The sequence below is a fragment of the Rhineura floridana genome, chromosome 4, assembly GCF_030035675.1.
Source record: "Rhineura floridana isolate rRhiFlo1 chromosome 4, rRhiFlo1.hap2, whole genome shotgun sequence".
Classification (NCBI taxonomy): domain Eukaryota; kingdom Metazoa; phylum Chordata; class Lepidosauria; order Squamata; family Rhineuridae; genus Rhineura; species Rhineura floridana.
The window spans coordinates 5,774,577-5,918,755 of NC_084483.1; the positions used below are offsets into that span (position 1 = coordinate 5,774,577).

A 144,179-nucleotide genomic window follows, 5' to 3' on the forward strand; every position below is an offset into this window, starting at 1 on the left:
TTCAGATATAAATCAGTCAGAACATTTTTTTTTTGACTGATGAAATTTCTCCCGGGCAGGGAGAAACGTAGAGATCAACCTCAAAAGCCTGTTTTTGTTGGGAGGACTGGATTTCATTAATTTATGAGAAAACGTCCAGCCAGCAATGCCGGACGGACTTCCGAACCAGCTCTATCTGATTAATGCGATACGTTTATCTTTTCTTCAAAGAGAAAAAGGACTAACAGGCAAGCACCCTTCTTTCTTTCTATTCTTTTTTTTACTTGGTTTAAATTGTTGCAGCAAAAAGAGATTTGTCAAATGAATCAGCTTTAAAGAACTTCTGGGTGAGCTATAACTCTTCTCTGTTATTCACGAAATTAACAGCTTATCTCTGTTTCTATTGCAAAAAGCTGTCCTGGAAGTGCATTCTAAAGATATAAACAGAAGAGGGATTTCTATTCCGAGGAGGAAAAAAATAAAAAATATGAACTTTGGAACATTATATTGTCTGGGACTATTCTCTTTTTGGTCTATTTTATTTTGACGAATCTGCTTCTTCACAACGCCACTAACTGTTTTGATGCTGGGAACTAAATTTGTTTTGTATTCTTGAACATAGAGAGATAAGGCAGGCTGCTCTGTTTATACTGTGATGTCATCAAGCCTGGAATATTAACCCAATTGTTGCTGAAATAAGAAGTGGTTCTTCTTTATTTTTGTTTTGTTTTGTTTTCGTGGTTTTAAAAATGGCAATCAAGAAAGTGGCTGAGAATCTGGAAGTAATTATGTTTCAGAAAATAATGGATGAGATTGAGATAACGAAACAAACCCTGCGACAGGGTAGTAAGGAGCTGAAAATTGAACTGAGCAAAATGACGCAGGAGCTTAAAGAAATAGGGGATCCTGTGAGAGAGGAGAATGAGATCAGAGATGAGAAAAGAAAAAATAAAGGGAAGATACAAGCCCTGGAGATTGGAACAAATGTGGAATTGGAAAAAGATCTGGAGTTTATGGATATTAGAAATAAAATCTACTGTTTGGAATTTAACGTTATCTCTGAAGAAATTAATGAAGATATTAGAGATAAAGTTATCAATGGCTTGGATAATCTTCTGGACTGGAATGACGTGATGGAGCTTGATATAGAGAAAATCTATGGAATTAACTGCAGCCATGTGACAATGGAAAAACTCTCAAGAGATGAGCCAGTGCATTTTGTAAAAAAGAAGAACAGAGATATGACTTTACAACAATATTTCAGCAACTTATTCAGAATCGATGGCAAGAAAGTATTTGGGATAGAGGAAATTCCCATCAGACTCTTATTATATGACTATGGCTATGACAGCAAGATTATTATGGAATACTGATAATGGAAGATTGGACACTGAAATTACTGGACTTAACAGGACTATTGAAGATGGAAGATGGAATTAATATGGATAATGGAATAATGGCTATTGAAATTATTGGACCTAATAGATTTTGATGAGATGGATTAATCGATATGTTTATTTGGACTATGGTTATGACAATAAGATGATGATTATTATTAACGAGATGGATTAATCGACATGTTTATTTGGAGAAAAATTGATAGATATATTTCTTAAAGAATTGAAACCTCTCTTTGACTTTTTGTGGAAAGAATAAAGTAATGTTTATGAGATTTGATGATTAATTAAGATAACTACTGGAGGAAAGTGATTTTATAATATAATTTAAGAGACAGGATTGTTATATATTGTAGACCTATAACTGATTTGATCTGCGACAAATGGGAAGTCAACATTTTATTTTTTTGTTTAATCGTTTTTGTTTTGTTTTGTTTTTTGTCTTTGAATGTTTTATGATTTTGTTTTGTTTGTTTTATGAAAATTTGAATAAAAATTATTGTAAAAAAAAAGATAATTCACAGTTTTCTGAACAAGTATGCATATCAATTGATTGTGAGAATAATAAAAAGCTATTGGTTTTCAACTGCAAAAAAAAAAAAAGAGAGAGAGGGAGAAGAACTTTTCTCTATCCACTTTCTCAATGCCATGCATAATTTTATACACTTCTATCATGTCTCCTCTGACCCGCCTTTTCTCTAAACTAAAAAGCCCCAAATGCTGCAACCTTTCCTCGTAAGGGAGTCGCTCCATCCCCTTGATCATTCTGGTTGCCCAGAGTCACTGGAGTAAAGATACAAGTTGCGGACACGATTTCTTGAAGTCTGTTGTGACACAAGCTTAACAGTTCTATGTCAACAACTAAGATTACCAAAGTTTTCGATTTCAGCTAGTAAGGAATACCTAGAATTGGGAAGTGAAGCTATCGTCCATCTGCTGCCATTCAGCAGCACCTATCTTTTTGAGGAAGGCTTCCCAACAATGGTGACCCTCAAAACAAAACAAAACCAATTTAGCTATAGGAACTGAGCTGTGAGTTAGCCTTTCTAATCACACCCTTCACCGGAATGAAATCTGGAAGAACAAATATGCCTAGGTGTCCCACTGCAATTGTGAGTGACTTTTCAATAACTTCTGGTTTTCTGGCTAAGGTCAAGTGTAAAAATCACAGTAGTAATGTTAAGGTAATATTATAGGTGGCATTCAGTGCTAGTCCTACGCAGTGTGGACCCACTGAAGTTAATACACATGACTAACTTAGGTTCATCAATTTCAGTGGATGTACTCTGAGTAGGACTTAGCTGAATGCAACCGTATGTATACTGAATTGCCATTTTGTGTGAATGTTTTCTGTGAATTGCCATTTTAGCATTAATAATGTGCATTATTAAATATCAAAAGTGAAAATATGAGAGTGGTTCCCATGCTGGCGGTTGGGAGTCAGAGAGTTTGGGTCTGAACCAGTTGAAGAGCACTGGGGTCTAGCCTAACTCACGGGGCTGTTGCAAAGATAAAAGGGGGGAGGGGAGGATAATGTACACAGCCCTGAGCCGCTGGGAAGAAAAGCAAGATACTACTAGATAATCATTCACAGATCATGCAAAGAAAAATAAATATGTACCAACGCAGAAAAGCAGCCCCCCTTTGCTTTAACTCCAACATTTCTTTTTTTTTTCAATTAATTTTTATTCCAATTTTCAAAACCAAAACAATACAAAAAGAAAACAACACAAATCAATAACTAGTACAATACAAAAAGAAACATATATATATATATATGTATATATATATAAAAAAGAAAGAATATTGACTTCCGATTTGTCATAGTTCAGCTATAAATCTATAATATATAACAAACCTATCTCTTAATAGATTATAAAATCACCTTCCTCCAGCGGTTATCTTAGTTGGTTTCAAATCTCATTAACATCCTATCATTTTAATCTTCCACAAAAAGTCAAAGAGAAGTTTCCAATCCTTGAGATATATATCAATCAATTTTTTTACTAAATAAACATATCAATTAATCCAACTCATCAAATCTACTAAGTCCAGTAATTTTAAATCGCTCTTCTGTCATTATCCATATTGGGTCCATCTTCCATCTTCCATCTTCCATCTTTACGCACCCAAAAATCTTGCTGTCATAGTCATATAATAAAAGTCTGATAGGAATTTCCTCCATCACAGATATTTTCTTGCCATCAAATCCAAACGTATCACTGAAGTATTGTTGCAAAGCCGCATCTCTGTTCCTCTTTTCCACATGATACACTAGTACATCTCTTGAAGGTTTTTCCATTGACACAAAACAGGGATTAATTCTGTTAACTTTCTCCATTTCAAGTTCCATCAAATCCTTCCAGTCCAGGAATTTTTTTGAACCGATAATATCTTTATCTCCAATCTCTTCAATTCCTTCAGGGACAGCGCTGAATTCCAAACTGTAATATTTGTCTCCAGGATCCATCACAGCCAGGAAATCCAAATCTTTTTTCATGTCCATAATTAAGCCAATCTCCATAGTTTGAACCTTGCCTTTAATTTCTCTTTCATCCTTTTTTTGTTTTCCAGATCTATCTTTATTCTCCTTTCTCATAGAATCCTGAGTTTCTTTCAGCTCCTGTCTCATTTCGTGAAATTCAATTCTCCACGCTTGTCTATTATTTCTCAGTTCTTGTTTTATTGAGTTAATCCCATTCATTATTTTCTGAAACATGTCTAGAGATAAAGTCCCTTCTTGTACATCCATGATCTTCTTAATTGTCATTCTTAAAGCCAAAGGAACAAAACTCCTTCAATTTTCAATGTCCCAAACAAAGAGCAGCTTATTTCTTTAGCCAGTTACAAAGGAGTTAATCTTTCCAACCAACTAACGTCACACGCTAGACAGCCCTTATCTCTTATCTGCCCGGAAGTGTAAGAACGGCTTTAGTTCACAGCGTCGAAATAGCTAGTAGCAGAGAGAATGAGCAGATTCGTCAAAAAAAAAGTAGATCAGGAAAAATAGTCCCAGCCATAAATCAAAAAGATTTCTTATCTCTTCCAATCAGAAATCTCTCGTTCGTTGTAATCTTTAAAATGCTATTTTCCATGTCAGCTTTTTGCAATAAAAAAAAAGATAAGCTATTTATATTTTCTTCCCCCTTAGTTCCGTGAATAAAAAAAGGAAAGTCTTACCTCACCTAGGTTATCTCAATTGCTGTTACTTTGACAAATCTCTTTAGCTGTATAGATAAGAAAATGATGAATGTAGACAGGAGGATGTTTGCCTGTTAATCCGTATAAAAAAAATCGGGTCACTTATCCAGCTGAGCTAGCATAAAAATCCTTGCTCTGTCTGAGCTGCTGGAAGACAGACAATTCTGATGAATTCCAGACTCCAACAATCAAAACAAAGCTGTGTGGGAAATCTCACGTTTCTTCCTTATCCGGAAGAAATTATTCCCAGTCAGAAAAGAGCCTTCTGACTGAATTTAAACTGGATAAGTTTCATCCAAGACGGAGCTCGTCTCAGAGGCTGCACAGGCGTAGGGATCCTCCTGGGAAGTCCGCTTTAACTCCAACATTTCATAGCCCTGATATTTACAACAAAATACAAAAACATAAACACAAGAGTTTACCAATGCTAATATATAAGAACAAGCAAAAATACTCTAAGTATGTGCTTTTTTTAAACTACCAGAAAACCTGGGGATTACAGATTTGGTGCTTAATGGGATACAACTGCCCCTAAGAGACCACGTCCAGAGTTTGGGGGTCATTCTTGACTCCCAGCTATCCATGGAGGCACAGGTAGCAGCTGTTAGTAGGGCGGCACTTTACCAACTTCACCTCATTCGTAGGATGCGCCCTTACCTCCCGAGCCACCTGCTCCCTAATGTGGTACATGCTCTGGTTCTGTCCCGGCTGGACTATTGTAATGCGTTATATGTGGGTCTTCCCTGGAGAACGGTCCATAAGCTGCAGCTAGTGCAGAATGCGGCGGCTCGCCTGATTAGGGACTGCCGCCGCCGTGATCATATTTCCCCAGTACTTAAGGAACTGCACTGGCTACCGGTAGTTGCTAGGGCCAAATTTAAGATCCTGGCTTTAACTTTCAAGGCGCTCCACGAGGCTGACCCACTTTACCTAAAAAGTCACCTCCATTCGCACCAGGGGCGCCGGCTTACAAGATCGTCCTTGAATAGTTTGCATCTTATTCCTCCAACAAAAACAGCAAGATTGGGGAGGACATGGTCCAGAGCTTTTTCAGTAGTGGCTCCCTCACTTTGGAATTCTTTGCCGACTGACCTCCGTCAGGCCCCTTTCTTGTTATGCTTTCGTTGGGCCTTGAAAACCTGGCTCTTTAACCAGGCTTGGGAAAGGGGTTAAGGTGGCAGAGGGTAGTTCTGTGGGGATTTATTCAGTTTTTAAATTGTATACTGTTTGCTTTTTGAATTGTTTTTACATGGATTGTATTGTATTTTGTTGTACGTCGCCCAGAGTGGCAGATTAACCTCTGCCAGATGGGCGTCTAACAAATTTAATTAATAAATAAATAAAATAAATACCAACTCTTAGCCTAGCCTGATTCACAGGGCTATTGTTAAGTTAAAATGGGGGAAGGAGGAGACAATGTACATGGCCTTGAGCTCCTGAGAAGAAAAAACAAGATATGACTATACAACAACCATTTGCAACAAATATTCTAAGCATGTACAGTTTCACACATTTTTTCCAGCCTTCATAAAAACTACCCTTGTGCTAAAGTGTAGTCTGTAGAAATTTTAGCTTGCTGCAGCTATAAGGTGTTTGATGATTTTAAGGTTGTATTTGCTGATTCATTTTGTATTTCATATTTTTGTTTTAAGGTTACTGTGTGTTCATAAATGACAGCCTTGTGATGATAAGCAAACCAGTAGTGGCTGTGTGGGAGTCACAGAAAATGGGGGAGGGTTGCAATATCACAATTTTTTCTCAGTAGGGAGGACACCTTCTTTATTTCAGGAGAGTTACTTCTGAGTAAAATCTACTAAAGCCAGCCAACTGTAAAGGCAGCACACTTGGAGACGTAATGAAATAATGGGGAAGTGGAGAAAAGTGCTGAAACAAACATACCCCATTATTCTCCATGCAGTGTCAGGCTAGTCGCAACAATAATGAGCACCTCCTGTTTTTTCCACTGCTCTGGGAGGCCCACCTCCCCATTCCCAGGTGGGGATGCTCAGCTTCCTTCCTCTTGTTGCTTAGCAGCAGCGATTAACTGATTAAGCATCCTTAGCAATGGCGCTACCTCCTGAGTGCCAAACCTTAGAGTTGCCTCCATATTTTTTCTTTCTAATGTTTTTTGTAGATGTCCAATTAACTTGCTTTTTTTAATAAAAAAAAGTTAAGTTAAGAGTCTGGGGGCCCTGCAGACTTAGGGCCTGCTACATGTGTGTACGAGGCGTTATCACAATTCAAGGCTACATTCCAGCCAGGGAAAGACACATGTAGGGCTGGTGAGGTGCGTGGGCCTGATGAGAGTTCTGAGGGCCACATTGACCCCCTGCCCAGGGCCTGAGGTTCCTCATTTCTGCTGTGACAGTAACGTGATCTGCAGAAGTCAGCAGATAAATCTTCCGGATAAAAATCACTTACTAATGCCTGCATATCAAACTGTTGCTTAAAACACAGCAACAGGTGAGTAGTTCAGAAGTTGAAACCTACCAGTAGCATGGAAAAATCCAGCCTGTTGTTTAAGGAAAACAAAATAGAATGTGAAGAGTATTGGCAAAATAGGCCACAGTGACCTCGCTCTTTGTCTGTTTCCTTTTGGTATTCATGACAGTCTAAGCCTATTTGCATTTTAAAAAGAAAGGTTTGCAGAATGACATTCAAAGACAATTAGACAAAGTGGAGAAAACATTCCTTTCTTTCATCTCCTTTAAACTCCAGTTCAGACAGAAAGGAATAGCCCCCCTCCCCCGTTACAATGTAATCTTCAAAAAAAGCATTTCCTTTGTTTTTTCTGTACTGTGTCATTTTTGAAAACCATGCTAATTTTTTAAAATCATGCTCATAGGGGTGAGCAGTGAGTGCTGATGATATCAAATTGTTCAAAAGTGATACAAAATTGGTTAAAAGGAAAGGGGGATTGTGAGGAGCTCCAAAAGGATCTCTCTGCAATTAGTGCAGGGACAGTAAAATGGCAAACACAATTCAATGTAAGCAAGTGCAAAGTGATGCACAAGGGTTCAAAAATTCCTATGCTCATGGATCGGAACTGACCAGGAATGAAATACCTTGGGGTCATCGTGGATAAGTCATTGAAGATGTCAACCCAGTGTGTAGCAGCTGTGATGAAATGTGATGAAAGGTAAATTCCATGTTAGGGATCATTAGTAAAGAGACTGCCAATACCATAATGCAGTTACACAAATCTGTGGTACCACTGCACTTGGAATACTGTGTACATTTCTGGTCACTTCACCTCAAAAAGACTATTGGAGAGCTGGAAAAGGGAAACCAAAGTGATCAAGGGGATGGAACAACTCCTCATGAGGAAAGGTTACAATATGTGGGGCTTTTTACTTTAGAAAAAAGGCAAGTAAGCGGAGACATGATAGAGGTGTATAAAATTATGCACGGTGTGAATTGTTGCAGAGTAGCAAAATTAGGAATTTGAGCGTCTGAGTGAGCTTTGTGTATTTGAATCTTTGCTAAAGATTACACCTTCCCTGAGAATTAGTCAGACAGAGACTTTAAGCTTTAAAATATGAAATAACTTCTTTATTCTGGAAGTACATACTTGATAGGAAAGAGTTCTACATCTAGCTAACTAGCTAAGTTGGAGATGCAAACACAAGCCTAGTGTTGGCCCTCATGCTTGGAGGAGAGGGGGAGACAAAGACAAGATGTCTGCTCTCCCTCTCAAGAGAAAGAAGGAGATGGATGGAGACCAACATCCTATGCATATCAGTCTAGCAGGAAGGGAGAGTCAGCAGGAGACCAAAGGAGAGGTATTAGCCTAGCAATCAGGAGGTCTCCTCTCTACCTATCCTTTTTAACCCCATGCAGCCTCAACCCACAAGCTGGAGTTGAACCACATATTCCAACAGTCATAGACAAGGAGATGTAGGTGATATTCACAGATTATCTCCCAAATGCTATATTTAGGGTCCGTATGGGATCTTGTATAAGGTTGTCTTCCCCAGCGGTGTCACTAGCGGGAGTGCGGGGGGGTGCGGACCCCCGGTGCGTGCACTCCCAGGGGCATGGACAGGGGTGGCTGGCCTCGCGCGCACACTCCAGGCTGACAGTACAAGGCCCGTCCAGGCTTCACTGCCAGCGAACGGGCACCTGCTTTCGGCACACACCGGACCAGGTGCCGGGGGGCCCTTGGTGAGCCCCCAAATCTTGTGCTGAGCGCACGTGTGCATGCAAGGCCAGTCACCCCCATCCATGCCACTGGGAGGGCGTGCGCCGGAGGGGCACCCAGCCGGAGAAGCAGGCCTGCGAATGCCGGCGCACCTCCCTCACCCCGCCGATGCTGCTCCCGGTCTCACCCGCCCGCATGCGTGCCTCCAAGGCGGACCCAGAGTGCTTCTCGGCTCCTTTGCCGGGCAATGGGGCGGGGCGGCTCTGGGTGTCACCCCCCTCATGGTGTCACCCAGGTGTGATCTGCACCCCCCGCACCCCGGTAGTGATGCCCCTGGTTTTTCTCCCCTTTCTGGGCAGTCCTGCAGCTTTGTATGGATCGACACATAGCCCTCACTGATGGCAACCACTCCAACACTGATGGTGGTGGGAGGTAAAGCGTGGGTTACTGCAGGGCCTGGTCCTGGGCCCAGAGCTCTTCAACATTTTTATTAATGACTTGAATGAAGAGGTGCAGGGAATTTGCAGATGTTACAAAATTGGGAGGGATAGTTAATAGCTTAGAACACAGAAACAAAATTCAAAGGGATCTTGATAGGCTGGAACACTGGGCTGAAAACAACAGAATGAAATTTAACAGAGATAAATACAACGTTCTGCACCAGCCTTTCCCAACCAGTGTGCCTCCAGATGTTGTTGGACCACGATTCCCATCTTTCCTGACCATTGGCAATGCTGGCTGAGGCTGATGGGAGTTGTGGTCCAACAACATCTGGAGGCACACTGGTTGGGAAAGGCTGCTCTACACCTAGGAAAAAGAAACCAAATTCACAGTTATAAGATGGGGGATACTTGGCTCAGAAAAACTACATCCGAGAAGGATTTTGGAGTTGTCACTGATCACAAGCATTCACAAGCTGAACATGAGCCAACAGTGTGATGTGGCTGCAAAAAAGGCAAGTGCTGTTTTAGGCTGCATTAACAGAAGTATAGTTTCCAAATAGCTTGAAGTACTACTTCCCCTCTATTCAGCATTCATCAGGCCTCATCTTGAGTATTGTGTCAAGTTCTGGTCTCCGCACTTCAAGAAAGCTGCAGACAAACTGGAACAGTTTCAGAGGAGGGCAACAATGACTGAAAGAACTGGGCATATTTAACCTGGAGAAGAGAAGACTGAGAGGAGATATGATAGCACTCTTCAAGTACTTGAAAGGTTGCACACAGAGGAGGGCCAGGATCTCTTCTTGATCATCCCGGAGTGCAGGACACGGAATAGTGGGCTCAAGTTACAGGGAACCATATTTTGAATGAATATCAGGAAAAACTTCCTAACTGTTAGAGTAGTGCGACAATGGAACTAATGGCCTAGGGAGGTGGTGGGCTCTCCGACACTGGAGGCTTTCAGGAGGAATTTGAAAACATTTGGTAACGGAGAGATACTGGCCGTGGCAACTTTGAAATTACTGACTGTGAGAATGTGATATAGTGGCTAGAGTGCCGGACTAGGACCTGGGAGACCAGGGTTCAAATCCTTAGTCAGCCAAGAAGCTCAGTGGCCAGTCACTGTCTCCCAGCCACACCTACTGTGCAGAGTTGTTGTGAGGATAATATGGGTAGGGGAGAGCCACAAACACCACTTTCAGCTCCTTGGAGGAATGGTGGGATATAAATGTAATTTAATTATTTATTAATTAGTATGGGATTGATTTTAAATATTTGTAAATGTTCTAAATGTTTTTAATTGTTTTTAAATATTTTTATTTCTTTAAATATTGTATTGTTTTAACATGTTGATGTCTGCCACCCTGGGCTCCTTTGGGAGAAAGCGTGGGGTGCAAATTGAATAAATTAAGAACTAAATCATGCATTCCATTTAATCATTTCAATGAAGCCCTTGCTTTGGCCTGGTATCCTGGTCTAGCCAACTCCCCCATCTCTTTAATACATCAATGACAATGTGTTTGCTAATGAATGCTGCCCCTGTCTTCGTTTTAGGACATTACTTGGAACATAGGAGGGGAACAGAAAAAGCCATGACACTTTCCCCCTGGGGAGCAAGAAAACATATTGCTAGATGTCAACTGTACAGACTTGCCAACCCCTGTGCAGTGGTGCAAACCACTTCAGTCCCAGGTGCACCACACGAAGGCCATCTGCACCACAGTGGTAGAAAACAAGATCAGAGCAACATAGAGCCCTCACTGCTTGTTCCTTTTGGAAAGCCATCATTTGGACCAGGATACAGATAGGAAGAGTTCTTTTACCTCCATATATATGTGGAGGCAAATTCTATTTGACTGGCATTAGTAGCCACCCCAAAACCAGTATTTAAAAAGGAAGTGCCTACCAGTGGATTTGGTCTACCTTTCAAAGTCTTTGAACAGATACTCTCTATTCAGCAAATCTCTCCATCTGTCCTGGAAGAACGGCTGACGGGCAATCTAGCTTGTCCAAAAGAAAAGCCCCGTTAGATGCGTGGATAGGCGTCTTTGTGCTAAGTGAGCAAAACAACTGTCATTTGAAAACTGAAGCTTTCTAAAGTATCTTTCCTTAATGCATTCCTCTTGGATGCAAGAATTATTCCAGCTGAACCTGGATATATTCAGACAGTAAGATCACAATTCAACCAAAGTTATGAACTTTTACACTGATTCACATTTAATAAATAAGCATATTATTATTTATTATTATTTATTAAATTTTTATACCGCCCCATAGCCGAAGCTCTCTGGGCGGTTCACAACATCAAAATATCAACATACAATTTAAAACCATACATTAAGCAATATACTTAACTCTCTCCCATGGAAGGCATCAAGATGTGCAGTGCAAGCTTATATATGTCTTCTCAAAAGTAAGTCTTATTGAGTTCAGTAGGACTTGCCTCCTAGGTAAGTTTGTAAAACATGTTTTAGAGCTTAATTTAATTGGACCACAGCGATATTCCTTAACTTTGTATATGTTCCTGTGGCCAGTCTTGGGTCACATTCACAACAGCTCATTGATGAGGAAAGATACTTGTTTTAAATATTTTTACCCTACTCTACTGACATACATTCAATAAAGCCAGGACAGTCCCTGCCCTCAGGTTTATGATAAAAAAGACACAACACAGAAGGAAGAAGGGAGGGGAGGGGAAGAAGAAAACAAGCAAACTAGGCACCAGTTCTTAAAGTTACATAGTATTTCTCATAAGAACCAGTTCAAACACTAACAGTTCAGGAAGTAGAGGAGCCAAATTGAGCTGGTCTCTCAGCAGAGCCAACTGAATGGCTCTGTTTCCCATCTCTCCCCCTGGTGCAGCCTGATGGAATGATGACAGTTGGTAGGGAGGAGAATCTGGTTTTTCAGCAGAACCAATGAAATGCCTCCATTTGCAAGACTGTCTGCCAGTTTTGAAAAATCCAGCTAACAGTGCAATGCTATTTGTGTCTACTGAGCAAGCAGTCCCATTAACGGAGCTTATTCCCAGGTAAGTGGGTGTAGAATTTCAGCCTAAGTTATACATTTTAATTTCTAAGAAGTTATCAGACAGGCTCCCTTTTAAGAGAGACAAGTAGAAGTGTGAGCCAAGTTGTGAAAAATATTCATCCCTGGATTATCTTCATGATGATTTTGCTACATGAGTCAGTTCAAGATTATATAGACTGATCCTTTTCTTCCACTTATTTTACCAGTGGGCCATCTAGCTGTGATTGGTAGGCACAGATTTTCTGAATTCTGAATTATTTGCTGTAGAACAATGAATAAGTTCCTATGAGAGAGCAAGGTCTCTATAATAGAATTATTTCATTTCACCACTTGGTGATTTTCTGCTAGCTTTGTATATAAAAAAAATACCATTAAGATTGGGTTTTCAGTTGTTCTTTTCAGATGAGATAAGTTAACCCCCCGAAAAGACAAACAATAAGAAAATTTGACAGCTTGAGCCTGAAAATGAGATCTGCGGCTGAACTTAATTTTCACGTGGCAAATACTATGTTATTCAAGAATGGAAGATATAAAGTGTATCTTGGACATCATAATACAAAATGCACAAGGTTGCATTTTAAATTATCAACCAGACAGATCATACAGCTATATGAGTGAGGCTAACTTCCTGATCCTATGCATACTTCAACATAAGTCCCACTTGATTCAATGGTCTGAATAAACAGGCCCTCTGCTGGGCTGTAAAACTACTTGCTTTAAAGCAGGGCTCAGTTAGAGCCAGGCCTTATGCCCAGAACCTATAATATGCAGACAGGACCTTGTTCTTGCCAGCAATTGTCCTACAGCATTCTGCACTAGCTGCAGCGTCCAGACCAAGTGCAAGGGGAACCCCATACAGAATACAGTGCTGTGATCCAGTCTTCAAGTTACGCATACCTGAAGTACTGTGGCCAAGGTGTCCCCATCCAGGACCAGCTGTTATATCAGCTGAAGCTGGTAAAAGGTGCTTCTAGCCATTGAGGCTACCTGGGCCACCACTGACAAAGCTGGACCCAGAAGCTCTCCCAGGCAGCATTTGAATTTTTGTTCTGTGAAAATGTCACCCCCTGGTTCATATGGTTGAGGTCATATCCACTGAAATTACTCTCTTAGGCTTGTATGGCAGACGCAGATTTGCAACAGGATTTATTCTTAGGACATATTCCTGAAGATTTGTGTTTGATGAGAATTTGAGGCAATAGGGCACCTCTCATTTTAGGAATTAAGCCTTCTTTGGAAGCAAGTTCCCTTGAAACTAGTGAGACTTACTTATTTAGGAGAGTTGGAAATATGTGGTTCAACTCAAAGTGATGGGTTCAGTCTGCATGGCGTTAGAAAGGATAAATAGACCACCTGGTTCCTAGGTTGCACACACCTATCCTTTGATCTCCTGCTAACTCTTTCTTCCTGTGTTAACTGATATTCTTAGGATGCTGACCACATCTTCTGGCTTTCTTCTTCATGAGAGAGAGAGAGAGAGAGGACATCTTACTTTTGTCTGTCTCTTTCCTCACAGCATGAGGGAAAACACTGCACATAATGTTTGCATCTCCAATTTAGCTAGTTAGCTAGATGTAAAACTTTTTCCTATCAACTATGCAGTTCCAGAATAAAGTAGTTTTCTTATTCTGAAGCTTAAAGTCTCCTTGTAACTAATTCCAGGGAAAGGATTCAAACGCACGCAGCACTCACTCAGGTACTTCTTTGCTGTTTTGCAATAAGGAGCTTATTCCCACCAACATTGCCTGTTTTTGCAGGTTTAAGTTGTAACTGCAAAACTGAATATACAGCTTGTCTACTTGAGATGAATAGGATGCAATTATAAAAGGCTTGCCAGTTTTGAAAAGTGTCTGTTTTGATCGTAATGAAAGGAAAGGAAGGGGGAAATCAAAGACTCACACGCAAGATTACAATGGAGAGAGACCTAACTGAAAATTATGGTGCTAGCAGTTTATGTAACTACCAGCAGAGGGCGCTAAAATAAATTGTTTAAAAAACTGAAGACATCTGTATCCTAATCCACGTACACTGTCCCTAGCTGTATAGATCTTCTTTAGCTTTAGTTGAGATAGAGAAAGAGAGTTACACTATAGAAAAAAATGCTCTACCGAAAACAATGCATTAATTTTTTTCTTTTCTTGCTGTTTTTTTTTTTAAAGCTGAGGAGCAGATGGCAGCGGAGACAACGTCTGTGGACGAACACCATGAGTAGGGCTGTGTATTTTTGACCTACCATCGATTTTAAGAGAAGGCTCCTTTTGTACATCTGGATAATAACACGTTAGCAATATATCACTGAAAACAAGCCCCAATCTCTAGTTCATGTTTGCAAAAATATATACGATTTTATAGGTTTTCACTTTATTCTCCTTTTGGAATCTCTTTGCAACGATGTGGAGGATGCCTCTTTCTATCGTACTGCTTATTCATCATAAAGGTCCTCATCCTTTTTAATACATGGAAAGCTCATTTTCAGTTATTCTTGTAGTCTAGGAAAGAGTTGTTCCGCCGCGGTTACCGCAAAATGTCAGTATCCTACAGAGGGCGCTGTTACTCCGCTAAATGGTAGTTTTCAGCCATTTTGCTTTCAAGCTTCCCTTTTAGGATCTATTCAGGCCGTCGGAAGACCACTCCTCCGATTGTAATTCTTCATAAGTGCTGAGTTTTCCTGGGCATGCTAAACCCACTCGGGCAAGTGACTTAAAACTGACGCATGCGCGATCCTCAGGTACAAGCTGCCTGACATCCCAGTCCTAAACCCGACAGTTTAGATGTCTGCACTGCAGTAGGACTGACTGCCAAGGTATCTGCTTGAGGCAGGAACTAGTAGGCCTCAAAAAGTTGTTTAAATGTTGTTCTGTGGTATTGAATCTGAACGATTTGAGAAGCAATGTTTCACTAAAATGGAAGGGAACCCTTCGCCGTCTCAAAAGGGAACTGATCCAGCCGCACGACTAAGGCTGGTCCATTATGCAAAACGTTCGTGCCTGGATTTCTGTCAAATTATGGGCACCGTAGCCCAAAGCCTGTATAGATTTAAAAGAGCATGAAAAACAGTTGTAAGAAAAATGATGATTACAAGAATTACTATTCTTGCTCTTCCTAAGGTTTTTTAAAATAATACTTTACAAAGTTTTTTAAATCTTATTCAGCGTCACAACAACCCTACGGTGGGTGAGTTGTACATAAGGAGAAAGGCAGTTAGATGTTTTTGATCCGTAACGTTTGTAGGGTCCATTTGGAAACGGCTAGCCGCGTGTTTGGGGGGGGCATCTTTCCCCTGCCGCTCCAGAAAAGGGGGGAAGTCCTTCTATTTGAGGCAGAGGGGTGAGTGGGTCTGGCATTCTTCTCAGCAGATGTTCATATAGCGAAGCCAACTCCGCAGCCGATCAATCCGAAAGGCGACGCCTCCCTCGCTGCGGGACGCTCCCAGTCGCCGCCACCAGCCCGACTGCAGGACAGACGCGCCCCGTAATTTCCACCACGGGGTCTCCCAAAGCGGCAGCGCGCAAGAGCACGGCCTGCCAGAGCTTCGGGACCGCAGCTGGCCGCGAAACGCGCTTCGGAACGAATCCGCAGCGGCGGCGAGGCGCGCGATCCCGCGGCTTGGCAAACGGCGGTCAACCTCCGAGCCCACCGCCGGGTTGAGGCGCGGGGACGTCCCTTCCACCCTAGGCCGGCTTGCTGCCGCCTGTCTTAGGCACCCTTGACTGGGGAGGAAGCGCCACGGGACGCGGTGGGACGGACCTCCGAGTAAGCTCAGGCGTGGGATGGGGCTGAAAGCCCGTCAAGTGGCCTCCCCGTCGTCTAAAGGACTCTCAGAGAGAGAGAGAGAGAGAGAGAGAGAGTGCGCGCGCACCCACACCCACGACTATGCGCAGATCCCCAGGCTGCCTTCAGTTCGGTTTTGGTAGCCCTTCCCCAGGCTGACTCCGTATTCGCCACCGCCTCGCTCGGGTCGGAAGGGGCCTTCCTAACCCTCGACCTATGCAGCTGCCCTTGCTTCCTCCTCCCCCTCGCCGCATGCCTCTCCCCCTTGTCTCCATCACCGCTCAGCAACGCATATAAACCTTCGCCGCCAAGCCCGCCTCCCAACTGGCAGAACTTCCTAGCCGACACCGGCTTGCCTGGCTCCGCCAGCCCGCCATCAGCGTCTCCCCCACCAGCTAGTCCCCCTCCCTCCGCTCCGCCAGCTCCTGCAGGAAACGGGGAGGGGGGCGAGGAAGAGGGGAAGTGGGCTTTCCCCCTTGATTGGGGGGCAAAGGCAGCCCAGAGCTTTTGCGGAACCGTGATCCCCCCCCTCCTCGAATCGATGTCTTTTCCGTTCTTGTAAAGAACTTAGGAAGATGTCGATCTCTCTGTCCGTCTAGGTATCTGCTGTCGTACAAGGTCCCGTGGAGAAGTTGGGGGAGGCGCGGGGGGTGGGGGGCGGCGGCGGCAGGCTCTTCAAGGGAGCCTGCGAGTCTAAGGGAAAGGCCTCCACCCCAGAGAGACTTTTTTCTTACCGTACAAGGAGCAGCGACATTCTTCCAAAGGGGAGAAAATCCGCTCTGCTCGCGTCTCCTGGCCGCATGTTTTAAAATCCTCATTGCAGAAGAACAGTGGCGGGGGGGGCGGGGGGCGAGGGGCGACGCCGTCGCTCAAAGGGACAGACCGGCGTAAAACAACAAAACAGGCAAAAACTATTCGCGACAGGATAGTTTCGACTGGCCGCTGTCTATTAAACGTGTCCAGATCGGAATGTACCTAATATTTGGATTGTTTTGGTTTTAGATCCGCGGGGGAGGGGAATCGTTTGAAATGACCGAAATTAAAGCCGTATGTTGGAAATATAGAAGATCAGGTTAACCTTCTCCGAATTCACGGGCTTCAGATGCCCCTGCATCGATTCATAACACGTTCCCCTCCGTGGCGGGAAGCATCCTTTCCCCTTACAAATAATTAATACTTTTAAAGCGAGGTTGATGAATTTTGCCCATTTTTATTGACCCTGGATGTAAAAAAACCATGCATATAGAGTCGTATATGTTTTTACTAGCGTTTATCTATTTGCATATTGTTGACATATAAACCAATCAATACATATCTCTCCCTCTGAGCACACATATCGTAATACGTTCTCATTATGATCAATAAGTCAAGATCCACATTTACTCGTTTACTTATATGTATGATGTGCACCCATGCATGTCTGTGAATATTTTCCGAATGTGGATGTGTACATGTATAAATGTACGCAAGTATATTTATCTCGTGTGAGTGAGTGAGTGAGTGTGTGTGTGTGTGTGTGTGTGTGAGAGAGAGAGAGAGAGAGAGAGAGAGAGAATCATACTTGCGCGTGTATCGGGGGTGTGTGAGTAATTATATGCATCACCTATGTGTGTTCAATATGTCTCTGTGTTCTGTATAAACTCTGTAGATGGGAATGATTTTCCTCTGCGGCGGAGGTTTACTTCTCCCGCCTATTGTTCAGACAACAGATATAAGTTGCGATGGGAGAAGACCGTCGGCTTTGGCGTCTGTCCCCCATTTCCAATTATAGATGGATCATTACAGAGAGAGAAGTCCTGAGAAGCCAGACATCTGCTCTTCAGATGCACGCACTCGCCTCCTAGAGAACAGCCCGCCATCATGCTCTGGAAACTGGTCGAAAATGTCAAGTATGAAGATATCTACGAGGTAAATACAGAGATAAGATGCATGTTTGGGGCAACAAGAAGAGCCTTAGATTTAGAGAAGTGGGGAAGCGCCCGCTGATAAGTGTGGCTTTCTTTCCGCGAGACAGATGGGCGCGCGTACACAGAACCCCGCGCGCGAAAGGCGGTCAGGGACCACACGAACTTCGCGAAGCTGCCTTTGACACCGTGTACGTCAAAGAGCGGAGTCCTTTTTAGAAAGAAAGAAAGAAAGAAAGAAAGAAAGAAAGAAAGAAAGAAAGAAAAGCTGTAGGCATCAAAGAAGGGAATGATCTGGGGGATGGCAAGAAGCAACGCCAACGTCGTGGTCTGTTTAGATCTGGATGTAATTCGATTAAATGTAGCCTAATACCGAATGTAGGGATTCTTACATTTATTTTTTTAATGGAAACCTTGTATGGAACAGGGTAAGGTTTCATTTCCTTCTCTCCATTTTCATCCCGTGTTTTCAGTTCCTCGGCGGAGGAGACAGCCTAAACTGGTCCCTTCTTTCGGAGGTCCGGGGGAACAGCTGCTCGGTACGCGCGAGCCCAAATGCCCAGCGCCAGAGCGAGAGCGAGCGGAGGCGTCGTGGGAATGGCGCAGGGGAAAGTCTCTCTCTTTCTCGCTCTGCTTAGCTCCCCTTTCGGGACTTCGGGAGCCACCCAGCGTCCCTTCGATCCTTGCTCGGTCTCCTCGCGGATTTCGAGGGGAGGCGGGTTGCACTCCTTCGGAAAGACAGACCGCGCCGGTCGCCCAGGCGGGTCAGGAAGCGTTCCTAGTGTGTTGGCCCCTCTTTTCCTTGTTCCTGATCTCGGCCGGAGAAAGACAGAGAGCAAGAAACCGAGCAGCCTGCCCCTGTCCGCGGCCGAGACTTCGGCAGTGGGAGCCTGCAAGTGCGGCGAGGGGGGGCAGTTGGTTTGGGGGACCTGCTGGAGTGAGGTTCGGGGTGGGGAGAGCAAGGGGTGAGGGCGCCCAGCGGGCGATGGGCTGCGGAGTTGACCGCTCGCTTCCGAGGGAGGGAAAAGTCAGGAGGCTGCCAGCCGGGCCCGAGTGACTATGTCCAGGCTGGAGATCTGCGGGCCAGGTGACGAAGGGGCTCGGCTTTCCCAGGGAGACCCGCTCTCGCCTCGCCTGCGGAAGCCGCGGCTTCCCTCCTTCCCTGCAGCCCGGCGTCGGCGGAGCTCTGCCAGCGCCCGGCTCTGGGGAGGCAGCCGCCGCAGCCCATCCGGGCATGCTCGCCGGGTAGAGCGCCGGCGGCAGCCCCGGCCCAGCGACAGGAATGTCTCCGGGCTCTCCAGAGCTCCCGCCAGGCCAACACTGGCCGCAGACTCCGGCCCACCGGCGGGATTCGCCGCTCCCTCCTCCTACTCCTGCTCCACTTCTCCTCCGTCTCTCTCTCCCGCCGCCCGCACGCCCCGCGCCTTGCCTTGCCTTTCCCAAACGCGTTTCAAGCGACTCCCTTCCCCGCCTAGCCCGCCCGACCTTCTGCCGCGGAAAGTCGCCCCGCTCGGAGCCCCACTCCAGAGCCCCACTCCAGAGCCCCGCGCTCTCTTGCGGTTGTGTTGAGCCCCAGCTCCCTTGTACGTTGCGACAACCTCAGAGGTTACGGGGCCCCGGGCAGACCTGGGGAAGTTGTCCTTGGAAATGCCAGGACGGGAATCCTCATGCCGGGATTCTCTTGTCCTTTTGAAACGGACAATAGAGCCGCTCCCAAGGCAGCCGTATCGACTCAGAGGTACACGATGGTGTTCTCCTGCTTATTATACAGGCGATCTTTGTAATGTGCACTTTCAAAAAAATATAAAATGAAACCTCTGAAAGGGATCGGGCCGTCGCGTTTGACGAGGGCATATTTTCTAACGCGACACTTCCCCTCAAACAGCGGTCGGGGAGGAGTGCTCGGCTCGGCCAAGTGAGCGCGTGTCTTTAGGAAGGAACGTGAAGTTGAACTTTAACTGAGACGGCAGTCAGGCCAGTCGAGCGGGTTCTGGAAACATGAAAAAGGTTTTCCTGTAGCCCCTGGCTTTGCCTGGAAAACTGTAAATTTGGTATCCCTTCAAAAGCCGTTGCATACATTTAACATCTAGATGAAAATCGAGCGCTTTTTTGGCACCGCCAGAGGAAACGTGTGTTTGTGTAGCCGTCAGAGAGAGACTAGCAGGCTAAATAGAAGCCAAAAGCTCGGCACCGTTTATGTCCTGCTTTTCAAAACGACGACAATCTGTAATACTGGTAGCTTTTCAAGTGCTTAATTACTTCTGTAAACAAACAAATCGCGTTGACTGATTTTTTAAAAAATGGCAGGATGAAAGAAGCCCTTTCATTATTTGCTTTAAAAACTAGAACAAAAGCACCAAGGGCAATCGATTTTCATTCGTATTTGGGATGCATAATTAAATGTAAAAGAAGGAAATATGATTTTCCCCCTTCCCCTCTTTAGCCTCCAGCGTTGCTCCAGATCAGTTCCTTGCTCCAAATCAGCAGCGCCTCGTTTACACGCCTTCCTCTGCTCGAGCTAATTGAAGTTATGCCTCTTCCTCGCTCAACTTCTTCTTCTTCTTTTTGGGTCGTCCCTCTCCCTCTCCCTCTCCCCCAGCTCTGCCTCCGCCAGCCCCCTCGTCTGATTACATCTCGTAATTCTCCACTGAATGAACGTCATTTACAATACGAGGGGAGCTCTCGAGCTGCCTGCAAAGCCTTCACGCTCCATTTGGTCCTGCATTCTCCCTTTAAAGTCGTCGTGTAATATTAATAGTCATGAATATCAATTATTATGAGGCGTTGTAGGGAAGGAAAAGGAGGCTGGGGCACCGGAGCAGTCTGAACCTCGCCTTGGGTTGAAGAGGATTGCCTTTGGAAGCTCCAGGGGCGGGGACGGGCAGCCACCGAGAGGAGCCTTCCCAGTCTCTCGCTCGCTCTGCACATCTCTCTCACACAGAGAGCTTTCTCGTCCCATTTGGGGGGGGGGCTGGCTTTTCCCCCCCCAAATTTTTGTTTTGATGGATAGACTCGGAACTACCTGCAGCTGTTCTCCTGGGCGCACCACGTTCCTTTGCAGATCTCCTTGATACCTCCCCTCTCCCCATTCTACTTCTCTTGCTCGTTTATTTTTAGCTGTTTCCAGACTTTAAAAAAAAATTTTTTTTCCAGATGTTAGTCCACACCTATTCCGCCATGGTGAGTTGGGTCCGCGTTGTGATTTCAAACTGCCGGGTTTTCTCTCTCAGTCACCCTTGTCTCGTTGAACGCCCTTTGGCTCGGTAATTTCGCACAATAATTGGAGGAAGCTTGCAGCTGCTGCTTCAGTTTTGCATTGTGTTCTCGGTTTGAGGTGGGGGGTGAGGAGGGGAGAGAGAGGAGAAACTTTTTTTAAAAAAAAACACCCTTTGCTGTTGGGGATTTCACCTACATTTTATGGAATGGGGGGTTGTCTTTGCTTTTGGTCGAAATTCATAGCTTCGGATAATCAATCCTCTATTCAGAAAAATATTGATCTACAGCGTAATTCTTTTTCAAACATAAAGGATTGCCTTATTTTTTTTTAAAAAAAAACCTTTTATTTACTATAGCCTCGCCAAACACGCCTTTGTTTTCATCTAATATTTTCTTTTAGCAGGCGTGCATCGAATGTTGAGAAGGAGATTAAGAAAGGCCCTGCACTGGTTTAGTCTTCCCAGCACTTTCGTTTCGGTTTTGATTTCGGTTTTCATATTTCGGAATATTGTTTCATGTTCTTTTCTTAACTCTCCCTAACAACCTAGAAGGGCAGCTTTCCAGTTGTGTCACTGAAAAGCGAGCGGGTGCTTTGTCGTTGTTTTTCTTTTAATCAAAAAACTCTTCCTAGAACGATACATTGTTGAACAACATCAGGTTTGTTGCGAGGTACTGCGGGTAAGAGCCAGAAAATCCGTGCAGGAACTCGCTCCTTAGTGATGCAGTTAACGGGTTTTTAACTGCACTCATTTAAATCCAGATTTATATTTTATTTATTTTTTTGTTATCCCGGCTGCTGTAACAGAGTTCAATGGAAGCTTGAACCTTTAGAAAGGAAGCGGGAGTTCCTCCTCCATTTTCAAAGTTGTGGATTTTAATCCTGCTATTATGTATGCGATCAAGAGGAGAACTGAAACAAGGTCTAAGAAATGTAAAGCGTTCTCTGTGCTGGAAACGAGCGGTGGCATCGGCGATTAATATTATTAACAGGCGATTTAATAGAAACCTTTCGAACTGTTTTTTTTTTAATAAAGTGGATTTTAAATTTCCTCTCTCTCTCTCTCTCTCCCTCCCTCTCCCCCCCCCCGCCTCGTGTGTGATCTAGGACCGGCACGATGGAGTCCCCGGCCACAGCTCCAGGCTGTCGCAGCTGGGCTCCGTGTCACAGGGCCCTTACTCCAGCGCCCCTCCGCTGTCCCACACTCCGTCCTCGGACTTCCAGCCGCCCTACTTCCCGCCCCCGTACCAGCCGCTCCCTTACCACCAGAGCCAGGACCCTTACTCCCACGTCAACGACCCCTACGCCCTGAACCCCTTGCATCAGCCCCAGCAGCACCCTTGGGGGCAGAGGCAGAGGCAGGAGGTGGGCTCGGAAGCCGGCGCCCTACTGCCCCAGCCGCGGGCTTCTCTGCCGCAGCTCTCCGGACTGGACCCCAGGCGGGACTACCACGCGGTGCGGCGGCCAGACGTCCTGCTACACTCGGCTCACCACGGCCTGGACTCCGGCATGGGCGACGCCCTTTCTCTCCACGGCATCGGGCACCCGGGCATGGAGGACGTACAGGTAAGTCCTTCCGGGAGAAGCATCTCCGGCGCTCGGGTGTGTGTGCCTGCCTGCCTGCCTGCCTGCCTTCTCGCCCTGCTACGGAACCTCTCCCAGCACGTTTAATCCCGCAACACCCGCTTGGGAGAATGGTCGACACCGAGCCAAGATCTGTGGGGGAACAGAGCCCCAGCGGTCGGGCGGCGTGCACGTCTAGCGATCTCTGGCCTTTGGCTTGGGTTACTTCTTTTTTGGGAAAGGTACCCAGCAGGAAACGTTTGCCTCCCTCCTTCCCAGATCCCGCAACGTGTGGACAGCAAGCGTAGAGGACTTGCGACAAACTCTCTTGCAATCCCATTGACGTTGATGGGGCTGCGAACCACAGCCATGGATTTCTATCGGTGTACGGCAGAGGTGGGGAGCCTTCGGCCCTCCGGATGTTGCTGAAGGCAACTCCCATCAGCCCTGGCAGGCATGGCCAATGGGCAGGGATGAGGGGAGTTGTAGTTCAGCAACACGCGGAGGGCCAAAGGGTTCCCCGCACGCGGTGTCAAGAGATTAGCTGGAGTCACTGACACGCTCGGAGCCTGGAGGCCCAGCAGCCGCAGGCGCCTTTCATTTTGATGTAAGTCCCACTGAAATCAATGGCACTGACTTCCGGATAGATTGGGGGGGTGGGACCGCAAGAACTTCTGCCGATGAGATGTACAAATACCCAGCAGAGTCAGGATTCCAGAGTGTTTCGAAGAGGGGGGCAATTCAAAGTTTTGCTCTCCCTCCTCCCAAATCCCCATCTTGGCAGTCCTGTGAGTCTCTTCTCCTTGCTAGCGAGGAAGAAGTACTTCTTTACTCAGCGCATAGTTAAACTATGGAATTTGCTCCCAAAAGACGCAGTAATGGCCACCAGCTTGGATGGCTTTAAAAGATTAGACAAATTCATGGAGGACAGGGCTATCAATGGCTACTAGCCGTGATGGCTGTGCTCTGCCACCCTAGTCAGAGGCAGCATGCTTCTGAAAACCAGTTGCCGGAAGCCTCAGGAGGGGAGAGTGATCTTGCGTTCAGGTCCTGCTTGCGGGCTTCCCCCAGGTACCTGGTTGGCCACTGTGAGAACAGGATGCTGGACTAGATGGGCCACTGGCCTGATCCAGCAGGCTCTTCTTATCTTCTTATGTTCTTATGTTAAGAAAATTTCAGAGAACTATGTCAGGCAGCAAGTCGGGGACAAGCCCACATACAGTCTAGATAAACACTGTGTACCCGCACATACAAAAAATATATTTCAGAGGTCTGGATGAGACTTAATTTTCAGCTGCCCCTTTTCCCAGTCCTAAAGTCACGTGCTGTTTCTTGTTTGAGACAAAAGCCTCGCGCAGCTCATGTCGTGGCAAGAGGTGCCAGTGGGGAAAAGCACCCTACAGGGCCTCCATGACTTTCTGGCTGGTGGGCTCAGGGTGCTTCCTTTTCGGCCTATTTTCTGCAGGCCGCCTCTTTTCTACTAGTGCCTTTGTTTTATTTTGCACTGGAGACAGAGCCTCTGGATGCAGGGATCTTCCTGTCGCGGACCCATGTGTTTTGCATTTATTCCGTGGAAGCTTATCCTGATCAGTGCTTTAACTAAAAAGAAAAAAAAATCTTCCAGAACAAAAAAATAGTTAAATATAGATTAAACGGAAAAAGCAGGCCCACTGAATAGAGGGGGGTGTTCCCTTAGAAATTCCCCAGTCATAAGAAAGTATAATGTATCGTGTACTTTCAGGCGGTTTGTATTTACCAGCCTTTATGAAGGAAAGTAGAAGGAGCGTCATATTCTGAGCGTTTCAGTGTTTATGTGCGTGACGCAAGCTATCCAAATGATGTGAAGGACTTGGCAGGCCGGATTCTACGTTTTTCACTTAAGCGACTCTCCAAGTATGGTCATGGAGAGGATAGAACGAATTTCGCCTAATCGAGAGTGCATTAGAGTTGAATGGATGAAAGCCATCCATTCATGATGGAAGGCATGAAAAAAAGACTTTCTTGATAAAAGTCATGGCGTGATTCGTGTTCAGATTTTTTTTTAAAAAAAGCCAAACATTTATTTGAAAATGACTCCTCTGAGTTCGAATGCAAAGGAACAGACGACCAGATAAATGCCCACCTTGCATAACGATTGGAAAACAAACGAAAAATGAATAGCATCGAATACTGGAAGGGTTCTGCCCCCATTTTCAGGTGCTGGCTGACAATGGCGAAAAATGTGATAGGTGTGTAAATTTACAGATTCTCCCACCCCCCCAAAACCAACCCTTTTCTAGGCTAGAAACCACCCCTTTGAAACTGTCTAAGAGGCAACAGTTATTCTTAATAATGAAATTTGTGAGGAATGTACAGTTTTTGGAAGACAGAAGAAGTCCTGTGGCAGCGACCAAGATGAGGGTTGAGGTATTTGATAGGAATTTACTTTCGATGTGGCTTTGCTTCCAAGCGGATGTCCTAGAGAGAGAGAAATGTGCATAGTCTATCTCAATTGTGACTTGATTTGGGGGTGGGGGCTACACCATTGTAAACTAGATAAGAATAATCCAATATGCCTCGTACACCAAATCCAGAAGTTTATCAAAAAAACAAATCAGAGGGATCCGTTTTATTCAGTTTCTGGAATAACGAAAGAGGTTCAATGGGGGGGGGGGAGGATGCTGCTTGCTTCTCCCTCTCCCAGTTGCTTAAGCGACCTGAACAGGAATGAGTTTGACTGTAACAGGAAAAAAAAATAAGGCAAGTAGAGACGGGGGGGGGGTAATTAAGGAGAAAATAGATAATGATAGAAAACCAAGTCAAAGCCATGTGGGTGGAATCCATGGCCAGTGGATAGAAGGAAGTGGTCGAGAGAGAATTGGAGAAGTTTCTGTTGTTGTCAGTATGTTGCGTCTTTGGGAGCCTTAAATTCTGCCAGGTTCAGCCCGATCCTATGTATGTTTATTCCTTGAGAAGTGCGCTCCAAGTCAATGTCCTAAGGAGAGCAGCCTTGCAATGGCAGAACATGTGGGCAATTAGTAAGAAGTCAAGTACATAACAGAACATATATGAAACCATAAGCTTGTCAACAAAGTAATTAAGTAATCTTGTTATTTCTAATACTAAATAAATATTTCTTGGTTAAACAAAAGCCTGATTCCTTCAGCTGGGAAACACAAACCAGGGTGGATAGCAAGTAACCAAGGCTGAACAGTTGTATCAAATGGTGGCAGCGGCGGAGGAAAAGATATTGTATCCAGTACCACAGAGAAACCCAGGGCTGTAAGCTTCAGAGTCAAGAGGCTGCAGGGGGGGTTGGGAATTACCTATACCCATAGACACAAGGTATCGAGATAACCTGGCAGAGACTAAGGCACAGTCTAAAGGTTATAAGAGATACAGAGTGTTGGGTAGTAAGGCCTAGCAGGGGGATCTGTTGAGATCTGTGCTAGTGCTGTAAAGGGTAAGAATAAACCTGACGTTCCTGTCTGCTGGTAGCCACAGGTGAGAGCTTCACAGGTGGTGCTGGAGAAGGACGTCACCCACAACTCTGACATTGACCGCTCCTGTAAAGGGAAGATTTCCAAGCTGTCCTTAGATAGAAGTTCAGCCTGCCCAAATTTTCTTGGAAGTGAAGTTCTGCTGAAATAACCAGGGCTTGGCTTCCGAGGGAAAATATTGAGGACCAAGGTGTCAGTGACTGTGGTGCCACGGAAAGTTGCCCGCCAAGGTGAATTGGGGGTAGTGGCAATCTTTGCCTAGTGTGAAATTTATTTCGGAGAAAAATTCGATCCAGTTGAGAGAGCGTTCTTCCAAACTTTAGCCAGGATCCTGGCACAACTGAGCAGTTTTAAGTCCTGTTGACTTCAGTGGGAGAGATGAAGGGACAGGCTTGCACCAATCTCAATGGAATCAAGAGACACTGTGCTTCATTGTGGCTAGGTCGTGGGTGTAAATATTGTTAAAGAGAGGGAAAGACTGCTTAACAAATCAATTTACTCTTGAGCAACCGTATTAGATGCGAATGCTCCACTGTAAGCGTAGAGTGTTCTGTAAAGTATATTCTTAATGGTATGTTTGGACGGGTTTCACATCATAGCAATGTATATAAAATTAATACCTGCCTTAGTTGAATTTATGAACTCTACTAGAGCTAGATGTTGATTCTTAGTTTGCTTGATGATGGATCTCCTTGATAAATAGCACTATTGCCAAACTGTTTTCGCGGGAATACTTTATAAATGATTAGCAGTCATTATCTTTTATTAGACCGAGCATGCTCTCGTTTAATACCTTGAGTGCATATGTGTAATTAAAGTGTACCCCTATGTAACTAAGGTCTCAGGTGGATGATCAGAAATTTGTTTCTTCTTAAAGTCCCTAATAAATTAAGATTTGAAGGGGAGATCGATGAAGAGATAGTTATGATATATGCAAGTTGTATGCTATTAATATGTCTGCAGTTGCTCCTTTATCTTGAATTAAAAATGAAATTTGATGTATTCATGATGGCAAGTATGATATATTCAAGGGCTTAATTTTTTCCAGTGATATATTACGGGTTAATATTGACGTATTTCCTGAAGTATGCAACTGTTCTCTCATTAAGTACGTAAGTGTAGGTGTTCACAAGTGCAGCCGAAGTATTCGGATTTCTGCCATTTAACGCTGCTATCCTAAATCAAACTGAAATCAACCAGACTTACTTCGCAGTAATGTTAATCAGAATTGGGGTCTTCACTTGACATTGATGGCTTTGACATATTTTCAACAGATTACTTCCGCTCGTAGATCAGATTAGCCCCGGGCTGAGATTCCACAAAATACTTTTTGTCGCAGCAAGCCTGAAGGTGATGCGTTCTTAGACATCTGAACTCGGAAATAAGCCCATTGAGTTTGGTGGGGCCTTTTCAGTGGGACCTTTCATAGAGGAGTAGACTTGCGCGGGTCCTGTAAGCCCATCGAGTCCAACCCCCTGCTCGCTGCAGAAATCAAACTTGCAGAAGTACTTGAAAAGATGCCCCGTTGTAATGAACGGTGCCGACTTCGGAGTCGTGTATTTAAAGAAAGATCACAGTGATACTGATATGTTAGCCTGGCTGAAATCAATGGGGGCTCCTTCCGAGTAAATCCATTCAGAATTGAAGTGTGACCTTCCTCCGTGTATTGCTCTGGGTATGTCAGGTGACGATTAGTTTTTCTTTCTTTCCTTCTTTTAAAAAAAGAAGAACCTCTCCAAATGTGTGTTGCTGAGACTGTCCAAAACCAATCCCGCCCCCCCGTCTGCCTTCCACATTCCCCGCCTCCTCCCCCCCCCATCACCGCCTCTTCTGACAGGCGCTGGGGATGCAAAACTGAAGTTGCACCAAAGCACCCCAAGTCAAGCAACCCCCGGTAGCACTTTTAACTCTAGACATCTCGTAATTAAAAGTCTGAATTGTGTGGGCGCGCACCCGCGCGTCTCTCTCGCCATGTTTCCGCATGCAGTCCTAATTAAATCTTTACGATCCTCTCTGTGACTATTAACTGCCAGCATGCTGCGCGAATATCCTGTACAAAAACCCAGCAGGCGGCCGTAATTAGATCGAAAAGCAGACAAGACTCTTCTCATTAACTACAACAACTCCGCCACGTTGCTGATGAGGAGGGGAGCGAAGAGTGTGAGGAACCGGTGCACAGGAGGAGCACCTCGCACCGTGCCGCCTCCGAAGGGCACCCGACAGGCGCCGTCAGAGCACAGTCCCCCCCTTCGGTGGCAGTTAATCCGGATTAATGCCCAACCCGCCCTCTTGCTTGAGCGAAAGCGGTTTAGGATGTCTGTCCCCTGAAAAAGAGCTTTGAGCGGGGAGGGGGAAAGGGTTAGGAGTATTCGTGAAGAACTGTGGAGTGGGGCTCTGCTCAGAGCCGACGTACTGCGGATAAAAGCCTGGGGGCGGCGGCGGCGGCGGCGGCGGCGGCGGCGGCGGCGGCTGTCTTCCGCTCCTAGCTCTGGGAGATCTCGGAGAGGCGCACGGCTGACGGCTTTGCTCTTCAAAGTCCGCCCGGAATTGCCGCGGGGCGTTCTGAGATGACTGGTCTTTATTGAGGGATTTGGGGGTAGGAATGACACCCCACAACGCTCCCAGTAAAGACGGAAAACATGTTATGCCGTTCTCTCGGGCATCGGCTGCTGTGCACCAGGAGCTGTCTAGTCGCTCCTTCTTTTACAGCACCGCCCGAAACGTGGTTTACTCCGAGGCCAGTCCCACTTACTCCCAAGTGAAGGCGCATTAAGCTTGCCAGCGAGGTAGCTAATGGAGGAGACGGAGCCAGTGAATGAACCTGGGCCAGCATGATTGAAGGGCCCTCCCCACCCGTTTGGCTCATTGCCCTCCCCACCCGTTTGGCTCATTGCCCTTTGGTGCTTTTTCAAGCTGAGAGCCCCCGAACACTTCTCGGGGAAGCTCGTTAAAGAAATAATCGATAGGGCCAGCTTCCAAGTAAACGAGTTCGGGACTAGAGCGGCAGCCCTGATAGCCAGGAGCCGGTGTGACCCAGATATGCAAAAACCCTGGAATGGCATCAAGTGTGCGGTGCCCACCCTAAGCAGACAGATTCGGAAATCCGTGTATGCAATAGGAAATCAACTTAAATCGAATTAGGCAGCAATCCTCTCAGCCTCATGAAAACCCTATTCATAGGGTCGCCATAAGTCAGAATCGACTTGAAGGCAGTACCTAACCCAATTTATCTGGGAATCGACCCCGCTGAATTCACTAGGACGTACTTCGGAGTAAACACGGTTAGGACTGCGCTCTGAAAACTTAAGCTAAAGTACTTGGAATTAAACCCAGACAGAGAATCCGGCTCCCTGAAGTAGGAAGGATCGAATGCAGGACACTCCCAGCCCAAAACGTTTTCTATGCTGTATGTTTTATATATATGTGTGGGGATTTGTTTTGCTTTCATTTAGCACAGAAGCATAACGGTTTTGTACTGGTTGTTTAAATAACTGTGAAGGGGGGTCCTGGTCCTTGATAAAGAGTTTGGCTTGAAACAGACTCGGTCTTCCACAGCTCGTGGGAAAGAGTTCAACTGACTGGCGGGTGAGCGCGCGTGGGGGGTCGCTCTTCTGAAGGGGGGCTCCGCTGCATCTTTGAAGATTCTGACGGTATTTCCATCCACGGGGACTTCTTACTAAGGTCGGGGCAAGAAGTGTCATTAGCTTTCCCGGGGGAATTAAGGCCGCAAGGCCAGGCACACTAAGGTGCAAGGCAAACCCGCGGGAAGAAAGCCTCTTGCTCATGATCGCGTGGACAAGACGGCAAGCCTGGTTTCACTTCGGACCGTACCACGCCAGGTTGCGAGTGGGTGCTCTGCTCTCCTGCAACGCAATTCTCGCAGACAACTCCGTGCCATGATGAAAAATTCGAAGCTAGTCTTCTCCCTTCTGTGCTAGTTTTCTATGTGCAGGGACTCTTTGGAATGGGCGAACTTTACCTATGCGAGCCCCCATCCACTGTTGCCTATAGCGGTACCGTCCAGACACCGCTTTACCACTCTTGGGCCTGACAACCAGGCCTGGGTGGGGTTTACTTCCGAGTAAGTTCATAAGGCCAGCACAAGCAACGAGTAAACAAAACCCAGCCCTTCGCGCTTTGAGACCTCATCTGCTCGTGCAGCTGGAGAGTGTGCTGAAGCACATACTCTGCTTGCTCGTGGGCGGTAGGATCGCGTCCTCCTCCTCTTCCTGCTGAACCAGCGCGGCTCTGAGATCAAAGGGGAAATGAGACGCTCGAGGGGCGTCGATGGACCTGGCTTTGTCCGACAGCCTCTTTCAGTCGCCTGTAACACTGTCGATGGACTATTGTCCCCCATCCCACCTACTCTGCTTCGCTTTCTCCCCCCACCCCGAAAGGGTAAGTAAGTCGTTCCAGCAGGCGAAGAGCTGGACAACAGGGATTTATTATTAAACATATGATATGCGTGCCTGCTGGCCTGCAGCTTTTACTTATGGTTGCAATCCGAAGCATGCTTACTTGGAAGTAAGCTAGATTGGGTTCTGTAACGCTTGCTTCTAAATAAACACATCTAAGGTCCGGTTGCCTAAATCGGTGTACACAGAACGTAGTAAATCAACGATTTTTGAATTATGAGAAAGTGCGACCTCTTTTGCCTTCTTTCTAACAAAGCGAGGAAAACCGAACTCTCTGGTTCTTGTTTCGTGAGAATGAACCCCTGTTGAACACAGCGGGATGTACTTCAGAGTAAACAGGGGTAAGAGGGGAGCAAGCATTTTCAGGAGGTCTTTCTTCCACCTAAACATGCACAGAAATGAAGCCTCAGTACAGTGGATTTGTCGCATTTGTGATTTTTTTACTGTCTGGCTAGGGCAAATAAAGGACTACTATGAAAGCTTGAGGGAATGAAGTCGGTGTATTATTGATGCTTTGTTTGGCTTTTTTAACAAAAGGGGGGGGAGTCCAGATGTTTTGCACCTTACTACTAGATCGTCTAATTTGGGAGCGCTTCATTTCCATGTCCACTTAATAAGAAGCACCTTCCTTTCCCTAGTGAATTAATATAAATGGTAATAACAGGAATTCCAGATCCTGGGCGGGCGTGATATCGTGTGTGTGTGTGTGTGGATATGTTTATGTGTACGTGTACGTTCTATTCTGAGAGCCAGTCAATTTGAATAGTGATTCCCCCCTCTTTTTTGTATTCATAGTCAGTAGAAGATGCCAATAACAGCGGCATGAACTTGTTGGACCAGTCTGTCATCAAAAAAGGTATGAAAAACATTTCAGTAGTGCGTGTGTGTGTTTTCAGAGTTTGGGGACAATTGACACTCTTTCCAAGTCAGCACGAATATCCTAATCTTGTTTTCTTGGCGGTACATTCCACTTGTTCCAGAGGGGCTTACTCAGGTGTAAACGTGGATAGGACTGAGTTGCGCGCTTAATGTCGAAGACCAAAACAAACAGGTTTGTTTGGTAGAAACGAACAGGAGGCATGGAGAGACGAATAAAGACAGGTTTTATTTTATTTTATTTGAAAAAGGAGGTTTGAAGTAAGCTTCTCTTGTCCTGCCTGGGTGACGATATTTATAAGCAAGGAAACGTACATCTCATGGAACTGCAGCCGTGATCCTCAGAACACGTGCTTCACGAGCCTAAGGAGGAAGCAGTCTCACTGTGCAATGGGGCTTATTCCCAAGCACATTTAGGAAAAATGCTAGCCTCGGGCTATATTCTTGTGCACTTTAAGTTGGGAGTGAACCCCACTGTAGTCATCGAGAGGACCGTCCCTGTAAGGATTCATAAGCCCCGGCTGTTGATTGGCTGTGTCTTTGAAACTGGTGGAACTATTTTCCAGGCAAATGTTTGGGGGATAGTGATGTTAAGTGGCGTGAAAGGAGCTTGCTTCTAAGTGAGATACTTCTCTCGGTGCGGGAATGAAATCCAATCTTGCCATTGAACTCCTCCACTCAGAAAAGCAAAGTCGAGCTGAGGAACTGCCACGGGGTCTTTGACAATACTCTTTTACACAGAACAATGGAGTTTCTAAAAAGAAAATCCCCAGGGTCCTTTGCAGTTGGGATTCCGGCCTCCCGTTATATTTATTCTGTGCTGCTTGACCTAAAAGCCGCAATCTTATACACAACTTGGGGGTAGTGGTGGTGGCGGCTGCCCTATTGAACCCAGTGAGACAATTCCCGAGTAAACGTGCGCGGGATTGGGTGTGGCATTAGCTCGCTTGTAAGGTGTTTTCCCAGAGCTTGGACACACACTCTTATCATTAGGAAAAATGCGGGGTGGAGGAGGGCGTGTCACGGATCACACATGCTCCATTAAAATACAAATCTACACACGCACGCATGATTTAGGGTAAGCACAGTTTCGCCCCATACTGTTAGCGGGAATGTGATATTAACAAATGGTTGCAATCTCTTGTACAGCTGTAAGCAAAATAATTAACTAATTAAACTAATTAAATGTAATTACAATAACTCATTTTGGGCGTATTGCAGCTGCTTTCCCCGCCCCCCCCCCGCCCCCCCCTTTGAATTTCTCTGACAGACTCTTGAAGGCCTGGGACGCTCATCGCGCTAGGCCAATAGACATTAAACAGACCTTACTCAACGAAGACGAGAAAGGGGCGCGCTGTCTTTTAACTATCTAAGTAGTTAGTATTTCTAGATCCAGTTTTGAACGGCGCAAGATTGTGCATGATAGCAGTGGCCTTTCCGCTTACTAAAGGCCGGCCCCTATTGTCGGGGCTCCTCTTACTCCTAATAAACTCTCCAAGAGTTCTCCGAGGACTTTCTTTGCCCCGCCCCCGCTTAGCAGAAAACTCACAAACAACCCGCGCGACTGCCGTCCTAGATACTGACCTTGGAGGTCTTTTCACTGAAATCCACAGACACTGCACTGCCCCCATAATGCAATGGCGGGGGTGCAGCTTGTTCACTAAGCAAATGAGTTCAGGATGAAGTATTCACATGTATTTCAAGGCTGAATTGCGCGGCTTTTTTTAAAAAATCGGATCTTTGTAGCCCCAGGGTAATACGGAGGCTCAGAAACGGAGCTGCAGGCGCTGTAATTTCTACTGCTTTCATCACAAGGCAATGCATGGCATGCGCGCACACTCCTCAGTCAGTCTGAATTCGGTGCGACTGAATCCTACTGGATCTACTGCGGATGACCTGTAAACATTTACATGGGAATAAGCCCCCCACACACAAAAATGGGAGGGGACCTGCTCCCCAGTCATCTTCCATAGAATACTTACTGCCTTGGTAAATTGTAACTGTACTGCCTTCAGGTCGATTCCGACTTATGGTGACTTTTCTTTCGGTGCGAATGCTTTCAGGTGCGAATGCTCTTCAGCCGGCCTGCTTATTTCGCCGGAGAGCGCGGTGTGCGGTAGATATGGTCTCTGTCCGCGGAACTCATACGGGCGTACATAGATTTCTCTCGGTACTTCCCCGCTAAATGATGCCCAACTTGCAGGCCAGTTTCGGCAACGTTGTCTCGCCTGGGTGAGAGTTGCTCCCGGGCGCAGGAAACTTGCGATGTGCCCTCCCTACGCTGGCCTCTGCCCTTGGCTGGAATAGAGCCCCCTCGGTCCCCTGGAATCGTGAAGAGTGCCCGCCCTGAACTCCTGGACAGTCCGATCTGTTAGCCTAAGTTTGTTCCGAAGTCAGAGTTCAGTGGGATGTTAACAAGCCTGCTTGGGCGGAAAGTAACTGAAGATTTGATCGAAAGGCGGGGTATAGCTTTCGGCAGTAAATCAGTCAATTTAGGGCCGCGGCTGTAAGGGACTGAAGCAAATGCAACTACCGTCTGCAATCCAATACATGTCTACTCAATGGGACTTGCTCCCAGATAAGTGTGTTTTGGACTGCAGTTTACGCCAAGGCGATCTGGGAGGGTGGTGGAAAATAAGGATGAGGTTATTTAGCAGGGGTAGCGCTGCCACCAGCCCCACCCAACATAGTCAGTATTCAGGGATTATGAGAGTTGGAGTCCCACAGAGTTTGGAGAACACCAGTTGGCTTCTCCCTCTATGGCCGCCTTTTGCCCGGTAATCCGCCCAGTCTCGCTTAATCCTAAGGAATCCAGCCCCCCACACACACCACATACATATCGTTGAACAGGCTTGTCTAACTAATCTCGCTGTTGATAGCACACACCACGATCCTCAGCATTTTCAGTTATAGCGCAATCCTACACAGGTCTGCTCAGAAGTGAGCTTCATTGAGTTCAATGGGGCTTACTCCATGCGGATGTTATTTGCATGGTAGGCCGACGCTCCTAGAACCGAATCCCATTGGCCTCTCTTTTCCTTTTGCCTTTTCGAATAAACATCTAGGAGTAAGTTGGGGGTCGGCCTGTTGGGATATCTGACCCATTAAAAGCCGTGGGACTTAAATGTCTAAATAAATGCGTTTATCATCCCTGTCCAGACTTCCATCCACTACTCTAAGAAAGTCACGCGTGTAGCGCTTTTGAAACCAAATGAGTAGACGATCATTTTCTCCCCTCTTCTACACAGGTGCGTTTCAAAAGCCCTGGGAATGTCAGTTTTCCTCGCAATAAGCCTTACAATGGAAACTTTCCGGAGAAGGGTGGCTTTCCTTTCTCGCTGAGCCGGACGACTTAAGCAGATTCTGGAAAAGGTGGGGGGGGGCGACGTGTTTGGGGTGGGGGAGAAGGCTGTTCTCATCCTCCCGGCTGAACCCCAACGGGAAAGAAGGGAGCCCCTCCAAGAGCAGCCCTGTCAACTAAATGGGGACGGATAGAAACCTGGCGCGACTCTTCCCTCATTCCACAGAGCTGTTCCCATTTCTCTAGGACAAAAATATCCCACTGCCACCAGAGATGCGACACAAAGATAAATTATTAAGCCAGACCGCTCATCCCTCAGCGCCTACATCTTCTGATCTTCGAGGCCTCTGAAAGGAATGGCGATATCTGTCATCTTTTATTGCCTCGTTGGCCCCAGTGTGACACACTTCCCCTCCCCCTTTCCTCTTGACTTCATGTGAGGGGGAGGAGAGGAAAGACGGACAGGATATCGGCTTCTTTCCTTCTTGTCGTCTTTCTACAACTCCCATCAGCCCTAGCCAGCACGGCCAATGGACAGGAATTGTAGTCCAGCAACAGCTGGGGACCCAAAGGTTGGGAAAGGCTGAACTAGAGAAAAATTCACGTAACACCTCACTCCGGCCTACATCGAGTTGGTGGCAACTTCCATTGGAATGGCCCCATGGAGAGAGGAGGTTGGCACGCCCTTGCGGGATGCTGACGCGCTGCCTTGCAGGTGAATGACAAGCCCTCGCAGATGAAAGGGCTCGTCTCACCCAGTTCCGTTTCGACGCAGACAGTTCACACGTGCAGCTTATACCTGCGGCCCAGGAACCCCCCTTTCGGATCTGGATGCCAGTTTCTTTTGCTGACGTCTAGTTCCTTTTGCAGCAGCAGCAGCAGCAGCAGCAACAAAAGACGAACCTCATTTCTGTGCGCTGCCCACGCCTGTGTGTATTATTGACTCCAAAGACCAATGAGTAGTTTGGCTGAAAGTCCCTTTAGTTTGATTGATTTAGGGTACAATCTTAACCCCGTTTACCTGGGAGTGAACCTCCTTGAATTCAATAGAGTGTGTATTAGGATTGCAGCCCAGCCCAGCTTTCACAGGGACTGGAGCCTTAAGTGCACTTACTAGAGCAGCCTTTCCCAACCAGTGTGCCTCCAGATGTTGTTGGACCACAACTCCCATCAGCCTCAGCCAGCATTGCCAATGGTCAGGAAAGATGGGAATTGTGGTCCAACAACATCTGGAGGCACACTGGTTGGGAAAGGCTGTGCTAGAGAGTAAACCCCACGGAGTTTAGTAAAAGTGCATTGGATCGAATTGTTCATTTTACCCGCTCTTCCTTCTCAGGCTTAAAGCTTGTCTTCCTCGAGTGTCTTCTTGTGATTGTTGGCTTCTATTCCGCCCTTCCGCCCTGCGTCTCCTTATCTGGAACGGAAGTCAACAGAAGGGTTGTCTGTATTCCACCCTCCCCTCTTCTCTCTCCGTTCCCGGGCTGAGGCGCTCGCCTCCGTCGCAGAAACACAATATGTGCGAGCGGCGCAGCCTCCCTCCCTCGCTCCCTCGTTGTGTTTGCGATCTCGGCTGCCTGACATTTCTGCGGTAATTTAGTTAAGAGGAAATGAGTTGTTCCCAGTAGAGAGAGCAAACGAGTGGAGTGGAGGTAGCCAGCGTGATAAATGGCTCTTTCATTTGGAGATCTCCAGAGCTCGTTTAAGGCTAATTTTCTGTATTAGCCCCCTTTGAGCTATTAATGCAATAGGCAGGGACCGTGGCCCCTCGCCTCTGAGCTGCCCCATTAGAGCCAGCCTTCAGCTGCCAAGCCGGCTCTCCATTGCCGGGGCGGGGGGGAGGGAGAGAATGTAATGAAAGGTGCTTTCCGTTGTTGCGTGCACAAGAGGGCGGGGGAAGCGGCTCCTCATCTAAAGTGGCAGAGGGTGGTTAATACGATTTGAAGGGGGCTGGTCAATGAGCAATCAATAAAGTAATAATGAGAGGGATGCGGTACATTAACAGGCTAAAAATCCAACGAGACATTAAAAAATCATTCCTAACTCGTATTTCCATTAAGGCAGGCGGAGGGAGGCCGCCGCCGCCCCAGCTACACGCGGGACTGAGGTCTAGAGGCGGAAAGCGTTACGCCGGATCTCCTGAATGAGAGTTGCCACCTTCCAGGCGGCTTTGAATGCCATTGCGTTCAGCCATGTTGACAGCCAAATCCTCCCCGGGCTTCCTCGGGAGTAAATCCTCAAAAGCACTTTCCAAGTAACGGTTGGCAGTGTCGGGATGCAACTCAGCGTTCTGGTGATAGGACTGCAGTTTTTACTACAGGGAGCCTAGGCACGTTTGGCGAACTCATTGCAGCCCCCCCCCTCACTCCTCTGAGATTGAGGCTGCAATCCAGTACACACTTCCCCGGGAGTAAGTTCCACTGAAGCCAACTGAGCTTCCTCCTGAGGTGATAAGTATTGGATTGCAGCCAAAATGCGGGTTAGAATCCTCACTTCACATATCAGGTAAAAGGTAATGGTGTCCCTACACTTGTAGTGCCAGTCGTTTCCGACTCTTAGGGTGACGTCTTGCAACGTTTACTAGGCAGACCGTATATATGGGGTGGGATTGCCAGTTCCTTCCCCGGCCTTTCTTTACCCCCCAGCATATGTCGGGTACTCATTTTACCGACCACGGATGGATGGAAGGCTGAGTGGACCTCGACCCCTTTTACCGGAGATTCGACTTCCTCCTTCCTTTGGAATCGAACTCCGGCAGTGAACAGAGCTTCGGCTGCGTTACCGCTGCTTACCACTCTGCGCCACAGAGGATCTTAACTCACATATCTCAGAGTACAGTCGAAATGAAGGCCACTTTTGTAACAAACTGTGAGCTACCCTGACCGTTGAGTATAAACTTTTTACACGCCTTGTAACTATCATTACTTTAATGTAAACGCAATTGTTTCCAGCAGAGTTTATTACTGATTAGGGGGTCCTTAGCACTGCCGGCTTCCATGCGGTTAAGAAGAGTAACTAACCCGGGTTAACTACGCTAGTCAATTGGTTATCTGTTGGACCGTCGTGTCGCTGTTCCTTCTGCCAGGACACACGCTTTCCCCTGCTGGAGAAAAATGGATGTGTGAACCCTGCCCTGGCAAGGTTCCCGATTAGCAACTGAGCGTAGGGAATAGAATTCCTCCCAGCAGCCGGAAAGATGCATTGTGAGACTGGGGAAAGCCCCGCCACACCTAACAGTTTTTCAACCGCACATACTACAAGGGGCTAAAAGGCTCGATTAAGCGGCGTTTTGATTATGCACCCCCACGGTCACTTGAGCAGTAAAGAGAGGGGGACATCGTCTGTCTGGAGTCCTGAGCCATGTGTGTGTGGGGGGTTGCCTTCTGCTGTACATTTATTCCACTATTATTCCACTTTACACAGTCATGGCTTCCCCCAGAGAATTCTGGGAAGTGTAGTTTCTGAAGGGTGCTGAGAGTTGTTAGGAGGCTCCTTTTCCGCTCACAGAGCTACATTTCTCAGAGTTCACTGGGAAGAGGGACTATTAAACCATTCTGAGAGGAACTTGTGTATAAGAGTAGATGAGTGATCAGATCAACATTGGTTAAGACTATCACGAAAGAAGCCCCCCCTCTTTTTCTCTCTCTACTATTTTTCAAGGAACGATGAAGGAAATATACCTCCCCTGCATCCCTGGAAAGTATACTCCTTCGAGAAAAGCTACTTTTGACTGCACCTGTGCAGGTATGGCGGGTTAAAACTTAAACCCTTTTGCCCGGCAGACATTGAATGTGGCGCACCCAACCGTTTCCTTCAAAATGAGGCCATGGTTCACCCCGTGTGGAAAGGGCAAGGCCTGGCTTTCGGTCCCCAACACTAGAGTCGTATAACTTGGGATGATCTGCCACAGAGGTGGGGGTGGATTGGAGGCCTGCCTAAAACACATTTGCAGGAGAAGCCCCACACCTGCCTAAAACCGCGCTCTAAGAAGTTCCAACCCCTCAAGAGAAGGGCAGACCAACTCCCAGCCTACTAAACAAGGGAGGAACTAAATCTCAATCTGGAATGTAAAGAGACAGACCGAAGCAACTGGCTGCATCAGGCAATGTTCACTCAGATCTGTGGCGATGTTAACTATCGCGTCAACGGCACTGCAGGAGCGGAGCCGAGTCCGATAGCCTCATTGAACTCGAGAAAGCTGTCATCTCTTGTCCTTTTCGGTCTTTTTCTTCCAGTGGCTGAGCGATGGAAGGCTGTGACCTTCTTTTGCATGGTGTTCAGTTCCATTGGAATCTGTGCGATATTTCAAAGTAGTATTTTAGGAAGGAATCATAAACCGGCTTGAATCGAAATAACTAGCCAGGTTAATTTGAGAGTGTGTAGGATTAATAGGATTCCGTTCAGTTAAAATGGATTTATCAGTATGAGTTTACGGGATTGAAGCCTTGGTAGTCAACCTCAATGTGAAACATACTTTTTAGTCCTTGGGGAGGCACAATAATATGAAACTGGGAAATAAATTTCTCTGTATCCTTAGTGGTTTATGTAGTAAACATTTGTTTTTGCAGATTTATTTATTAAATGAATACCTGGCCTTTCCTTCTAGAAGAAGCCCAGGGGGGCACTGACTTGGAAGTAAACGGACTTGGAAGTGTGTGTGTGTGAGAGAGAGAGAGTGAGAGTGAGAGAGAGGGGATGCTTTTTCAGAACGTCTACAGCAGGGCTGGATAACCTGTGGCCCTCTAGAGATTGTTGGACTACAACTTCCACCTTCCTTGCAGCATGTCCAATGGACAGTGCTGATGGGAGATGTAGCCCACAACCTCTGGAGGGTTACAGGCTACCCAGCCCTGGTTTAGTTGGATTTTGGATCTTGCTTAAATAGTTTCTTCAAAGAAATGTGAGTGCCACACACCGAAGGGCCACAACGTACCCTTCGAATGCTTAACTGGCAGCTGAAAACCGTCAGACTTACTTCTGTGTAGGAACCCACAGGATCGGCCTGCACGCCACGCATGTTTATTAAAAAGGGGGGGGACTTTAAAAGCAGGCGCTCATTAAAACGCCCTCTTTACTCGGCGCAAACTGATTTTAATAAACCTTCTAGATAAATAAACAGAATCCACTTGCTACCCCAATTTATTTTAATGGGATTCCTCTAAATGGGTTATGGCTTGCTGGCTTGCTCCAGAAAATATCCACTTACATATATGGGATTGCAGCCCTAATTGAGTGCGATGTATTTTTAAAAACTATACTCAGCAACAGTCTGGAAATACCATAAAACTGGACTTGACAAGGTATTCGGGAGGGATCTGCGTTGCTGGGCGATGGCCCTTTTTGCGTTTGCTATCCGCTGTATAGGAGCGAGGTTTCTTGTCTTTCTGCCCGCCCAGCCTTAATGTATGCGGAGAAAATGGTAAACATGTAAAGAAGGGAAAGTTTCACGCTGGGTTGCTGCATGCTCCATTTCCCAGCCGTTTCCTGCTGTCGTTTCAAAGCTCTCTCGCTCGCCTACGAGCGCCCGTTGTCGTAGGCAGCGGCGTCGTGGCTCATAATTACCAGCAAATCAAGCGGCTCCCCCGCGTCTGTGGATAAGCTGCAGAGAAATGGAAAGGGAAAGAAGAAGGGAGGAGGGCCCGCCGCCCGGCCCCTAATGTGTGAGAGAAATAATAGCAGCACCCAGCTAGGTTATAATCTTAAAATGGGGGGGAGAGAGAGACTAGGGCGGACACTGACAGTTTGATTTTCAGAAGCCACTTCGTGGGACCACGCAGGTATTGCTTGCCAGGTACCACAACCGTGGCCAAGGATGAAATGATCCCGTTCACAACAGAGTAGGGGAGAGCTTGCTTATTTGGTGTGTGTGTGTACACATACACACCTTTACTAATGGAAGCCCTTATGAGGGAGGGCTAGACAAAACCTTTCTCTCAGATGTGCTAGAGCTGTAGAATTACTTTGAGAAGCATTCAAGAATGCCCCCCACCCCAACACTTTGAAATTATACCAGTCCAGAATTCTAGCACCTCCTTCAGTATAAAGTGAAGAGACAGGGGTGTAGTGGTTTGGGGTGTAGGGGCTCTTAAAACCTTTCCTTTGGGGGGAAGCCATGTCTCAGCAGGGTCCTTATGTCTCCAACATTCTGTGATCCAATCAGCACAAAAGGGGAATGTGTTTGCCACTGAAAAGAGTCTTCTAACATGTTTCCTTGTCCTTTCCTGCTGATTGGAGCCAATCAGAATGAAAGGAGGTGAGTCAGTTACTGAGAAGACTCTTCTCACTAGCTAACATACTCCCCTTTCATGCTGATTAGCTCCTAGGGACATCTATTGTTGTGGGAGAGGGCATTAACATGGATAGAGAAGCAAAAAACAGTATTTAAATCAGGCCAGATTAATCTCTAAAAGTTGTATAATTTTAGAAGGGGCATGGCTGTGAAAGATGTAGCTGTGACTATCATGAAAGGACCCAGCACTTCTGAATTTGCCACTACGCTACTGGTGAAGAACGATCCTTATATATTTTCTGGGAAGTAAAACCTATCAGTCGAATGGGTATACTGAAGTAAACAGATGTACATAGTACTGTATGCAGACTTAGCAAGGATTAAACTGTACTCTGTCCATGCTCAGAGACACTCAGCATTTAACTCAAAAGCTTCAGGGATGAGTCCTAACACTGGAAATAGGTTCACTAGCTTGCACTTACATAAAAAGTGCCCTGCTGGATCAGGCCAATGGTCCCTCTAGTTCGGCAGCCTGTTCTCACAACAGCCATCCAGATGCCTATGGAAAGCCAACAAGCAGGACCTGGGTGCAAGAGCACTCTCCTCTCCTATGGTCTCTAGCACGTGGTGTTCAAAGCCATACTGCTTCAAACAGTAAAGGTTGAACATAGCCATCATGGCTAGGCCCTGAAAGATAACATCATGACCATGCAGAACTCAGTTAGTAACAAGATAAAATCCCCCTGGATCAGAAAAGAATTGTAGGAGACATTTATGTTAAAACACATCATGAGCTTCAGGGTGTGATTTGCTTTAGCATTATGACACCTACATCCCTGCTCTTGTATACTTACCTAACTTGTGTATCCTGAGTAACAGAAATCTCTAAATTGCATTACCTCTGGCAATAGTTTTAATGTAAAAGTAATTATACAGATCTAGATAACTCGATCCCTATAGTTTCTTCCATGGGAGGCTTACTCCCGCTGCCTGCTTTTAGAAGGAGAATTAGGTAATTTACAAAAGATGGAATGGAGATTAGAGCGCACATCTCCGCAGCTATGAAATTGCAATGGATATGGTTGTGCAGAGACTTGGTGTATTTGGAAACATTTGCCCAAATCATTTCGCTGTGTAGGAAAGGGCTGTTTCTTTCAAATGGCCTGTATCAACAGCAAGAAGCACGTAGGCACAACCTGCTAGAAGATCCCTGCATGGAAATTATAATGAAATATATTTGCTTTAATTATTCAAGTGGCCAAAGAGTCAAGTAATATCTATATAAATGTTCCTTACACCCAGATTCCAAACGGATCCACTTAGAGGCAAATTCCATTCATTTTAACGAGGGTTCCTAATGTAACTTCTAACTCAGATGAGATGAGATTTTTACAGTGTGTGTGTGTTTTGTTTTGTTCCCCTCGTGTCCAGCCCGATCCTATGTATATTTACTTCGAAGTAAGTCCCAGTGTGTTCAATGGCGCTTACTCCCAGGGAAGTATGCACAGGGGGTTGCAGCCTGAATGGGCTACTTATGCGGAGAATGGGTTTGAAGAAACTCTGGCATCCAGATCCACCACCCAGTTGGCCGCAGGAGTAGCGCTCCGACCTCAACAGGTTGATTTGGAAGTAGATTCCCACCTCCGAGCGGGTTAGAATCCTGGCCGGGAGATTTGTCCCAACTGTTGTTGTGTAAATTTGTATATTTGTCAAGCAGAGAACAGCAGTGGTCTGAAATGCATGTGTGCCAGTGTGTGCGTTTACCTAAGAAAGCAGGCTTTTACCCTGCAATAAGATCACTGAGACTTAAGACTTAGTAAAATAAGAAAAGCTAATTTATAGAAATACGTAGTAGATAGGAAAGGCATACCTAGTTCGAACTAACTAAGTTGGTGGTGCAATGCCCAGATTTGGGAGTTGCCCTCATGGTTAGGAGAGAGAGAGCAGAGACAAAAGTATCTCCTCTATCTTGGACAGTCGAGAAGAGAAGAGAGGGCGGAAGGAGGCAGATAAGCTTCCCTTAAGACATATCAGTCTAACAGCCGGAAGGAAGTCAGTCAGAGCATAGCAGGTAAAGGTAATCAAGCCTATCCATCTGGAGGACCCTAACTCTATCTCCCTTCTGGAACATAAACAAAAGAACAAAACAGGATTTGCTCTTGTCCCACTTCCAACACCAACCAAATCCAGCCACTGGGATAAATAGGGGCAGGGGAGGAAGGTGTGTCCTTTGAAGCCCTGTTTGGTCCCAGGAGGCATCTGGTTTGCCACTTTAGGAAGTCGGATGCTGGGCTGCGGAGAGTTCGATTCCAACGGAAGGAGGAAGTCAAATCTCCGGTAAAAGGGGTCGAGGTCCATTCAGCCTTCCATCCATCCGTGGTCGGTAAAACGAGTACCCGGCATATGCTGGGGGGTAAAGAAAGGCTGGGGAAGGAACTGGCAATCCCACCTCATATATACGGTCTGCCTAGTAAACGTCGCAAGACGTCACCCTAAGAGTTGGAAACAACTCGCACTATAAGTGCAGGGATACCTTTACCTTTAGGCTCCATTGACTTGGGCTGAACTTCCAGGTGAGGCTGCAAATCCAGCGCATGCTTCTCTGGTAACAAGCCCGAATTAAGACAGTGGGACTTGCTTCCGAGTAAATATGTATAGGCTGAGGCTTCATAGAAGTCTTTCGTTCCAGGGAGATCAGCAGTGTCCTCCTAGTCGCAGTTCTGGAGATAGCCAAGCCCTCTCTCTACTCCTGAGTAAGTCCTGCTGAAGGCAGGGGGGCAGAAGAGTATCTCGGCTCTCTGACTGCCATGTATACTCGATTGGACTGGGCGGCGTGGGGTGGGGGTACTGCCGGCCCTACTTCACCACAGAATCCTTCGGATTGATCATCCTCTCCCGAATGGATCGTTGGCAAATGCGTTGAAGCCGGAAACTACCTAAATCTATGAAGCTGCGAACTCAGTTTTACATACCTCTCAATGCCTATGATAAATCTCTCTTGATTGACAAAAGGGGTGGACGTCGTCCGCAAAGGAATTTGACCCACTTTTGAGAATAAGGCTGCGACCCCAAATACGCTTACCAGGGAGCAAGACCCATTGGCCGTAGTGAGACTTGCTTCTGAGAAACCTGTATAAACTTGCCCTGCCAGAGGGCAGTATCGTTGTGAGGATGCAACTCCATCCGAAGGATTGAATAAGGGTGCTTTGGGTGACAGGCTGAAGGCCACCACTTTTAAAAGGAGGGAGCATGGTGAGGCTCTTGCAGGACTTTGGCAGAGGAAGAAGGCCAGGGAAAGCTAGCTAATGCGGCAGGATCTTGCCGAGATTCCGAAGGCGACGCTTCCACTGTGTTTGATCGGATTTGATTTTGTTCGTTTCGTGTTAACGTTTATACCCTTTCTCTGATCTGATATTTATTTTCTTCTTTCATCACGGAAGACGTTCAGAAGTCCCGAAAGACACAAGGGCTATTCCATAGCTTTTAAAATGCAGGGTGCTGGTGGTAAAATGGAGACGGATTCGAGAGGTGGGGAGGGGAACGTCATCCCGGTCCTTATTTTTTACATAAATGGAAGTCACTGGTTGTAAATACATTGTTGAAAGTAACTTCTAGTGAGGTCTGAAAGAATATACCTAAAAGTTAAGTTTAGAGTAGACTTGTGAGATTTACGTGAATTGTGTGTTGGCAGTGTAGCAAGAGCAAGTCCTATTTGGTTCTTTTCGCATACCTAAGATGCATACCTCCGTGGCGCAGAGTGGTAAGCAGCGAGTTCGAGTCCAACGGAAGGAGGAAGTCGAATCTCCGGTCTGCCCTAAGAGTCGGAAACGACTGGCACTACAAGTGCGAGGACACCTTTACCTTTTAAGGGAGGACAGAGAGGGTCCTCCAGCCGGCTAGACTGTCTGTCGTTACCAGTGTTCCTCTACCGGTCTTCCTTCCGTTGTAAGCTGATTTACTCAGGGAGCTGACCTCACTTCCATCCTCTCCTTCCTCATTCTTCTGGGACCAGCAGAAGAAGGGGAGATATCTTCCTTTTGTCTCTTCTCCCCTGAAGTATGAGGGCAGTGACCAAGCCTGGTCATTGCCCCTCCAACTTACAGTAAGCTAGAGCTACAGCCTTGTCTAGCAAGTTTGTATTTCTATTAATAAAGTACTCTTTTCTTATTTTAAACCAAGTCTAAAGTCTCAGTGATTCAAAGCAAGGTAAACGCTTGCTTTCTGTCAGGTAAATCACACATACGGTCACTCAGAACAGAATGCTGAGCAAGCTACATTTAGGTTTTGTTGTTGTTGCTGTTATGTGCCTCCAAGTCGACTGTGACTTCTGGCGCCCTTATGAATCAGCAACCCCCAAGAGCATCTGTCATGAACCACCCGGTTCAGATCTTGTAAGTTCAGGTCTGTGGCTTCCTTTATGGAATCAATCCATCGCTTGTTTGGCCTTCCTCTTTTTCCCATCCCTTCTGTTTTTCCCAGCATTATTGTCTTTTCTAGTGGATCAGGTCTTGTCATTATGGGTCCAAAGTATGATAACTTCAGTTTCATCATTTTAGCTTCTAGTGGTAGTTCTGGTTTAATTTGTTCTAACACCCAATTATTTGTCTTCTTCGCAGTCCATGGTATGCGCAAAGCTCTCCTCCAACACCACATTTCAAATGAGTTGATTTTTCTCTTACATTTAGGTACACTCCGCTAATTTAACAATATTCTAACACCTTGGACCTTGTTTTACAAAGAAGAATAAATATTAATAATGAAGAAAGTCTCTTTGAGCATGTGCTAAGTGTGTTGCTCTTATCCAAAGGATACACAGTTATTCCACAACTAGCTGGGATTAGAGAGAGAATTTGTTTCTCCTTAGAATATGAGATATCCAGGCAAGCAGAGCTGGAGCCTGAGGGGGTAGCTCTCATTTTAGATAGGAAAACATTTGTTGCCACCACCCAACATGCTTAATTGGAAGCATGTTTGAGGGAAATCGGTGGGATCCGCATCTAAGTAAATGTATCTAGGATGGAAAATAAATTGGCATTAAGTGCAAACACCTTGCAAATATATGAGAGAGAAGAGCAATACGAAGCTGAGCCAACTTTTGCCTCCCATAAGAGAAAACCACTTCATCATTTGTTTACATTGAAATCTCTCTGCAGCCCATACCAGGCAGCATGAAGCTATGAAATATAATATGGGTTTGGGACTTCTGTGGTTGTTACAGTGCTTTAGTGTGGGAGTAGGAAATATTTTTTAATAAAACCTGGGGGAAAGCTTGTTTTGTCTATCCCTTGCCTTGAGGTTATTGAGTTGGCAATTTCCCAATAGTTAGTACATGGTAGCCTGTTAAGACACAGATTCTTATGTATGTATATGTATATAGGAAGCCCAGGGAGATGATGTGTATATAATGAATGCATATATATGTGTATATATAAAATACGCAGACCCCCTACTCCAGTGCTTTGATTCTTTTACTGCCAAAAATACTTTCATGAAGGGGTCAACAATCCTTATCCTATACATACTTACCTGGAAATGGAGTTCCATTAAAATTGCTTACTTGTGATATACTTGGTTCAGACCAGGCTAAAAGTCTGTTTAGTATAGTGATATATAGGCTGCAATCCAATACACACTTACCTGGGAGTAAGTCCCACTGAACCCAGTGGAGCTTATGTTTGACTAGACATGTATTGGATTGCAGCCATAGCGACAAAGAATTCTTAAGGACTCCTTAAAATCTAGCTGGCTTTCGTTTTTACTAACTACTTCGATGCCATTCATTTTGAGGCATGCAAGTGTGTGACCTTGTTCTCACAAGTAGTAGATGAGATGGTACACATCTTTCTGGACTATACCACTTCAGACAGCAGGTGGGTGCTTAACATGATAAAGTGTTTCTCTTTGAAGAGCACTCCTAGGTGTAAGCAACCTAGCATCTCGGGGGAATTGGCTAGGCTTTAATCCTTTCCTCTGACATATAGTTTTCTCTGTGCAGGGATTTTTCCCCCTTACATGGAAAAGCATTCACCTACAGGCTGAAGTGATGCACTCCAGACACATATTTATCACTTCATCTGCTGTTTGTAAGAACTAGTGTAATATACAGAATCTGGACTTGCAAAGCCAAATGACTTTCTATAGTTTATGTTTGTAGAATCCCAAGTGTCTTTCCCTCTCTTTTCCTTTCCCTTAACACTTAAAAACAAAAATAAATTCATAACTCCATTCCATTACTGTTTTTAATTCTATGTTTTTTGTAATGCTTCCTTGATATACTTTTATGAAAAGTGTGGCTAATAACATTTTAATAAGTAAACATAAATAAAAAGCAAAAGAATAAAACAGCAACAAGAGCTTATGGCAGCTTGCTAATAACAAACAGTATCATCTTAGTCTATCAAAAGCCTGGGGAAAAAGGTAAGTCTTTACCTGGCACCGAAAATATTTATTTATTTAACAAAATTTATATATGCTTGATTGCAAAAAACTCTTTGCAGTTTATAAAAAAACATGTCAATGAAGGCACCAGGTACATTCCACAGATGGGGAGCTTCATATAGAATTAGAATGATTCTCATCCCCCATCCTCAAATGTGTCTATTATTAAGGGTGCAATCCAAGTCCTATTTGCACTGAGGTGGGGGGAGGTGGATGAGGTGGACCCTCGCTGAGCTGGCAGACTCCCGGCACTGGCAGGCTCCGCCACCAGAAGCCCCCCATCCTGGCAGAGCCACAGCACCGCCAGGACCCTGCTGGTGCTGCGGGGGTGGGGCACCGGAGACAGCCAGCCCAGTGGACGGAGAGCCAACGGAAGCTGGTGGAGGAGCCACAGGGGGGACTTGCATGACATCCAAGTCCCCCTCAGAGCACTCCAGTGAGTCCCAATCTCCATGAGAATTCCACTGGCTAATAGGCCAGTGCCGTAAAAATATTCCCATGGTGGCCTACGGGGACCACTTACTCCCTGGTAGGCCTGTTCATGGGAGCTGGCTCTTCCCTGCCGGGCCAGCAGCCCCTGATGCCACAGTGCTTTCTGCCAGCTCCTCCTCTGCCAGCCCCCCTCCTGCCGGCTTCCCATCATTTTGATTGTGCTGTAAATATGTAAAAGAACAAATAGTGCTTTCATCAGATCCAAGTCAGGGTAGAGTATTTTTTAAAAAACAACATCAAATAAGTACCAGTATAAAAGTTATCCAGCTGCTGAACTTCCCAATTTAGCAACTCCTTGGATTACTTTCTTTTCCTATTGGTGAACCAGTACTTGTCTAATAACAAAACAAATATTTACAAGTACTAAGTATTCATTTGTACCTTGTTAACAGTGAACATGATCTCTTATAGCTTATGTGCATAGAGAAGTCACAGCTCAGTCTAAATAAACTATTCATTATTAAGAATTCTGGGCATCACATTTCCCCCAACACTTTGGTATTTTTCCTTTGCATTAGCTTGCCCATTATAATCTAAGGAAGTATAGTGAACAACCTGAAAGCTCACTTCCTATGTGACCCAGAAACAAGTTAAACCCAGCTGCTTTTGTTGAACATAGTGTACCAATCACTTCCAGTGTCTAAATGAACTTCAATACAACTTCTCTGGCTCAGTGGGTTAGAAGGTCATGCTGTAGATCTCGGGGGGGGGGGGGGGAGAATCAAATCCTTGTTACATACTCTATTTTACCATTTGGTTGTACTAAAACCCACCTGCTGTCTTCAGCATAATTACAAACATGCTTAGAGAAACAATGGGTTAATTTCCACAGAGATAAGGAAGAATCTATGAAGGGTTAACCATAGCCATTCCCAGCTCACTGGAGTCTTGCAGCAAGTACCCCGGAGTAAAGCTAATAGATTCATGACTTGCTGCTCTAAAAATGTAATCTGTGAAAAAGCTTGAAGCAATCACCGGCCCAGAGAAAGATATATAGTTCTTGACTTGAGAGTAGTATAGACAATTGGGTGACCAAGTAAGGCAGGGATAGGGTTCCCCATCCTAAAAATTGTGCAGGAGAAGGAACTAGCAGGTGTGGCCTATCATGCTGGAGAACAGATAATTAAGAGGCGGTGACAGAGATCAAATTTATTTACTGTTGCTATAGAGCAGCCTTTCCCAACCAGTGTGCCTCCAGATGTTGTTGGACCACAACTCCCATCAGCCTCAGCCAGCATTGCCAATGGCTGAGGTTGATGGGAGTTGTGGTCCAACAACATCTGGAGGCACACCGGTTGTGAAAGGCTGCTATAGAGGAATACTTAAACCAATGGGTTGAAATGACAATATGGGGGACTTTGACTAAACATTAGGAAGACTGCCGTGGAAGGTGGCAGACTCTCCTTTGTTGGAGGTTTTAAAAGCAGAAGCTATCAAGGATGCTGTAGCAGCACGGAGTTGGATTAGATGAGCTTTGAGGTCCTTCCAACTTCATAATTGTAGTGAAATGACATTTTTATGTAAGAGTTTAGGGCATAAGATTCCTACCTTGAGATCTTCGGAGGAAAGGTGGAATATAAATGTATAAATAAATAACATAAATACAGGAGAGAGCGGAGATTTGAAGCAATCATCAAAGCTCATGCACCAATTAAGATGAATATAAATTTAATTTTTTTTAAAAAAAACTGGTGCTCAACAGCTGGAATCTACTGCTGTCAAGCTGATCAATAGAAGCTGGAACTCTTCACAGAGCCAGCGGTTAAAACCTAAAACCTGACTTCTCAATGATGGTGATGGTTCCTCACCTTTTTTTCTGCCAGCATTCCTGTGCCTATTGTGTTTTTATGTTATGCCCTGTGCTGATCATAAATATTTAAATAAGTAGGTAAAACTGCAACCCAAAAGGCAGAAATGGCTAAAATCTTGTCCTAACATGGGACAGTGAACGTGTGTGTGTGTGTGTGTGTGTGAACCCTTAACCTTCTGAATTTTGGGCTGTCATATAGACGTTTAAAAGGCACAGGAGTTGTGGAAGAAAACTAGTTGGCAGCTCCTGTTGGTGGAGAAAACTTTCCAGTCCAACTCAACAGCAGATGAGAGTTCTCCAACAGACTTACAAAGGCAATATTCCAACTAGTAATGCACCCCCCCTTTTTTGCTGTGTTTTTAAGGTTATAATTCAGGAGAATCCATCCTTGCATTGTAGTGGAGCCTTAGTATCCCAGGAGGACAAACTATATGGGCTCCTAATTGCACAGACAGTGGTTATCTTAAGTCTGGTAGCATGGTTGATGTTTCCACATAGCTTGTTCCCATGTCACTTCCATCTAATACTTGCATGGTGTGTTAAGTATTGTTTTGGTTTGGGTTCCCTTCCAAGTTAACCTAACTGGCATGGGGCCTATTGCAACATGCCTCCTTTGAATAGCACCATGGAAAGAGTCTATAGTGTGGTTCTTTTCTATTCATTGCTGGAACCTCAGGCAATATAGGACTCTTTCCAGCATTACTTTCAGCAGCATGGCTTCTTTATGGGTTGCTGCTTCCTGATATTGATTCCTTCCCATTATTATGCCATAGTTCTTCCTTCCTGGAAGTAGAATCACACAGACCTAGAAAGAAGGTATGGTGTGGCTTCCTCCCCACATGGCTCAGACTCTCAAATGTTACTGAGCAGTGAAGAATGGAGTCATGCTGCACGCAGCTGCTCCCACCCTGCTAATAATCATGTTGAAAGGGGCCTGGGTTCCTTCCTTGTGAGCAGCTCTCATATACTGAGGTAATGCCCAATAGACTCTTGGTTCTCCATCTCAGACATTGCTAATGTGGCCTGGGGCCTGACTATGTGGAAGTGGCAATTCTGTAAGAATCAGCCCTATGAAGAGCCTCCTATGACTCTAGCTGTCTCAGCCATGCCAGGAAGCCATCCAAACAAAAGGGCTGAATTGACGGGAATGACTGTTGACTGAGCAAATGCCGTCTTGTGACTGAGCTACACAGATCCCTAAAGTGATATTTCCTACACCCCCTTTTCTGTTTCCCCAGTTCCAGTTCCTCCAAAATCTGTAACTTCCTTGATGATGAACAAAGACGGCTTCCTTGGTGGCATGTCTGTGAACACTGGTGAAGTATTTTGTTCGGTACCCGGGCGGCTGTCCTTGCTCAGCTCAACTTCAAAGTACAAAGTAACTGTTGGAGAAGTTCAAAGGCGCCTCTCACCTCCAGAATGTTTGAATGCCTCACTCCTTGGAGGAGTACTTAGAAGGTAAGACCCTAGGACAGACATATGTGTATTCATGGGTGGATTTGTTACATGTAGTTACAGGGACTACTTCAAGATCTATGCTAAACTCTTTGGATGTTAACAACTGTTGATGTTAATGCATGTAGAAAACCACATAGGAGATATACTTAAAAGCCCGGCTACCATTATTCATGCATTGGCACCATCCTGATTAGATTGCTGTAATACATGGTACAAAGAGTTGCCTTTGAAGTCTTCTTGGAAACAACTGGCGAAAAAGGCTGTTGTCTTGGACTGGTCATGTGGAATGTATCCCACCAGTTCTTAAAGAGCTGCACTGGCACTGTTTTTCAGACCACAATTCAAAGTTCTGGGTCGTATCTTTTAAAACAATGTATAGCATGGGACTTGGATACCTAAAAAGGCTCCCAAATAAACCTGACCAATTGTTAAGATCAACTTCTGAGTCCAAGGGCAACCCTGTGTTTGGAGATGAGGTGGGTAACAACTGAGAAAAGGATCTTTTCAAAGGGCTATTGGAGTGTCCTCATCAGGGCAGCTTGCCTGCAACCGAGTCTCTTATGCCCTTTTGGGACCAGAGGAATAGTGTTTCATTTAGTCAGGGATCTGAAGTTGTCCTATCGTGGTGCCCATTGGTTTTGTTTTGTTTCCTCTGCTGTGAAGATGATAATTCACTTAATGATGTTCCATGGGAAGTGATTTATAAATGAAATAAATAATAAGTAATAATTCATATTTGTTCTAACTCTTTAAAAACATTGTTGCAAGGAAGTTTTATTTGAAGAGCAGTGTTAATACTTTTTAAATATACATCATTTATGATTACATATACATATTCAGCACTCCAGTTGTTGTACTGTAATAGCTAGGAGTGTGAGTTGTGAGCCAGGCTGTCTAGGGCAGCCTTTCCCAACCAGTGTGCCTTCAGATGTTGTTGGACCACAATTCCCATCTTTCCTGACCATTGGCAATGCTGGCTGAGGCTGATGGGTCCAACAACATCTGGAGGCACACTGGGAAAGGCTGGTCTAGGCTATGGAACATACTAGGCCAGGGGTTGCTAGCTTGTGGTCCTCCAGAAATTGTTGGACTACAGCTTCCATCATGGCTTAATGTTGGCTATGCTGGCTATGGCTGATGGGAGTTGGAGTCCTACAACATACAAAGGGCTGCAGGTTAACCATCCCTCTCAGGCAAAACTCTCTCAGCCATAACCCCCCCCCAGCATGAGTGGTTAATGCTGGCTTATTATAAAGGGTTGTAAGGATTGCTAAGGCAGCATATGAAAATGGAAATGGACTGCCTTCAAGTTGATCCCGACTTATGATGACCCTATGAATAGGGATTTCACAGTAAGTGGTATTCAGAGGGGGTTTACCATTGCCTCCCTCTGAGGCTAGTTCTCCCCAGCTGGCTAGGGCCTGCTCAGCTTGCCACAGCTGCACAAGCCAGCCCCTTCCTTGTCCGCAACTGCCAGCTGGGGAAAAACTGGGCTCCTTGGGACTATGCAACTTGCCCACGGCTGCACAGGTGGCAGGGCACATAACCCCTGAGCCACTCCCTGTGGGGGTGATCTTTAGCTGGCCGTTTACACCCAGGAGACACAAGTGGGGATTTGAACTCAGACTCTGGACTCCCAGCTAGGCTCTCCTCCTCACTGTGCTATACCAGCTGTAAGGCAGCATATACAAAGTGCTTAAAACTGCTAAATTATAGGCTGCTTGTAAACTTTGTCAACTGTGAGGAAGTAGAGGTGTATTCCCCTTACCTTCAGTTAGTGGTTTATTTTTTCAGCAAGGGCTTCATATGAACCTGAACTCTGGTTCTTTGAGAATGTCAATGAATATGTGTATAATGGTGATCTGGTATATATTGTGTACTTAGGGTTTGTTATCGAAATATATGTGCAGAGATACTCAGCAGTCTGAGCTGTGTGTGCGCTAGTATTTATTTACCTAAGTAGCAGGCTTTTACCCTGCATTTAGACCTAAGACTTAGTAAAATAAGAAAATCTACTTTATTTATAGAAATACATAGTAGATGGGACAGGCATAACTAGTTGTAACTAACTAAGTTGGAGGCGCAACGCCCAGACTTGGGTATTGCCCTCATGGCTCAGGAGAGAGAGCAAAGACAAAGATGTCTCCTCTCTCCTCGGACAGCTGAAAAAGAAGACAAAGGAAGGAGGGGCAGGTCAGCTTCCCAGAGCATATCAGTTTGCAACAGAAGGAAGTTAGGTAGAGAACAGCACAGGTAAATGTAGGCAAGCCTAGCCAGCTGGGGGACCCTAACTCTATCTTCCTTCTGGAATACACACAAAAGAACCCAAACAGGAGTTGCTCTTGAACCACTTCTCACCCTTTCTCAATGAGTGTTTGGTTCAGCCCACGAGGTTCATCTTGTCTCACAGCTGGCAGTATCTGACTTTGCCCAAAGCCTTCGTCAGAGCGTCTGCAGTCATGTTTTCTGTTGGACAATACTCCATCTTGAGTAGTCCTCTGCGGTAGGTATCTCTAATGAAATGGTGCTTCACGTCTGGGTGCTTGGTTCATGAACTCACCGCTTCTGACTCCACGAGTCTGATGCATCTCTGGTTGACAGGCCCAGTTATAGAGATGCCTAAATCTTTGAACAGTTCAAGTAGCCATATCAACTGTCCGCTAGCTTCTTGTTTCTTACTTGCCCAGCTGATCACTGAATCTCCATAGTAGAAGATGTTTCCACTGGTGGATTTTCAATCTGTAGTGTCTTCAGCCCAATCAGCATCTATATATCCCACTATTTTGGGATCTCAGGTAGCCACTAACTTCAGTTTCATGGTTGCAGTGCCCTTCAGATATCTGGCCACTCTCTTGAATGCTTCCAAGTCTTTCTTGGTTGGCGAGCTGGTTTTTCTGCACAGGTGTCTCACTTCTGCTGCCACATCTGGCCTGGTAACAGTGCTGATATATAGATGTCTTGTATCTCTCAATGTTTTCTTCAGAGTCTGACTTTTTCTTGAATATCTAATATCTTGCAGCCTACAGTTTTTCTTCCTTGAGGAAGCTTTGTCAGTGGCCAAGTTTTGTTCTTGTGTAGAGCTTCCAGCTCTTCCTTGGCTGGCTGCCTCCACCATTCAGCTTCAGCTTTGGGTAAGGCTTCCATCTCTTGCCAAGTTTCTAGGTCTGGAAGCTCTCATGAGGTAAGCAAGTCTTTCTCGTGGTACACATTTGTTAGTCCATTTACAGCATCTGGGTGCTGGTGCTTCGGCTGCCCCTTTTGGCTCTAATGTCTCTTCTCGCTCAGACATCTTCCTCTGCTGGTGTATCACTGTGATCCCTTCTGTGGTGGAAGAATAGCTCAGTTTCTTCTTCCATTTCACTGTCATCTGTTTGGTGTGGCACCCCTTCTGGTTGGTGTGCACACTTTCTTCATCAAAGTGAACAGCTCTGTATACTCCAACTTCAACAGTTTTGGGATCTATGACTTGATATCCCTTCTGTGTTGAAGAATATCCAATGAATATTCCTTCCTTGGAATTCCTTCCTGTGGAAGGAAGCCACGGACCTTAATGTACAAGATCTGAACAGGGTGGTTCATGACAGATGCTATTGGAGGTCGCTGATTCAAAGGGTCGCCATAAGTCGTAATCGACTTGAAGGCATATAACAACAAATCCCTTCCTTGGCAGTGTTGCCAAATGTTGACCTCTTGTTTCGGGATGTGTACAAAGGCCTTGCAGTTGAATACACGAAGGTGAGACACGCTTCGTGTCCAATCATGACATAGCTCAAAAGGTGTTTTGTTGGTTGTAGCTGCTGGAAGTCGGTTCTGCAGATAGGTGGCAGTAACTGCTGCTTCTCCCCAGTACTTCTGTGGTAACTGTGCATCTTCCAACAAGGAACGAATCATCTGTCCAAGAGTCCAGTTCATGCATTCTGTGATCCCATTTTGTTCTGGAATAAAAACAACAGTGGTCTGCTGCTCTATGCCTTCCTCACGTAGAAAGTCTTGCATAGCCCTGGACACAAATTCTCCTCCATTGTCAGATCTTATAATTTGTGGCTTTCTATCACATTTGTTGGATACAGTTTTGACATAGTCCTTCAAGTTTTAAAGTACTTGACTTTTCTCTCTCAGTAGATACATTGTAGTATGCCTCGAGTAATCATCTATGAAAGTCAGCATGTATAAATATCCACCCTGTGATGGCATTCTCATGGGTCCACAAAGGTCTGTGTGAATTAATTCTAGAGGTTTTGTAGTTTTCCTTTCGCTTTTCTTAGGAAAGTTTGGTTTCACACTTTTTGTCTTTATACAACATTCAAATTTTTCTGTGGATTTACACTGTCCAATTTTAATGCCTCTAGCTAAATTTCCCTTCTCTAGAGCATTGATTCTGGCTAAGCTGGCATGTCCCATTCTTCGATGCCAAACATATAAATATCCAGAATCACAGGTTTCTTTGGCTGCATATGCATGCATAGTTTCAAAATATTCCAAATGCAAAAGTCCATTTTTCAGTTTTGCAGTACAACACACTTTCCCTTGGTCTAAAATTTTGCAAATTCTGTCATTTAAAAAAAGTTCACCTCCGAGCTCCATTATTTTAGTGGCACTTATTAAATTATCTTTAAATGCTGGAACAAATAGGCAATTTTTCAGTTCAAGCTCTCTGGTCCCCTCTAGCATTTTGCAAAGCAGCTCCACAGTGCCTATTCTTTGAGAACAGAAAATGTCTCCTGATGCTATAATTACATTCTGTGTATGGGGGCTAAAGTTCTTAAATAAAATTTTATTATTTATTAAATGTCCAGTACAACCAGTGCCAAATAAAAATCTGTTTTATAATCATCATTCTTTCTATCAGATACATAGTAACTGGAATGCTTCGCTTTAGATTGGCTATTTGTTTTTCTTTCAGCTTGCTTCTGTTTAAAATCAACACTTTCTCCTGTCTCCCTTCTAGGACAATCTCTTTGAAGGTGATTAGGAGATTTGCATTGGAAGCAATTCTTCCTTTGTTTGTCTGTACCCTGCTGTGGCTTCAGGACATGTCTCATCTCTCTATCCTGCCTTTGGTTGCTGTTTCTGCCCACAGTAAAATTTGCTTTTTCAGACAGAGCTTTTTCCTGTCTCTCTTTATAGTCCTGATCTTTGAAATATGCCATAATCTGATCCAAGTTCTGATCTGTCTGTTCTAGTATGCAAGCCATTATATAATCACGTTGATTTAGAGGGGCCAGCAAAACAGCTTCTTGTAAATCTTCATCTAACGATCTCCCACAGGCTTCTAATTCTCAGAGCAGACTTGTAAATCTCTCTAGATGTTGATTCAGATCTTCTCTGTCAGATTGTTTCAGTGTGTACAGCAACTTATAGAGAAACATCACATGATTTTTAGATTTTCTCTCATACACATTTTCAAGCATTTCCGATATTTCTTTAGAATTCCTACAGCTCATGCAAACATTTAGTGCCTCATCTGATAAAGCAGAAATAACAAGAGACTTTACTTTGGCATGCTTACGCCTCCAGGATGCAGTGGCTGCTTCATCTGCTGCCGAGGGTTTAGGATCAGTCAGGACTCCATGCAGATTCTTCCCATCCAAAAGTGCCATCATTTGAGACTTTAAATAGCATAATTGTCCCCCAGCCTTGGGATGCTTTGTCTTAAGTGTTGATTCTTTAGCCATGGTTTCCTATCTTTTGTTCTGCTTTTCTTTCTCTAACCTAAAGTCTCCTTTTGTTCTCTTTTGTAGATCACACACAGTACTTAGCCTTTTTAGCTTTCAGGCACAACTTACAATTCAATTTAGCTTACTGGGCGGTTATAGCCCTTTGTTATGGAAATATATATGCAGAGATACTCAGCGGTCTGAGCTGCGTATGTGCCAGTGTGCATTTACCTAAGTAGCAGGCTTTTACCTTGCATTTAGATAACTGAGATTGAAGACTTAGTAAAATAAGAAAAGCTACTTTATTTATAGAAATACGTAGTAGATAGGAAAGGCATACCTAGTTCTAACTAACTAACTAAGTTGGAGGCACAATGCCCAGACTTGGGTATTGCCCTCATGACTCAGGAGGGAGAGCAAAGACAAAGATGTCTCCTCTCTCCTCGGACAGTTGAAGAGGAAGACAAAGGAAGGAGGGACAGATAAGCTTCCCTGAGCATATCAGTTTACAACAGAAGGAAGTTAGGGAGAGAACAGTACAGGTAAAGGTAGGCAAGCCTAGCCAGCTGGAGGACAGTAACGCTATCTTCCTTCTGCAATGCACACAAAAGAACAGGCGTTGCTCTTGCCCCACTTTGAGCAGGCTTTCAAAAGGGTTTTGATAAAATTTGATAAGCGTAGTAGTCATGGAGTATGAGGATGAGTCCTCTGATGGTAACTGATCAGAGAACAGGAAGTGAAAAGTCTGAATAAATGGACAGTTCTCATAAGGGAAGGTTATAAGAAGTGAGGTCCCAGAAGTACTGGGGACTGTTGTTTTTTAATTGTTCTTAAATGAACTGGAGTTAGAAGTGAGCACTGATGTGGCCATGTTTTCTGATGACAATGAGAATGCAAGGACAGGGCAACCAAAATGTCAAGAGGTCACAACCCTGTGAGGAAAGGCTACAGTGTTTGGAGTTCTTTAGTTTAGAAAAAAAAAAGGTAAGTAAGAGGGAAGATGAAAGAGGACAGTCTTCAATAGGCGCCGAAAAGATAACAGAGATGGCACCTGTCTATTATTTAAGAGGAAGGAAATCCAAAGGGTAGGTGCCACGACACAAAAGGTCCTCTTCTGATGTTGTGCGGAACAGACCTCCTGCTAAGATGGTATCTGCAGGAGGCCCTCGCCTGCAGAGTGCAGTGATCAACTGGATATATAAGAGTTAAGAGGATCTTTTGGGTATCCTGGTCCTAAGCTGCATAGGACTTTGTACACCAAAACCAGAACCTTGAACTTGTCCCGGTAGGTAATGGGCAGCCAGTGCAATTCTTTCAGCAGCTGGGTGACATGTTGGCGATACCCTGCCCCAGTGAGCAGTCACACCACCGCATTTTGCATCAGCTTCAGCTTCCGGATCAACCTCAAGGTCAGCCCCACATAGAGCCCTTTATAGTAATCCAGCCCGGAGATTAGCAGTGCATGGAAAACAGTGATCAGGCTATCCCGGTCCAGAAATGGCTGCAGCTATCTTACCAGCCAAAGCTGGTAAAATGTACTCCTAGCCATGGAGGTCACCTGGGCCTCTAGTGACAAAGATGGATCCAGGAGCACCACCAGACTATGGACCTGCTCTAACAGAGGGAGTACAGCCCCATCCAAAGCAGGCAATAGAGCACTTATACAAACTTGGGAACCACCCCCCCACAGTGCCCCTGTCTTGCTAGGATTCATACTCACTTTATTGGCCCTCATCCAGCCCACCACTGAGTCCGGGGCTTGCATAGACTTTCTCAATTAAGATGTTACAGAGAAATAGATTTGGGTATCATCAGTGTATTGCTGACAGAGTTTACCTTAGTGTAGCTTGCTCAGTGTTTCTGTACAGAGTGAGTGAGTGTGGTTTACCTGAGAGAAAGCAAGCTTTTACCTTGCTTTGAATCACTGAGACTTTAGGCTTGGTTTAAAATAAGAATACTTTATTAAAAGAAATACATACTTGATAGGAAAGAGTCCAGAGCTTGGAAATGTTACCTTTTTTGAACTACAACTCCCATCAGCCCCAGCAAGCATGGCCACTGGATTGGGCTGATGGGAGATGTAGTTCAAAAAAGTAACTTTTCCAAGCTCTGGGAAAGACTCTAGCCCTAGTTAACTAAGGTAGAGGGGCAGTGACCAGGCTTGATCATTGCCCTCATGCTTTGGTGGAGAGGAACAAAGACAAAGATGTCTGCTGTCCCTCAGCTGGTCTAAGAAGAATGAGGAAGGAGAGTTTGGAAGTGAGGTCAGCTCCCCAAGAGTATCAGTTTACAATGGAAGGAAGACAGGTAGAGGAGCACATCTAAGGATAGGCAGTCTAGCCAGCTGGGGGACCTTCTCTCTATCCCCACTGAGGTATTCAAAGAAAACCAAACAGGTGTTGCTCTTACCATACTTCCAACACTCCTTCTCGATGAGTGTTTGGTTCAGGCCACGAGGTTCATTTTCCTGTATAACGTCTGATGTCTGACTGTGTCCCAACGCCTTGGTCAGAGCATTAGCAGTCATCTCTTTGGCTGGACAATACCCCAACTTGAGTAGTCTTCTGCGACAGGTATCTCTGATGTAGTGGTGCTTCACGTCAATGTGCTTGGTTTGTGAACTCACCCCTTCTGACTCAAAGAGTCTGATGCATGCTTGGTTATCTTCATGCATCATGACAGGGCCAGGTATAGAGATCCCTAATTATTTAAACAGTGTAAATGGCCATGCCAACTGCCTGCTTGCTTCAGAAGCTGAAATATACATTCCTTCTGTGGAAGAGAGTGCTACAATCTCTTGTTTCTTGCTTGTCCAGCAGATCACTTAATCTCTATAGTGGCTTGTATTTCCACTGGTGGATTTTCAATCTGTGGTGTCCTCAGCCCAGTCAGCATCTGCATGTCCCATTAGCTTGGGATCTTTGATAGTCATGAACTTCAGCTTTAAGGTTGCAGTTAAGTATCTCACCACTCTCTTGAATGCTTTCCAGTCCTCCGTGTTTGGCGAGCTAGTTTTCCTGCACAAGCATCCCACTTCTGCTGCCATGTCTGGCTTGGTAACAGTGCTGATACGCAGGTATTTCCTGATGGCTTGTCTGTAGCGCTCATGGTCTTCCCAAGGTTGGTTGTTGTGATCTGGTTTCAGGTATCATACCTTAATTGGAGTATGTGCTGGATGCGTATCCCTTAATTCCAAACTCTCAGGAAGAGTTTCTATCTTTTGTCTTTGACTGAGCAACAAGTATCCATCTTTTTTCCATTTTGATTCTGAGGTAGTGAGTGACATCACCTAGGCACTTCACTTTAACCTCCTTGTTTAGATGATTCACTAGCTGTTGCTTGTCCTGTGGGTCTTCATAAACTTACAGAACTTCTGCATAAATCAGAAGTTAAGTTCATCTGTTGTTCCTGAATCTGCTGTACAGGCATGGCTCGGCTATGTCCTGTGCAAAGCCTTCTTTCAAGACCATTTGGCTAAATTTCTCATTCCAGGCTCTGGCAGCCTGTTTAAGTCCATAGATGGATTTTTGCAGTTTGCACATTAGGGTTTATTTTCCTTGAACTTCAAACCCTGGTGGTTGGCACATATAGATTTCTTCTTCTGTTCTGCCATGCAGTAATGCTGCTTTTATGTCCATATGCTCCCTTGCATTTTCTTGTTGGCAGCAACACCCAGGAGTGTCCTGATGGTGGTTATGTCTGACAACTGGAGCAAAGCTCTGGTCATAGTCTTCTCCATATTTCTGTGAGTAACCTTTGGCTACTAGCCTTGCTTTGTACCAGTTCCTTCAGCATCTGGCGTCATCTTGAAGATCTACTTGCAGCCTACTGCCTTTCTCCCTTGAGGAAGCTTGGTCAGTGTCCAAGTTTTATTCTTGAGTAGGGCTTCCATCTTTTCCTTGGCTGGCTGCCTCCACTTCTCAACTTCAGCTTTGAGTAAGGCCTCAGTCTCCTGCCAGGTGTCTGGTTCTGGGAGTTCATCATCTATCACAAGGTAGGTAAGTGTTAGGGTGGCACACCTTTATTGGTGCACTGAGAGCATCTGGGTGCTAATGTGTGGCTGCCCCTTCTGGCTCCAGTGCCTCTCCTGGCTCAGACTCCTAGTCTTTCTCTACTGGCAACCATTTGTTGTGGGTAAATAGCTTAATTTCTTCTTCCTCTGTGCTGTTATCTGCTTGAAGTGGCGCCCCTTCTGATTGTCTTCATCAAAGTGGACAACTCTGTACACTCCAACTTCTCCAGTCTTGTGGCCTGTGATTCTGTACCCCTTTTGCTTTGCAGAATATCCAATGAATATTTCTTCCTTTGCAGTGTTGTTCAGTTTTGACCTCTTTTCCTTTGCAATGTGCACAAAGGCATCACATCCAAACACTCTTAGGTGAGCCATATTTGGTAGGCATCTATGCCATAGTTCAAATGGCATTTTGCTGGCTGCAGTTGTAGGAAGCAAATTTTGTAGGTAGGTGGCAATCACTGCTGCTTCCCCATAGTACTGTGGTGGTAACTGCACATCTTCTAACAAACAATGAGTCTTCTCCAAAATGGATTTATTCCAGCATTCCGTGCCCCATTTTGCTGTGAAGAATAACTCACAGTTGTCTAGTGTTCTATGCCCTCTTCATGCAGCAGCTGTTCCATGGTATAGAGACAAATTCTCCACTGTTGTCAGACCTCGGAGTCTGTGGTTTGTAGCCAAACTTATTGGAAACAGCTCTGACATAAACTTTGAATTTCTGAAGCACTTGACTTCTTTCTCCTAACAGATACATTACAATGGACCTTGAATAATCATCAATGAAGGATAATAGGTAACAATTTCCTCCTTGAGAGGGGGTCTTTAAGGGTCCACATACATCTGTGTGGATGAGCTCTAGAGGTTTTTTAGTTGTCCTCTCACTCTTCTTTGGGAAGCTTAGGTTAATACTCAGCTTTCACACAGCATTCACAAGGTCCCATAGACTTGCACTTTCCAATTTTTATGCCTCTAGCCAAATTGTTCTTCCCTAGGGCATTAATTCTAGAAAGAAACTGACGTGCCATTCTACAACGCCATAAATGTGCACATTGTGAATTATAGACATCTTTGACACTGCTAGTATGCACAGGTGGGTAATGGTCAGGCTCCAAAACTCTGTACCTGAGTTCAGAAGTACAACATATTTCTTCTTGATCACAAACATTACAGCTATGAGCAGACAAATAAAATTTGTTAGCTGCCCTGGGCTCCTGCTGGGAGGAAAGGTGGGATGTAAATAAATAAATAAATAAATAGAGCCCTCAATTTCATCATTGTGGTAGCACTAATTAGAACCTGTGGAACCTGTGAAAATACAGCATTTCAGTTCAAGCTCTCTGGCACCACCTGGCATTTTGCATTGCAGCAGAACACCATCTTCTGCCTGGGCTTGGAAACATCTTCCTTCTGGCATATAGACATTTCTTGAACAATGTCTCAGACTTTTAAATAATTTCCCATCATTTATGATATGACAGGCTGCGACTGACTCAACTAGAATTCTGCCAGTTATTTTAATTTCCTTTCCATCAGAAACATTAAAACTAGAATGTTTCCCTTTTCTGCCTTGGTCAGACTCCTTAGGTTTTAAATGGCCTTTAAATTCAGCTCTTTCTCTTCTGGGCATTCTGGGGCAGTTTCTCTGTAGGTGATTTCTCCACAGGGAAAAAACTGTCTCTTTTGTTTGCCTGCTGTTGTCTTGGGGCATGCAAATTACTTTTCTGGGCTCTCTGAGAGATCTCATTAGAATTTTCACAGAGACTCTCTTCCTGGTTTTGCTTGTAGTCAAATTCCTTCAGGGCCTCTATCACTTCTTGCAAGGATTTGTCAGACAGTTCTAAAAGGCATTTTATCATTGTTAGTTTTTATCACTTTCTAAGCTTGTGTACAATGCAGCCAGTTTCTGTGGGTCACTTATAACTTGCCCACATCTCTCAAGATCCCTGATTAAGCTGGCAAATTTGTCTTAGTGCTGTACAAGACTTTGAGAGGAAATTTTTGTCATTGTAAACAGCATCTTAAACAAGAAGATAACTTGCATTTTTAAAAACCTCTGATGTCTGTTCAAGCTTTCTCCACATCTGTTTAGCCTAGACATGCATATCCTAGACATGCATTCAGATCCTTATCATTTATACAAGTCATAATCACGTTTTTTAACCTTAGAATCCACACGTGCCCAGAGAGCTATGGCTTCTTCATTTTCAGCTACAGGTTTCCCCTTCCAGGTACATTTTAACTCCAACACTCCAAAGGGAGAGTTGGCTGTATCCAGCTTTCCAAGGGCAGTTTGGAAGGATGTTGATTCCTCAGCCATTTTTATACCTTTCCTATCTTAAGCGTTTCTCCTATTCAGCTCGAGCAGCACAGATTAGCTTCTGGTGCCCATGACCTGCTAGAGTCATTGCAGCTTGCTTAGCGTCTCTGAGAGAAAGCAAGCTTTTACTTTGCTTTGAACCACTGAGACTTTAGACTTGGGTTAAAATAAGGAAAGACTACTTTATTAAAAGAAATGCATACTTGATTGGAAAGGCTCTAGTCCTAGCTAACTAACTGGCAGGAGGAGGAGCTGGAGGGATGCTCCGCAGCATCCACTTGCTGCTGAGGAGCCACCCACCCAGCTGAACAGAGGCTTCATCGGGAGCCGCGTGCAGAAGCCAGATGGGAAGAGCCGGCTCCCATGAATAGGTCTACCGGGGAGCAAGCGCTCCACTTAGATCACAGTTGTTGGAAGTGGGGCAAGAGCAACTCCTGTTTTGTTCTTTTGCTTATGTTCCAGAAGGGAGGGGGAGAGGGTCCTCCAGATGGATAGGCTTGTTCACCTTTACCTGTGATGCTCTGACTGACTTCCTTCCGTTGTTAGACTGATATGTCTTAGGGAAGCTTATCTGCCCCTCCTCCTTCCGCCCTTCCCTTCCTCTCTTCTCCTACTGTCCAAGATAGAGGAGATACTTTTGTCTCTGCTCTCTCTCTCCTAGCCATGAGGGCAACTCCCAAATCTGGGCGTTGCGCCTCCAACTTAGTTAGTTCGAACTAGGTATGCCTTTCCTATACACTATGTATTTCTATAAAGTAGCTTTTCTAATTTTACGAAGTCTTAAGTCTCAGTGATCTCAATGCAGGGTAAAAGCCTGCTGCTTAGGTAAGTAGCTCCTCCCCTGCCCTGCCCTCAGAACACCCCATTTTGGGGGCTACCGCCGGCTTCTGCCAGGCTGACCATCCCCGACCGGACCTCTGCCAGCTTTAGCAGGGTCCTAGCGGTGCTGCAGCTCAGCCGGGATGGGGGGGGGCTTCTGCTGGCGGAGCGCAGCGACACCGGGAGCCTGCCAACTCAGCTGGGGGTGTGCTTCATCCAACTCTCTCCAGCCTGGTGCAAAATCAAGTTGGATTGTGCCCTGAGTTGGAGGTGCAATGGTCAAGCTTGGTCATTGCCTACATGCTTCAGGGGCGAGGAACAAACATGTCTGCTGTCCCTGGGCTGCTCCGAGAAAAGGAGGAGGGAGAGTTGGGAATTGAGGTCAGCTCCCTGAGAGTATCAGTTTTCAATGGAAGGAAGACAGGTAGAGGAACACAGGTAGGGATAAGCAGCCTAGCCAACCACAGAGGACCCTCTCTCTACTTCCCCTGAGGTGTGCAAAGAGATCCAAATAGGAGTTGCTCTTGCCACACCTCCGGCATGATCACGCAGTGCTGTTTTTATATCTGAAGCCTAATTTTAGTTATTGGAGCAGGGCCAATGTGACACCCTCCAGATTTGATTGATTGATTGATTGATTATTTGATTTATATCCCACCCTTCCTCCCAGCAAGAGCCCATCTAGCTGAACTACAACTTCCATCATCCCTGACTATTGGCCTTAATGGGAGTTGTGTTAAATTAACTGTCCAATGTTGGGGTATTTTTAACGTGTTACATTGTAGTGATATACTTTTTGTTATTAATCATTATTGTATTACTGTATTTAGACTGTTTTATGTGAATCCCTATGAGAACGGATGTATTTATGGAAAATGCAGGATGTAAATAAATTGACTATGACTAGTCCAGCAATATCTGGAGGACACCACATTGACACATTGGCTGTATTAGCTCCTAATTTGACTTGAGATAAAATAGTAAGTATCCTTGAACTCAGTATGCAGAGAGCCTTCATGCCTCTCTGTTAGGTTTCTAGGCAGGCTTGAGAAGACGTAGCATCTCTGATCGTACATGTTAAGCCACTGCTTTTAGCAAAGGTGTAAGGCTCTGGTCAATAGAGTGGCTGGTGAGTCAATCTGAGGAGAGGATGGAAAGTAGTGCAGAAATTAAATCCTTAATTCAATGTCTTCAGAGATGTAGAGTTGGCCCTTTCCCCCTTACTTTTCTCCCTTTTTCTTTTTCTTCCTATAGTTGAGACAATGTGCCATTTCTAGGTAGGTTAATTGCCATGGATTTACAAGGTAAGCTGAGGTCTACTCAGTCTATGTGAAGGTTAGACCTATGGTCTTCGGTATGCATCAACCCATGTTTGTATGCATTCTGGTCAATGGTTAGTATCTGCTTGATGAAGAAAGGAAATAAAAGGTAGATGAGGGATTTTCTTTTGTTACTGCAAAGCCACTGTTATCATTGTGGAATGATGGCTGCAGTCTTAGATCAGCTAGCTAAAGCTTTCATTCATTAGTCAGTGGGGGGCAATTTTAATTGAAGAGGATACTTTTTAAAAAGCAGGGCTGCCAGTTGCTGAGGCTATTTTGATTTATGATGGGTGAACTGAACTTGGATATATGTTTGAAAAAGAGGTTGCTTTTTCTAAAGGGAATGATACCTTTTGTTAAAATATGTCTCATAAAGCCTGTGATACTGAGCTTTTGATAATATGCAAATATATTTAAATTGGTTCAAAGGCAAATGATATTATTTATTTTTATTAATTTTATTACTAATTCTTTAATTGGCTGACAGTCCTAATTAAAAGTCACACATGCTTAGAGTCAGTACTAAACTCTTCATGTTGTGGGGGACAATTGCGATATCTACCCAGTTTTCCCCCTGGTTTCCACACCCACCTTTATAGATGAAGTCTTGACCCCTTCCTCCAACCTCTCCATCTGCTAGCCCACTTATACAACCCTGGAGGTGATTGCGTTTCTCCAGCTAAACAATTTCTTTTTTCTCTTAACATTTTACACATTTACCAGGAGCAAGGTCCAATGAAATCAGTGGGTGTTATACTCAAATAACCATGCTTTGGATTGGGCTGATACATACTCAACATAACTCTTTTCATCGGGAATCATTAAATATTTTTTTCCCATCTTTGTCTGGTAGAACTTCTTTAGTCAGTGGTAATTTAGACACAATCACACGTGCTAAAGCCCCTTCAAGGTCCAGTGCTCTTGAGTCTGCCTAAAAGTTACTCTCAACTACCCCTCCGATTTCTTTTTCCTGGGGACATACCTTAAACTTTGAATCAGCACATTCTTTTCTTTGCCATTGCAGAGCCAAATCGAAAAATGGGGGCAGATCGTTGCGAGAGAGGCTAGAAAAAATTGGTTTGAATTTACCAGCCGGCAGGCGCAAAGCAGCAAATGTCACATTACTCACCTCTCTGGTGGAAGGTAAGCAGAATCTCTGCCCATGTCAATTTCTTCCCCATCCCCTGGCTGCTCTTAAGGGTGAGAAGAGTTTTGACATTTCACACAAGTTTCATGGATTGAGTGGAAATCGTTGCCGTGGAGGCATTGAAGATCTGTCATGCAGAAAACAGGTGGAGTAGTGGGAGGGAGGGAAAAAAATAAATAAAGATCTTAACCATCATGCCTGATCCATATCTCAAACAGTTTGTTAAGGCTGTGCTCCTGCACACACAGACTTCCACGTTTGCTTCTGAATCACTAATGCACATGGAATTTGCTTTTGAGTGAAAGTCTTTTAACTGATCAGCACTGGTCACAGTGAAGTCACTGGGTCTATTTCATTCATTCTAAATGATGTTTTGGAACTGTAATGGGAACACTTCTGAAAGTAATTGCAGAATCCCAAGAAGAACAGTCAAGCAATATCTTTATTAAGAGCTACCATGATGTGCGATATGAGCTTTGGAGCGAAACAGAACTTTTCCTCATGGAGGAAAATATATTAAAAAAGAAATTTTAAACATTGGGGGAAATATGTTTTTGGGAATGGTGTTACTCCTGTCTGCTGCTTGCTTCAGCCTTGTGGTGGCAATGCAGACCACATTCCTGATCTTATGCATATTTACTTTGAAGTAAGCCTTGCAGTGTTCAGTGGTGGGATTTACTCTGAAGTAAATGTGGATAGAACTGTGCCTTCTAGAAGTTTTATTTCTGGGTTATACAGAGGCATATTAGGATCCTCCATGGCGCAGAGTGGTAAGCGGCGTCTCTGCTCACGGCCGGAGTTCGATTCCGACGGAAGGAGGAAGTCGAATCTCCGGTAAAAGGGGTTGAGGTCCACTCAGCCTTCCATCCATCCGTGGTCGGTAAAATGACCTGGCATACGCTGGGGGGTAAAGAAAGGCCTGGGAAGGAACTGGCAATCCCACCCCATATATACGGTCTGCCTAGTAAACGTCGCAAGATGTCACCCTAAGAGTCGGAAACGACTCGCACTATAAGTGCGGGGACATCTTTACCTTTACAGAGACATACTGGGTCAGAAAAAGTTGAAGGCTTTCCCTTTACAATTATACAAACCAGCACATCCTTAAATCTGTATCTGACACTAATGTGGATTTGCAGTATTCTTTTAAAGGCAGAAAACTAAAGAAAAAATGTGGGGATCATTGTGTTACATACATATATTTGAGCAATGTATATGGGTTCAATAGAAGCTAAACTAACTACAGTTAATTATTGGCTACAGAAACACACAGGTTGCAGTTGTCCAAAACTTAGTTATTTGAAAGCAGCAAAGCTCCAAGCCCTGATGAGAAAAAGTCACCATAGCTATTCCAGTGATAAATATTGGCACCAGATCCCTTTGCTAGTGACTTGACAAAACTCTTGTTTTATATGTCTGCTTGCACCCAGTCCCATAGCTATAATCCAAAGTATGGCTGGATTTATAAATCTGCTTGGAGAATCAATCGATTTCCTGGTTCCTAAGTTTTTTTAAAAAAAATAACTATGAAAGTCTGTTTTAGGAGAGACATTAATGAAATGTGACAATATTCTGAGGCATGTAAAAGAAAAGGGAAATGGTCATTGAAAATTAACTGTTAAGAATAGGAGGTTCAAAGTAGGTGAGCTGCTGGCTGAGGAAGGCAGCCCAGAAATCCTTTTTGAATGTGATGGACAGCAATTGTGCACAAGTTGTTGATACTGTATGGCACAGTCCTAAATGCATTACTCAGATATCATGTCCATTGAAATCAAAGGGGTTTATTTCCAGCAGTGTGTGTAGATTGAGATGTAAAAGTGTAACCCCAAATCATTCAGATCAAGTGAAGAATTTCAAGTGTGGACTGTAATCTCTCTAGGGACCTTCAAAGTTAACATAGAAATAGAATTGTGTTCGTGAACATTACAGTTGAGTGCTAACATATATTTTGTAATATATGTTAATGTCTTATCTGTGCAAACCCACATCCTATAGAATTTGCACCTGCTTCAGCTCTGTCTCACTCTCTTACAGTAGCCAGTCTCTTCCACCTCTCTTCTGTTTTATTGCCTGTGGCAAAAATGTTTCATTCATTACTGCCCAGAATTCACAAAGGGTAGGGAGTCTGCTCTTTCCCTTGTAAGTTTCGTAAAGAGAATCAAACATCCACGGTGAATGACTGTTTGATGAAAGTAATCTTTCTCTCCCACTTCCCTTACTTTTCAAAATAATGAGTCATTAGGATTGTTAGACATATTTGTTTTTATAGGTAAGAGTCTCTGGGGTTGCCTTTTATTCTCCTCCTCCATTGGGTTTAAACTACAGTGTGGTATCCGTAGCTTGACAGTAGAGGAAAGAACTCTGAAAAGAGGAACGTATTTAAAATTAACAATAACATCTTTTATATTAACTCCCCTCAGTCCCATAGCTATAATACAAACTATGGCTGGATTTAAGGATTATCTGTGGAACAGAAAATTTCAGATTAAATGAGGGTAAAGTTGGAATTTTGAAGAGGGCGACATTGTGTGGACCTTGTGAAAAACTTGCATCCATAAGGAGCAGCGAATCCACCATAAATGTCTGGGTGGACAAGCCCTTCCTGTTTATGAGTACAAGCGCATAGGACTGTGGCCTTCATGTTATTTTCTGAGGGAGATGTACAGGGTTAGGGTATCTATTTTTGTTTTTCAACGACAAGGGTACCAAATGGAACTAGCTTCTGTGGGATACAAGTACCGTTTAATAAAAACGCATAGTGTTTTACACTGTAACATAGTCAAAGGGGAAAAAAGATAGGTTTTGATTGTATTGGCCCTCTCAAGCACAGAGCATGGCACTAACAAAGCGCAATTCACAGCAGTTCCCAAGTGCCTGACAACCAGCTTCTTGATAAGTGTTTGAGAAGTGCAAAGCACCCTTCGGCCAAGCCCCACTTCACCTCTTGGGTGTAGGGCAGGTTGGCATGGCTTGCTTGCGGTGGCCAAATGGGGAGGCCTGGCAGACTAGATTAGCCCCACAGGCTTGAGGTTTCCCATCCCTGATATAGGGAGATAACTACAGGAAAGAAGAAAGATGCACGGGTAAAAGGCAATACAGAGAGAAGAGGAACAGAAGCGGCAGGGGTAATGAGAGGCAAATGTAAACACGTGCCGCTATACATAGGCATTATTTTCATTTATGTAGCTTAACTGTGTGCAGTCCCAGTCTAAGTTAGCACTGCATCTGGGCTGAAAACTACTTCCTCTAAAATTCAGAAACATGGGATTTGTGGTTCTTCACAACAACGGTTCTCAATCAATCAATAGATTTCCATTATGTTACAATGTATGCATATGTGGTGTACTGCTGTTGTATTTTATAGTCACCTGTTTCAGATGGCTGAGCTGCAGGAAATTCTGCTTAGGAAGCCCAACCTGTGGCCTCTAGTTTCTTATGTATGGAGCTGGTCCACATTAACTCAGGGTGCCTTGGATTTCTGTTGTGCAGAATGAAAAATTCATGTTCCTCCACAGCAACACTGGAATGGAAATACAGCTTCCCTTGACATCTCTCTCATCTAGGAGATGCACAGACTTTTGATGGACAGACAGTTCAGGCATCTGCTGAGCAAGGGAGTTGTGCAGGGTCTGTTTCCAAAATAACACTGCTGAGGAACAGGAAGTTTGGAGAACTTTGCACTTTCCATTCCTGCATAGCAACAGAATGTCCAAATCCACTTGCAGTGAGGGAGGAAAAATACATACTGCACATGCTCAGAGGCACACTTTTGCTCACTTTTCATGCAATTCAGGACAGAGCCTTTATGTCTGGAGGCTGGGCAAGGCATATCTCATACTGGAGCCTAATATACTACTAAAATTGAATGATCTGAAGCTTCTCTCCATAACTGCAAGTCAGTGTGTAACTTCATATAATAGCACTTACATTGCTTTGTATTTCCGACAAGCTGGATGCCTTGAATATCCTTCAAGCTATGCACATATAAGTGAGGTTATTGTGTATCCAGGCCTTCTACCACAGAACAAATTCCTTTCCTTGGTTGAATTTCTCTTCCACTTCTACTCTTAGAGAACTTGCAATGCTAAAAGAGTTTAGAACACTTCATAGTCTCAAAATCAGGGTTGCTGGCTTGTTGAAAGAAGATGTTGCAACATGTGGGCAATTCTGTTTGATTTGAATGGTTTGCCAATTAATTTCATGGGGAGGGGGGTAATGAAGGTAGGCAGAGCAGTCCGAGGAATATCTGCATGAACAATTCAAAAATAACTCTAGAGAAAGAGGGTAATAAAGTCCAACTATGTTTTTTTCAGCATTGCACTCTAACGGTGCAATCCAGAAAAGGTAAGCGCTGGAAAACCTCACAGAATTCAATAGAAGAATTACGTGTGTATGTACATTTTTCCTATTGAAATAAATGGGGCTTCAAAGTGCTTAGGTGAACAACTCTTTTTGTGGTATTGACAGTATAAGCATGACGAGTAAAACTACTTCTCATCTCGTTCTCAGTGTAAGCCCAACCACAACACAAACATATATCCATACTATTATGCCACCTTACTGTCATGGCTTCCCTCACAGAATTCGGGGAATTGTAGATTTATTAAGAATCTTTAGGCCCCCATCATAGAACTCCCTTGTGGGATGGAATACCTGTTAAAATAATTAAAGTCTGAAATGTGGACATACATAGTGCACCTTTGCTTCTTCTTTTTTTTGGTTTATCCTACTTGCTAACAGTTTCAACCACTTTCTATTTGAGCTGATGTAGTTGCCCTTTTGCCCAGGTCATCAGGAATGTAATGCTTTAGAACTTCCGTATGACCAACAGCTCAATACAACGCTTAGGATGAAGCTTCAGGGTATGCGCAAATGACTGAAGATGATCATGGTCAATGAGTTGTTTTCTAGCTTGCATCCTGAGAAGTTAGTTGTTGCCCTAACAAATCTAAGGAGACTGTACATCTATCTCAATTGGGCCTTGAAGACCTGGCTCTTCAGGCAGGCTTTTGGGGTGGGCTAGGTTTTATTATTATTGTTGAGATTTTTAATGTTTTAATGTATTTGTATGTATTTATTTTGTACGTCGCCCAGAGTGGCTGGGCAGCCAGCCAGATGGGCGACTAATAAATTTAATAAATAAATAAATAGTGTGTTGTGTTAACCGAGTTGGCCTATGATGATCAAAGCTGTTTGTCTTTCGCCAGGAGAAGCTGTACATTTAGCTCGGGATTTTGGATACATATGTGAAACTGAGTTCCCAGCCAAAGCTGTTTCTGAGTACCTGAACAGACAGCACACAGACCCTACTGATCTCCATTCTAGGAAGAATATGCTGCTTGCCACAAAGTGAGTAGTGATAATCCTATAACATGCTTTGCTTTCATCCTATAATATGCTTTACTTTCAACATCCTGGCCCTAAAACTTGGTATTGTTTTATGCTGAAAGATTATTAGGTTCTTTTTTGTGGGAGCAGAAGAGTTTAAATTCAAAACCAGACCAGATTACCGTAACTTTTCCTCCCTGTGCATTCATCCCCTTGGTGTAATTTTCATATCAACAGATACATTTTTATAGTATTCACATAACAGGTTCAGTTAAGATTTGACTACTGCTGGATTATTTATTATATAATTTTATACAGGCTTTCCCTCCAAAGAGGCTCAAGTGGCTTAGATATGGTCTCCAGGAGGTTTCTCATTCAGGAAACACCCAAAGCAGAATAACTTCTTATGTCACAGCAAACTAGTAGCAAAATTTCAGCATGAAGGCACTTGGAAGGGCCCCTCCAAAGCATGGAAGTTGGTGATGCCAGGCCATTGGGAACCCAGTCTCCCTTGCATTATTGGAATCTGGGGGCGGCGGCGGTGGCGGGGGGGGTTGAAGGCCTGAATTATGACAGTGGTAGGCCTAAAACTGAGCATGTGTTTTCAGTACAGGACTATGTGGACTCATCAAGGTTTTCTTAACAATCCAAATGTATTGTAGTTTTTTTTTAATTGCTTAGACATTCTTTTCTGTCATAGTGTGGTTGCCTGAGGTGTCCTAATGTTGGCAGGGGTGGAAGAAAGGGAGAGAACCAGACAGAAGAGTCTCTAGGAGCCATTGGCTGAATTGCTCGGATTCTAGATAGGGGCAGGGTTGGCAAAAATCAAAGGGGCGGGGGGAGGTGCCTGAAAGAGAAACTGGGAAAGCAATAGACTGGAGGGGAGAGTTTCATGTGACCAGGAATCCCATGTTAATGTGAAATAACCAACATCTGTGGCTTCAGGTATATAGTGTATTTGCAATATGGATGCTAGCTACATTCACAACAGTTGACCACAGGCTCATTGCAAGTGCATCAGACAACTTTCTCTGTGGAATCTTTTTTTTAAAGGGGATTGTGTGGATTGTTTGAGGTAGCATGGAGGAAACTACATGTAGTGAATCATTGCATGTAAATGAGTCTGTTATGAAGGCAGCTTCTGTGATTTGAAAAGAGGCCTCTATGTGGCAGCAATAATTTGGGCACTGAGCACACTAGTAACCTACAACAAAACATTTCCATTGGCCACACCTGGAGGGGCAAGGGTTGATCTGCCAATCATTGCAAAATCTGTTTGAAGCTGACTTTTTTAAAAAAACAACACCACCACATTGGAGCTGATCTGACCAGGTTTTACAGTTAAAAGTGGTGGGGTTTGACTAGTATTGTGTGCCCCCATTTTCAGAAAAGAGAGGTGAAGGTGCACGGGAACTGGCAGAACAGTAAGTGTGTCTTTACCCTTAGTTTTTTAGCAACTGTTGTCCAGTGCTGTTAGAATTGGCATTAAAGCCAGGACACTTTTTCATACTTTTTTTGCATTCTGATCTTTGTCACATTTATTTAGAAGCAAGCCCCGGTGACTTCCCACCCCCAGAATTACATGGAAAACCAATTCCAAAGGCCTTTCCCAAACATATTTTTGGATCACTTCCAAAAGTCATACTATTTGCTTTAAAATGGCATTCTCCAAAATCCTCCATGAGTGTTAAATACAGTACTCTGCTAATTTGTGATTTCTTTAACAATCTACATGTATTTCTGTATTACTTTCTTCCCTAGCCTCTAATAATTTGAATCTACATTTCTGTGAGTGGATGTATCCATACACTGGTTGGGTGCCTATTTGTTTTCTTTTATGTTTCCTCCTGATGCGGTCCAGAATTATTGAAATGAATTAATGTTTTGATAATTTCAATGAATGTGATTCCAGTGCTTCCAAATTTCTTCCATGTGACTCTGATCTTATCTAATGAAAAAATGTCTCTGTGTGTACAGTTTTGCATTGCATCTGTGTTCAGATTTAGTTAATTCATTCTGCTGTTTCACATCCTTCCTGTTTTGTCCTTTACTATGTGCCTGGGCAGATATTTCCAATCTGAGTTGTGAGTCACTTGCATCTTGTACTGTACAATTAACGCAACCACACTGGAATTGTGAAACCATTAATTGGATAGACCTGGTTGTGAAGCTATGGTAAAAGTGATTACGTCAGGACTGGCATGAGTTTTTTCACCGCCTATAGCAAAATTGCTAAGGACTGACTAATATTTCTACATCAATGCACTAGTTAGTACTTTCCCAGTGGCTTCTTCATTTGCTGTTCTAGAAATGTGTGTGGGCAAGGTCAATGATACCAAAATATTGTTTTATGATCTGACTGATATTTGGGTTGAAAAGACATACATAACTGGCCAATGCACAGTTTCTGCATCCAAACATTACCAGATCTATATGGACTCGTGATGAATGTTGAAGATGGTGCCAGACATGTGTTTTGTATATCAGCTTCCTACAATGATTACTCTATAGACCAAAGGGTGTGGAACCTGTGGCCCTTCAGATATTGTTGGATTTGAGATCCCGTTAGCCCCAGCCAGCATGGCCAGTGATCAGGGATAATGTTCGTGATAGTCCAGCAATATCTGGAGGGTCACAAGTTCCCCAGCCTTGCCTTAGACTCTATGATATGTCCAGAGCAACTGCTCTAGAAAACCCAGTACAATGTGTTTTAACAGTGTGGAGGTAAAATGCAAGTTGTGTGTTGTGATAAATTAATTCATAACACTGTATTACCATTCTCACACACAACAGTTGAGATGCACTGAGCTGCATTAACTTAATGCCAAATTGGATGTGAGAATTGGTGTAACTTGACTCCCTCCACTCTCAGTCCATCTTTCCTTATGAAGGGTGTCCTTGGGCCTAACTCCCTGTCAGCAGAAAAGTCTGAGTTGATTTCAGTAGGATTCTTGGCTATCCATCCAAGATGACAAAAAATAAATTTCATCCCATGCCTCTCCATGTTTATTGTTAATCATCCATAGATCTGACGCTTTTACAGCAGCAGCTGGGGGGCAGCAGGGGGGAATATTAAATCTGCTACTATATTTAGATGTGTCTCTCTAGCTCATTGAAACTTTTACAATAGCTTTTCTCTTTGTTTGATTTATGCCTCCCTTTGGCTCCTGTGCCATATTGTTTGGTGCTTTATGGCAGGCTTAGGCCTTTGGTAGTGTAGGACTGCCTGTTTTCCCATACGTTTTTTCTTGCAGGCAAGCCCCAAACAGATCTCATTTATTTTGTGCCCTAGGATGTGGCTTGCTTCGTTGACAGCGTAATTTAAAGAAATATATGGATGGCTGAAGAATCATTTGCTGAAATCTGTCCAGATGTTTTTTAGACGTGATTGGAATTTGATTGCCCTTTTCCGCAGGGTCAAAAGATATTAATATCCCAGAACTCTAATTGCTCACAGACCCCACCTTTGCTCTTTGAAAATGGGAAACTGTTTGACTTGTTATCATTTGACCTGCAAATTTGATGTTTCCCCTTTTTTCTTTTTTGTGTTTTCTAATGGATAAGATACACGGACAAGAACTTTCTCCATTGTCTGAAACATTTGATCTGCTTTCATTTTCAGGGCATGGCTTTGTACCTGACATAATTTCCTAACTAGTTCACACTATTTATGCCTCCGTGTGAGTTCATCTTATCATCTTTGTCATTAATGAGGGCAAAGTTTTTTCTTTAAATCACACTACATGTTTTTATTGGCTTATCAATGGCAGGAAGGCTGTGCTATCAATAACTGATTTTTGTGAATGGCCACTGTTAATTATCATAGACTGTACTTTCTGCATCTTATTTCCTTTCAATGCCATTGTTTACAATTCCATCCTATCCCCACACATCTGTAATTCAGAGCAATCCTTCATGTATCTGATGAAGTGGATTGTTGTCTACAAAATATTATATCACTATAACGTTATTAGTCTTTAAGGTGCCATGAGACTCTTTTGTTCATTTTTTCTTGTGCAGAGGTGGAATTGGTAATCAACAGTCTTGTACCATATCTTTAAGCATTCATATGATAAATAGGTTTGGTTGGAATCCATGGACTTTAGACGATCGTGGTACCATACCGCATGAAGGCAATTCAATCGTCTTCCCCTCCAGACTGTGGACTGCATCCGTTTATCTGCTTTAATCAATTGTCTGTAGTGAGCATATATTGGTGAACTGTATTGCATTTAGAAAATGTGTTTAATTTACCTTACTTTGCCACTGTACCTAAAGTGGAGCTTTGTCAGTGGAAGGTTAGTTAGCAAAAAGAGCTAGCACTGAGTTTTGATTCCCCAAATAAAATAGTGGTTGCAAATATCTGTGTGCCTATTTCAACTGGTTCAAAATGCAGCCAGATTACAGGCTGGGATTCCCTTTAGATCTCATATAACCCCTGTTTTAAAACAGCTGCATTAGTTGCCAATTCATTTCTGGGTCTAATTTAAGGTACTCATGCTAGTGTTTAAAGCGACTTGGATCCCAAATATCTGAAATACTGCCTCCTTTCCTACAGACCCTCTTGGGTGTTGAGACCAGCAGAGGGGACACTTTTGGTAGTTATGCAACCTTAATAAGCTCAGATGGTGGTGGCCTGGGAAAGGGCATTCTCTGTGGTGGCCCCTAAGTTGGGAAATCCCTCCCCATCAAGGTGCAACTTTGGTGTACTGTTTCAGGTGAATGCTGAAGATGCACCTCTTTATCCTAGCCTTGGACACCTGAGACATGTATTTTTAGGACCCACCCTATTTTGGGATTTTAGGTTGTTTTTAAATTGTTTTAATGTCATTGTTGTCATCCTCCCTGGGACCTTTGGGTGAAGGGTGGGTAATTGATAATGATATGATGATATTTGTCATTGGAGCCTTAATAAATAAGGATGTTGACTAGTACTTTAGTTTCTGCAGAGGTCAGGATATGCCCTCCTATAAGACAAATAAGGGAATACATGAAATCTACCCATATACAAAGGTATGTGGAAACTTAGCATTGTAGATAATCTCTTTGCTTGGATGTTCTTTTGTGTTGTTAGCTTTGCAAAAGCAAAATGATGTCAACATCCAGAGCACATATTGCCGTGGCAAATGCAGCGGGTCTGACTGAATGAGGGCTTCACACAGTTTTCCCCACCCCCACCCCTTCTACCATATCTTTATAGGGCTGCTCCCAATTACACCCTAGAAGCCAGAGTTTACTGTTTTGAACATTTAGAATCAGTCATGTTCAACTGCTTTACCATCATCTTGCCAATAACTCAAAGATGAATAAAATATTCCCATGGTTTTGAAACCTATGTTTTATCATACGCTAGACTAGGCTTTCTTGTTTCATCCTGGTGTGGGTTTTGCTCTCATTCTGAATAGCATTGGACTTCAATGTGATAGCACTGAATGTTTGTGACATTGGACTTGAACTGTGTCCTGAGCTGTGAAGTTGCCTAAATTGAGCTATGAGTCACACCAGTATTTTATTTATCTGTACAAATGCAACAGTGTCACCTATCAACACACTGCAGCTAAAACTGAGTCCAAATAACTCAGTATATGTGGACTGTCTCATTCAGGGCTGGCCCTTGGAAACCAGCCTGTCCCAGGCCTGCAGCATCATACTCCCCAACACCCTCTTCCCAATATAGGCCTACAGCTCCATGAGATCCATCCTTTAAGAGCCACCCACACCACAGGATAGAGACTTCACTGGGATCCTAGAGCTGCACGGAAAGCAGAGCAGCAGATAAAGGGTAGCTCCCTCTGAGCCCCTTTCATAGGCATTGCAGGGGGAAAGCCTGGGAGTAGAAGGGTCTCTTGTCCTGCACAAGCCGTACAACTTGGTAACACTGAAGCTGCGGGGCTGCCCAGAGTATACGCTGCATGACTGTTCGGGACTTGACATCCGTCTCCATCTCTGAGGCTTCTGACTTCAATGGGAGATGAATGGCAACCTATGAGTGCAGTTCTCAGGTATGCATGAGCCAGAATAGGTAGTGTGAAAAATGTATCTGTGCATGTTTAAATATACCTGAAGGTAGGGCTGGCACCACCAGGCATGACTGGGCCCTTGGGCACCAGACTGTCCTGGGCCCAGGTCATCATGCTCCCCAACATCCCCTCCTGACACAGGCAGTGCAGGCTTAAATAGGCCCGCCTGCCCCACCTACTTCCTGTGGTGCTGCAGCAGTGCACTTCTCACGCCAGCCGTCACCCAAGATGGTGGCAGGGGCATCAATCCCTTAGGGACTCCCCCACCACCATTGTGGGTGGCAGGTATGCGCAAATAGCGTGTTGATGCGGTGATGTGGGAGGTAAGTGGGGTGGGCAGGCCTATTTAAGCCCATGCCATCTCCATCAGGGGGAAGTTACCTGGGAGGGTGGCGATTCCACTCCACAACTGCAGCAGCATTGGGTCACTGGGTGTGATTTGCCCCATGACCTTATGCTGGTGCAGATCACAGAGCAGGAGTTCCACCATCCCAGCCTAAGGAGGAGCCCTTCTGGGCCACAGGGGGCATTGGCCAATGCCCGACCTGGTTGCCTGCTAGCGCCAGGTCTGCTTGAGGGTATCGAAAGCTCTTTGTACTTTGGACATAAGTCGTGCAGTGCTAAAAACCTTTCAGAGAGCGAGCGCTCCACGTGTATGCGATTGCCATTTGCCTTTTCCTTTCTCCTGGCATTACAGCAAATAATCCTAAAGGGCCTGCCCGTGAGCAGAACCGCATAAAGGTCTGCTGAGATAGAATGGATCCCCAGGGTTAGGCTTCTGTAACCTCCCACCCTCATATGCTTCCTTGACTGTATGCCCAGAATGCTACACCTAGAGGCATGTCTGTCACAATCCTGGCTTTTGCTTTTTTTTAAACTCTGCCTATCCCTAGATGGTATTTCATGTTAAGCAAGGCAATACAGGGTTCTTATGTGTAATTATAAACATCCATAAAAATAAGTGCTTTTCATCATACCTCACTAGCACCAGTGTGAGAGAGGAGCTACTCAAAGTGCAACCTGTGGATAAGCCTGAGACTTGGGCCCCATTCTCACAAACTACAAATGTGCTGATGAGCCTATCTCTGCAGGTGGAGGCTCGTGTGATGGGATGCTTCCCCCATCCCGATCCTTTCTAGAATGTTAATTTGTCAGAAAGAAAGCTAGGATAAAATCCTTCTCCCCACCCTGCCAGAATTCATGGAAGGCAGTGGGATCCTCGCAGGGCCCCAGCTTATTATGAAATGGTTCTAGGACTGGCATCACTCCTGGCAAATTTAAAAATTGTCCTTATCCCTTGTGCTAGCTGTTTCTTAAAAAGAGAGAGTTGGTAGCAGCAGTTAAAATGGTTGGGTTTGCTAAGACTCTTCTGTTGGCATGGTAACTCCAGCTGAGCTGATGGGTGAGGCATGTGATGTCATGGCAAGGAAGCGTTGTGGACTGGTGCTCTGCTGCCTGTTCCCTAAGGTTGATTTAGGTCTCCTCCACAGATGTGTGGGCAGCTGCTTGGGCCGCCTCCCTGGCCCCTCTCAGTTCAGGGGTGTGTGCATGTGTGTGTTTGGTGTTTTGACTGAGAGAGACTTAACCAGGCAACAGAATCCCTGCCTGTACCTGTCTATGAGCTCGTTGGTCTGCAATGTCTATGTGGCAACCCCTATAGATTTTTCATTGAGTTTGAATTTCACTGGACTTCTCCCCACTATGTTGTAGATTGGCCCCCTGTTGGGCCAAATGGCCTGAAATTTGAAGGAGAGATACCACTCTTGCAGTTGTCGTGGAATTTATGACTGAGTTCTTTTTGAGGAGATTTAATAATGAAGCCAAAGCCTGTTTTAAGGTTGTTTATTTAGCTAAGCGCTTAGCCAGAGTAGAGTACAGGACTCAACTCTCTTCCTCAAAATTGTGGTTAGTTACAGACAGTTATATACCTTTACCTCCGTCACAATCATGGCAACAGTTACATTGCTACAATGATGTTCTGCCCCCGTTCCATCCGTCCTCCCTCCATTCCTGCAATATCAGTGTCCTTGGCACATTTTCACTACAACAGCACTATTCTCTGTTGTCTATGTGACTCCCCTGTCTAGGGGAAATGGCAGTCAGACTTGTTCAGTATTGATCGAAATCCACTTCACAGTTTAGGATTATTTTTCTTGAATTAGGGAGGTTCACTGTTGCAGAATATGATAATCACTTGTGTAGATAAGACTACCATATAGCTACTAGATTCCAGTTGGTGCTCAGTCATGGGTGTCTTGGGTAACCTTAGGCAAGTCTGTGTTCCTGATCTGTAAAAATGAAAACAATAGTGACCTGCCTCCCTAAGGGTATGTCATGATTTCGATCAATTACCCTGAAAAACTTGCTTCTCCTTTGGAAAACTGTTTCAAGAGAACGTGTTAAATCTACTGCAGCTTTGTACCATAACCATTCCTGGCAATACAATACACACACACTCCTTTATCCTTTTCATATTTTTCTTGTACAAGTGCATGGCTTGTTTTCTCAATAAGCTTGGGGGGAGGGGTGTTGTGAGTTTTTTAAAAAAATGTATAAGGAACATATGAGTTTCAGTATATGGTTTGATCTTTCGTGGTTGTGCTATCTTCAGGTATCTTTTTCTGCAGAGTACTGCCATTCTGCTAGTGGCACGCTAGAGTTCAGATTGCACAGGCTGATTGAGAAAACTATTTGACAGAATTGATTTTATTTCATCTGTTTCCACCATCCCTTCCCTGTCTTTTCCTCTGGGACCTTTGGTGCCCTCTAACTGTGGAACCTCATGCAACCAGAGGCTGTGTGGATGCGTTGGAGTTGATACAGAGCTCAGGATTAAATGGTATAAATCTAGCACTTGCTAGAAAATGCCTAACATTTACAAGCTCAAATGCAAAACTGGCAATAACATACGTAATGATCTGAGGTGTGATCACATAAAATGCGAAAAAATACATTTTGATATGGCTATACAAATCCAGATGTATATCAGACAGAATATAACTGCTGCAGGTAGAAATTCAGCAACCCTTTTCCACTAGAACAAACAACCCCCACTGAAGTCTGTCATGGCATAGTGGACAATGTGGGAATAGTGAGGGCCTGGTTCAAATCCCACAGTAAAACTGTGTTTAACTATTTGACTTGTTTGTTGTTGAGGTTGGATTTTTTTTAATAAGTAAGCCCCCTTGGAAGAGTATTGCTCCGAAAGGCAGCTTATGCATGTTTAAATGAATATAATCCAATTTATGCTCTGCCATGAAGCTTACTGGATGGCCAACCACATATTAGTCACCTGCCCCTTCCCTTTCTCTTTTTATCTACTTATAGGGCACCTGGATACAATGGCAGTGAGTCTCCTGGCATCTAAATTTGCCCAGAGACCCCCTTTTTAGTTTTAGTATGTATGTAAATATCGGTTCTTGACAACATACTGCAGGTGGGGGGTGGGGACCAATCCACCACATACAGTGCACTGGGACCAGATCCATTGGCATCCCATCGCTCAGAGTAAGACCTAACAGTCAGAGTTTATTGTACTTATATTGCACTTTCCTTTGACTTAATAAGCTGCTCACTGCTTTGGGGCCTGCAGACCAAAAGGTGTTCTATAAATCAACCATAACATAATGCATTTCCTCTCTGGAAGTCAGCCTCTGTGGTATACGTATACATATTATGCATATATCTCTGAATACCAGTTGCTGGGAATGACAAGTGGGGCGAGTCCTGTTTGCGAATTTCATATAGGCATCTGGTTGACCACTGGTTGGCTAGATGGGCCACTGGCCTGATCTAGCAGGGCTTTTCCTATGTACTTATGTACACACACATATACCATAGTTTCTATTCATATAAATTAGCATATGCAAATTTCCATCATGGACCTATGCCCTGTGTTTTCTTTTAAGTACCTAACAAGCTCCTTGCCACAGTCTCTTAACCTGGATTGTTATAAGAATAAAATAGGACTCTCCAAACCCTGAGCTGCTTGGAGGAAGAGAAGAAAAGGAATGTGATTTTCAAAAACAAATTCCCCTTGCATGCTGAAAGTTATTTTTATAATTGTTAGATCATGGGAACTATGTCGTATGAAGTGTTAATAATGAAATTGTCCAATCCTAACCAACCTTGGCTCTTGTCATCTGCTTTTTGTCTTCCTCCTGTACAGGCAACTTTGCAAAGAATTTACAGATCTCTTGGCCCAGGACAGGACACCCATTGGCAATAGCAGGCCCAGCCCCATTTTGGAACCAGGGATTCAGAGCTGTTTGACTCACTTCAGCCTCATCACCCATGGCTTTGGGTCCCCAGCCATATGTGCGGCCCTGACTGCTCTCCAGAACTACCTGACTGAAGCTCTCAAAGGCATGGACAAGATGTTCTTGAACAACAACTCTGCTAACAGGCACACTTCTGGGGAAGGACCAGGTAGTAAAACTGGAGACAAGGAAGAGAAGCACAGAAAATGAAAAAAAAAAAAAGGAAGCTAATGAAATTAGGGGAAAAATAAATAAAAGGAAAAGCAGAGAGAGAAATCTTTAAAAAAACATCTTAATTTTAGCTTTAAAATATTGGATTGGGCTTTGGAAGAATTATACTAGTTAGGTCACACCCACAAATAATTTTTTTTATAAAAGGAAATAAGGTCAGAGGCGCACAATGGAAACAGGAACGGTGGCTCAGTGGCTTTTACAAAGAACTTTTGAAGATAACTTCAAGGAATTTTCACTTCTGTCCTCCTGCAATCCTTTTGTTATGATTTGGGAGCGGGGGAATGAAAAATGACAATAATAGGTAAAAGCAATGAATAACTTATTGGAATAATGATTTTGATAATGTTGATACGTTGGCCGAGATACATAGGCTGCTTCTGTATTGTTGTTTTTTTAAAAATGTCTATTTAAAGTAGAAAAAGCAAAAACCTTCAAAGGGATAGATTTGTTTTATATTGGACTGTCCCATTCAGAGCAAAATTTCCTGCTCAGACCAACTGCAGCCCCCTAATTTGTGTGGCATCTTGCCATTGCCGCTCTGTGTCATCAGATTAACTAGGCCTAAGCCTTACCAGTAGTCTCTGGCTTATAGATTTCTTCACAGTGGATGTGGGCGGGGAGGGCAGGGCAGAATGAGAGAAAATAAACCTACTCTGCTCTATGGGTCTATCTAGACTAGAAACCATTATGGTAAAACCTAAGGCACTCTGAATGTATAGCTAACAGGTTCATGCTGTAAAAGAGTTCAAACCTAAGACTACATATAAGACTAAATGTTAGCTAACAAGGCAATTATTGAGTGTCCCTATTTCACTACAGGCTAGTTGCTTATATTTCCAAGTTTACTGCCACTTGCAAGTTTCACTGGCTGTGAAGGATGTGTAAAGTTTCCATGTAAGATCCAGTGACATACTGGTAATAAGGCTGTGAACTACCTTAGATTCAGCCATTGACATCCAGCATAACATCTGTCTTTCATGGAGAACATACATGTGAAAAAGTGTTATACAGGAATGCAAAAGCTCTGAACAGAAGAGAGGATGGCTACTAAATTCTCCTGCTTGTGGATAGATCTTTTAAAAACCGACAACATGCGTTTTGCATTCAGATATAACTCTTGTGCATTCTTTTTTTCATGGAACTCATATGCCACATCAGAACTGGCTCTGTGTTTGAAATCAGTATGACCTATTTCCAGGCCAGCTGTTGCAACCTGACAGTTCCTTATAGCTGCAGGATTTTGGATGTACACACGGATCTCTCCCACTTGCAAGAGTTTCCTGTGCATTGCAATGAAAACACCTGTCTCATTGGAGGGGATAGATCAGTGTGCCCCGAGAAATATGCACATGGATGTGTGCCACTGAATTGAACAGGAGCTTCTTGTGTGCTTTCAAGTGCAGATGACTGGCTCTTCTAAGACTGGGGACAATGTGCTTAAGACTGAGGTGCCAGTCTGCTAATTCTTATTCTGAATGGATATTGCCTGATTCTCAAGAATTCAGTTCTCTGTCTTTAATATGTCTCAGACTGCACTCAGTTTTTAAAAAAGAAATGTTAGTAACAGGAATGTCTTGATGAGTATGTGATTTTCTTCTGAGGAGTATGTACCCTTTTTATTTTCTTCTGTTTCCCAAAGCTTTGCCCGCTTGGCTTATGAGCTTCTTCAAAGAGGACTAGACTCCCTACACATTTCATCAGGTACAGAGATGAAAATCCACAATTCTGACACTTTTCCTTTCAAATCAAAGCCAGTTGTTTTGGAATTCTGCAGATGTACTTCTTTAAAGAAGCTCAAAGGAAATAGATTAAGCAAGGCCAAGGTAACTGAATGGGTGATGTCATATTGAGAGGCAAATGCTAATTTCTCCAATATAGAGAAATGTTTTGGGGAGGGCCAATAGTATTTGATACACAGAATAAAGCAGGCTTGCTAAGTGTGTTCCCTGTTTAGAGGAGAAGGATGGGCCTGAAGGTAAAGAGGATTGTTGTGCATTTCTAATAGCTCATTTTAAGGAAATCTGTTTTCCCCAGATTATTAAAGGAATTTTGCAGTTCTTGATTTAGAAAACAAACAGCATGCCTTGGGATGGGGGAATCAACCACCTTCCAATCATTTGCAGAAATTTAAGTGCATTCCAGTATATTTTATCAATGTGGTTTTAAAATGCTTTTTTATTTCCTTGTTTGGATACCTACTAAAACAATGCTTTGGTGCAAGAAGATGAATTTCACCTTGCATGTTATCAGCTTGGAAATAGGTTGTTGACTTGACAATGGCTATAGAGTTTCATGCATTTTGAAAAATCATTTCCCTTTTGTCACAACAGCTTATGTCTATACATCATTTTGGCGTAACATACTGAATGCATTCTAGAAAATGAGAATAGGATAAAGATGTCTTATGCCTGCCACCTTGATCCTAAGCACATTAAGTGGTTGTAAATTCCATTAATTTTGGAGGAACTTAATTTCACTAAGAGAATACTGATGGCTAGGGTCTATCTCTTTCACTGGGGTAAAGTTTTCTATTCAGATTCAGTTTTCAAAAGCAATTTGAGTCCTTGCAGTTTTGAATTGAAAAAAAATTGTAAGATTTCTTCTGCACAGTGCAAACTCTGACAGTATAAGAAGTTGTCAGTGTCACAGCTGAAGTGACTACACAGTTCTGTTTCACCATGTGTATAAATATTCAACATACAGCGAAGATGTAGCCAACTGGAGTTTCCTAAAGGCATATACATGCGGTGAAATACACATCTGCAAGTGCTTCATACATGAAGAAGTACATTCTTAATCCATAGCCTGTCATTACTGTGTTCCAAACAGTACAGTACAGTACACAATTTAGGCGCTAAATTATGTATTGTGTATTTTAGAACTGGTCCCTAAAATCCCTTATTTCCAACCTATCTAAACCACAATGTACTTGAAATTAAGCCAGTGCTTTCAGATTGGATATTTCTACCTGTACTGTGAAGTAAGCTGTGTGTTGTCATTTTTAATGAGGCATATTCAGAAGGTGATTAATCTGGAGTATACTGGATGTGATCAAATTAAGTCTACAATTCTGAGTGTATTATTTAGGCAGCAAGTTTTAACAAAATCAGTGAAACTTCCAAGAGTTCTCTTTACTTTGGTCTAAACACAAGTATTTCAGTTCAGCTGAGGATGAAGCTTTACACTCTGATCCTAAATGCATATCTGTATGCATCTAAATTCTGTTGCCAAGATATGGTGCTAGTCTCCAAGCCACTAATTTTAGAAAACTGGAGAATCAAGCATAAGTTTAAATTCACTCCTGTTGAAATCAATGGGATTTAAATGTGCTTAACTTTGGCTATACCACACCCCATAATTTTTGCCTCCTATATTTCTGAAATCTCACATCCTGTTTGTGTAGTTTGTTTAATCTAACATCCAAAATAAGTAAATGCACCTTTATTTTCAATGTTACCCTAAGGGCTGCTTTTGAGGGGCTTGAAGATATCTGCAATAGTAATTAATCCTTTCCCCAACCCATATTTGTTAGCTCTGAATCAAGATGTTATCTTGGAGTAGTTTATAAATGTACCAGAATCATCTATATGTATCACAAGAATAATTTACTACTTTTCAACCCATTAATCTGAGTATGCCTTGCTCAATAAAGAACCCAAACTGGCTAGCCTTAACATTAGAAAGGCCCTCTGAAGAAATATTCCAGAGACTAAAATAAAAATGTTTAGGTCCAGGATAGCTAACATCACTCAACTGAGGAAAACATCATGGCACAAAAAGAGGGGAAGATCTACAAAAATAGTCAGGAGATACCTGGTCCTAATTGTAAATACAACAATAAGAATATCTGGGGGACCAAATCTTTCTAGTTTATTACACTGCAGACATGCCCACCTTTCAAACTTAAATTTGCTAACTTTATGGGCAACAACACAAAGGAACACTATAACAGATATTGGACAGAAGCTTTGGCTGTCTTCAAAACTCATTATTTGCTAGTTTTTTTTTTTTAAAGGGCAATCAATTTGGGTTAAACGGACTTTAAAATGTAGGTTTGGGGGTTGCCAATGTGGTGTCCTCCATATGTTGGATTCAACTCACATCAGCCCTGGCCATCTTGACTGGCTAATTTGATTAAAACACATCATTGTGGTGTTGTGAAACAAAAACAAATCTTAAGGTGATCCTGCCTCCTTTCATTTGTCAATCTGCTTTTACAAATTCTTCCTTGGCAGGCCACTAAAGTTGAGATTAGAATCCTAAGGCCATGCAGCAATATGCAAAAACTGACTGAAAGCCAGTTGAGGTTGCCAGTGTGGTGCCTGTGGGCACAAAAATGCCCTTAAGGACATTCCATGGCATCCACAAAGCTTCTGAGGCCCCTTCTCCTCTCACTGCCGTCTTTGTTGTGAGGTGGCAATGGTGACTGCCTTCCCCTCCCTTGAAAAGTCTGTAGGACTGAAGGAGGAATTTAGAAGAATGATGCTCTGTGTACATTCTGAGGCTCATATAAACATGTAAGAGATAGCAGAGCAACCAAGAGGCTAGGAAGAAAAGAGGAGCAATTTGGGGGACTGGGGAAGAAAAGCAGAGTAATCGGGGAGAAAGTGGGTACCAAAAGGAGTTGGGAGAGACAAGGAACCCCTTAAAATGACCATCAAATCATAGGTCACCTCTGTATCCACAGATATGTTCTGGGATGTGTTGGTGGTTTTGTTGGCATCCTGTGTAAAACAAAATGAAAGATATCTGTCAGGATCTGTGCCTTGGATCCATTTTTTTTACTCCTGGCAACCACCAAATCCATGTGTTTTTTTCTGTGTGGTCTACCATTGTAATCTTTCACTTGATGGTGTTTTGGGGGGTCCCTGTGTAAAATCATGCAAATTCAAAAGGTTTTGCTTTAATTCTACTGGATCCAGCTTTTATTCAGGCCCATTGGAAAAGCGAAAATGTGTACACACACATATGCACACACTCTCTGTCTGCGGGGAGAGAAACTGAGCCGGGGAGGAAAGAAGATAAGCAGACAGAGAGGGTGGGGCCCACAGCACTCTCTTAAAATTCCAAATGTGCCTGTGGACCCCAAAGGCTTGGTGATGTCTCTCCATAGGACATAGGAAGTTGCCTTATACCAAGTCAGACCATTGGTCCATTGAAGTCAGTATTGTCTACATCAGTTTTCCACAACTTAGTGCCCTCTGGATGTTGTTGAACTATAATTCAGTCACCCCTGATCATTAGCCATCCTGGCTGAGGTTGATGGAAATTGTAGTCCAACAATGTTTGGAGGACCCCAGGTTGGGTGAAGCTGATCTATACTGACTGGTATCTCCAGGGTTTCAGACAGGATTCTTTCCCAATCCTACCTGGAGATGGCTGGGATTGAACCTGGGACTTTTTGTATGCAAACTATGTGCACTATCACATAGCTACACAACCCTCCCCTACACTTTATGACTTGTATTAGTTGTCCAGTAGCTTTATCCTTTATTTCCCAGTTATATACTCAGGGTCTCTGTTACTGATAATCTGACTCCTCTGCTACTAAAATGGATGTATGTTGATTCTTTTCAAAGAAACCACTTCCATCCAGTTTCAGAGGTACCTTGTGCCTATGTGGAAAGTTCACATGGTACCAGGGATTTAAAGGGTAACGTTATTATGCCCCCAGCTGAAGGACCTTGCCTGTTCCTGGTGCCGCATTTTAAAATGATGATCAACCACATATTTTTAGGAATAATAGCTGCCATCTTAAACTCATTCATGAATAAATTCCATTGTCTAAATGAGATTTATTCATGGATAAGCAAAAATGTTTGGTACATCTTTTTAAAAAATACAGTATGCCTCATGAAGTGATTTCAGCACCTCCAATCTCTGCCAACCAAGTGATACCTAAGCACTGCCTTTGCAGTTCTCCTGGTATCCTTCGGGCCACCTAAAAGGTGTTGCATGGCATTGCCATTCCTTGGGTATTGCTTCAAGAGATGTGCTATACCATTTGGGCATCCCCACAGACTGCAGCTATGGCATCTAGAGGCGGTGGAGCATAAGAATCTGAATATTTTTGTTTTAGAGTAGAGAACCTAACGCTATCACCATAAACAGTCAAGGTCCATCAAAATTTGAAGTCCTAGACAAGGATTCCAACTGAGGACGGGGAAAAACCCAAAACAGTCTGGCCTGCTTGTGTACATTTAACAGCCACTTTGTATGCAGGAATGAGTAGAATAGTGTGACAATGAAATGTATCAGTCATTAATTGTTGCATTGTAAGTTGCTACTTGCATAGCTGCAAGGGCTGGTTCAAAAGCTATTAACCCTAGTCCTGAATAGCGATTCCTACTTAAAAGTAGTGGATTTAAAAGCTATGAGAGATACACACACATATAAACATACACACTTTTTTTGGATGACAGCAGCTTGCTAAACTTGTTTCCAACTTTTTAATGGCAGAGCTCCTTTGCCTGCTGTATGATGGAAAGCCAGCAAGTGAAGCTGATGTGGAGATAGTGCTTTGCCTGCTCCATGCTCGTTAATGCTCCATGCTCATTAATGGGGATTTAAAGGAAGTGCAGGGAGAGCTGACCCGGTAATCCCTCTTAAAATTTCATTTTTATTTAGGGCCTGTTTGCATCACATTTTAAAGTGTACATTTAAGATTTTAAAGAAGTATGCCCCTCATTGGAGAGCCAGAGCCAGGCTTGGCTGCAACGTTATACAGGGCTACTCAGAAGTTAGCCACGTTGAGGTCAGTGGGACTTAATTCCAGGTGAACATTCATAAGACTGCAGCCTAAATTACCAGGCATTTTCCACATCCTTTTTTACATTCCTTATATTTCATACATCTGATGCAGTGAAATCTAGTGCATGAAAGCTCATGCCATAATAAACGTGCTAGTCCTTAAAGTGCCACAAGATTATTTGTTGTTGCAACTCAACAAGGGATCCTTTTCCTGTCATTGCTGGGGAAAGCTGTGCTATTATACGTGGTTTTGCTAGTTACACAGCTGTTAAAAGGACAGACATTCAACCCATACTAGAGGAGCAACACTGGTGACTACGAGTGGGTTTTGCCCCATTATCAGATTGGAAGCAAATGGGTTAATTCTACTTTGTAAAAAGTTAAAATAATGTGCGCCCTGTTAAGCAATGAGGAGCGAGGTTCTGCTTTTACATCTGACCTTAAAGCACCTTTTGTTTGAAAGGGAATCACAGTGACTTAGTTTCAATGAAGCTTTCTTTCAAGGTTATGTGTTTAGGACCATGGTGTGTTTGTTGGTAGACAAGAGTGCAATAATCCTGATTTTACTAATCAAATGACATATTACACACAGACACACGTAATTTCCTACCACCACCAAGAAAAGACAAAGCAGTTATCTTACGGGGGAGGGAGAGAACAACAACAAAAAAAGGGACCATTTAACCCTTTCCTCTCAGGACATTTTCTCACTCAAAATCCCCCCCCCAGCTGTCCCTCCTCATAAGGTAGGGCCCTTTCTTAGATAGGGAAAGAAGTCCGAGAAGTAATGACTTGACTGAAGGCCAGCCACATTGAGTCCAGGCTGAGAAATGGGTTGAACCTTTTCAACTCCTTTCTCCTGTTATTCATGCAGCTTTGCGGCAGCTTTCATTAACATTCCTCTAGTACAGTCTTCCCCAACCTGGTGCCCTCCTGATGTTTTGGACGACAATGCTGGGTTAGCACAGCCTGGGCTGGTGGAAGCTGAAGTCCAAAACATCTGGAGGGGAAAGGCTGCTCTAGTAGGAGAGGCCTTAAAAATAATTATTGGAGAAACAAAAAACTCAATATAGTGGGTGAAGTGTATATACCCTCAACTCAGCCATTTCCCCCTTTAGGAACAGCAACAAGAGCAGCCACGCAAATATCAGTTCCACACTCATTCCTTTTTGCCTCATTATCAGATTAAGGCTGCAGTGTATAGGATTGCAACTTAACATCTGACTAAAGGTATGGGGCTGGACTTTTAGCTGATTGCTTTAGGATGGTTACATGACTATTTGGCCAAGCCACACCACCCCCTCAATCCACCAACAATATAGCTGTCTCAAGACACCTCTATGTCTCTAATCAGAGACTATTTTTCTCTTCTGAGTCATAATGAAATTAATTTGTATTCTTTTTTGGAGTGAGTGTCTTGAAACCTTATTATTGAATCAATACATGTACATAGTTTTTTTTTTAAAAAAAACAACAACGAGGCCATCAGCACTGAATGCCCTTTTCTGAGGTACAGCTCTGATTAAGATTAATCTACTCCTTTTAATATTTCAGTATCTGCAATTAATAAATTAATGTTTTAATTGCATTAATGAATGCTCTGGGCCCTGTTTCTAAAATATTATTTACTGGTTAGATGTTTGGTTGATCTTTACTGATACCAGTGCAGAATACCAAAATTATATCATGTTAGTGTTTAAAAAAATGTTTAAAATGAACAATCACTGTGACTTGGGGAGAGGACTGTGGATGGCTGAAGACAGCCTCCATAGTATAACCCTTTGTATGCCAATGTGTCTACCGCCAATCAATTAAGCGCATTATGTGAAAGTAAATCCTGTTGCATTCAATGGAGTGCACTTTTCAGTAATGAGTTTTAAGAAGCTAAAATAACAAGGCAAATAGATATACAGAAAATAGGAGTGTAAAATCAATAGTATCTCCTTTCTATGCCAAAACGGAGTCCTTTATTTAAATCAAAGCAAAGCCAACACCTACTCTTCTTGAATAGTCTTTCCATAATGATGAGAAAACATCAATTTTAGTGACTCTTCCAGAAAAGAAGGGGGGGACGGGACAAACATGAGAGGCATTCAGTGATGAGTTTGTATATATTTATTTATGCTTAATTTAACGGGATTGTGTAAATATGGCGAGCAAGTAGTTTTGGGGTTATTTATCTGTGACTATACCTCTGTGAATGGGTGGGAATTTAAAGCAAGACAAAAAAACCAAAAAGACAAAAAAAATGACAAACGCTTGACTCTAGATAGTACCCAATCTGATTCCCCCCCCTGTTCTTTATAGACAAGCTGTTATGGTAATGGGTAGAAATTGGTTTCTTGTCCAGTGATGACCTGATTTACATAAATAATAATAAGAATTTTAAAAAGATTGTTGTGTTTTGTTGTATTTTCCTCTTCAGATTTTTTCTCTTTTTAAAAAAAAATTTTTTTGTGCTGCTTCACTTCTGAAGACGGATTTACGTCTGCAGCCAAGACAAGTCTTTTCTTTCCCATTCTGGGCTTTGGGAAATTCAGGACCTGGTTCTACAGTGAAAAGAAATAAACGTTACTTCTCCGAAGTGCTGGCCGTTTGATTGTGTCTGACTGACTCTCCGAAGTGGTTTACAGCCCTCTTCCGCCTCCCTCCCTCCCAATAAACCACACGTCCTGCTAACCAGATCTTTTGCTTCATTTGCCTGCCAAGCGTAGCGTAGGCTGGTAGGCGGTTCGGGCGCGCTTTGCTTGCAGAATCCAAGCGGCAACGTTTGTCCTGGCTCCGAGCTCGGCCTTGGCTAGAGCGTCTCACCCCCAGCGCGGCCGCCTTAGGCTAATAAGGGGAATTCAAGCTCGCTGTCGCCCCAAGCGTTGGCACTTGCAAGCATTTTATTGAAGAGGACTGGCCTCTTGATCCTTTCAGGAAGGGCAGCAGAGACGGACCAGACTGGGAAGGCGAGCTTTTAAACCCACACGCACACCCTCCGACTCTGGGAAGAAGGAACTGTTAGGAATTGCAGCCCTAAGGCCAGTAGTGTAGTGGCAAATTCAGAAGTGCAGGGTCCCTTCGTGGTAGTCACAGCCATGCTCCCTACTTTTTTTTTTGCTGCTGGGTTAAGAATGAGATCCTTTTTAAACCTTTCACAGCAACATATATCCCTAGGAGCCAATAAGCATGAAAGGGGAGAGTGTTAGCTGCCGAGAATTCTCAATGGCTGACTTGCCTCTCATTCTGATTGGCTCCAGTTAGCAGGAAAATACAAGGAAGCCTGTTAGAAGACTCTTCTCAGTGGCTAACACATTCCCCTTTCATGCTGATTGTCTCATAGGACGCTGAAGACATAGGGACCTTGCTCCGAAAAAAGTAAGGGGTCTAAGACCCCCGAGACCCTAAAAGAAGTCGAGTCCAGTAAACTCGGTGGAGACTTCCAAATCAGCTGTGATTCCTTCCAGAAGCTCAAGGAGTTGTCCTCACAACGACCCTGTGAGGGAGGTTAGACAGAAAGAAGTGCAAGGTTCGTGGTGGTTCTGATTTGAACCTAGATCTCTCCGCTCCCAGGCTCTGTCCGATAAAATGACATTTCATTGGGCTGCATAGCCCACCAAAATCCACCGGATTAGATCAACATAAACCCATCCCATGCCTGGCAGCCGAGCCTTCTTTTCTCATCTCATGCAAGCGAGTTCGTGTGATATTCCTTGAGGCATTTCTCCTTTTACAGCCACATCTTCAATGCAGTCCAAAGTTTACTTGCCGTTGAACTTGGCCTGTAAATGGTCTAAGTAACCCGGTTTAGTTAAGCTACTTTATGATTGATTTACAGTGCAATCCTCTACGTATTTACTCAGGAGAAGGTAAATGTTTTTGGATTGCAGTATTCGTTTTCTAACCGCCACATTCTCAAGAGTCGTCATCAGGCATAAAAGGACAAACCCTAAAAACAAGAACGCAGACCAGTACACCACTATGAGCGCATACATACCCGTTTGAATGTAAAATGAGCCCTAAAAATGCTTAACTTTGGCTGAATAGTTTGTTTTTAAAGCGTCCTATTCGTTTCAATGGGAGTACATCGAGTTCAATTTAAGAAGTTTGTTTGCCTAATAGCACGATCTGCTCGGAAGTCAATCCCACTGAGTTGAATCCCAGTTAATACTCGCCTGGTATTCGGTCCCGTCCAGTTTTAGGGAAAGTTATAGAAATTGTTGTTGTCTTAATACTCGCCCTTATTCTGTAGGATGACGTTGTTGCTCAATATTCAAAATATCAGGGGTGTGTGTGTTATATGACAGAATCCTGGATGCGTCTTTGTCCCAGCCATCAACCCCGGGGCTGGCATAACTACATAACCTACTTCGAAGTCTCTGAAAACAGCCACATTGGTGTCATACAACTGCATTATTATTATTGTTATTGTTATCATCAATAATAATAATAATAATATTTTAAAATTTACAGGATATTGGGAAGAATCCTGTATAGTAGAAAGTGGGGGAGGCACAATCAAGTGAAGCCCAAATACTTGGACTTGAATCAATTGGCACCCTGATTCCAAACATATTTGCCTGGAAATGCTATTGATTTCACAGTCGACACTTTGAATCATAGAGAGGGAAGGGATCTCAAAGGTTATCTATCCCAACCCTCTGCCCATGCAGGCAACCCACAACTACCTGGTCCCTGAGAGATGGACATCGACCTCTGCTTAAGGACTTCCAGAGAAGCAGGGTTTGGTTGCCTAGGCAGGTGGGGGTGTAAGGGCTGCAATCCTAACCCTGCCAGCCTAGACCAGGTGCCATTGAACTCGGTGAGGCTTGCTTCCAAGAGTTTCAGGCGCCCCTTTAGGGACAAGGCTGTCGATGCGCCGGAGCGAGGGGCAGCGCTCGCTGTTTTACGGTGCAATCCCGTGCCTGCTTCTCTGGGGGTAAACGCCATTGAACTGAAATTGAGCAGACATGTGTAGGATGGCGCTGTAGGTAGTTTAGGCGGCTGGATGAGCTCGCACATCAACGTGAGCGTCCAGCCCAGACCAGCGAGAGACCGAGGTGGCGCTGTCCTCCTTTCAGGACTGGCTCTGGTCTAAAGGGACCTTTCTGAACGGAGCGCGCTCCCAACAAAGAACCCCCGGGACACTTTCCAGGGGGCCGGCAGGTCGCCGAGCATTTCCTTCGGGAAAAGCAAGAGAGGGGAGCTCGCTTTGCAGGCGAAGCCCGGGTCAACAACAGCAAAGAAGGGAGGAGCTGCCCAGCTCTCCATTTCCACGGAGGAGAGAAAGGGAAAGGGTTGCAGCCCCCTGAGTCATACTCAGAGGAGACCCGTAGGAATCGATGGGCGTCACGATTCATGTACATCTATTGATTTCAATGGGTCTCCTTTGAGATCCAACTGAAAGAAAGAAAGAAAAGTCACTGGGAAAAGTTCCACAGACACGTTTCAAACTCCAGAGGAGCACAGAGCATGACCAGCTCCACCGACCGTTTTCTCCCCGTGCTGGGCAACCATTAAAAGTATCCATTCATGGAGGACCGGAGGAAGCAACGCTCTCTGGACGGCATCGGGACTGGCACGGGGAGGGGACGCTTTCCTCCGCTGCGGGGTTTTGTCCCTGGCCCCGTCACTTCCAAGGGCTGGACTCAGTCTGGGGGGGAACCCGAGCCTTGGTACCGCCGTGCCCAGCGGGAAGCGCCCCTTGCTTGCAAGGCGATTAGACCGCCGGGCGAGTAATAAGTGCGGGGAAAGCAGTTAAATAAATCAATACCAATAGCGTCAGGACTAATGCGGAGGGATTTGGGATCTAGGAAGACGGCACTCTTGAGCGTTTTCTTCTCCTTTCGAAAATGTTCTTAGTAAAAGAGCGAGGGATTAATCGTTGACCAGGAAGCACGTTCCTTCCATTGAAATAAAACAACAGGCCTCGATCCAGCCGACATGATTCGTTTCGCGAGTCTCATTGGGACCAATGGAAAGCGGCACGTTGCTGGCACCTGACTAGGGTGGTCGCGTCGTTTTCCTCGGGGCCGCCACGACTAACAGAACTGGGCTTGGAACCACTGGCGTGCGATCTGCACTGGGATAAAGCTTGGAGGGGACCCAGCCTTCTCTCCTCATTGGAACTCTAACCCTCATCCTCTTTTCTTTCTTTTCGCTGGTGTTATGTCACTTTATCAGAACCCAACCAATAAAAATCTTGATCCGGAATTGTTTTCGGGACTGTTCTAAATTTCTCATCTATTTCCCTGGCAGTGTCCATAAAAGATCACGCACTTTCTTTGTTCTGAATTACAGCAGTAACGCATAGCTGCTAAATTCAATGGGGCTTACTCCCGGGTAAATAGGTTAGGATTGCAGCCTGAGCCGTTGTCCTGTGACAAGCCTTCCTTCACCTTGAGTTGCTCAGGTATAACCACTTTATGCCTTTAATCCCTCGGAGGGAACCTTGCTCTTTCTTTCCTGATGGGCCCAAGCATAGAGGGTCCTGCTTAGATCGCTAGATCTCTGACTGTTTAAACGCTCTTTGACTGAGCAATCCATCCTCAGGAGCCCGGAAGCCAGCGAGATAATAGCATGCATGGCCAGGCTGATAGGCTTGGAACGGAGGCGAGAGATCACAAGCCTGACTTGACACTCCTTTTTAATTTATTGAACCATCGACTTCGGCGGAGAGAGGACTTCTGGTGCCCGGCCCTCTCTTGTTACAGGCGAACGCGGGATAATTTATTCAGGAGCGTCCCACTCGGTGACTCTGTAATGATGCACAATGACGCATACAGCTCATGTTCTTGCAAATACTGCTAACGAACTAAGTCACCATCCTAATTCCCATTGGTTTCAACAGCGCGGACTTGAGTAATCGATTCAGGTGAAGTACACCTGTTTGTTAGAAAAACCGAAACTTCCCTACTCTTTTGGGATAATGAAGAAAATGTAAATAACACACTCGGATCAAGATAACGTGAAAGAAAACAAGAGTCTCTTTAACTCTCAGGCCCAGACATTTAAAACTGGCCCCACATATTTATTAATCATTTGGAATGTACAACCCGCCCGTCCTTCTCAAAGGGATCAGGGGGCGGCTCACAATAACAACATTAAAACAATTTAAAACAGTATTATAGCATATTGATTGCAAGCAGCAGTTAAAACCTGCGGCGTAAAAACAAAATTAGTTGCTTATTACTCTACCAAACGAAAGGAATAACACTTCAGCTTCTTAACAAAAATAAATCAGAAACAAACATTTATGTTATTATTTCTAGTTTTACGTGCCAATTGTATGCCACACACTCAAATGTCCTGCCCCCTCATATACTTCGTAAGGAAGATTTAAAAAACCCTCAAGAGCTAAGGAGAAGTGCTGGTGGGCCTAATGTCCCAAGACTACGGACGGGGATGCCACTCCGCATTGCAAGACGGATGGGAAGGCGCATCCTGATCGCATCCCGCCATTGGAGAGCCACAGGAGGCCTCCATCCTCCAGATATCCCCAGCCTCCCACCCTGGGCCTCTGATCTGCCTCCGACGGCGGTTTCCTTGCCTAAATCTGGCCACCATTTCAAAATGGAGACTCTGCCTGAAATCAGAAAGACTCTTGAGCGCTTCATGATCCTGAGCAAAGAGTCTGGACAGCAAGGCGTATTAAGCTTAGCGGGATTTTCCTTCTGCGTCAGAGCAGAGCGGTCGCCTCACGCGAAACATGAAAACGGAAGGAAGCCCTAAACAACACACCCGCTTGCCAGCACCCAGGAGTGTAGTCGTCCAGGTTCTCGGGGTCTTAGACCCTTTCCTGTTTTGGGAGCAGGATCCCTGTGTCCCCAGCATCCTGTGAGCCAATCAACATGAAAGAGGAGTGTCTCAGTCAGGAAGAATGCTTCCTTGTCCTTTCCTGCTGATTGGAGCCAATCAGACTGAAAGGAGGTAAGTCAGTCACTGAGAAGACTCTTCTCAGTAGCTAACACTCTCCCTTATTGGCTCCTAGGGATGTCTATTGCGGGAGAAGGCAGTAACAAGGATCGCATTTTCAACGATGCAGCAAAAGAAGGGTGAGAGGTGTGGCTATGCACATGAAGAGACCCTGCATTTCTGAATTTGCCACTATACTAATGCCAGCACCTGGCCTCTTGAGAACAACGATGGGAACAGTGTGGCTCTGCAGAGGGCAGGCGCATTGGGCATGCTGGTTAGGTCTGATAGGAGTTTATTTATTTATTATTTGATTTATATCCCACCCTTCCTTCAAGCAGGAGCCCATGGCAGTGAGTTGGAGTCCAACCACCCCGGAGGGGCTACTAGTTCCCCATGGTTGCCAATGTGAATGAGCCAGCGAGTACCATAAACCTCTAGAACTGGCGAAGTGGCCTTTGGCCCACGGAAACTTAACTCAGTGTGCTTGTCTTTAAGATACCAGCAGACCTTGGAAGGATGGGTTCCCCATCTCCACCGGACGAGGTGCACGAAAACCATTGAAAGGCACTGAAACCCACTGAATTTACTTTGTATAAGACTGTTTAGTACTGGAGTAAAAGGCGTCGGAACAATTGGATGGCAAGTGTGCCGTGGCGAGGTCCCTGAACGCCGTTGATGCCAGGAACACTCTCTGACGGCCTAATCCTCACCTTCTCTCACTGAACGGAGAGGAGGCTTCCCCCTCGAGGTCTGGCTCCAGAAAGGCAGGGCCAGTCTCCGCGGGGCCACGGCACTTCCGCGGAGCGCTCCGTCGACACCAGCCTTTCACGACTGTGGGCTCGATGCTGATTTGCTTGGAAATTCTGTTCGATTTCCATTGAGACGACGAGGTAACACTCTTTAGCGGTCTATCAGGCAAAATCTGTTTCAGTGTCTCACATACGATTCGTTAACAAACACAACCGAAGAGAACTACGGAGTAATTACTATTGAGGTTTCTAATTGCAACGGATAATATAGTCTTTGAAAGCTTCAGGCACTAATAAAACGGTCTGCGAGACAATTAAGCCGGTCCTTAGATTTTTAAACCTGAATCCCATTTGAATCCCCGAAAAGCGTGCTTCCACTTTCGCGCCTGTGTGTAGGGTCTAAGCGCAAATCCAGTTAACAAAGTTTCTGCATCTGAAGCACACAATGTGGAATTTATGCTAACTGCAGTGGTAAGAAGGAGGAGGCCTATATTCGTTGAAACTGAGATGAAGAGGCTTCAGCGGTTGGAGGATCGAGGCGGCTTTCACTTTTTTCCTTTAGCCTATTGTGGTTGGAACGACCATCCCATCCCTAATCGCACCGCCTCGATGTAAGCATATCTACTTTGGATGAAACCCCATTTGGGATACAAACTTGTTAAGAGTCAGCAGCAGCATCCAAGGATATAATAATTCTTATGTCCTAACCGTTTTATCCGGGTCAACAATAAAGTGACCTTGATGAAAGGGAGCCCTGCTAACCCCTTGATCCTGAACAGGCGACGTTAACCAGCGCGACACCGATCCTAAACGAAGGGCGTGGAAGTTCCATGGAGTTCATCGCTTTGAGCGGGCCATAGATCTGCTACTCCCACTTAATGGAATACTGTAGCCAAGTATGATAATGACAAATAACAGCAATGACACAGCTACTAGATCTCTCTGTAAAATGTGACTGCTGCTGTTCCTAGTGGAAAGAGGCTTATTTATTTATTATACTTGCATACCGCCCCATAGCCGAAGCTCTCTAGGCGGTTTACAGAAACTAAAAACAAATACAATTTAAAATACATCTTTTAAAAAACAATTTAAAACACAATTTAAAAATTTAAAACAATATAGAACACATGCTAAAATGCCTGGGAGAAGAGGAAAGTCTTGACCTGGTGCCGAAAAGATAACAGTGTTGGCGCTAGGCGCACCTCGTCACAAACATCGTTCCATAATTTGGGGGTCACCATTGAGAAGGCCCTCTCCCTTGTTGCCATTCTCCAAGCTTCCCTCAGAGTAGGCACCCGGAGGAGGGCCTTTGATCTTGAACGTAATTTGGGGATGACACTAGCCCCACGAAGCCATCCAAAAGCTCGCCTGGCTGATGATGCCCGGGGAAATGCTTGGGGCAATTTTTGCGCCCTGAGATGCACGTGGAGGAAACCCCGGTCCTTCCCGCAGGCATAACTAGACTCGCATGAAGCGCGTTTGCCTGTTAGTTGCCCCGTCGGGTCGTAAAGAGTTTTCTGTCCATCCCCACCCTGAAAAATAGAGGAAACCCCCAAGCCATCGAGTGAAGGGGACCGCCAGAGGCCCTCCTTCTTCCCGTGCCGGGGTTTGTGTTCATACAAGGCTGTTTTTTCTGTAGCCCTGGGAACAGGGCCGGTGCTATCATTAGGCCCACTAGGCAGCGGCCTAGAGCGCAGACCTCAGAGGGGCACAATACTGACCTTTGAGGGGCACAATTTTATACAGATTAGTTTTTTTAACCATTGGAAAAAATGCAACTAAAATAAATTTGTGCTTTTCATTTTTTCTACAAGACATCTGTTTTTGAAAATTGAAGTTAGCAATTTTGGGGTGTGTGAGTGTGCAAGTAATTAGCCTTATCTAGGGCACAAAATAGCCTGGCACCGGCACTGCCTGTGAGCGTTTTGTTTGGCTCCGACGCCACAGCCAGCCAACCCCGAGGTTCGGACCTCTTCTTCCTCGAAGAAATCCCCTGGCAACCATGACACAGACTGAGCAGCAAGTTCTGAGGTGGAAACGTGGTTTCTTCTGCTGGCGATCCTGGGACCCGGCACAGGCCATCATTCCTCTGACTCTACGGGGCTTGGAGGGAGGGGAGTCTCAGGGAGACTGCAGGCTAAGGCGTCATACTCAGCCTATCCCAAGCCAGGGCTGCGATTATTGCTCTGCCGGTGACCTGCAGGTATGAGCATTGCCCGCAGACAGCGAGAGGCTGTGTCGTGGGTAGCGAGGCAAACCTGTGCATGTCTACTTGGGAGTCAATTTCTGACCAGTAAACGTGGTTAGGTGTTTTAAATAAAATCCGGAGCGGGGGATGCACTTCAGAAATACCTCTTTGTTGGCACAGTGTATGTGGGTAAACACGTGTGCACAAGCACACAGAACTACACACAACCCCAGATCAAAGCGTACCCACGCCAAATACTTCTGCGTAATAGATGTTTCCCCTTTGTATTAGATGAAGTCAGGATCAAGCCCCAAACAGTGCGGGTGCCAGGCTATTTTGTGCCCTAGGCAAGGCTATCTACTTGCACCCCCCCAAAAAAAATGGCTAACTTCAATTTTCAAAAACAGATGTCTTGTAGAAAAAATGAAAAGCACAAAACTTTAAACTGCTAAATTTATTTTAGTTGCATTTTTTCCAAGGGTTAAAAAAAACTAATCTGTATAAAACTGTGCCCCTCAAAGGTCAGTACTGCGCCCCTCTGAGGTCTGCGCCCTAGGCGGCTGCCTAGTGGGCCTAATGATAGCACCGTCCCTGGCCCCAAAGACAAGGTTGATTTTGTGTCTAGGGACTCATTAATGCATTCAACCGCTATATGTAGCCATGAGTCTTTTCGCAAAACCCGAGGCGGATTCACCAGAAGTGAGTTAAAAGTCGTTTTGAGGCTACCTTTAAAATATATTGAAAGCACGTTATTTTCCCCAAAGAATCCTGGGAACTGTAGTTTGTTAAGGGAACTGGCAATTGGAACTCTGTGAGAGGTAAACCACAGTTCCCAGTTTTCTCTGGGGAAAATAATGTGCTTTCAATGTACCGTGCGCACGCAGCATTGCAAGATGCGCTGAAAGCCCCCGGCTGATTCCCTCCACCCTCGCTTCGCCTCTCCGAGGCGCGCCGTTTAGGCATCGTCTAGCCAAAGTGAAGTCGCCTTAATCTGAAAGCCAGGGCTGAGGGCGTGTTCTCCGGATGGAATGAACAGGCCGTAAAGGAGCGTGTTTCATCGGAAGCGCTGGCTCGCTCTCAGGACGTGTGAATAGCCTCAGCCACCTGAAAGAGGGATTTGGGGATAGGGGAGCGCAGAGCGAGGATCACAAGCCTCGCGGGTTTCTTACGTGCTCCTACCTTAATGTTTTTAACGGTAACTTGCCAAAAAAAGAAGGGGAAAAAAAAAGAGCTCGCGAGAAAATTCCCTTCGAAATAAATTTGGGGTCCCCAACCATCATTTTCGTGGAGTCTCTTCTGCTTTTCCATTGGCACCGTTTCTAACCTTCCAGCCCTTTGAACTTTTCATCGTTAATGTTTGTATTTCGTCTCCCCCGTCTGTGATTTAGGAGTCCACAAAATGATAACTAGCTTGGCCTGCCGGCTTCCCCTCCCCCGTCAGCTTTCTTTGAGCAACCCAGCCTCCCTTTCCCCCGATTTCCACCCCCCTGCCGTCCATTCTGTCAGGCAATAGGCTGTAAAATAGTTATCCAGCCCAGCAGACAGGCAAGCGCCGTTTGAGAGTAATATTTGCCCCCAGCGTTTCGCCCGGGGCAAAGCAAGCGTGCTCGCTAACTGATCAACCTGGATATTTCATTATTCATTAATTTACTGTTTAACCAAATCCCAGTCATTATCAGAGGCAACGCTTGGCAGAGCCCAGCGAACAGTAGCAGTTGGTGTCAGGCGTGGAGAATTGGCCCATTTGATCCTGGGCTGTTTTATTATTGAACACCACCGACTGAGAAAAAGGCCCATGAATAATAAAGAGCCAAAGCGTGTTTGAACTGAGAAGCATGACACAGCCTTACAAAACAGCACTTAGGAAATGAAAGGCGAGGTGGCCCAGGCTTTGCATATTGTGATGATCTGGCTGTGGGCGCATGCAGTTAAGGTCCCAGGCAGAGTGATGGCGGTGGCCACAAGGGCGAGCGTAAAAAAAGGAGCCAGGTAGATTATAACATTGATAAGACCAGCCTTAATACCAGTCTTATGAAATCATCTGACTGAAACATCCTAGCTCCCAAGACTGAATCCAACTTTACAACACAGCTTCTATTCAATTCTCATCTGACTACTACTGTAATGAATTCCATGACCCTATGCTATTATATCAGTCCAACTCTTGCTACTGTTTGTATTACCCCCTCCTCTAGGTCTACTACTATAATGAATCCTACTGCTACAAAGATAATTAATCCAGCGATTGCTGTTGCTGCTCTTAGTGCCTCCTCCTCTGACAACTACTGCTTCAAATTCAACTCCTGCACCACTACAAGGAACCATCACATTGTTCTCTTTTTAGTGGATCCTACTATAACTGCTACTTACTGCAGTACAACAATGAATTGATCTCACCACCACCACCCTACTACCCTTATTTATCATTAACTGTGTGCTAGGTACAGTATAGAACATAGAAAAGAAACAGAATCCCTACCCAGTCTTCAGTCTGTGAGTCAGGCAAAAATATTAATATATCCTATTATTAAAAACACTAGTTCATCACCTCTCCTTACTGGTTTGTGTACACAATCCCATTCTAACAGTAACAGAAAGATGGGAATTGTGGTCCAACAACATCTGAAGGCACACTGGTTGGAAAAGGCTGGTCTAAAGTGAAATAAAGGTCTGGTGTAGGTGTGGCCCCCTGATTAGGCAAGCAGCTGCGAGTCTGGTTTTTAGAACACTGACAGTTGGTTCTTACTGAGCATGCCCCGCGTTATCATTGAGTTCAATGCTAAATTTATTAAATTAATTAAAAATCAGCCAGGCATTTTTTTTTTAACTTTTAAACTGCAGAAGATGAAGGTCAGAGTATGGGGCAAGGTCAGTAAGAGGATTCCAGGTACTCTGTGAAAATGGCTGAGTTTTAATGAATTTCAACAGATTATGAGAACTCTGACAGAAAAAAAAGTCCAAAAGGGGTCTGGTTTCTCTCTCTCTCTTTTTACATTTTGAACTCTCGATTCTGACTGTTTTCTGTATCACCATGAAAATTGAGAGGGTTGTTAAGCAAGCGTTTCTGAGTTCAGGACTATACGTTTTGTAAGGTTTTGTTTTGAAATGAGCTTGTGGGAAGCATCAGAATGGCATGGGGGGGTATTTTCCATTTAACATTGCGGAATGCGAAAAGTCCACGCTGACTATAGTATACAGCCACTCTTGTGGCTGTATAATATGGGTGGTTTAAATTGTAACAACTACATAAAAATATATGGAATTGCTATTTATTGGAAGTGTGGCAAGAGCAACTCCTGTTGGGTTCTTTTTGCATTCCAGAAGGAAGATAGAGTTAAGGTCCTCCAGCCGCATAGGCTTGCCTACCTTTACCTGTGCTCTTCTCTCCCTACCTTCCTTTGTAAACTGATACTCTCAGGGAAGCTGAGCTCACTTCTGACCTCCTTCCTGTTTACTCTTCTTCCACTATCCAAGGAGAGAGGAGACTTCTTTGTCTTCGCTGTCTCTCCTGAGCCATGAGGGCAATACCCACGTCTGGGTATTGTGCCTCCAACTTAGTTAGTTCAAACTAGGTATGCCTTTCCTATCTACTACGTATTTCTATAAATAAAGTAGCTTTTTCTTACTTTACTAAGACTTAAGTCTCAGTGATTTAAACAGAGGGTAAAACCCTGCCTTTTAGGTAAACAGTCATACTGCACATGCAGCTCAGAATGCTGAATTGGTCTGCATACACACAACAGTGGTAAGTGTAGTGAAGTGTCTGACAAGGAGTAGGGAGACTCAGCTCTGAATTTCCACTCCACCATGAAGCTCCCTAGAGGACCCTTGTGCAGTCACTTTTTTCCAGCCAGGCCAAGCAATCCAACTCAGGGGAAGCTGGCAGAAAGGGTGCCAGCGGCAGAGGAGATGGCAGGAAGCTCTGTTGCATCCATTTGCCATTTGGGAGCCACCAGGCCAGCGGAATGTCGGTTCAGCTGGGAGCTGCATGAATGGATGGAAAAGAAAAAGCCAGCTCTCAGCAATACCCCTACAGGAGAGCAAGTGCTCCCAATTGACTTCCATTATAATTATTTTCTTTAAAAAGTAAAGGTAAAGATGTCTCCGCACTTGTAGTGCGAGTCGTTTCCGACTCTTCGGGTGACATCTTGCAACGTTTACTAGGCAGACCAAATATATGGGGTGGGATTGCCAGTTCCATCCCCGACCTTTTTCTCAGCATAACTGGTCTGGATCAGGACCCACAGAAGCACTCAGAATGGAAGTTGGATGTTTTATAAGTTCCCCTGGCCAAGCCCCCAGAATGCCCCTGTTTTGAGCCTTATGCCGGCTCCCGTTGGCACCCCTTTCCCCAGGCTGGGCTTCCCTGGCAGACCCCGGCTTAGCCAGCAGGGTCCTGGCTCCACCATGGCTGAGCTGGGCAAGGGGCTTCTGCTGGAGGAGCCCAGCAGAGCCAGGACCCTGCCAGTTCAGCTAGGGCTCCACCACACCCAACTCCCCACAGCCTGGCATAAATATGAGTTGGGTTGTGCCCTAAGCTACCTTTTCAGAGTGGCTGTGAGGACAACATTGGGTGTGTGTGTGTGTGTGACATGACCATGTATGCTGCCTTGAGCTCTTTGGAGGAAAGGTGGGATATATATGTACTAAATAAAATAATATGTGAAATTATATGAAGGATGAGAAGCATCAAAACAAGATTTGAATCCCAAACATCAGGTAATTTTATTAAGTACTATATTATACCAGAGCTAGAGGGGAACAGATTAGTGAAATCAGGTGGCGGTGAAAAGGAGTGGTTCAGGAAATGCTAAATGCTTTGCTTTCCTTAAAAAAAAAAAAAGCAGTAGGAAGAACTTGATGGGTATGAGGGAAGTAGTCGGAGAAATGTGTATGTTTGCTTGGAGGACAGCATACAGGAATAGGAAGATGGAGATAAAGGAAACCAGCTCATCAGTAATAATTAAAAAAAAGCCACAACATTTACCTAGCTCGAGCCCTTTGCAGAGGGTGAGCAAACAATGGCTTGCATTCTAACTTTTCTTCTGTAAATGGAGTAGAACCCCATGTTGATGAAGGGGGCATTCCCACCTCTCTCTCTCCCTGCAGCATCTGCATGCCCTAAAAAGCTGACCCTGGGTGTTGGGGGGCCCTTGGGATTGGGGCAGGATATGCTGCAAGGGGGCAGCAGATGGGAGTGAGTTTGGTATGGTTTACTCTTCTTCATGTGACGGAAGGAGCAATTTAAGATCCAAGTAGCTATCCACATACCTACCAGACAACACAAATGCAACTACTGTTCTTACTTACATTGCTACTACTACTAATTTGGGACTCACAGTGACTTGCAAAAGAATGCCCTTCTTGGGATTTCATAGACTTGACCAAAAGACTCCTAGCTCCAGCAGTAGGTAATAGCCTGCCAATTACTCTTCCAGCCACAGACTGCAACACCTAGGCCAGCTTACCGATATTTAGCATACCTGGTATACAGATATCTGAATCATCTCAAAATAACACAACATCCTAGTGCAACAAATCACCATCAGCCCCCCCCTCCCCCCATAAAGCACCATGGCTACAAAACTAGACCATCAAAATGTCCTTCTCTATGGAACGGTAACAACAGCCAGAAAAGAAAAGTAAAACAGACTCTGGAAAAACAAATGGGACCATCAGCATGCATCAAAGTTATCAGCACCCCCCACCCCAATAAGCCTAAAGTTAAGCTAAATGAGAACTGCTGGGGTTTGCCCAAACCTACTGGTAAAAAGAGAAATAAACACACACAGAGGGTACTTGTTATTTTTTACAGGTGACATTATTTTTGCCACCGTTTATGAAGAAAATATGGTATGTTTTCCAACTGCAGCCATAAAAAAAAAAGCTGCCCAAACGTCACTGTCCTCATGTTTAGGAATGTAACAAGCACCCCAATATATGCTGACTGTGCATGGAGGTGAGCACGGCAGATGCGCAGTCCAGACATGTAGTGTCACTGTTTTTTAAATTGAATGTGAAAATGGAAGAGTGATTGATTTTGTAGGTACCAAAATCTCAGAAAACGAGACAAAGAAAAATATGTGAAGAGACTGATAATGAAGTCTAAAGAACTAAAATGTGTACAATATGTATGGTAACAAAGTGATAATCCTAATATGGACAATATTGATTACCAAAGCTTAACAATAAAAGCAGATTAAAACATATGACCAAACGAGTTTTGACACAAGGTCTTCTTCAGTGGTCAAACAAATAAGAATTTGTCCACATTATTCAAGGCAGTCTGCAAGAGCTTGTTTGTTCCCAATTTCTTTCTTCACGTTTTTAATTTGTTGGGACTTATTTCCTTGTTTGTTTCGTCTGTAATGTCGAAAGCGTGCCCGCTTGGGCGGGTGGAACGACATGGCCGGATCTCACATCAACATCTAGTTTCTCTTCTGAACTAGCCCATTCATGCATTTGGCATCCACAGGTACTGAACAAGTGAACAGGGGTATAGTTTATCCCCATCACGTTGCAAAATGCTTCATTTATTGAAGTCTTTACTTCAGGATGCTGTTAAAGGCACAAGAGTACGTGAGGCTCCTCACCAATCAGTTGGCAATCAAGGTAATAGCCCTTGGTTGGAAATCCAAATAGCAGCCCTTTGCGTCTCCTGGGTTCTTACTCTGGAAGACCTCTGTGGTCAGTTTTCCAGGAAGCATGAATAACATGTTACCAAAAGTGGGGCTGGACAGCCCCCATGCAAGCCTGTGCCAGCTAGAACATTTTGCTGCTTGAGCTTGGAAAAGTTACTTTTTTGAACTACAACTCCCATCAGCCCCAGCCAGCATGGCCACTGGATTGGGCTGATGGGAGTTGTAGTTCAAAAAAGTAACTTTTCCAAGCTCTGCAAGTTGAGACAAAGAACAAGATGCTGCCCCCTCTCATTCTGACATATGAACACACTGGCATGGCTGTTGAATATTACTTCAACACTGGTGATGGGACAGTGTCCTCCACTATACCGAAGAGCAGGGCATTCACACACAGCTTTGTTCTCCAGCAGAGAATAAAATGGGCCTGGACTCTGGAAGAATGGCTGGGCAGGGGGGTTGCTCTGATGCCCCTCAGACCTTCCAGCATCTGCAACCTGAGGCAGCTGCCTCACTCTGCTTATTATTTATTATTTACTTATTTACTATCTTGATTTATACCCCGCCCTTTCTCCAAGTGGAACTCAGGGCGGCTTGCAACAAACATAAATACATATGATTAAAACATTCAAAATTCTACATTAAAATAAGATTAAACCATCAGCACAATTAAAACATTTAACATCCACTTAAAATAAATAAAAACACTTAAAAATAGTGCAATTAAGCAATAAACAATGCAGCAACCTCTCAGCGAACTGTCCTAACCACCTTTTATTCTAAAAGCCTGTTGGAATAAAAAAGTCTTTGCCTGCCGACGGAAGGACAAAAAAGAGGAGGCCATCCTTGCCTCCTTAGGAAGGGAATTCCAAAGCCTAGAGGCAGCCACCGAAAAGGCCCTCTCTCGCATCCCCACCAATCGTGCTTGTGAGGGCGTTGGGACTGAGAGAAAGGCCTCTCCCGAAGATCTCAGGGCCTGGGCAGGCTCATATAGGGAGATACAGTCTACAAGATAGCCTGGACCTAGGCTGTATAGGGCTTTGTAGATCACAACCGACACTTTGAATTGTGCCCGGAAACAAACTGGCAGCCGGTGGAGCTGTTGTAACAGGGGGGTTGTATGTTCTCTGTAGCCAGCCCAGGAAGCATTCTGGCTGCAACTCGCTGTACCAATTGAAGTTTCTGAACAGTCTTCAAAGGTAGCCCCACGTAGAGCGCGTTACAGTAATCTAAACAGGATGTAACTAAGGCATGTATCACCGTAGCCAGATCAGGCGTCTCCAGGAATGGGTGCAGTTGGCACACTAGTCTCAGCTGTGCAAAAGCACTCCTGGACACCGCAGAAACCTGAGCCTCCATATTTAAAGCCGAGTCCAGGAGCACACCCAGACCGTGAACCTGTGTCTTCAGGGGGGAGTGTAACCCTGTCCAGCACAGGCTGACACCCTATTCCCTGATCTGCCTTTCAACTGACCAAGAGTACTTCTGTCTTGTCTGGATTAAGCTTCAATTTGTTCACCCTCATCCAACCCATCATTGATGCCAGGCACCGGTTTAGGGCCAAGACAGCTTCCTTGGCTTTAGGTGGAAAGGAGCAATAGAGTTGGGTGTCATCCACATACTGATGGCACCGAACCCCAAACCCCCGGACAACCTCTCCCAGCAGTTGCATGTAGATGTTAAATAGCATGGGGGACAAAACTGAACCCTGAGGGACCCCACAGACCAATGGCCATGGAGTCGAAAAGGAATCCCCCAGCACCACCTTCTGGGTTTGCCCCTCCAGGAAGGAATGGAGCCACTGTAAAATAGTGCTCCCAAGTCCCATCCCAGCAAGGCAGCCCAGAAGGATACCATGGTCAACGATATCGAAAGCCGCTGAGAGGTCCAGTAGAACTAACAGGGACACACTCCCCCTGTCCAGTTCTCTGCGTAGGTCATCCACCAAGGCGACCAAAGCCGTCTCTGTCCCATAGCCAGGCCTGAAACCAGACTGAAATGGATCCAGATAATCCGTTTCATCCAGGAATCTCTGGAGCCGGGAGGCCACCACACGCTCTATTATCTTGCCCAGAAATGGAATATTGGACACTGGCTGATTATTGCCCATTATAGAGGGATCCAGGGAGGGCTTTTTCAGCAGAGGTCTTATAACTGCCTCCTTTAGACACATTGGGACCCTGTCCTGTTGTAAGGAGGCATTGACCACTCCCCTCACCCATTCAGCCAGCCCCCCTCTGGCACTTTTAATAAGCCAGGAAGGGCAGGGATGTAGCAGACATGTGGTGGCTCTCACTTCTCCAAGGATCCTGTCCACATCCTCCGGCTGTACAAATTGAAAAGAATCCATTAATATTGGACAAGCAGGAGCCGAAGTTACATCTCCTGAGACTGTATCAATTATAGCGTCCAAGTTGGAACGAATCTGAGCGATCTTATCTGCAAAGTGCTGTGCAAACTCTTGACAGCGGGCAAATGAGTGGTTTATATTCCCCTCTCGGGGGCCAGAATGTAAAAGACCCCTGACCACTCAAAACAGCTCCACTGGACGGCTCCCTGCAGATGCAATGGTGGCAGAAAAGAATAATTTCTTTGTTGCCCACACTGCCACAGAATAGGTCTTCAAATAGGCTCTAGCCTGAGTTCGGTCAGACATGCTCTGAGTTTTCCGCCAATGTCGCTCTAGTCCCCGTCTCACTCGTTTCATCGCCGCCAGGTCCTTGGTAAGCCAGGGAGCTGGATTGGCTCCACTCTGTGAGAGGAGACGCTCAGGAGCAATCATGTCCACTGCTCTGGCCATTTCCCTATTCCAGAGGCAGAGCTTGGAAAAGTTACTTTTTTGAACTACAACTCCCATCAGCACCAGCTAGCACAGCCACTGGATTGGGCTGATGGGAGTTGTAGCTCAAAAAAGTAACTTTTCCAAGCTGTGTCCAGAGGTCAGCCAGAGCTTCAACAGGATTGCCTGCTGAGGTGACAGGAAAATCCCCAAGAGCTACCAGGAAACCATCCGGATCCATCAGACTCCTGGGGCGGATCATCCTAATCAGTCCCCCACCCCTGCAGAGGTTCCGAGTCCCAGTGAGTCTAAACCCCACCAGGTAGTGATCTGTCCATGACAAAGGAACTACCGAGAGTACACCAGAATCACCATCATCCCATCCAGCTCAGAAAACAAGGTCCAGAGTGCGGCCAGCAGCATGGGTAGGGCCAGATAATACTTGGGACAGACCCATGGTTGTCATGGAGGCCTTGAAATGCTGAGCCACTCCCGACAGGGCGGTTTTGGCATGGATGTTGAAGTCCCCCAGCACCATAAGCCGAGGGGACTCCAGCACCAACCCCGAGACCACCCCGGCTAGCTCATGAAGGGAGACTGTTGAGCAGCGGGGTGGGCGGTACACCAACAGAATCCCTATTCTGTCCTGGCCACCCAACTTCAGATACACACACTCGAACCCTGAAGACTGCGGAACAGGACACCTGCTTAATGGTAAGACCAGCCCTGATGCATGCACAAGAGACTGCTTGCAGCTCTTTGGAACCCAGTCTTACAGTAAACACATATTGAAGAGCTGCCTACATTCCTAGGGTACTTATGTGAGGGTAAATCCCATTCTACTCATTGGGACTTACTTCTGAGTAAGTACGCACTGGATCAGGCTGTCAGCGTAATAAGCCATGGCTTAAGTGAGTGGCAGGCTTCAGTGTGGGTTTTCTTGAGGTCTACATAAAATAGATTTGGGAAAATATATTATTGTATGGAGCACTAATCCTAGTTGTGGCCAATATGATGAGAGGTTTATATTTCCTCATCATGAAGGGCTTTCCATACAGTGAAAAGGATATCCTAATACAATCCAAATGTGTATTAAAAAGCTTTTTAAAAGCCCTGGGGAGACTTTTCATTTCTTCCTAGTGGTAAAGTTAAAATAATTCAACTTTTCTCATATTTTTGTTTTCTGATATAGCAGGATTGGCTTTTCTTAGTAAAATGGTGCATTTTGGAGCCAATTTATTTATTTAAAATATTTATAACTCCTACCTAATGCTTGAGTCAGATTAGAAAACTATTTCAAAACATCAGTAGCAGAAGACATTAAATATTCCTACTGATTTTTAAGTATATTTTAATTGCTTCTGTTATTTCTTACATTGTATTAATACAAGAAAATATACTATATAAGAAATGAAAGAAGCAATAAAAATACCATTAAAATCATGCAGCATCTAGCACAGCGCATGACGATTGCTACAAAAGGTAAAACAATTGTCAAGTGGTCTGCCAAGGCCCTCTGCAATTTTCTATTGGTCCATGGGGAATAGCGTTTGGGAACCACAGCCTCGATGGAAACCTCCCTATGGAAACATTTGTGTGGACTGGAACTGCAATGTAATATGAACATCTCCCTGCAGTGGTGGTAGCAGGTAGCACCTTTTGTCCCTATACCTCTAACTAAACCAAGATGGAATGGTAATACAGTAGGGCCCTGCTTTTTGGCATTCCGCCTTTTGGCATTCCGCTAATACGGCAGTTTTCAATTAGAGTAAGGCCCCATTCATACGGCGCTTGTTCCACTTTTACGGCGTTTTTCAGGAGTCGTCGGCATGTTATTGACGGAGTTCCGCTTTTCAGCGGGTTCCGCTTTTCAACAGGGGTCTGGAACATAACCCGCCGTATGAGTGGGGCCCTACTGTAATCAAAACCTGGCCTGCTCTTCTCAGTTACTAATGAGACCGAGGGCCAGAGGTCAACCACAGTGCTGTGGGATTTCTCGTCATGAATGGTGGCAAGCATCTGTCACACGCGTTCTGGATTTAGCCACAAAGCTGATTAGAGAGAACAACCAGTCAACTGTTAAAACAAAAGTGGGGAACTTCAGGACCAGAGGATGAATGCAACCTTCCAGGCTTCTATATCCAGACCTCAGGACTTTCTCCAGGTTATGTCCCCCCCCCCCGGCACCTTTCATTCTGCTACGTACCCTTCTTGAGGGATTTTGCCTGGCTGGAATGTGTCCTTGAACTGTGATAATACCTCTTGCTTGCCTGGATGGAGAGATCATCATCATCATCATCATCATCATCATCATCATCATCATTATTATTATTATTATTATTAAGTTTATTAACTTTATTTCTACCCCGCCTTTCGGCCAAAGGCCCTCAAGGCAGCTTACAAAGAAAAATAGACACAAGTATAAAAAATACATCAATGAAAGCAATACAATTTACAAAAATTAAACTAAATAAGAAATAACATTATTAAGAAAAAAAATGTCCAGGAAAGAAACTCAGAGTTGGAGACCTTGTCTTAAAAAGACATCCATCCTTGAAGCCTGTTCCAGCTGAGTGTGGTGGTGGCTCCATGGTCTCTATGCAATACGTGTTGTTGGGCTATGTTGAATCTGCTCATTGTCTCCTGTGGATTTATTGTAATATCGTACATTTAATCTCTGCCATTGTGTGCAACCATCTTTTAAAAGCCAGGCCTCTCTCTGCAGGCTTCTCTGCCAGGGAGAGTGAAACATGTTAGTAAGTGTCTGTAGAAATCACTGGAATGCAGCATACTGTACAAAAGGAAGACCCTCACAGAGGTGTAGTTGTCTGGGGTCTTAGGGGGTCTTAGACCCCTTACTTTTTTGGGAGCAGGGTTCCAGCAGGGTGCCTGTGTCTCTGGCATCCTATGAAAAGCGAGTGTGTTAGCCACTGAGAAGAATCTTCTAACATGCTTCCTTGCTTTCCTGCTCTTTGGAGCCAATCAGAGTGAAAGGAGGACAGATAGTCACTGAGAAGACACTTTTCAGTAGCTAACACTCTCCGCTTTATGCTTATTGGCTCCTTGGAACATCTGTTGTTGTGGGGGAAGGCATTAACAAGGATCTCATTCTCAACCCGTTAGCAAAAAAGGGTGGTGGTGGCTGTGATTATCATGTGACCTGCACTTCTGAATTTGTTACTACATTACTAGATCCCCATCTGTTGCTCCATCCAGTTTTGCCTCTGACTCCACCCACTACTGGCATGTGGCTCTTGGAAGGCTTCTCATGAAACCTTCACATCTGCCCCCGACTATGTTCCATGTCTTGCCATTCTCACGTTGTTCGAGAGCAGAATTTATGTGTGTGATTCCTCCTTCTAAACCTGATAAATTTACTGGATATCACTTGTCTGTCTCCAAGGCATTCTACATAGTAGAAACCATATAAGCATTTTTAAAATGCCGATTAAGAATTCCAGAAGACCAAAGCTTGTGTGGTCCATTTTATGGCAAAAGTAATTTAGAAAAGGGGGGGGGGAATAGCTGAAACTAATTTTACCCTTAACAAACATTCTGCAGAGGTGAATCCTAATTTTGGCTGAACCCTAATAACTGCCACACTGACATCAGTTTCCTTTTTCGTTAAGTGTTAGCTCAACTATATCTGTTTATTTGAAACATAAATGAAAGAGAAATGATGTAGTTAAAATAATAAACCTTTAAATACCCATTACCAGAAGCACAGTGTTAGCTGTTAAAATAATCCAAGCTGTGACAGCATCTGATCCCACTGCTATTATTATCTGTAGGAAAACTTAAATTATTTCAGTGGAAGTCAGATCAATCCATAAATTCATGTAGTGCCATGCCCCATCAAAGAGCTATTTGTTTCCTGTTATTTTGGTTCCTGAGTCTGTTCTGTTAAGATGGTGTTTCAGACTTCTGTTAGCCAAGGCAGTCTTTTCCCCCCTGAATTAAAATTGAAGGAACACTTCACCATCACACCCAAAAGGGCTTTATGCCCTGCTTCTGGGTATCTGTAGTGGTTTAGGTGTTGGACTACGACCTGGGAGACCATGGTTCGAATCCCCACACAGCCATGAAACTTACTGGGTGACCTTGGGCCAGTCACTGCCTCTCAGCCTCATGAAAACCCTATTCATATGTTTCTGAGTCCTGTGAGTGCCTCCTGAATGGAAGGAGACAAATGGAAGGTAATTCATGGAGAGACACAATGGGTAGCTTCTTCACACCTCTCCATTAAGGGTGATTGACTCATTTATTCAATCATTCCCAAAGAAGAGTTAAATTACCCACCCCTAGACTGAAGGGAAGGAAGCAAGGGCAGAGCAGTGGGGCCAAGGCAGGAACATGACTCATGCAGACACACAACAGGAAGCCTCTTATGTGGGTGGGCGATCTGAGCTCACAGGAACTTTTAATTACACAATGAACGTATTTCTATTGCACAACCCCATGGCTGAATTGGATTCTGGACTTTGTAATGGGTAAATGAGGACTGAAGCTCAACCTGCTCTGGATGGGATCCTTGAAGGATCAGGCTCACAGTTAGGGATTAGGGGTTGCTCTTTCATCCAGCTTTGTAATTGGAGGCCCAATTGTTTTCAGTGGCACATGGAGCACCTTTTACCAGCTGAGACAGATACACCATGACATTGCCTGGGCCGGGGTAGCCAGGCTATAGTAATTAATGCTCTGGTAAGTTAGACTACTGCAATATGTTGTATATGAAGATGGTTTGGGAATTGTAGCTAGTAGAGAATGTGACTGTAAAACATTTAACTGCAACAGCACACAGAGAACATATATCACCTGTATGAAAGGAACATCACTGGCTCCCAGACCATTTCTTAACTCAATTTAAAACGCTGATGCTGATTTTTAAGGTCCTATATGTCTTAGGACCCAGGTACCTAAATAAATTCCTGTCTCCATTTCAAACTACTGGGATGTTATGGTAATCTGCTAATGCTCTTCCTTCTCCTCTGTTGGAAGTGAGACTGATGGTGACCAGGGAGAGGGCACAGTCACATGTGACATCTCATTTGTGGGACTCTCTCCCCAGAGAGGACCATCTGATGCCTATTCTGGTACATTTTAGGCATAGGCAGTTCGCTTTTATTCTCTGGAACCTTTTAGAGATTTTAGATCACAAGCTGATGTTTGGATTGGTGATTATTGTTATACTGATTATGTTTTTACTGATATTTGTCTCATATTTTATCTATTAAAGGCTTCCCATCATCTATGTTAAAATTTATAATCTTTATTATTATACATTAAATTTTAATTAATTATAATTATATTTATAGTTATAAAGGTTATACTATAATAATATTATATTGTCTGACAAGCTACACCTGCTGATATTCTTGCTTTTGCACAACTCTGACCGGTGCAGGAGCCCCCAGTCTGTTTTACATCTGGCCACCCTGTTGACAAGTATTGAAATGGCATTTGTGTAATTGTCACATTCACACGTTACATTTTCAGGTGTACACCTAAAACAGTGTAATATGTGAAGAGAACCACAGGGTCAAACATTATCCCAAGTGCAGGACCAATAGTAAAAATGGTGTTTAGAAGCAGAAATATTTACTGGAGTTTGTTCACATTTTATTACTTTTTTTGGTCCGGTAGGCTCAGTGCTGAGCCTTAGGCTGCTTCATACCAATTCTGGTATAAAAAAAGAAAACACAAATAAAAAATAAGAATTTATCATTTATGACTAATATTTTGAGTTAATGTTCATTCTAGTGCAGTTGACACATGCATCCTGCTTTTATTCATGTCTCCTCAGCAGTAAATCTCACTGGGTTGTATTCAACTAACTTTTACTCAGAAGAGACCCAATGAAATTAATGAACCTAAGTTAGTCATGTCTATTACATTCAGTGACTTTACTTTGAGTAGAACTAGCATTGACTACCACCCTTGTTCCTCAGTAAGTGTGCTGAGACAGAACGGCAAGGTTGATCACAACCTGAGCTTCCCACTTTGTTGAATTCTCTGGAGAATCCACTTCCGGTCCTCTTCAGTCACAGAGTGAAGCCAGGAGTGTTTGCCTTACTGTTAGTGCAGAGGTTCAACAATGGTGGATATGCTGTGTTTCAGGGAAGGTTGCTCAATAGTACGAATGTTCCCAAGAACGTTGGATTTCACCACAACCACTGCTTGGAAGCCACTAAAAAAAACAAGGGGCTTCTCTGATGAGGCTGTACCAAATGGGGCATTCTAGTATTTAGGCATACTGATTTAAATGTTTATGTCTCCTGCCATGCTCATTACTTGCCAGGCCTGATAACACTACATTATTCAGCATATCTTTTAATATGCTCATTGGTGGCAGCTCTGTAATTGCCAAGTAAAATGTTCGATAAGAAATATCTGGATCTGGGTTTGAAATATAGTTTTACCTCCTTTTGCCCAAGGGACTTATGTTAAATGGTTTAAAAGGTACCATACGTTGGGAGACTCTGGTCTTATCCACCATACATAGGACTTTATGAGCAGGAAGGAAGGTTAGGGCAGCTTTTCATTTCCTATGAGAATGTCTGAGCATGGAACAATAATAGAGTCTGGAATTGCTCTTCATAAAAAAAAAGTTGAAATTATCAGCAGAATAGAAGGGGAGAAAGCAGCAAGAGAGATCAGAGATATAAAAATAATTTTCCTATTACAAAGTAGTTTTCTTTCTTTAAATGGCAGAAGGGAGCTAATCCAGTGGACAGCCAAGCAAGGTCTTTTTCTGGTAATATATTTCTTGTGAATAATTTCGTTCTATATTATTATGGCAATGCATTTTGGGAGTAACTCCCCCCAAGTTGGTTTCCAGTGCTAAGGGAAACGGTATGTTCAGTGGACGTGTCTGACAGTACATTGAACTTATAGGGCAGAGCCCATTGACTAAAGGAGGCCATTTTGAATTAGAAAGCGTCCCCAAGGACAGGGAATGTCTGGCACCTCCTTTGAAAGGGAAATAGGACATGTTAAAGGGAAAATGCAATTATAGGATCCCCGAATGAGTCAGACCCAGTTCCGACAAGGACTTGGCTCGAAAATAAGAATAATTTGGTAGACTTTAAAGCTTCAGCAGATGCCTGGGGTCAATGGTTAATTCACGTTATACCCCCAAAAGCAGCATATTTTGCTTGAAATTCATTTAGAGGAACATACAGACGTCACAAGTCTGACAAAGTCTTTCTGTGAGGGGAAATGTATTCTATTAAAAACATGTTTGATGCATTATATATATGCAGAGATCACACACACTGCAACCACATTCAGCGCTTCACCCACATTTCACTGGTTATGTATTTTCTCTGCTGGATATAGTATCATCTTTGTGACTCCTCAATACAATCTACAGTTTGCAGTCAGTGCATAGTTATTGTATGGAATTATCTGCCACAAGATATCATGATAGCCACCAACTTGGATGTCCTTAATAGGGTATTAGACAAATTTATGGAGGATAAGGATGTCAATGGCTATTAATAATGATGGCTGTATATCACCTCCAATATCAGTTTGCAAGGCAAGGCTGTGGGTACTCCACACCAAAAAAAGTAACTAAAATTCTGCATCTAGGCAACTTAAATTCTGTGGTAAATAAAGCTAACAGCCTAATCATAACTCAGAAGTAAGCCCTCTTGAAATGCTTAGACCTGCATACCATATAAAATTATGCCTAATTGATTTTACATAATGAATTCTGCCATTTGACTATATTCATGGGGAGGGTTAGGAGCTATGCAGGAACTCACCCCTGTCCCCAACAATTGGAAAACTTATTTAGCAACTCCTCTGATTGCTGTGCTTCATCATGCATTGCCCACACTCACCTTCAACCATATATTTCCAGTCACACAGATGGACTAGAAGCTTGGCCTTCTCAAAATGAAAGCTGAGATCCTCAGGAAACAGAATGTAGCGACTACTCTGTTCTGTCCTTTCCTTCAGCAGTTCATGTAGACCAGCAGCATGCACATCGCACGTACACACACACACGCACACACGCGCACACACACACCACTCTCTGCTTACAGGACACCTATTAGCTCTGATTCACTAAATGTTTTTGGTGATCCTAGCATCCAGTTCTTAAAGTGATTTAGCAGTGGAAGGCACAATAATATTGATAAGGTGCCACCTGAAATCTGAGTAGCTGAATACCTGTACTCTTTCCCAACCTCACCATACGCTTCTGGAACAAAGCAAACAGAGAAACACATGAAATACTGCAAAGAGTTCAGATACTGTCCTCATTGTATTTAAAACAGAGCCTCAAACATATTGATAATAAAGAGTATGAAATGCTGTTTGCTTAATGGAAAAGGCCATCCAGAAGGAAGTGATAATAAAATAAAACAAAACAAAACAAAACAAGCAGCTCACTGATAAGTCTAATCAATATTCCTTTTCTGCATGACAGAATAGAAATGCAGATGAACTTGGTTAAAATGCATGTCCTGGGATGCTGGGATGGAACATCTGGAACGTCTTATATATTCATGAAGATTGTGGTTTAGATTGGAAATGCTGTTGAAACAAGTGTGTTGAGACACAGAAGATCTACTATGCAGATATATCTATTTTAAAACGCATCATTGTTAACATGGGTTTTTGAATGGCTGCCAACATTGTGCCAACTGGGGACACAGTGCACATTCTTGGCACGTGTAACGAAAGCTCTCTTTGAAACGGGAACTTCCCCCATGCTGGTTCAAAGGTTAGATTTTGGTCTGATTCCTGTAATAATATGTAATTTGATGAGCAATAGAAACATGAGCTTCCTTTGATTCCTAAAAAAAGGGCTTTGAATGGGCAGTTCTCACACGAGATGTCATTTTGCTCTTAACAAAAGTGATTAGGTGTTGATCAGCATTTCCAAAAATACTTCCCAACTAGATGGGAAATCTGGCTGACTCCGTATGCATGCATGATAGTGCTTTTAGCATGCACATGAGCCTCTTTGGGTGCAGTTTTTAAGAAATAAGCAGAATAGGACAGACCAAATGTTAATTACTTAAACCAGCCTCTTTTGCTACTGGGGCTGGGAGACAAATTATCTTTTTTTCCAGGTAGATACATGCTTTTTGAGCCTGATATGAAGGCGCATTTTAATCTCATTTCTGGTTTTGCAGCGCTTAAAGAACCTGCAAAACTTGTTTGACCAAAGGTGACACTGGAACAAGAGAAATGTGTGCAGATTGATACCATGTGACCCAATTTCTCTGTCATAATGCTTTGAACTCTCAAAATATATCGTCCATATTTAACCTGTATTCTTAGAATGATATGTTCTGGTTACTCCCCCCTGCCCCCTGTCCAAATCTGCTGGGACATATATGCTTGCTCAGGAGAGGAGAAAAACAGCCTTCAAAGTATTTAAAAATAGCAGAAGACACAATGAAGGATTTACAAGTGGCCGAGCACTGCTGTGGGGCAGACTGGTTTCCAAACTCTTTCCCTCAGTCACTTGAAAATTGCTGAGGGTATTATCAGACCCTTTCCTGCCTATTGTAGCAACCGTAATGTGTCATGCTAAATGCTGTATGCTGTTTTATTTGCATTTTTATTGCTTTCTTTGTTTCTTATATGGTATTTTATTGTATTACAACTTCAGTTCCATATAATTCAAACTGTAACACAGTAACATACAAGAACCTCATAGAGCAATGGCGATCCATGGATAACAGTTTGGATAACCCTGCTATAGGGAATTGGGCTTGCTGCTGTTTGTCATCTTGGGGTGGGTCGATGGGAATCTATATTTAAGTATTGATATTTAAGATATTTAACACTGGACTTGTACAGCAGTATAAACATTAGACATACAACTGAATCAGACATAAAACGTTAGCAAAATGGTGCAGATATGGTGATGATACGGTTGTGTACATCACTAATCAGGCTCAAAAAAACTTGAAAAGCCATATTCCATATTGCAATCCCAATGAACGTTTTTTTGGGGGGGGACTGTCTGAGTGTTGCAAAAATGCAGTATCTCTGCAACAGAAACAAAGCATTGAGGAAAAATTGCAGACAACGTGCAACAATGGGGAAGATTTTGCATGGGAAAGTTATTTTGGGCAATGGTGCAAGTAAGTAATTTTAGACCTGGACTTAATGACCATATACGGCCATATATATTACTTCACTTGTGGAACACACAATTAACACTTCTTTTCTCCATTCCCTCCCCAACACTGCCGTTCCATGCTTTAACAACTGCTTCTACATTCCTGATCTGTCAGAGCAAACAAGCAAACAAAACACTGTTTGGCAACCCTGCTTAAAAAAAAATAAAAAATACTCTGGGCACATTCAGTTTCAACATTTTAAACTCACAGCCAAATCATGACTTCGGAAAGAAAATGGGGTTTGTCTTTGCAGCCCTGATACTAAACACATTCTTTTGAGAATACACACTATTTCATTGTAGAAAATGATACTATATTTCTCAAGTGAAAATAATAAAATTAGCATTAGTCACCATGTACATGCCCAGCAGAGCTTGGAAAAGTTACTTTTTTGAACTACAACTCCCAGCAGCCTCAGCCAGCATGGCCACTGGATTGGGCTGATGGGAGTTGTAGTTCAAAAAAGTAACTTTCCCAAGCTCTGCGCCCTCACTAGCTTTTAAAAGACACTGTGCTGACCAGGGTCCACTCCACACTTATGCAGGCCCAGCCAGTTGCTGATCTAGGGCCTTTTTGCTGCTGCTCCATCAACTGATGGCTGGGGGCTGGCTGGGCAGTAGGGCGCTGGACTTGGGACCTAACTGCATCACTGCCCAAAGGCATATTATCTACACTACAAATTTAAACTGGTACAACAGTCATCTCTCTTTTCAGGGAACTTTAGTTCTCTGAGGGGGAGTGGGGAGGGTTCTAGAGAATTCTCCACACCACGACAAACCACAGTGTCTAAGATTCCTTGGGAAAACCCATAGCAGTTTAAAAGGTGCAAGGACGACACATGTTGGCAGTGCAGACAAGGCCACAGTCTCAGCGCAGTGTACATGTGATGTTAGTCGTGCAGTTTGCCTTTCAATACAATATATTTCTTTCACAAATAGTAGTCAGCCTTTCTGTGTTTGTGTATGTGACAGAGACTGATCAGGATGCTGGAGTAGGTGGAGAATAAGCAGGCATTAACCTTCAGCCCTCTGCTATGGTCCTGATGTGAAGTGAAGGCTGTGTGCCTGCTATTTGATTGGGAAATAGCATGTTAAAGGCATTTTCAAAAATGATTCTAAAACACTTTTTTTTAAAAAAATTGCACTTCCATCTCTCAGTGTGGCTAATTCAGTGCAAACAGCAGAAGGGATCTGTTCTAAAATGAAACCCAAATCATGATAACAGTTCCATTCAATTTACTGATGTGCAGAATACAAAAACAAACACAGTCATCATTTGTGACAACAGCTGATCCAAATGTCTCTTTCTCCCCTGACAGCTGCTTTTAAGCACCGAAAAATTACCCAATCCCGAATTTTCCACATGTCATCTAGTTTGGCCCTAAATTGGGCTGTATACACAATTTCAATTTTGAAAACTTTGGGCAGCTTTGTAGAGTATCAGAGTTATCATCCTTAGGATGCATTTCCTGAGTAATTCCTGCTTGCTTAAATGGGTCTTAATACAATCAGAATGAAAGATTGTGTTGGTAAATCCGTACGTTTATGCTGGAAGGATGTCTTATGAGAAAAACCTCTCCTTTGAGATCTTTTTTTAAAACCACATCTGCTTCCTATCCAACTATGAGAACTGTAGGCTTTCTGCTAGCTTTGGCATTTCCGTTTCCTCTCCTGGTTTTCCAAAACAAGGAAAAGAACATTTCAGTATCACAACACAGATCTGGTTTGAATTTGTGTGTGCAAAATGGACAAATATTCATCTGTTTTTTATCTTATCTGAACTGAACTAGTAGCCTTCGTTAATGTTTTCAAGAGCGTAGGTAAAGCGTTTGTGAACATACTGAAAAGGTAGGGCTTAATGGGACAATAAGGTAGATCATATAATCCAGGAATCTATTCACTATGAAAGTTCATGTCAGATGGATAAATCTGATAAAACATCATGTAAAAGATCTGTGTATGTGTGATAATTTCTACAACCACATATCATTTTGCATGTAATTCTCCAGATTAATCAGGAGATTGCTTATGGTACCAAACAGTAGAAACAACTATATATCAAACTAAAAAGTTTGAGAAATGACACAAAAATGTGAGAGGAGCCCAGCCAAGTGTTAAGAAGTAGCACCCAAAAGAGCCTGCTGAAAAAGATATGTCTTAGCTGCCTGCCAAAAGGTGTACAGAGATGGAGGCAAGAGGCCTGTCTTGGAACAGTGGTCCATAGTCTTGGTGCCACACCGAAACAGGTCATGTCTCATGTCCACAAGCCATCCTTCTGTTCTGACCGCAGAGGGGCATGGAGTATGTAACTTTAATTGAATTCCCATTGTAATTTTAATTTGTTTCAGGTACTCCAAGGGAACTGTTTTTTGGAAGAGTTAGCTGCTTCTTGTAATATGGACTGTTACAATAATACACAAAACAGATTATTCTGCACATAGTTCTACTAACGATAATAAAACCCATATCACTTTTCCAGCCCTAGGCATTCTGGGATATCACTTGAAGCTTGAAAGTGGGAGGGACTGATGCTAGCATTCGATTAGAAATGTAATAATGTCTGAATAATGTATGCATGTATGGAAAACATATGGATTTTGTTACTATTTCCTGTGGACTGTAATAGCAAAACCAGCCCTGATTCACAGCTGTTTAAAAGGAAATAGCTCTGTTGGGTTTTTAATATTTTTATGACCATAGAGAGACTTGTTATAGTTAGTATGATCGTATTAAAAGATAAAGCTGTTGTACCTTTAAAAGATGAGTAGAAGGGGGAATTTTAATAGGCACATAAGAGAAAAACATAGGAGTGTTTTTCTCCTTTGCATCTGGTTGCCCAACTTCTAATGTGCAAAAACCTCTGAATTTAACACTCTATTGCAAAAATAGGTCTCTAACCTCAGAAGAAGCAATTTCCCCTTGCAAATATTAACAGTTATGAAATCCAACTGGAAATAAGGAAAGACATTCCAATAAGATGAGAGAAAAAGCTACTGAAATAATGACCCACACCCTTCCCTCTTCCATTTCATGGGTACTGGACCTCATAACTTACTAACAAGAAAATTCCATTCTAAGGGAAATGACTAAAGGGGGGGGGAGAAAGAACAGAAAGCAAGTGATTTTACAAGAGGGAACATTATAAAATAATAATGAGATAATTCACAATAATCTCTGGAATCACAGAAGATCATCTGTTAAGATAATGTCTGACAAAGTCCCAGACAGTCACAGGAAATGTTTGGTATAATTTTTCATGGTGTGTTTGGAGAGTTCAGCTTCAAGGCAGCCTTGACTTCAGCCAAACTAGCTTATATTCTTTAGAACCCATGGGATAGGCTAAAGCAACTGGAGACAAAGGCTGCTTGAGAAAAGCCATGATGTTGTTCTCCCCCCCACCTCCTCCAACTAACAGAAAAATCTTGTCCTCAATTTACCCCTTATGGGTAGAAGAGAATCACTTATAGGTCATCCTGTGCCAGTGCAGAGACACCATTGCACCACCAGGAAGCTATTATGGTAGAATACAAGGGGCACAAGGTAGGCAAAGAGCAGTGGCATGGGAAGGGAAGATGAGAGTCAAGTCAAAATCCTAGTTCAGAGCACACTCTTTCCTGTGACAACGGGTCTTTCTGCAAAAGAGTCAGCATAAGTTAAAGCACAGCATTTAAAAGTTAGTGGATAGGCCCAGAGGACTTCACTTTTGACTTTCAGGTGTCTCTTGAAGAATTTATGGCCTGTGCAGATGTTTAAAATGTTTTCAAATAACCAGTCATTTTAATTATTATTTTGTATTGTTTTAAATGTTTTTATGTTGCTGTACACTGCCCTGATGGTTTGCAAAATAAATAAAGTGTGTGTGTGTCCATGTGTAGAACAAGTAGCTGGGTTGCTAGCCCTTCCCCAAATACTTCCTCCATCTGGAGATATGGCTATTTGTCTCACTGGTGAATTTCTGGCAATACCTTAAGACACATATTTTCACCCAGGCATTTGCAGGAGGAATGTTAAGCTTAGTGATCTGTATTTCTTACACCTGCAGATATGGTTGATGATTTGACATCAATATTGTTGGTATTAATCTGCTTTACATATTTTAATATGTATGTGGTGGGTTAGGACTTTGTTGTGATTTGGTTATTTTGAATATTTTGTACACTGCCCTGGGATCCTATGTAAAGGACCTCTGGCAACTTCATCTCCCCTTTAAAAATTATGAGAGAGCCAGTCATGGAACTTCCGCCATAATGTCAAGTTTGACCATAACTCTCTTGTGAAGCAATGTTGTAATTTACCTACTTTGCCACTAGAGGCCTCTGTGCATGTAAGGATTCCTAGCAGAAATTACCCTTGTAATTTTCTACAGAGATCTGCTGGTTGAGGCTGACTGTACACATTTGCCCGTGGAATTTTAGTTGTGAGTTTTGCCCACCTCAAAGTCCACCTGGCACTTCCAACCATCAGCATTCTGCATCACTTTGGAACGCTTCAGTTTTGCTTCACTTGGGCATGCCAGAACATACACATACTCATTTCAACAAACTGAAGGCAAACCAAAGGTTGTTATTAGCCCTTAAAGAGCCCTCTGGCCTTTTCTGGATTTTGAGGGCAATTTTTTGCCCCAACCCTCTCTTCTTTTGAACACTTATAATGTGTGCAGTTTCCTTTAAACCCTAAACCAAATCAGTGCAACTCTAGTAATGACTGTTATGACCTCACAACCCGGCAAGTCTGGAAGTAGGATATAGATAACTATGAATGAATCTTGAATTCCAGAGTTAGAGGTTGGAAAAGTTACTTTTTTTGAACTACAATTCCCATCAGCCCAATCCAGTGGCCATGCTGGGGTTGATGGGAGTTGTAGTTTAAAACATAACTTTTCCAAGCTCTGTCCAGAGTCTAATACTTCAGCTACACTCTTTTCTACCATTCTAGAATTATTTCCACACCTTATCTGAGAATCAGTGACTTTGCTCTCTGATTATATCATTACAAATGAAATTGGTGTGCTATCATACCTTCATGACAAGGAATGCTGATAAAATACTTAAAAGTATGGGGCTTTTCCCCTTAAAAAAAGGAAAAAGAAATAAATAAAAATGATGCCCTTCTATTCAGTGGTGCTGGGGATAGGAGGTGGGGAGACTGCAAAACGACTGTTATCAAAAAGCTACCTTCTACTACGTACATACTTCCAAAGCCGCATCTAATGAAGCAAAAGGCATCGTGGCAGAGGTAACCATGACAAGTTGGCAACTTTTATTCCCTGACTTCAGCTGAATTTTTCATTCTTGTACATTTTTATAATTGCCTAATGGGGGGTAGTTTTCGTGGTGGTTTTCTTTTTTTTTGCCTTAGCTATCCAGTTCACAGAAGGAGAAGAAAGGCTGTTCTGGATCTGAACTTAACGCTGAAGGTCATTAGAAGGCTTATGCAACAGAACTCACAAAAAGACAGAGAGAATGGGAGATGTTTTACATAGCACTGAAATAGCAGAGCACTTCTAGTACAGTCCAGGAATATAAAAGTGAAACTGCAAATCCAAGTCATTTGACAATTACTGGCAGAATTGTGCACTGGCAGAGAGAGTAATTGGAGCAGAGGGCTCTTTTCCCTTCCTTTCCCAATTTGCTTTGGTTGCACATAAAGGGAATACATCTTGAAACAAGTGAATGCATGTGCCATTCCCTCCTTTGAATGCTTTCTCTGGTAATTATGAAGCTGGTCTAAAGAGAAAGAGGGTGCCATTGCACCAGTGTGAATTAACTGATGGATGTTACAGTTGCCATTTCACAATCAAACTCTTCAGACGTTGATACAGAAGCTTAAACGTAGTCTGAGGGGCTAGGCCCTGTTTCTCCCTGCTGGGTTCATTTAGGATAAAACCCAGGCTGTCCCTCATTTCGAGCTGGAGATTCACACAGTGGGGGTGATTGGACTTTCTCTGCCCTAGGCACAACATATGCTACTTCCCATCACTTTAATAGGCATTAGTTCCACAGACAGCACTGGTCAAATGTACATTATTCACAATCACTTTAATGCAAACACGCAAGGCTGAGAGAAAAAATATGTCACAAAAAGACAATCAACCATTTCACTGCTTTTCTTTTGGCATGGTGGGGGTGGAGAGGGGTGGGGGAAAGATTTCTTCAGTGATTTCTGCCTCTCTTGTTTTTCAGAAATTTATTTTTAGGTGCTGTCTGTATTTATTTTCTAAATGGCTTAAACTACCAAGAATTAACATGTTTTTGGAATTGTCACTACAACCCTGTGCACAGTCAGGTTCCTTAAATCCCATCAACTTCAGTGAGGCACAACCTGTACCTACTTCATTTGTTCTTACTTTTATATAAATACACACAGAACGTTACCTGTGCAGTCTAAGGCTGCAGCCTTAGGCAACAATCTTAAGCATACCTTTTACTTGGAGAGGAGTCAAACTTAAATAATGGAACTTAAACATACTTAGCGTCCTAGGCTGCAATCCAGTACATGCCTACTCAGAAGTAAGTTCCGTTGGGTTCAGCGGGACAAAGTATTTCATTGACCACACCTGGAGGAGGAATGGGTTGCAAAATCTCTTTGAAGCACTTTTTCTCCCCAGCTGATCTGACCAAGTTTTACAGTAAAAAGTGGCAGGGTTTGATTGGTGTCATGTATCCCTATTGTTAGAAAAGAGAGGTGGAGACACACTGGAACGGGCAGAACAGTAAGTGTGTCTCTACCTTAAGTGTATACATGATTGAGGTCCAAACTAGCTATTGGCAGTATTAGTATCTTTTAAGTCTTTTTTCTTACTTTAATTTTCACGGTATTTCTCCATTTCAGAATAAACATTGTGGTCTACCATGTTTATCCATCCTTACTTTTCTGTGTGTGCATTATAAAAAGGGATGGAAGATATTCTATGGGAAATACTACAGTTAAAGTGAAAAAAATGGGGGCCTGCAACAGAGATCTGAGTGATCGCCTTTCCCCATAAAGTGCTTTTTTTGGTGACATTGTTCATCAGTATGGAGTATTGTCACTTTTTTTTTTGCTGCCCCTAGCAGCCATTTTGTACTGGCACTGATGGCACTTTTATCAAGATATAAACACTTCCTTTTAAAAAATTAATTTCTAAAAGAAGCATTGCATACACACATATATGCCCACTAGGGTTGCCAGGTTCATGGCCTGAGACTGATCCTGTATCTTTAGGAGAAAAGAAAGTCAGCGAAAGGATGTTGGCTGGAGGCCAGGCCCGGCAACCACGAGGTCTTCTGTATCTTTAAAAGTTGTGCAGTGGGAAGGGAGAATTCCACCTTGTGGTTTTTTCTATTACAGGGTTGCAAGAACACCTGCACTTGGCTGACTTCCTCTTCTCCTGAAGATATAGGATGTCTCAGGCCATGAACCTGGCAACCCTAATGCCCATGCATTGAGGTAACCAACGCAGGGCCTCTTTTGTGTGGCCCCAGAAGCTAAGAGAAGGCAGATTGCCACAAGAGAAAGTGCCCTCTCACCTTGATGGATGCCCTTCCTAGGGATGCTCACCTGGCACTAGTGGCAGAAACAATATAAGAACCGAAACACAGCCATCCTTTGAAATTTGCACATATCTGAATTTTGCAGTGGGGTTCTCCAAACTGTTTACAAAAATGTATACGTTATGGGGAAGTGTGGATATAAATGAATATATTACTTAAAATAGCATACAAAATGCATGATAAGGAAAACTGTTTGCAAAATTATGTATACTAGCCAAAACTGTATGCAAGAATGTGTTTATTAGTGACACCACACACTTTGCGCTCGGTGTTGCCTTTTAGACGTCTCACCACAGGTATATGGTTCAAAACCTGGAAGAAATGGCAGCGTAAGCTTTCTTTGATTTGCTCACCTTTACTGCCATTGGATTTTTATCCAGAATTGGCTGATGAGGAACTCCGTTCACTGATCTACTCCTCAGACAAAAAAGATTTATTTAGGCTAAGGTATTTTTATATTAATAATAATCCCATTTCTATAGAGCAAATCAAGATAACTACAGGAGCCACTAATCTGTCCTGGTTTCAGGAATATCAACTTAAGCACTTGTTGCTGAGTCAGAGTTTGAGGTTATGGTATTGAATTGGGGGATATGTGTGAAAGGGTTAGTTTTTTATTTATGTATAGCCTGTTGCTCAATATATTCAGTGGCCCTCTTGAGGGGCTTAAAGCCCTTGAGAAGGAAATTTGCACAAGGAGATTAGTAATGCTAAATGGTGGCAGATGCGGATCCATGAAGGTGACACATAGGTGGTACCATAGGCCCGTGCAATTATCCTGAATGACCTTAGCTGTATCCCTAGCCTGTTGGTGTTGATGTGGGACAAGGGAAACATTTCTACATCTTTGGTGGGAGTGTCCTCTTGTTCATGATTTTTGGCTGGAAGTATATCAAGAAATTTCAAAGATATTTCAAACAGGTATTTCAGTTACTCCCCAACTGTCTTTGTTAAACTTCTATGGGACTCTCAGATAGTTAAGTTTTGTCCTAAAAAACTGCTGATGTGGATGCTGGCTGTGACTAGGATCTCAATTGCATAATGATGGAAAACCATCCAGGATCTTTATTGATGTTTATGGTATAAAGATCTGTGGAATTTGGCAATCTCAGAGAAATTGACACATGATTTATGCGTATCCAGTGGATCTCAGGACCTAGAGTGCTTTTATGAAATATGGGGGGGGGGGAAGGACTGCGTTCAAGTTGATCCTGACTTGTGGTGACTCTATGAATAGAGTTTTCATGGTAAGCGGTATTCAGAGGGAGTTTACCATTGCCTCCCTCTGAGGCTGAGAGGCAATGACTGGCCCAAGGTCACCCAGTGCACTTCATGTCTGTGTGGGCATTCGAACCCGGGCCTCCCAGGTCGTAGTCCAGCACCTTAACCATTATACCACACTGGCTCTCTTATGCAATATGGTGGGAATTTATTTCATACTCTGCTGATACTGAGGTGAATAAATCTTTACCTGTTTCTATGCAGGACATATAGATGGCATGATGTACTCTGTTTGTAGGATTGGCCCTACTAACTTAACACTCCAAATTGGCCTTGTTTTCATTTTTGTTATCTTTATTTATGTATATACAATAAAAACTATTCTTTAAAAAAATTTTATTAGGAGAAATTCACACTAAAATGCTGAAGAATTTTCATGAAGACTTTTGAAATTTTTTTGCCAACTGCTGCAAAACTGAATTTAGGATTGGAAAAACGATAAATGGGGAGAACAGAAACTGACAGATCCTTCCATCCCTACCTGGCACCAACTTTAATGTCTTTTTCTTGCCAGAAAACTACCTTTTTATTCTCAAAGGCCTTCTAAATTCTGTTTTAGATTGGTTGCATCATGTTGGTTTTAGTTTTTAATGCTGCACTTTAGAATTGTATTTTGCATTTTATTTTTTTGTTACTATTATATGCTGTAAGTCACTCAGATAACATTAGCTATTGAATGACTAAGAAATGAAGTAATTAAAAGTTTGAAAAGCATTTTCCCCTTTTAATTTAGAAACTTCTGCTTAACTAATGAATTCCCTAAGCTCGTAGAAACTGCTATCTTAGTTTTGTGCACCCATTTCTCTTCCAAACTAACAGCTACTCATTCATCCAGGTTTGCTATTCAAGGAAATTATGATGTGGAAAATTATAAAAAAGGTATGTTAAATGGGAAATATTACAGTTAACAGGTGGCAACCTATAGTGAATTAAGGATCACATAATTATTTCCTCTCATTTAATTATTTGTTCTAAATAATGAAGAGATACCACAAGATCATCTTAATCCTAAGGAATAGTTTGCTATGAATTGGACTACCTGGACTTTTTCTCCCTAAATACCAATGAATCCATTGGCTAAAAATATTTTGGTGTGGTGTTTGAACAAAAACGCTGGCCTTTTCTGAACTCAGCAGGGAATGTGGAAATTGATTGAAAAGTTCTTTTTTCTCTCACTAAAACTGGGTTTCAGTTTTCAATTACTTTTGACTAAATGTTGCTACTTTCTTTCATACAATGATATGTCTAAGAGACTGTAGTACAGGTATACCATTACATGGGCTCCTGAGGAAACAAAACTGATCTAGGTGGGATGTAACAAAACACTTCCTAATGGTAAAAATAGTTGGATTGCAGAATAGTTTGCTCTGGAAAGTTGAGAAATCTCTTTCTCTGCAGATGCTAGAGTCTACAATATTAGTTTACTAGATGTGTATCTCTCAGGTATGGTTTCAAGCTTAGAGTATTCTGCTCTTTGAAACTAGAATGTTGTGCACACATTGTAGTAAATCCCGTTGAACATCTGAGGATCCACTATTGAGAAAACTGTAGTGAGATTAAACTGCCCTGCCCTGATGGTCTACTCTAGTTCTAGAATTCTTTGACTATCGTTCCATCCATAAAGAGAGCATGCTGTCCACCAACACCAAGGAAGCCTAAAGGTGGGGAAGGGCAAATCCCCCTAACTGATCAAGAATGAGAGCTACAGTATATAGGCCAAGGTTGGGCCAATGATATATCAGGATCCAATGCTAGATCTCTGAGAGATTTGTAGATCAGCAAGGGTTTCTGACTCCAAATTGTCTTAACAAAAGCAACAATGAAAAAGCAATTGTGACAAAATCACAATGTTTATTTCTGTTAACTCATGTTTAGGTACGACAGGGTTAATAGAATATTGAGTGTGATTGGCTGGGGTGTTTGCAAGGGAGGGGGGAGTGAGTGAGTGAAAGGTTTACAAAGGGATAGAGTGACAGCTATTATTTAGACAGCGCTGTTCGTGAGATCAATATTGTATATAAAATCTTTGATTCTGTAAACATAATAAATATTTGTTTATTTATTTCAAAAATCCAAGTGCGTGCTTGGTCATTACTTCATTACCAAACAAGGGTCTAATCCTAAGAACTACAGATAAACCCACAGATATAAACCAAATTTAACCCACTGGCCACTTCCAGGGATGAAGTGGGGTTGCTGAGACATGTGGTGCAGTAGGTAACTGGCCAAAGCTGAGGCAGGTGGCTTTGGGGTCACCTCTTTCAGGCAGGAAGGGTGGTAGGCCCAGGACTCAGGACACCACACTTTCTACCCCTTAAATGAGGTTGCCCGGGAAAAATAATGCTGGGGGGAAACAGGAGCAGATTTTTGTGTGACAGGACTTGTGAGCTTAGTTCTGGTACTGATCACAAATTCCCGGGCTGAACATGTGCTCAGTGGCATCCAGTTCTTTAACTATTACTGTATGTCTGCCCTTGCAGCAGGAGAAAATTGGGCTTGGAAGAGATGATATCTGTGGGGCCTGTCATCTGAGTCCAGTTCCCTACCAAGGACCTTTTAAATGTGGGGAGAGACACCTCCTTTGTTGTTGAAGGATCTGGGGGATGGATGGTGTGGCCTTGAGCATTGCCTGTCCTGTCATCCATGTTCTCCCAGCCCAATTTCCCATTTTATAGGATCCCTTCAGCAATGAGGGGGACTGCCCCTTCACTGCTGAAAGAGGCCACAATCCACAGGGCACACATTTGTCAAGCCCAATTTCCTTCCCTCTTTAAGCCCTGACATTATCATGAATGGGAACTGACCTTGAACAAGTGTATTGTACACCTTGTCTGGTACACCCTCCCAGTCCAATTCCACTCTCTCCTATCATATACCTAAGGAGTATATCCTCTGAACCCAATCCCCTATCCCTATCCTTTCAGTGGCAAAGGGGGCTTAAGAACCCTCCACCAATTATTAATGTGTAACTACTTGTTTTCTTTATTTTCTTTATTTACCACACTATGGGTAGAAACACAATCACCATTCTGCTGGTCTCCATCTTCTGAAAATGGGGGCACACAACGCTAGTCAAACCCCACACCTTTTTACTGTAAAACCTGATGGAAGCAGCTGTGTGTGTGTTTTTTTAAAAAAATCAGCTTCAAAAAGATTTCACAACTGACCGGCAGGTCAATCTGTTCCCCCTCCAGGTGTGTCTAATGGAAATGATTTGCTCTGGTGACCAGTGTGTTCACAGCCAATATTGTTATTTCCCCAAGTGTAAGCACTTTCAGGATAGTGCTTACCTGGGTTTGGTTCCCTTTGGAAGGGGAGATGACTGGAGTCTTCAGGGATTCTGTAATATTGAATATTACAAGGCTAATGCAGGTCAAGGCATACAAAACATTCCTACAGGAATCAGTTCCACTGCCCAACATTAGATACTCCAGTTGTTGTTGTTATGTGCCTCCAAGTCGATTACGACTTATGGCGACCCTATGAATCAGTGACCTCCAAGAGCATCTGTCACGAACCACCCGTTCAGATCTTGTAAGGTCAGGTCTGTGGCTTCCTTTATGGAATCAATCCATCTCTTGTTTGGCCTTCCTCTTTTTCTACTTCCTTCTGTTTTTCCAAGCATCATTATCTTTTCTAATGAATCATGTCTTCTCATTATGTGTCCAAAGTATGATAACCTCAGTTTCATCATTTTAGCTTCTAGTGATAGTTCTGGTTTAATTTGTTCGAACACCCAATTATTTGTCTTTTTTGCAGTCCATGGTATCCGCAAAGCTCTTCTCCAACACCACATTTCAAATGCGTTGATTTTTCTCTTATCCGCTTTTTTCACTGTCCAACTTTCACATCCATACATAAAGATCGGAAATACCATGGTCTGAATGATCCTGACTTTAGTGTTCAGTGGTACATCTTTGCATTTGAGGAAGGTTTCTAGTTCTCTCACAGCTGCCCTCCCCAGTCCTAGCCTTCTTCTGATTTCTTGACTATTGTCTCCATTTTGGTTAATGATTGTGCCAAGATATTGATAATCCTTGACAAGTTCAATGTCCTCATTGTCAGTTGCAAAGTTGCATAAATCTTCTGTTGTCATTACTTTAGTCTTTTTGACGTTCAGCTGTAGTCCTACTTTTGTGCTTTCTTCTTTAACTTTCATCAGCATTTGTTTCATATCATTAATGGTTTCTGCTAGTAGTATGGTGTCGTCTGCATATCTTAAATTATTGATATTTCTCCCTCCAATTTTCACACCTCCTGCTTTCAATCCTGCTTTCCGTATGATATGTTCTGCGTATAGATTAAATAAATAGGGTAATAAAATACACCCCTGTCTCACACCCTTTCCGATGGGGACCCAATCGGTTTCTCCACGTTCTCTCCTTACAGTAGCCTCTTGTCCAGAGTATAGGTTGCGCATCAGGACAATCAGATGCTGTGGCACCCCCATTTCTTTTAAAGCATTCCATAGTTTTTCATGATCTACACAGTCAAAGGCTTTGCTGTAATCTATAAAGCAAAGGGTGATTTTCTTCTGAAATTCCTTGGTCCGTTCCATTATCCAACATATGTTTGCGATATGATCTCTGGTACCTCTTCCCTTTCTAAATCCAGCTTGGACTTCTGGCATTTCTCATTCCATATATGGTAAGAGCCTTTGCTGTAGAATCTTGAGCATTACTTTACTTGCATGGGATATTAAGGCAATAGTTCGATAATTACTGCATTCCCTGGGATCCCCTTTCTTTGGAAATGGGATGTATATGGAACACTTCTAGTCTGTGGGCCATTGTTTAGTTTTCCATATTTCTTGACAGATTCCAGTCAAAATTTAGACCGATTCAGTCTCAGTAGCTTGTAGCAACTCTATTGGTATGCCATCTATTCCTGGTGATTTGTTTCTTCCAAGTATTTTAAGAGCAGCTTTCACCTCGCATTCTAAAATTTCTGGTTCTTCATCATATGGTTCCTCCGTGAACGAATCTGTCATCCTGGCATCTCTTTTATAGAGTTCTTCAGTGTATTGCTTCCATCTTCCTTTTATTTCATCTCGGTCATTCAGTGTGTTCCCCTGTTGAGAGCTCAAAGCTAATGCTTGTTCCATTTTCTATCTCAGTCTCACATTGCAGTTTCTTGTTCTTGCATGTGTGCATGTGTGTGTGTGCGTGCGCGCGCACGCACACACAAGCACAAGATTACATCATCTTTAGTTGAAGGGAGAGGAATGTGCTATGTCCTCTAACATGATGGTTCCCCATGTCTGGAACACTGAAGGCCATGTCATCTATTTCCTAGCCCAACCTTTGCTAATCTAGGGCCCTCCAGACCTATGCTAGTTGGGCCTGATGGGAGTTATAGACCAAAACATCTGGAGGGCCATTCTGACTGATTTAACCACCAATCTTTTTAGCAAAAAGAAGGTATGGCCAGTTCTGGCGGACAGGATTGATCAGTATGGAACTCTAAGTAGTCCTTCTGGCCCTGTTAACCTCCAGATTTACAAAACTGTATCTTCATATGTTTTTATCAGTGTTTTAAACATTTTTTGGAATGGTTCATGTTTAAGATTTAAGACTAATATTCTTTATTTTATTTTATTTTTGTTTAAGCACTGACGTATAGCAGAACAGGAAAGTAGACACTACATACACTTTACTGCTACAGAACATGGAGTTTCAATGCAGCCTCATCTTGGATAATTGCATTTCTTTTCCCCCAAAAAATGATCTTCCAATTGAGAAAGTAATTTATCTCCTGGACTCAGAGAGGGCCTGATTTTCCCATAGTGGTGCTGAGTGATTTATATAGGCAACTCCTATTAATGCTAATGGAAGGTAAGTGCATAAATCTCTCCTCCCTGGATGGATAACAGCCTCTTAAAAGTGGCTGTTTTGGTAACAAATCTAAGTAATGATTAAGTTAAAAGATGGGACATCAAATATAATTGAATACTTGCTGGGATCTGTACATGTGATGCACATAAATTAATGAATCAAACTAATCCCTGGTGTAAGGTCCCCTAGAACCAGTTTACCAACTCATTCTACAAGTGTGCATTGTTCCATAAAATTAACCAGTGAACATCAAAGCAGGGGTGGCTCCTCTGTGAAAACATACATGCAATTCAGGGGTGGTGTGGATTAGGTTCAAATTCCCAGCGTTCCTTGGTGCTCACTGTGTGAGCTTGGGCCGGTCACTATGCTTTCGCCCACTCTACGTCAGAGGGTAGTTGTAAGGATAAAAAAGAAAGTGGAGGAAAGGTGGGATACCAATGTAATAAATAACAGTTCAGTAACATATAAATAGCACACAGTCTGGAGGCAGCAATTTTTAAGAGAGCTGAAGGTGATATAGGAGAAATAAGACCCCCCCCCTCACGTGTATACTTATTTCTTTGTTCCATTCATTTCTGGTCAAAAAGGTTTTTAGCACTGTAAAACATCTGAAAAACCTGGCATCTCTGTGTTAAGTTCTGTCCTTTCACTTACCCCATACCTGTTGTGATGTCACGGGACTGTGCATTTCCCAACTCCCACAGGAGGCTGCCAATGATGTGAAACTGGGGAATGCATAAGCACAGTGCCGTGACTATGCTACACAAGAGGACGAGAGAAATCAACACAGATATGATGTTTTGGACAACTAAGATGCTTTTAATTCCAGACATTTAAAAAAGTTTTGTGAAGGCTTCCCCTCCCACAATGCCACAGACGTCTCCTCTGTTTTGTTTGTGGTTGGCTTTTTTTGTTCATTTGTTTGGAAAAAAGGGTCAACTGCTCTCTCTCCACAATAGGGCCATACAGTACAACAGAGATAGGGAGCCTGTGGCCCTCCAAATATTGTTCCCAATCAGCCCCAGCGAGCCTGGCAAATGGTCAGGGATCATGGGAGTTCTAATCCAGCATCATCTGGAGGGCCTTAATTCCCCAATCCTGCACTACATTACATGAGAGTAAAATATCATTCTAACTGGTCTGGATTGGGACTTGCAGGACTATCCCACAAAGAGGAAGAGGGAGGTATACCTTGACTATCTTTTTGGACAGAAACACAGTGATACTGTTCTAGTGCTCTGAACTCTTGGTCATTTGTCACAGGGTTCAGCTTATTCCAACCTTAAAGTGTTATGAACTCTTATTGGTAGGCAGTTTCCATTTGAAAGAGAGCCAGTGTGGTGTAGTGGTTAGAGTGTTGGACTACGACCTGGGAGACCAGGGTTCAAATCCCCACACAGCCATGAAGCTCACTGGGTGACCTTGGGCCAGTCACTGACTCTCCACCTCAGAGGAAGGCAATGGTAAACCACCTCTGAATACCACTTACCATGAAAGCCCTATTCATAGGGTCGCCATAAGTCGGAATCGACTTGAAGGCAGTCCATTTCCATTTTTTTTCATTTGAAAGCCACCAATTAGCAACTATTAGAAAATGATACTGATGTTCTACCCGACATCTCTATGAGACAAGCCCTATTTACATGGTATTGTTTATCACTAAAATGGCCAGCTGGGGGCTCTTTGCATTATACCTCTTTCTCCTTCTTTTTCAGTCCCCTCTCAGCCCTGTAGAGTTCACCCATCTATCCAAATAAGGAGGGGCTTGCTAGTGGGTGGCCCAGGGAGCCACAGCCCTGAATTATTTCTCTCTGGATGCCTCTGGAAATGGATATAAGGGTTTTTCCTGTTGTTTGTCCCAACTACCTGGAATTCTGAAAGAGAGAAGGTTGTTTGTGTTATAATCTCTCCAAACTGTTTATTATATCTGTCATAAATCAAGCTTGTTATATGCCGGTCTCTGAAATGGGCAGACGTTGTCTGCTACATGCTTAATTCCTTGATGATTCCTTGCTGCCCTGGGCTCCTTCTGGGAGGAAGGGTGGGATCAGAGCTTGGAAAAGTTACTTTTTTGAACTACAACTCCCATCAGCCCAATCCAGTGGCCATGCTGGCTGGGGCCGATGGGAGTTGTAGTTCAAAAACAGTAACTTCTCCAAGCTCTGGGTGGGATATAAATTAAACATAAATAAATAAATGATATAATCATGGATGGCTTGGCTAATGTTCTTGAGCTACCTGCTTAGCACTTACAGGGTTCTCCTGCTTTCCAGCTGTGGCACATTTTGTGATGGTGTTGGCACCCCATAACTGTCAGGTCTTACTTTGCACAAGAGAGGCAAAGTAATTTTTCTCTGAAAGTTGTTCTGAATTTACATCGATAATAGAAATTAGCATATTTATTTATTCATCTAATTTATTAATTATTTGATTTATATCCTGCCCTTCCTCCCATTAGGAGCCCAGGGCAGCAAACGAAAGCACTAAAAACACTCTAAAACATCATAAAAACAGACTTTAAAATATATTAAAACAAAACATCTTTAAAAATCATTTTTTAAAAAACATCTTTTAAAAAAGGTTTAAAAACATATTAAAAAGTAATTCCAACACAGATGCAGACTGTGCAAATATCATGCAGATTTGTGCCATGGGCCTGTGCCCCGTGTCCTTTAAGAATCTAGCAATGCCAGACTTTCCCTCTGTTCTTCCTAGGGGGCTCCAAGTTAGTGGCCCATGCCAGTCTCTCCTCTGGGATTACAGCAAATCTCCTTCCTGTAGACAGTGGTTAAAGAAAAAAGAATACTTAATATATTCTGTACAAATTTCCTCAGCCACAAAACAAATTATTGTAGCTAGTGTAGGAGGTTCAAAGGGTTTGAAGCAGAGTTCAAAAGGCTGACGATACGGATACATCACCTGTCCCCACATGAAGTGCAGAGCTGGTTTTCGACTTCTGTCCTTCCTGCTTAGTTAGACTTGATCCTTGAGAGTTCAGATTCTTTCTGCCAGACCAATGGGGACTTTTTTAAAGTGTTGTTTTTTTCTTTCTTTTCCTCACCCATAAAAGTACTTCAAATAATAATGTCATTATAGATAGACGTAGATCTTGTTCTCATGCACATTACAAATCTGTGCTCAGTAATGTTGCCCGGAGGGGATGGTGCTTCACAGGATTATATATTGCCTGCAGCATTTGGACTGAGGCAATATGGGCAATCAAAAAAGAATGAGGAGTTTTCCCCACTCCTGAGGCTGATTTCTTAAGCAGCTCCAGGGACAGTGACTATTTGCTCTACTGTCCCCATGAAGTGTTCTAATATACGTAGGTCCTTAAGGACTTAAGCACGGGGAGACTTCTGAAAAGAAAATCTTTATCCATGGAAGTCTTTGTCCCTGCACAGACTTCAAATATTAGTGATTATGCATTAAAATTCTATGGGAATAAAGGCACCATTTCACAGTTTTTTATGCAGATGAATAGCAACAGACAGGACAATTTAAAATCTCCTACAAAGACATATTAGGGAGCTTACTGAAATCATGATGAGCATATTTCAAGGTGTATCTATGGGATCCTTGAGATAAAAAATGATAATACATAATTTATACAGCACTGTATGTGTTTTTTTCAATACAACAGGCCAGCAAGGTAGACAAACAGAGAGTATTATTATTGCTATTTTGCAGACGGGAAAGAGGGTTGAAGTTGAGAGAAAGTGACATGCCAAACTTGTTTAGCAAAGATAAGGCAAGTATTAAACCACAGACTTACTAGCTCATACCTTATTTTAAACTCCTGCACACACCATCATTCAGGGCCAAGTTACATGTGTGTAGTCTAGGGTTGCCAGGTCAGAAGCATCCCAAACCCTGAGATTTTGGGGGGGGGGGCTGAGTGATGTCATGGGGCGGGTCCAAGTGACATCACAGGGTGGGTTCAAGTGACATCATGGGATGGCTCTGAATGACATCATGGGGTGGTGATGTCATTAAGCATGATACATTAAGCATCAACCACAGTTGCTTGACGCATACAATTCATACAAAAACATTTCTCTGATTGGAAATTAAGATAGAAATCTTAGCTAAAAGATGGAGTCTGGGTAGGGAACATTTAGTCTAGCCAACTCGCTTCTGGCAAAAAGGGTTTAAGTGCCCTCAGGCCAGGCCAGTCACCAGAAGGCCATTGTAGGAAGAAAGGAGCCTAGTGTTGTGGAGATATTAGAATGCCCTGCCCCTACCTTTTAACATTCATATTTCTGTACAGATTTGACCCTTCACTGCAGAAAGAGGTCTGAGAAATGAGTAAGAAGATTCTCTATCCGTTTCTGTCTCCCTGTGGGCTGCTATAAACTCATTTCGTCAGTCAACCCAATTCCAGTGACTAGAACTGACAGAGAGAAAGGACACATGATTTGGCCTACCTTCATAGGCAGCAGCTTGGGAACAACAACAACTGCAGCCACACTGCCCAGTATGTGAATTCTCTTTTACTGTTGGGCATGAAACAAACAACAAGGTGCATCATCAGTGGTTTTAAGAAGGTTGAGTGGAGCGCATGGAACCACTGTTGTTGCTTTTATGGATGAAAGGGAGTGAGGATAAAGGTAAATCAAATGCAAATAGAACAAGAACAACAAAAGACAGTGATGATTTCTTAAATGCAATACCATACCATCCACAACAAGATTCCTATGAGTAAGGCAGAAAACTCAGCATCCCACAACCAGTCAGGATTCCTAACCAAAAACCAAACCTAAAAAAATCCTGGCAGCCAGTCAGCCAAGGTCACAGAAATTCCCATGCAGCACAAACTGACCTGGGGGCTGCAGTTAATGCAGAATGCTGTGGCACAATTGCTGACATGAGTGAGACCCTATCAGCACATAATACCTCTGCTCTGAAATCTGCACTGGTTGCTGATTTGCTACCAGGCCAAGTTCAAGCTGTGCTTTCCATGTTATGGGTGCCACATACTACTTATTCTGCTCTTGTAAGAAACCAGTCCTTTCGTGTGGCACCACCTACGCTTTGGAACTCCCTGCCCTCATGTACTCATTTTGGCACCTTCTAAAAATATTTTTGTTTAGGCAAGCCTACCCAGGCATGTAGAAGCTATTATGCTTTTCTCTATTTTTAACTCATTGTTGGTTTTATTATTCTGAATATTTTTAAATACCTGTCTAACTGTTTTTGCCAAAAATATTTTTGTTTTAGTTCTTTCTGTAAACTGCTTTAAGATTTTTACAATAAAGTGGTATATAAATGTTGTAATTAAAATACATCAATAAATTTTAGAGTCACTGTGGCCTTTGGGTCTCGTTCCATTTTTAAGAACAAATGAATCTGCCTGAGGCCATTTGATGCCATCTAGCCCAGTACTGATGACATGGAACAGCATTGGCTCTCCAGGATTCCAGGCAATAGTCTTTTCCAGAGATTGAATTTTGGATCTTTGCATATGCAAAGCATGTACCCACTGAACTACAACCACTGAGCTACAACCCTTCCCCGGTTTAAAAAAAATCTTTTACAATTGTTCTTTTCAATTCACTAATGAATGCACAGCATACTAGGGCAGATCCACACCATTCATTTATATCACATTCAACACATATTTGAAGCATATGAAATCTACCACAGAATCATGGGAACTGTAGTTTGTTAAGGATGATCGGAACTATAATTGTGAGGGGGAAACCACACTTGCTAGGATTATTTGTCATGTGCTTTATATGCAAGTTGGATATGCTTTAAACATATTGTGTGTATCTACTTAATCAACTTTGCCTGCATGTAAATTGTTTTAATTAATTTTTTAAAATGGAAATTAGCTATAAAGTTTACTGGGCGACCATGAGTTACTCACCATATCTCTGCTTAATCTGACCCTCAGGATGAAAACAACAGAGGAGAACCATGACCACGCCAAGGAAGAAGGGCACACTGAAAATGTAGAGGAAATATTGTACAACTATAGTGTGAAAAAATATTTATATAAGCATGACTATCAAATATGTTTATTATTTACACAATCTGAAAATATATTTATAGTGCAATCCTATGTTTATTTACTTAGAATGAAGTCCCAATGTATTCCGTGGGGCTTACTCAAACACAGACAGAACTGCAACCTGAAGTGATAAGCCACTTCATTCACACAATCCAAAATTCAGAATATGCCACTTTAAGCTGTTTTGCAACTGTTTATACTTGTTTTTACGGTTATTGGATTTTAAAGGGATTTATTTCTTATTGTGAGCTGACTTGGTTTCCAGACTGCAACCCTACCTCACAGAGTTGTTGGAAAGATTCCCATATACACACACACATTGGAGATGTAAAAATACATACACCTCACATAATAGTTTATTGTCAAAATCAGCTGATCATTGCAGAACATTTTTTAAAAAAATAAAATCAGTATTAGTTTCCTACATAATAAAAACAGTGATACCTAAGTAAGCCCTGCCTAATTGCTTTAAAAATAGGATTGGAGGGAGAGAGAAAAGATATACAACACAAACACAATTCTTTCCTATGTTCACTCAAAATTCCCATCAATTTACAGCACAATCCTAAAGATGTCTACTCAAAAGGAAGTCCTACTGAATTCAATGGGGTTTACTCTGGCTATGTTTACTCTGGAAAAGCAGGTACTGGATTAAAGCTTCATATTGGGAAGTTTGCAAAACACTGCCCTCTTCAAAATTTAAACCTGTCTTACTCCTACACACAAGAGAGAAAAAGACTGAAAGCTTACTTATTCAATCTGTGAGAAGTTCAGAAAAGCAGGAAAAAGCATGTTTTCTGAGCCTTGGGCCAGTCGCTGCCTCTCAGCCTCAAAAGGAAGCAACGGTAAACCCCCTCTGAATACCGCTTACCATGAAAACCTTGTTCATAGGGTAGCCATAAGTCAGAATCAACTTGAAGGCACACAATTCAAGTTCACTCTATTATTTTTTGGCTCTATAATGCCTTGTCAATCAGAACCCTGACTTCTTATTGGCTAAAAATCTGAAAGGGCAGGGATTACAGCAGAATTTAGAGCAACTAAGAAGCTGTGGGAGTTGGTGGCTGACATTTTGGTGTATATCTCTGGAACCAGACCACCTAGAAACTTAATTTTTTTAAATTGAAAGCTGAAAGTCCAGAGATTAAGGTGAGTCACCAGGAGATCCAGAGGGGACCTCCAAAAACCTGAGTCTCTGGCTGAAAAACAGAGATCTGATACTCCATGGTGGGTTGCATGACATGGACATTGATCCCATTGCCTCTCTTGTGCAAACTGAGCACTTTATTTTGCTTCAACTAATTTTGCTACTGCTGTTGTAGCAAAGTGGTCTCTCTTCAATACAATTACTTTAAAAAGAAATCAAAACAACACACTTGAAAGATAAAAAAAATGTAGGTAGCTACTATCCTTTTGCTATTATCTTGTAAACAGCTTTTGCATCTACATGGCTGGAATGCATTTATGTGCTCTGCGATTATTTTCACTACTTCTACTACAGGCACTGTTTAAAATGTCTAAATTAATTTACTTAAAACACTAAAAAGTCATTGGTCTTAAAATTTTAACAGGAGTCTGGGCTTGCTCCATTAAAAAAAAAATAATGTACTAGGATGTCTTTAATCAGCGGAATAGTGAGGCTGGTCTTACAAATCTCTGCTGTGTAACTTTAGGATTCCTTTCACTTGAAGTGCTTGTATGAGGCCGAAAAGGAGGAAGGCAGAATCAAAAGCAGTAAAGAAACTTACATGATTTCTATCAGTAGCCCCCTTTTTCATAAAATGTTGCGAAAACAATCTCAGTGCAGAGGAGCAACATACTGAGCCATAAGCTCCCATTGCAGGAAATTCATTCCTCCCCCTTTCTTGGCACCTAGCCCAGTGCCATCAGAACTAATTAAAAACAGAACCATGCTGCTAGGATCTCAGCATTTGGGTTTTACAATAACAGAGTAGCTAACCAGGGGGATGTCTAATGAGAATAGTTCCCAAGTTTGTTTTCTAGCATTGGGCAACTATGTCAATTACTCAAAACTGCAGCTTAAGGCCAGCACTCCTGCTGAGCTGGGAAAGTGTGTTATTGCAGTACAGATTGAGCCACTGCTTTGATGCATGGGATGCATGTGTCACTTGAAAATGGGCATAGCTCCTTAGCTCTTGACTGAAACAGAAAGGGGCTGGTGCCATCTCACTCTTCATTCACAGGACTTAGATCAGATGCTATTAGATTGAACTTTCAACCTACATTGTTAGATAAACAACAGTAACAAAAGCAAGCAGACCACAAAATAAACGTGCTTATTTTGTAATGTGCTAATTGCTTTTTAAATTTCAGTTTAAAAAAAGCAAGCCTTTGAATGTTGCTGTAAACCCCTCCCCCTCACTGAAATCTCCAAGCTTCCATCTGTAGCGATCCATTGGGTGTGGCTGGTTTGAGCACCCTACTTGTCCAGCTTGCAGTCCACCACTCTCCTGTCCAGAGAGACAAGAGACACTGGTAATGTTACTTCAAACATAAGAAATATTATCTCCTGAAGTACTAACCTGCACACACTGAGAGACAGAGCACAATACCTCAGGCTGGAGAGAGAGGCCTTCTAATGGGATGTAATATTTATTTATTTAGTTAATTATTGCACTTGTATACCGCCCCATAGCCACAACTCTCTAGGCGGTTTACAGCAACCAAAAACATTAAAACAAATATACAATTTAAAACACATATTTGAAAAACAATTTAAAACACAATTTAGAACAATTTAAAACACATGCTAAAATTCCTGGGAGAAGAGGAAAGTCCTGACCTGGTGCCGAAGAGAGAAAAAAGTGATGGCGCCAGGCACACCTCGCCAAACAGATCATTCCATAATTTGGGGGCCACCACTGAGAAGGCCCTCTCCCTTGTTGCCACCCTCCGAGCTTCCCTCGGAGTAGGCAACTGGAGGAGGGCCTTTAATCTTCAATGTAGTGTACGGGTGGGTTCGTATCGAGAGAGGCGTTCCATCAGGTATTGTGGCCCCAAGCCTCGTAAGGCTTTATAGGTTAAAACCAGCACCTTGAATCGAGCTCAGAAACGTACAGGCAGCCAATGCAACACAGAACAAGTCAAGAACGCATTCTGTCAGGCTACCAGATGGGGCTTTAGAGTGCGACACCATAAAGTACTTGAAACATATTTTTTCAAAAATTGTTGCTGTTGCAAAGACAAGATGCTGTTTGATTCTTTGTGAGGTACCTAAGGTTTATAAGGGAGGTGAAATTACCTGCTCAATTTCCAGTCCACCCCTAGGCTGTGCTCTCCAGGCAACACATAAGGGACCTGGATACCTCCACAACAGGGTTCTTTATTGCTATCATTTATAAGAAGACACTAGCTTCTAAGAAGCCACATGGCACGCTGCTTCAATTTCCAAGCCTGCACTGAGGTAGAGAGAGAGACCCTGCTAAAGCCTCCATGAGAAAAGACAAACCAGCTCCCTGCAGTCTTGTTCAAAGCTATATATACACCACAGTGTGTAAATGTAGCTAAGATATTTATCCACCTTATAGGGATGGATGAATATGGCAATTCTGGTTTCCCTCAGTTTCTCATTTCTTCGTTTGTAAGTTTGGTTTGCCCTATTTTTGCACCACGTTCCAGGTTTTTTTTAAAAAATCCCACATGATAATGTACACACATTTTCATATACGTTTCTCCTAGTATATGCATTTTATACACAGTTTTGCTTAATATGTGCATTTTACAAGAATGGTCTCCTAATACAATGCATTTTTGTGCGTTATTTTCACACGTACACACATTTCTTGTGTACATTTTCCTTAACATGCACTTTTTGTATGCATTTTTGGTTGGAGAACTGTATCACAAAATTTGGAGAGTGGCAAATTTTGAAGGATTTCGAAGCTGCATTTTGATTCATGTAGCGGTTCAGGAAATGCAAATTAGGCAAGTTTCCATTAAAGTGCAAACTGAATGAATTTCTTCTTCATCCCTACTCCCTGCCCAATAATTTGCAAGGTTGCTGAGGCACTGTTTTCTCTTTCCCTTCTCCCTCCCATCATATAATAGCTTTTGGTCTTGCTTTGTGGTGGTGGTGTTTTTTTTAAACTG

General features: G+C 43.5%; 1 protein-coding gene across 8 annotated transcripts; it reads left to right on the top strand.

The window, feature by feature from the left end:
• The first annotated feature begins 17,614 nt into the window (after positions 1-17,614).
• TFAP2B (transcription factor AP-2 beta) lies at positions 17,615-91,620 on the top strand. Of its 8 annotated transcripts, XM_061622301.1 has the most exons (10): positions 17,615-17,867; positions 18,337-18,402; positions 22,185-22,643; positions 31,330-31,390; positions 50,916-51,135; positions 66,290-66,408; positions 71,620-71,761; positions 81,929-82,188; positions 83,893-83,954; positions 91,429-91,620. In XM_061622301.1, the coding sequence occupies exons 1-9, from the start codon at positions 17,820-17,822 to the stop codon at positions 83,931-83,933; spliced, it is 1,416 nt and encodes a 471-aa protein (XP_061478285.1). In that variant the 5' UTR covers positions 17,615-17,819; the 3' UTR covers positions 83,934-83,954; positions 91,429-91,620. The 8 variants fall into 8 exon arrangements, 7 of the variants coding, with proteins under 7 accessions (XP_061478285.1, XP_061478286.1, XP_061478284.1 ...); XR_009762094.1 differs by lacking the exon at positions 91,429-91,620 and having other exon boundaries at positions 81,929-82,554; positions 83,893-91,422; XM_061622302.1 differs by lacking the exon at positions 83,893-83,954.
• Positions 91,621-144,179: the final 52,559 nt, after the last annotated feature.

What these genes read in the sequence shown, in the direction of transcription:
- TFAP2B (XM_061622301.1), top strand. Translation starts at nt 17,820, where the DNA reads ATGCTCTGGAAACTGGTCGAAAATGTCAAGTATGAAGATATCTACGAG. An exon ending in ACTCACCTCTCTGGTGGAAG is followed by an intron (nt 66,409 to 71,619) that starts GTAAGCAGAATC and finishes GTCTTTCGCCAG; the next exon opens with GAGAAGCTGTACATTTAGCT. An exon ending in AATATGCTGCTTGCCACAAA is followed by an intron (nt 71,762 to 81,928) that starts GTGAGTAGTGAT and finishes CCTCCTGTACAG; the next exon opens with GCAACTTTGCAAAGAATTTA.